This window comes from Oxyura jamaicensis, chromosome 10 (assembly GCF_011077185.1).
Source record: "Oxyura jamaicensis isolate SHBP4307 breed ruddy duck chromosome 10, BPBGC_Ojam_1.0, whole genome shotgun sequence".
Classification (NCBI taxonomy): domain Eukaryota; kingdom Metazoa; phylum Chordata; class Aves; order Anseriformes; family Anatidae; genus Oxyura; species Oxyura jamaicensis.
The window spans coordinates 17,354,674-17,498,852 of NC_048902.1; the positions used below are offsets into that span (position 1 = coordinate 17,354,674).

General features: G+C 44.2%; 1 protein-coding gene and 3 long non-coding RNA genes across 9 annotated transcripts in view; 2 read left to right on the forward strand and 2 right to left on the reverse strand.

Moving 5' to 3' along the window:
• The first annotated feature begins 42,332 nt into the window (after positions 1-42,332).
• Positions 42,333-100,089, forward strand: LOC118171902. 3 transcript variants are annotated; one of them, XR_004753456.1, is made up of 6 exons: positions 42,333-42,894; positions 64,211-65,267; positions 65,466-68,935; positions 84,404-84,499; positions 97,253-97,296; positions 98,393-100,089. It is a non-coding gene; the product is annotated as an uncharacterized LOC118171902 (long non-coding RNA). The 3 variants fall into 3 exon arrangements; XR_004753455.1 differs by lacking the exons at positions 97,253-97,296; positions 98,393-100,089 and having other exon boundaries at positions 65,466-65,651; positions 66,950-68,935; positions 84,404-87,787; XR_004753454.1 differs by lacking the exons at positions 97,253-97,296; positions 98,393-100,089 and having other exon boundaries at positions 84,404-87,787.
• Positions 54,932-106,053, reverse strand: LOC118171898. 4 transcript variants are annotated; one of them, XR_004753446.1, is made up of 5 exons: positions 105,749-106,053; positions 100,084-100,209; positions 64,903-65,032; positions 60,799-60,955; positions 54,932-60,132 (listed from the first exon to the last, which is right to left on the reverse strand). It is a non-coding gene; the product is annotated as an uncharacterized LOC118171898 (long non-coding RNA). The 4 variants fall into 4 exon arrangements; XR_004753447.1 differs by lacking the exon at positions 100,084-100,209; XR_004753448.1 differs by lacking the exons at positions 100,084-100,209; positions 105,749-106,053 and adding an exon at positions 88,260-88,436.
• A 278-nt stretch (positions 106,054-106,331) lies between these two features.
• Positions 106,332-116,417, forward strand: ARRDC4 (arrestin domain containing 4). The gene is made up of 9 exons (XM_035335950.1): positions 106,332-106,355; positions 106,625-107,444; positions 109,235-109,301; positions 109,569-109,716; positions 111,117-111,219; positions 111,925-112,181; positions 112,750-112,912; positions 113,445-113,599; positions 113,751-116,417. The coding sequence occupies exons 1-9, from the start codon at positions 106,332-106,334 to the stop codon at positions 113,805-113,807; spliced, it is 1,794 nt and encodes a 597-aa protein (XP_035191841.1). The 3' UTR covers positions 113,808-116,417.
• A 15,568-nt stretch (positions 116,418-131,985) lies between these two features.
• The window catches only part of LOC118171899, a 68,221-nt gene continuing 56,027 nt past the window's right edge, over positions 131,986-144,179 (reverse strand). Inside the window, exons 4-5 of the long non-coding RNA XR_004753451.1 lie at positions 135,397-135,489; positions 131,986-134,496 (exon numbers count right to left, since the gene is read on the reverse strand). This is a non-coding gene — a long non-coding RNA (uncharacterized LOC118171899). The remainder of the gene's footprint in view (positions 134,497-135,396; positions 135,490-144,179) is intronic.

Consider the following 144,179-nt stretch of genomic DNA (forward strand, 5'->3'; position numbering starts at 1 on the left):
AGGTTTCCTCAATTTAAGGTAAAATAAAGCAAGGGTAATTGCCATGCGAGAGAAATGGCTTCTTTCCATTTGGGGGCACCTTGGAGAAATTTTTATCCACAAAGACTTTATGTGAAAAGTTTGAATGAGGGGATGCTTTTATCCTATAGGATGGAATTTGATGACTAGGCTCCGTACCTCTTTCACGTGTGGCTGATTAGGGCTCTTTCACTCTTGGGATCAATACAGTATATGGTTTGTGAAGGAACAGATAGTTCTTGTCTCTGTTGTGAAGACTGTGTGGTTGTAGGAGCCCTCTTGGGACTCTTATAATGATCAGTACAGAAAACTCAAGTCTATCCTGGAGCAGGAAAGTGCATCGTTTAATGAAAACGTTGTCTGTTATTAATAGAGTGATGGTAGAACTGAGGAAGAAGCAGGCCTGGGGGGCCTTTGGGTCTTCAGCTAAGTGTTTCTACTCTGCTTCTCTTTTTTTTCTTCCCAACCCCTGGAAAAGAGCAGTTACAGTAACCTCAAGGAAGAGATACAATCAAGAGACAGCCTAGAGCAAGAAAAGGTCTCTGTTGTTTTTCAGCGAGGTCATTTGTAGTTCACAAAGCAAGGTCAGAGGGATGAGACTGCTGCAGGCTCTACACGCAGTCACTATCACTAAAAGTTAAATTTTCATTTTTTTCATACATGTCTCGCTGTATTTTGTTGGGGGCTGCATGGGTCTGTTATTACAGAGCATGTTAACTATATTCTCCGTAACAGGCAAATGTGCTTGCCTGACTTCCAGACACTTGTTTTGTTAATCATACACTGTGAAATCAATTAGTAAGCACACAAGAAAGGGTATGCTTGGGACATTAACCTGCAAACTAACAGAAAGATAGAATGAGATTACAGCTGTTCATTCAGTGAGCTTGCTGGCAATGGCTTACTTAACTGTTACCTTCTTTCTGTCTTTTTTAGTCCACATTTATTTTTTCCTGTCAACATGCAGCAGGAAAGTGAGAGATTTTCATGAATCCATGGGCAGGAGAGCAGTTGTAGCCGATTGTATTATAAGAAATATCCATATTATTCAGAAGGTATATCTGTCCCTGCACATGGGGCATGGTAGAGTGTATCTACTTCTCTGAGATGAAGATAGGGTTAGGAGCAAGCAAGGCCTTGATTTGTTTGCAGAGATGCAGGAAAGAAATATCAGTCTCTATGTGCACATATACATAGCCATATATATATAAACAAGCTATGTATGCATATATTCGTTTTCTTAAGAAAAAGCTTTTTTACCCATTTAGATGAATGCTGTCCCCAAACTGCAGGGTTCGTTACTCCTATGCCAACCTTCTACTTGTGATAGGCTTAAAAACAACAAGTACACTGAACTTGCAGATGATGAATGTTTTCCAATTGTTTCTTCTGGGCAGGGTCGCTACTGCAAGGTGCTGGTGACCAAGGCAGCATCAAAAAAAAACACCAAACACTTATGCAGAAACTTAACTCAATTAGATACCAACATCTCTATAAAAATCAGCACCCTGCAAGGTTAAGCCCAGAGAAATTCTCCCCCCCACCAAAGTGTTTTCTTTCAGGAGATGTGGCATACATATATGTTCTTAAAATTAGGCATGCGTTTAAACATTTCTGTGGACTAATCATCAGTGTTCAGCAGACTTAGGCTTTGTAGGGCCGGATTCTGACAAGTTTCAGTGTGTGATTCCTTCTCATTGCAGAGGGACTCCTCAAGGAGTTAGGTACCACTCCGTATGAGTGAGGATGTTAGAAATTGGCCCATGATGTTGATAAATCATTTTGAACAGATGTTTACTATTAGACTGTATCTAACACTGCAAATACTGGAAATACATTGGACCACAAAATATGTGAGTGATATTCATGTAATGCCAGATTGCGTGCACATGTTAGTGAGCACATACCCACTGGGAAGTCTCACTGAACTTGCTCAGATGAGTAGGGGCTTGCAAGACAGAGGGGTTGCACAATTAAGCCCTCAATAACTTGATTTATAAGCAAACCACCCGGAGAATGCTCCAAGGGGGTCTCCACCAATATCATATATTTTCTTCCTCAAATTATAATTAAAAACACTCTCTTAGAACTATTAAAAAAAAAATAAAGAAAGAAAGAAAGAAAGACCCCTGGAAGCCCAACACAAAAAGCAATGAATCTTAAGGGTCAGGGGAAAGCAGAATGTGAAATGAAGGAAACACAATTTGGGGCAAAAACACTTGACAGAAAAGATGAATTGTCACTTACAATTTCTCTGTCTCTCTTGGGTGGGGTTACGGCTTTGTGGATGAAGTGATTTGAGTTGCTGGGATTGTAGGTATTCTAGAGCACCATAATGTCCTCAGGGTCAGCATCATACATGGTCTGCTCAAGACTAAAGAGTGGCCGTGCAAGTTTTGAAGAGCTGGAGCAGCACCCCGCTGAGCAGCAGTCACTCTTGTGAATGCTCTCGTGTTCTTAGAAGCCGTAGGGCTTTCTTCAAAAGGCAAGTGTGCGGTTGTCAGCTCTCTGGTGCTGGCTTCATCCTTTTGCTTATTGTTTTGAATAGTACTTGCAATGTGATGCTGTTTCAGTGTGAAATGCAGATAAACATTATTTAGCCAGGAACATACTTGAACGTTACGCACTTATAACTATTTTGATAGATTATTGAAGGATAATTCTATTTAAAATAGCTAAAAAACATCAGAGCATCTTGAATCTTTTAGTCATTGCAAATAATTCCATAGAGTTGACAAATTAATTTAATCCTATGCATTTGTAGCAAAGCTAGTAATCCAGATGTTGCAGATGACTTAAAATATCTGAGCAGAGAAGTCTTCTCTTTCTATGGGCAGACTCTTAACACATACACCTTCATGAATGCACACACAAGATGTGGATTCATAATTAATTCATAATCTGCTTTATTCAAGCTTGAAGCTTCAGGCACAGGTAGAATGTGCCCTCAGGATAGGTCTCGTATGCAGAACTCCAGATGTTTCAAACTGAATTGTTTTTTATAAATATCTGAAAGCAAGTCTGTATGAGAACTGGGCGTTTGGGGGCACTGTCCACTACAGCCCAACAAAAAAATACCAGATTTTGTGTTATAACTTCTTATATGTAAAGAAATAAAGCACAAAGGCTTTCAAAATCACTGTTGGGGCAAGGGGGTGGTGCATTTATGTGAGAATATATGCATGGCTAGGGTTAGACGTTGAATAATGTAACACATGGCCTCCAATTGACTGCAGAGTTGTAATCCAGGTGTTGTGCTAACTGTTTTAATTGTGTGGTGTGGTACATATGCCCGGGGCTCAAATTGGAAAGGGAATTGGAAGGAAAACAGTGATCCTCTTGTTGAAAAGTGTAATTAGTGTCATAAACGTAGTAGTGGACAATGAGGGGAAAAGAGATCCCTTTGTTAAATGTTTACCAATGCATCATTGCAGGTGCTCACATATGCTGAGTTATTTAATGTCAGTGCTAAAAGACATCCATTCAAATCCACATATCCCAAAATGCCCTCCTTTAAAAGGAGAACACTTTTTTCCTCATGTTCTTGCCTGGAAAAAAATGCTGTTTCACTTTTTTTTCCTGGAGGAATACAAAGATAAGTAACGTGTGGGTTGAGAAGTGGAGTGTCCAGCTCCCATAGAAAAAGCAAAAGACATTCCTTTTTCTGAACCAGCCTTTTTCAGGGACAAATTAGAGGCAAAATAAAATAAACGTGCCACATTTTCCTCTGCAATTTCAGTGTTGCTCCATACTTAAAACCCTGTTTTCCCCCAAGATCTGGGGTATTTAAATGAGATCTAAGTTCAGTTTTATAAAACATTTCTTTCAGAGACAGCCCTACAGGCTAAAAGATCCTGCTATCAGGTTCTCCTGGTGCTTAAAGTATTAATTCCCTGAATTCTGTCACGCTTCCTTCCAAAGCACTCCTTGTACCTTACCCATCCCTTAGCCAAGTCAGACACAGTGAATTTCTTTGGGTAGTTTTCCCAGCATCACCGTATCTCCTGCTGGTCTGACTTCCACTTCACCTGTTTGCATTTTCCACAGGCCTCAGGCTTACAGCATTCAAATTCTGGTTAGTTCTGTTCCTGCATCCACCCCTGATCACTTCCTCCAAATCCTTTTGTCAAATTGATTAAAGCTTTTCTCAGTGAAGCTACCTCATCAAAGACTGCAGAATCAGGTTGACACTAACATGTAACTTATTTGTGTCGTCAGCTTGTTTGAACTGCAAAAAGTCCTACCAAAAAAAAAGATAAATACCTAAATACTAGTTCCAACATTTGAAATTATTTCAGCTGTTAACTTCAATAAGCTTTGTTAGCTTACCTCTGAGGGGTTTTCTGTTTTGTCTTTTGAGGGGGGACTGATTCACAAAATTACAGAAATCTCATTTACTTCAAATGCTTAGCCAAGACCCCTAAACACGTGTCGATGTATGGGTCCCAGGAGAAGTGCTCTATCAGGGTTTTTGACAGGGAGCTGGTGAAGTAGTCACTGTTCCAGGTATTCAGTAGTGGATCAACTGTTGTGTATTGATGCTCACCTATCAGGTTATGAATTATCAATATGTGAAAGAAAAATGTATGGAAAAGCTTGTGAAATGCTGCTGAAAAATTAAAGAAAATGCTGCCTCCAGTTCTTGGAGAATACCTGCACTTTTATATTGCTGAAACAAACTTACTGCAGAATATTTGCACAGCCCAACCTCTGAGATAAAACTCCACAGAATAAAAGAAATACTTGGACAGCAAATAGCCAGCAGCATTTGAAAGAATTTGCAGACTGTGACTCTTCTTACTTCTTCTTGACTATAAAAAGGGTGACTTAGCCTGTCAGCCAGGCAATTCAAAGAAAAAGTGAATTTGTAACCAAAGAAAAGACCACGTTGCAGATGCCTTGATGGAAGACACAGCTTACATCTGCCTTCAGGATCCAGAAGCCATGGAATGTCTGAGAGGGTGGGATATGTTTGGCAGTGTTACCTGATCCATGTGTCAAGGGAAGCATTAACACCATACTTCCATCCGTCACAGACGTGGATTGATGGAAGCAGCATTCTTGTAAACAAATCACAAGGGGCTACCTCGCTCTCCCCTCGCCGCTTCTCACCAGGCACATCCCACAAAGCCGTACGTCTTCAGCTGAGGTAGAAGCCAGGCAAGACAGAACCAGTGCACTGACACTACAAGCAGACAAAGCTGTCATGTTGGAAGTGCTATTTTTTTTCCAGTGTGCCGGGGTATGTGGGTCTCCTTTGTTACCACAGACACGTGCTGTCAGACGAGCTCTCCAGACAGATTTTTATGTAACATAGTTCCAAAAAAAGAAACACAAAAAACTACCAGGATAGGGTATCAAGGGAACCAGAGTGTTACAAGAGAATAACATTTAAGGAAAAGCTTAGGGTGCTCACTTCACAAAAAGATTTAAAGGAACAAGGAGGGGGCAAGATGCAAGCAGAGAAGAAATAACTGCCAGTAGATAACTTTGCAAATATTACCTAATTTTGCATGTCTGGGCAGAATTTCTTTCCACTGGAAGATATGGTTAGTTTTAGACTCTTCAATCCCATCTGGACAATCTGAGGTGTGCACCATAAAGAAAGATCACGGTGATGCACCAGTGGGGTAAGAGAGCTTGATTTGGGTTAACAAGGTGTGCATGTGTAATGCACTGCACTGATTCTAATCTCTCCCACTTTGGGACATCCCCTCTGCAAAATAACACAGTTCATGTTCCTGAGGAGCTGGGGGAAGGGGTTGGGAGTGGGAACATAGTTGCTTTAAAGCACAAACAGTAGTGCTTTTTGTCTCAAGAGTGGAAGAGATTTATCTCATTAAGTGTTCGAAACAGGCTGCTGCTTGGACACCGGGATCAAGTGCGAGTGATCTCACTGCTATGAAGCTGTGCAGAGAGCAGCTGAAACAGGAGAGCGTCAGTGCCAACAGCTTGTGGCATGTAACTGGTGTTAGTGTCACAGCTTCTTTCAGGATAAATATGGATAGCAAAGTGATACGCGGGAACAATTTGGTGTGCTCACACTGCTGCACCAGTAGAGCTTTATACTGTTGGTGACAGCATGTGTCTTAGCAAATAGTCTGCTAGAAGTGGGTCTGTTGAGTAAAATAGTGAGTACTTTGCATCCACATCGTTCAGGTTTGGAGGGGCTGCTTCTGGCCTGGCTCTTTCTAGTCCCATTAGCAGCTGGAGCGAGGTAGGTGCATCTTGTGGCACACACCTTCTGCTTGTATTCATCCAAAAGGGATCCAGCTTGCACGGCATAAGTCCCCACAGTTCAAACCAAAGCACAGTCAGCAGGATTAATCAGAAGTGCACTAATGAAACCAACTAAAATGCTGAAGTATATGCACTTGGCATCACTCAGAGGTCTGTCAGTGCCATTGTTAAAGCAGCGTGGCGTATGCGGTTAGTGCATGGTGTGTTCCCTCAGTAGTTCTCCAATCTCCTGGTTAATTTCAACTACTTTTGGTATCGGAGCTGAGATCTCAGACGCTTTGTTTCTGTAAGTTTGAAAAACACCAGTGGATGGATGGGTAGGAAGGCAAGCTCCTATCAGTGACCTGTCAGAAGGGGAAGTTCAGCTATTGAGTTAAGTTGAGCCCCTGGAGACCACAGGGGCTCCATAGGGACAGCATAAATACCCCAGCAACAGGAGGAACTCTGATTAAGGCTCACACCTTATTAGCCAGAAAGCACTCCAAACATGAGATGCAATACCACAGGCTTCATGCAATCCCTTCCTCTAAGAACAAATTGCTTTCTTACATTGCAGTCTGTTTCAGTGGTTATGAGGTGTAAGTTTTCACTGTCCTCCTGCCTGCATGCTGTGTTTTACAATGCCAAGAAGAGATTCGTTGTTTTGCACAACTTCGCTGCAGGTGACAAAGTTCAGAGCCAAAAACTACAGGCACGGCAGGAACAGCCCACGTGGACCTGTTTGCTCCCCACTTCAGCCGGGGGGCTGCACCTCAAGTCCCCACAGAGGCAGGTCCAGTTTTCGTCTACAGCCTAAGCTTCAATGCTGCATTCACCACAATGTAAAAATACCCCGGGTTCTTAGCTTACACTCTGCTATTTATAATCTTTGTGTGATGCCAGACATGTGCATATATCAGTATGACACTTTCAGAAAGCAATGCTGCTATTTTAGCAGCCCTCTAATGAACAGCGTGGGTGAAGCCACCTAGACAAGCTGATTGAGAAAAGTGTTGGTGAGGGAGGGCTGTGGTGTTCTGCTGAAGGAAGAAAAAAAAAAAAAAAAAAAAGACAAAAAAAGACTTACACTGTTGCCATTAAGAATAATCTTAAATGGCCCCTTTCTTCCCTGGCAGTCCTCCTTGCCGTTCCCACATGGCACCCCTCCCCCAGATGTCTTGATTAGTGGCTGTGTGTATGCTGGTCAGATTCTGGGATTAATGATGGCTAATTTGTCTGAGGTTGGTACAGCCTAGCCAGCAGGCTCTCTACCACCAGCTTTTGCTGCCATATGGGTAGAAGCAGCTGTTTCAATTACTTTCTGTGCCCAGATGTGTCAGACGAGACACCAGTGCTCTGCGGGGTACATTCAGCCGCTCGGCAGCTAATTACTTCAATCGCGTGTCGAAGCATGGTGCTGTATACTGTAAAAGGGGGTTTTGAAAACAGCCGAGTGCCAGCTGTCATTACGCCTCACATTGATGTGAGCCTGATAGTCTGTGACTAGATTTTAACTTCAACTTTCTGGGAATCTTAATACATACGGTGGATGTGGCTAATGGTGGGACTCTTGTCTGCTATGTATGTGCCTGTATGTGCACATATATACTCTATTGTAGGAAATGTGCATTGTATGATGAAAACTATAGAATATATGCTGTGTAATGTCCATATGTATATACATAAAATACTCTCAGCTGGTGTAAACCAGATGAGCTCTGTTAACTTCAGCAGTTTCAGACCCTTACACCAACTGAGCATTTCCTTAGGCTGTTTTTTTTTTTTCCTTCTCCCTGACACCAGTATAAATTTGGAGTCATTATAGTTTACTTAATGCAGTTCCACTGACATAAGGTAAATGTGACAAGGGCATCAGGTCCATCAAACGTCTGTCAATCAGTGCTGCAATCTCATTCTAGATCTTAGTTGCCAGACTCAACTGCTTGGCCTCAGTCCTCTGCTTTTTCTTCAGCATTGTTTCAGCATCAATCCCTGATTCATCTGACATTCATTGTCCCAGGTGGCAGAACCACCAGTGGCTGTGGGCTCAATGCTTTCATAGTGGGGACATCTTTGTACCTGGCAGTGTTATGGGACGATCCAGCATGCGTCTAAGGAAGATTAACTGTTATCCCAGCTCTAGGACACTGATAAACCAGTAGGTCAGTGTTACTAGAATTACCTTCTGGTTCTTGCAATTTCCAAGAACATTTTTCTTATACTGAAGTTTAAGTCATTTTCAAGGGATATCTTTAGAGGGCTGCAAGGGGGCAGTTTCAAAATACTCCTCCTTCTGCAGGAAGGATGGCTTACAAAGGTCCTGCTTTCTTCTGTTCCTGGCTGCTGGTCCCATGCTTGCTTCTAGGTGCATCAGCAAAGCCATGGAGCTAGATCTTAGTTGGATCAGATACTTTGCTTGCCTTCAAAGAACTTATTTTTTTCAGTGTTTAGGGAACTGGTCTTGATATTACTTAAAAAAAAAAAAAAAAAAAAGAGAGAGAGGAAAAAAAAGCAACAAAAGCAAGCATGCAGGGTTATGGGCAGGAATTTGCTAAACGGTAAAGACCAGTATCTTAGCCAAAGATGTGATTCAGTTTTACAGCTTAGCTCTTGGTTCCTAGTGCTTGTTTGACTAAAACTGTGCTGAACTGAGGAGGGGAACTAGCCCAGCCAAAACAGTGACTAGGATTTTATTTATTTATTTATTTATTTTGCACCATTTTAACTTCCCAGACCAGCTTCCAGGCTCGGACCAGCATGAGCAGTGGCTCAGGGGAAGTGAGATGAATTCAGCAGTGAAATCAGATGGCATCCTAGAAGCATCTGAAGGATGACTAAGGCCCAAAAGTGAGATTAGACACATAAGGACTCAATAAAAGCAGACAGAAATCCTTCCTGTTGCACCCCTAACATTGCTGCTTCATTTACCTAAGTACCTTTTTTTCCTCAACATCCTTAAATCCAAACCTGCATATACTCTATTGCTTTAAATTCATATTTTAATTTATTAAAACATAATTTCCTGAATACACAAGCCCTGAATATAACTTAAAATCAAGCCTGTGTACTCTCCTAGGTGAAAGAGCATTATAGAAAGGTTAATGGTGCAATGACTGAAGTCAGGAAGGCGTCACGGTCAGCTGTGAAGTAATCAATGAACCCAACTGATATCCAAATTAATAGAGCTGGTTGAGGGGAGGGAGAGAGAGTGAGGAAAGAATCTGTTATAAATACACTCCTTACACAAATTACTATGAGCAAGTCTGAAAACAAGTGCAGAGCAAAGCATTTAATGCAATGCCATTGGCATTTTGGGCAAATACTCTGTAATTTGGGGTAGTTACTAACATTATCATCATCATCATAATACATGTATTTAGGAAAAATAAACATTTGTTTTGTGCTAATTCTATGGTAATCAGGGTGATTGTACTGTACTTAGCTACTGTTTGTTACCATGGTTATTTCTAGTGGTTCTTGGTTATTAATGTCCTGGAAGATTCAACAGTCTTCAGTACTATTTCAGCTCGCTCTCCTCCAATAGACACGAGTAACTGGGGATTTGGGGTTTCTTATTCTAATGATCTATCACAGGGTTTTATAAACACAAATAGATTTGCTTCTTGTCAGACGAACACTAGACACTGGCTTCTTGCCTACACAAAGGTTGCTTTGCATCAGTCTAGCAGTGTAAAGAGCCTGGAGTTGAGTGTCATCTATCCTCACTAGGAAGCTTTATTTATATTGCCAGATGGGTGTAGAGAAGCCTTCATGTAAAGAGTCAGTCAGCCCCATGTGTTTTCTCTGGTCTATAATATCATAAAGATGGATGGTGTTGCAACATTCCTGTAAGTGAAATAACAGGTGTCACAAAGAACAACATAGAAACACATTTTTAATATATTCTAGAAGCTATTTTTAGCCTTTCGAATGAATTTCAAAAAATTGGAAAAGTGTACTGGCATATACCTACTTCCACTTAGCATGATGGACATATCTGGGGATTAAAACTCAGATTTTACACACCAGAGCAAGTTCCTGCTGCTGATCTATGATAACTGTGTATGTGTGTGATCTTATTCCGTGAGAGTGACCTGGGCTAACTCAGCACATCACCATGACTGCCTGTCACTTAACATGATGTAACCTTTTCCTGAGTTTAGGCTTTACCTTCTAATCCTATTTTCCTGCTCACTTTGTATAACTTCCTACTTTGTTCGTAGTTTCTGTACTGATAAAGTATATACAGCAATTAACCACCACTTCGGCGGGTAATGTAAGCAGTAGCTTCTGTACAAATAGCGTGTTTGAACTGCTTATTGTAACTCTTTATGCAAGTTCTGATGAGAAAGGAAGAGTCACATGTTATAGAGTATTGATCCAAATTTTTACCTCTTTTTATTTGTCTGTAACACAGAAAAGTTTATAGTTAAGAGTCTCTGGGGACTGTTTTTACAGTGTGACACACTGCCGTATCCTGGGAATGCTCTATGAAAAACTGATAGTGCCCCAGATACCTCCAGGTGGGAAGGAAAACTTCTGCAGCAGAACAGCTTTGTACAGATTTATTCCTGATGCTATGCATGTGATATTCTTGGAACAGTGCGTTTATTCTTCAGATAAATGCATCCCTTCTTCACTGACTTCACTCTGTAAGATTGTCTAATGTAAAAATCAGACTAAAGCATATTCAGTAGGATGGCTACAGGTGTCTGTGCATACACAATAGGCAGGCTGAGACCTGAACCACACCAAGTTTGGGTTTGAACTGAGGGATGTTTCCAGTGGCAGAGCAGAAAAGTGACGGTAATAGGGGAAAGGAGGATGGTGGTGAGACCTTTCTACATCTTTTCTCTCTGTATGTAACTACACAATAAAAAAGTAACTTCACCTTTTTTCAACTGTAGACATGTGACTCCAGTGTCCATTCATGCCCACCTGATGTTTTAATGTACTTTTCCAAGTATGAAACTGTGGCCAAAACTGTAGAGATTGAGACTTCTGTGAATGCCTAGATCTAGAGACGGTTCTCCTGTCATTATGTGACTGTCAGTCTGTTGAAATTGGTGGGCTACAATACTGGAAATAAAATCAACTGTAAGTCAGAAGGGAATTGAGCCTGTTAATGGAAAGGCAGAGTCTCCAGATATGGAAAGGACTGCCGAACTCTCTTCACAGATGGACTCTGGGTATGTATAGGAGAGCTGTACAAATCCAGCAGACATTGGCTTAACTGAGTCAGAACTCAGCAAATGGATTGTCGTTTGCTGAAATGAAAGTCAGAAGTACAAATGAATTGCATAAATGTGACAACCTTGAAGCCTAATAAACAGACAAAAGAGTGGAAAACTTCCCAGAAGTATTCCCCGGGGAGAAGTCAAGAATTATCTAATGTGGATAAATAGGTTAAAAGGATATCCACATCTTGAGTTTTGATAAATTTAGGATTGACAGGTTGAATGAGGAAGAGGTAGCCCTAAGCAGAAGCTTGTATTTAGGGTGAGATGTCAACTGAGGGAAGAACAGGCTCAAAGCTGAGCCGTATGATTTAATCAAGGAACCTGACAGGCTCACCGAAAACTTCTTAGATAAGACACTGGAAATAAGAGACGACATCAGTAAATAGATTTGATTCTCTTACTTGGTCCAAGAAGCACGATTTTCCACAAAATGGATGTGGAGACCACATTCAAAGATAACTTCATCTCTTCCTTATGGAGTAGGGCAGGGGATTAAATACTGAGATGCATGAGGGAAAATTTATGGCCAGGAAGAGCTTCACCGAGTTATTGTAAAGCGTAAATAAGGAGATGCATCTTCTCTCTGTGGACTCTAGCATGGATGAGATTGCATGAGTTTGGATATGGATTGCTAATGTGAGTTAAACTATAAAATGAAGCAGGTGATGTCAAACCATGACAGAAACCAGATAGGCCCAGTTGGATTTGGGCATAATTTGCTTTGTGTTCATTGCAGTCTCATAGCTAGATTTATGGAGGCTAAATGGCATGGGAAAGCTTGCACAAAGAGTCACTAGTTAATTCAAGATCAGAATGTTTCACGGCTTTATTCGCATATCCCTACGGTACATAACATACTTGTATTCTACTGAAAGAAATGGCGTCTGATACAGGCCTTGGTGAATATGTACATCATATTCAGGGTTTAAAGAGTTAATTTCAAGGCTGCTTTTTGTTTATAGTTATGCATAAAGTATGGGGAATAAAAAATTACTATCCCGTACAACATTAAATCATGAATTAATGACCTGAGGGGTCCAGTTTGTAATATGCTCTTGGAAAAACAGGTCAGATCGTTTGTGCAGAGAATTGCCAGGTCCTCAGAAACTGACTGTATAACACATAACAGTTGAGTTAAAACACAGGTAAAAATCCAACCTGTGGAATCCTCTTAAGGAGAGGAAAGAATAGGCTAGATGAGTGGTTTACTGCAGCCTTTCTGAACAGAGAGAAAGGGGAATGTGAGCACTCTTAAGTTACACATAAAAATAACATTAGTTTTTCTTCTACATTTTTACGATTGAGGAGGGAGGCTCACTGGTATCTAAAAACTTCCAGAGCTGGCAGATAACTCACAGAGCTCTTTGAATACACTGCTACTCCAAGAACAAGACAGGAACCTTCAAGATAATTGTATGATACAAATCTTTTGTTAGAGTAATAGATTTTGTACTGTCACGATTCCTGAATTATAGCCACATGTACTAGTGAATGATGAAACGTGTAAATGGTAATTCATCATTAACTGCATATAAGAAACCAAATTATTCTTTTCAATACTGTTCTTGTATCTGCGACATGATACATTACGTTATGCTGTAATTTATAGACAGTGTGAATCAGCCAAAAAGTTCTTCTCTTCCAATGCATGTAGTTTAATATTTAAGCTTCTCTTCCCTCATTCATTCAATTTTTCTTTAATTGTGGTTTATTTCCTCAGGGAAAATTACACATAGTGGCTTTGTTCCAGAAAAACGGGGTGCAGCTTAATACGGCAATTTTGGATTTGTCTAAAAGTTTTGATGCCAATAGCCTGTGTAATTTTGAGGAAACCAATCAATCTCCCCATGTGTTCTGTAAGGGGGGGGGACAATGATATGCAACCATGCCCCAGGGGTGCCACTTAATATTTTAGAGGCGTATCTAAGGCTATGCATGGTGCTTTTTACCTTCTCCAGTCAATAATCAGCTTTATCAAAGTTACCAAGATCTGAAAAACAGAAGAGTATTTGTGAATGAAATCCGCCTTTCTGGGTATAAAAATGACATTTTCTATTTTAAAAAGAGCACCAAATTTTCTAACTTTGAAAACCTCAATTTGGCTCTCACTGCTCCACGACATTAATTTATTGGCTGTTAAATGCAGCACAGCCTTTCAGTCTGCTTAATTGTGGTGCTGGTGGGACGCTTCTACAGACACAGCTCAGATAAAGATTAGGGATAGTTGCTGTTTTGGGTGTCCCAAATTCTCTGTTCAGTAGAAGAAGAAAGGCCAGGGGAAGATATTCAGAGCAATGAAATGCTGCCACAAAAGTGTGATTTAACTGTTTGTTGACATATTCCATGTTGGCATGTTCCATGCGAGCTGTAACACATGGCATGGTGATCAAATAGATAGCAAAAGTGTTGCTTGTTTCAATCGAAGTGATAAAAGCAGATTAAATTAAAATCAGAAGACGACTCTATTATGGTTTAATGGCTGAAGGAGGGGCAGATTTTGTACTAATGCTCTGGAAACAAGCCTTTTTAATTGCCTTTTCTGGAAAAAGCTGTGTGGTTTCAGAAAAGCTTCCCCCAGCTTGATGTCCATTTCCAATGTTTTTTATTCCTCTCACTACATCTGTAAAACATAGAAGTGCTGTATTGTTTTATCTCCCAGGGAAGATATCCTTTCTTCTGGATGTAACCCTACCTCTACATGACTTCAGAGTTCAGATTCCTGTAGGTGTAGTGGATATATGGCAATCCAGGCCGTAATTTACAGTAAACCATTTTCTGACACCACTTCCATGACTTAACACTGAAAGTATGTTGTTGGAGAGACTGCTCTATGCTGCCATGGTAAGGGAGACTTACTGTGTCATGGTAAATATTTCATTATTTGTCCTGTTGTGGTAACTTTGCATGCTGCTGCAGACGTTTTCTCAATTTGTGTTTCTGCCTGGACATGTTTTCTGATATCCCTCCTGGAACAGGCAGATGTTCCTAATGGACAAAAAAATGCAGTGTTTGTAGCCTACATTGGCTAGTTTTAATATCCTTAGATACTGAATAATCTTTCCAGCTCTCAAGAGCTGGGTTCAAATCTTGAGCACAAAATATAAATGAAATTGAACAGAACTGGGGGGGGGGAACACAAACACATTAGTGGTGATCTTCATATGATTGGTCAAAATTGTTTTGTCTCTGACTACTTGCTGTACTTTGGGATGGTGCTACTGCTTATTTTCACACCCACCAAAAAAAAAAAAAAAAAAAAGTAATTTTGAGAATGTTTGAGAATGTCGTTGTTTCAGCATGAAATTTGTCAGTAAACTATATCAGAGTAACCTGCAAAATCAGTAACTATTCTCAGAGCAAGAGGAGTAGAGCTGTGCAAAGTGACAGTATGTGGAATGCATGACCTCACATCTTCTCCTTGAAGAGCATGGTTGAGACGTTTATGATCTTGAGTCTTTGAATTGTGAGATCAATGTTAAGGAAGGACCCTGTAAAGATGGAACATTACAATTTTCTCGGCTTATTCCACTAATATGCATCTACTATATAGCGGTTATTTTTGTGGGGGAGAATATACTTTTAAAAATGTATTTTACACATGGCATTTGAATACAATTGCTTATAAAATGTGTAACATGAACAGACTTCTCTCAGGAGATGTCTTTTGGCAAAGTGAAAAAGCCCCACTCTAGCATTACAAAATCCCTGTAGATAAATCTGAAAGATATGTCCCTTTCAGTGTTTTGACAGACAACAACTGAATTACCATGAATGAAAGAAATGCTGGGGGTGGAAACTGGAAGGGAGGGGACTGCTTTTACTTCAGGGACATCTTCTGCACAAGCCTGTGGCTGATGATACTCAGCTTCATTTCAGTGTTCATCATCACTAATCCTTAGTACAAATGAATATCTGCACTTTTAAACAATCAAAGGTTAAAGACAACTCAGCCATTCATGTGATCCCATTATACGATGCTGATTGCAGTACATGAGAGATATTTATAACCTTAGTTCATAAAGTTGGTTCTCAGTAAATGAGTTCCCTTTTCAAAGGTTAAATATTTATGTCCTTATTTTCTGTCTGAAACAGTCTATAGTTTTGAACATGCACTAACTAATGAAACCATCACAGCCATCTTCAAGAAGATAAATAACGTTCCGAGTTGCTGTACTGACTCCCAAAGTTTCTCCTTGCACAAACTGCTTCTCACTGCTCCTATGTAGATTTCCAAAACAGATCAGTGTCATGTCAAAAGACTTTAAACCATTAGATTTATATTGTCTGGCTTAGCCTCACTTGCATGTGCAAAACAGTAGTAGTAGTAATATCTTTTATCTGCTTTTCTTCTGCTGAGCTCAAAGAGGCAATACAGTTAACCCCCACGGACATTAATCCTTTCAGCCCTGTTTAGTTCATGTTCTAGGGACAGGTGTGTGCAGTCCCAGAAAGGGTAGGTGGGATACCCTGTGTCGTCATTCTCTTATCCCTCAATTAACACCAATTTTGATCCGGCAGTCTTTAAGTTATTGATTTCTGGACTTGTAGTTCTCCCACTTACCGAACACTGAGGTTACCAAGAGTGCTTTCTGTTTAAAATAAATCAGTATATAATGAGCTAAGTTGCACTTTCATTATCTTGAACAATATAAAATACTAGAGGTCTTTGTACTGCAGAAGTGCCCTGTTACATATTGTCCTGCTGGAAGGTACAGGGGAAAAGAAATGAACATTAAAATATCTAATAAAGTAGGAAGCTTCGTATTCAAAAGGCCTTCAAGGTATCGAGGCATTCTGCAGTTATGTGTCACATACAAATCTATGCTAGAATTTACTTATTTTTTGGTCTCAGCGAATTTTCTTTGAGCAATAAGTAGTGGATAATAGCTTGGTTAAGATTTGTTATATTTGTGCTTTAAAGTCAAATTCTAGTACTCATTATGTGTCAGATGTAGAGGTTTTGTCTCTGAGAACAGAATTTAAATTCCTTGACAAACACAGCGCTCCCCAAGCCACTCCAGACATTTTCCAAGATCTCTGACACCGTCTTCAGGATTGTCTTCAAGAGGAGGATTTTTGTGTTTGTTTCTATCACTTCTGAACTTTTCCAGCCATTCTCTGATCTCTGCATCCTAAATTCAAGGGTGAAAAAAATAGTCTGCAGAAACGTAAAATGTGTAACTTCTTTTGTACCTTTTTTTTTTTTTTAACCTGAGGCTCCTTATTATAAGAATAAGGCAGGTAGCAAATGGCAAGTACAGTAACTCCAGTATGCCACTGGAAAAGCACAGGAGAGATCGCAGATGTTACCAGGACTGAGGTTTCTTGTGGGAGCAGGAAATTTGTTAAATTATATACACAGGTAATCCTAGAAGGATGGTATTCACGATCATCAGATTGTGAAGTTCACAATATCAAGGCCATAACATCTTCAGAGGAAGGCATCCAATCTGTATGTCACTTGCATGGAACGAAGTAATTCCTGGGTTTTTGTGTGGGCTAGGAATGAGACTAGCATCAGCCATACAGTTGGTGTGAGTATGACCCCCAGTCTTTCCATCTAGTAGTCCATGTTGACACATCTTTTTGAGGGACTGTTTTATGACTTTTTTCTTGAAAATTATGGATTAATAACAATCTCCCCCTTGCCCTTCACAATCATGGCACAGCCAGAGAAGTTAATAAGCCACCTATGTAGCCCTCCTCCCTTCTCTGTACAGACATTTTTTAGCACATGGGTGAACACAAAGAAATAATCAGATAGGAGATTTTTCTTCTAAATTAGGCCTCTTGTTTGTAAACTGAAAGAGTGCTAATGCAGTTCAAACTCAGCTGTGTACCACATACGCACACTTGGCCCAGGAGTATTATAAAGAGTGGGAGAATAGGAGGTTTTGTTCTATTCTTCGGTCTCTTTCTATATGAGAGGGCCATTCATTCAATCCCTATGCTTCTCTCTCTCTCTCTCTCTCTCTCTATTTCTCTCCATAATGCCAGCATTAGCTGCAAGCTGCTAGCTGTAAAAGTGCTTTGATGTTGACCTCTCACTGCCATTGACAGACCCTCATTGGTGGGTGAGTAGCAGAGCAATAAGGGCATGTGTGGGAGAAAAGAGGATGAAAGCCTGGACAGCTAGGAAGGGATAATATGAACAGATTCCTGCCTGTTCACTTAGTTTCTTTTTTTTTTTTTTTTTTTTTTAACTGGGTCTTCTGATTACAGAGGTTACGAACCAGTAAAACTTCAGAAATGACCACTGAAAGCCTGCTGTACATGAAGAATCAGATAATTGTTCAAGCTCTTGCCTTGTAAAATTAAATCAAGCCATGAACTAGGCAAGAGCGCACAGGAGAGTTGAAAACATTTTCCTGTTTAAGGCAATGAAATAGTGGGGTTTTGTCTGAGATGTACAGTAATATTACAAGGGCAAGTGGCGTGTAATGGCATGGGAGTAGGGGACACTGGAGACATGTCTATTAGTGATGTTGGTTATTTTGTTTCTCATCTTGTGCCAAAACCTAAAGCATGAACCCTAGACTTTGAAAGGATCAGAACATAAAGGTGGGCTAGGACGTCTAAAGAACATTGAGGGATTTTTGCCCCAGGGAACACGTGTGCTTGTATATGGCTGTATGTACATAAAAACCTGCCTATTGCTCCTCACAGTATTCTTGCATACGTTACAGGAGTTCCTATATCCAGATCATACTGGGGTTTCTGGCCCAACAGCAGCTTTGCGCCCTCCAAAGAGAGCTGAGAGACTGAGGGTACGATCAGGACCATGGCTGCCCCTGTGTCCCCAGCCAGCTGTTTGGGGAAGGTGTGGCCAGCAAAGCTGGGAACGCAGGAAAGTGTTATTCCTGCCTGGGCCCTACCAAGGCAGGATGGCTCCAGCCACTGCACTTCTGCATTCCCTCTTCACCTCTGTCAAAGCTCCACTTGTCATACCAATAATTAAACCCTAAGGCTCTAACCTGAAATGGCCAAAAAACTCTGCAGGGCCAACGGAAGGGACAGGAGGGAAGAAAAGTCCACACAAATTTGTATTTAGAAACCTTGGATCTGGATGAGATCTGGAGGTCCAACTATGGCAATATAGCGGTGTGTCCAGGTTTCCACTGCCTGTGCTCTGCAGAGTAGCATCTGATTGTCGTTTTGTCTGGGACATGGAGAAACCTGTCCCGCCTTCGCTTCAAACCCTGCAACCAGCTCCCTGTTGGCAGCATTCGGCCATCACAGTCACCTCCCTGTGTTAGGTGAGCTGCAGCCCAGACCCGGCCCATGCTGCTTGCAGTGCACATGCTGTCGTGTGGTGGGTAACCACAGGCTCAACAAAAAGGATCAGCTGTTTGAAAGGGGGAATGGGCGAAACAGGTGCCCCCCCTGCAAACTGCCCTACGTTGATTAGCAGGCAGGCAGTCTCAGCATTCAAATCGTTCTCTGGTACAAGCACATGAATAGGAAAGAAGCCGTCGCTTTTACGATCTGTATTGGATTGCATCTTTAAAAAGAATAAGGAATTCAGCACACACTTTTGGTGCAGAGACTCTTCACACGCTAATCTAGAAAGGAAGAACTCTTTCACTGAATGATTAAAAATATTCACATTTTGGAGGGAACAAACTTCTACAGCACTTTTTGCCTTACTGTACGCATTCGCTATCAGGGAACTAATTCTCCAGTCAATTTCACAGATGGTTTCCTGTCATTACTATACAATTCTATTTATTTGATAATAATTTTATAGGACTTTTCCAGAGGGATTTGGAATTACATATTCAGCTTGTAGCAGTTTTTAAAAGGTAGATGAATACTGCACTCAGTCAGAACTTCCTTGCCTGTACTTTTAAAATAGAAAATGCAATTTCAATTCAAGCAAAAAATCTTGCCAGAAGTCTCTTGGCTAAAGTTTTTCAGTGCATTTATCTCAGTGTAAAGGGAAGTGTGTATAAGCCCCTCTGTTCTGTCCCTTTACCTTTTGCTCTTTCAACCGATGAGAAATAAAGACTATTTTTCCTTCCAACAAGAAATGAAATAGGACTTCACTAGTTTTTTGAAAAGGTGCCATTTTTTAACTTGAAAGCGGAATGGAGAGTATATTTTAATTTTCGTATTTCCTTTTGCTTTTTTAAGATAGACATGATGAACTTAAAGACTGGGTCAAATACTGCAGAAAACTTTTTTGTGCGAGTTGGAATTCCACCCAACAGAAGGTTCATCTATCTTGTTTCCATTCCTTTTCCTGGAAGGATATCTTCTGACATCAACCTTTCTGACGTTAGCTCTTTCTTGATGAATATTTTCCTTGAAACTATTTTTTGTACCAGTCCAGTCTTGGACATGGGTCTTGTTGTTAAGCTTCCTGAGTTTGTGAGCCCTTCCTGAACATGACGTTGTTGGAGCTAGCAGGGTTTTTTTGTACATAAATTAAGGAAGGCAAGTCTTAATGGGGAACAAGCTCCATTCCACAGCTCCGAAGAGGGGCTGAATCTGGATTAAGCTACTTGGAGCTATGTTACAGAAGCCTGTGAACTAGGCCTGATTGGTTTAAAAAAAAAAAAAAGGCCCCTTCTCTAGCATTTTCAATTAGCCAAGCCTTAGGGGATCTGGATTGCAGTTGGAGTCTCCATTCTAAAGGACTAAAAATATATCTTTGCCAGAGGTCCAACAGCTGTTTTGGTAGGTACTTTGTATTCTGCCTGTCTGTGGGCTGCTGGAATCCTTACTGTTCCCTGATGTATCATTTCACTCCAGCAAAAATCACAAGCGATAACTCAGGAGGCAGTAAAATTACAGGGGTCAGAGAGTACCCCCAGTATGCCTGAAATCAGGTCACCAACCTCGCTCAGCTGGCCCTGGAGTAAGGGAAAATGTGTCTGCTGCCCTTGGGTCTGATGTGGCACAGACCTGGTGATACCATGCACTCCCATCGAGCTCTGCCATCTTGCAGCACCGCGCTCAGTGGAGCTCTGCCTGCAAGCAAGGCCGGTTTCAGAAGGAAGCACGACTAATAGACTTGACTGTCAGCAGGAGTGGCTGTGCTACTGACTCTCCAACGGTTTGACGAAGCACATCGACACTGGTACTTTGCAACTTCATAGAATAAGCGGAGTGTGAAAAATGGGGAAGTGATGGGGAGAAGAGAAAAAGGGTAGGGGCGCAAAAGGCAGAAGGCACTCAAGTCCCAGTCTTCTCATGGAGTTCACGGAGGAGCCATGAGTGCTGGAGTGAGCTGGATCAGTCTTTTAAATTCAGGCTCAGCCTGAATCCTTCAGCAAAGTAAGGATTCAGTGTCAGTTATAGGTACTCCAAATATTCCAAGGGTTTCTTTGATAGTAACACTTGCTCCTTGAATTTTCTTCTACCTTCTGTAGGAAAGTAAGGACTCCAAGCTGAAGGGTATTGAGTGAATAATCAACATTTCCACTGCTGATTTCTAGTAATGTTACTACAGTGTTACCTCACTGATTTCTTGTTTACTAAGTACTCTCATTACACAGTCTTTCTGGTAAGCAATCTTTTGTTCAGGCTTACCCAGCTGTAATTTTTGCTGATTTTTTTAATAACCAATTCATTGGAAAAATGCTGAGCTGGACTTCTACCCGTACTTCATTTTATGAAAACTACAGAGGTACTAAGTGGCTGCTGTACCATGTTATGTGTTCCTTGCTCTCAGGAGTCATACTCTGTTCCTCAGTGAAACAAGCGTGGTAGTCTTGGAAAGTCTGAATCCACTGGAGTTTTCTTGTTTGCTTGTGTGGTTTGATTATGTCAAATCAACAAAAACCCCAGTGATGACTTGTTTCACTGAAAGACTCCAAAATCATTTGGAGTTTGAGCCTTTCTGTTCCTTCTCACTCCAAACATCCTTCTTCCTGCTAGTCCTTTGCAGAAGGAGCTCAGAGATCACTGCCTTCACTTGTAAAACAGAAGCAGTGCTCCTTCCTTGCAGCGGAGGGAAGAGCTGTTAGAAATCAGTAAGGCAATGAAGGCATTTTAGTTGCTTGCTCAGTGGGATGGGGGCAAGGAACTGAGGAAACCACCTACAGATGAGGCAGTTGTGTGAGTCACAAGAAGAGAGAAATGTTCAGCACTTCTCAGGAGGTTTTTCCCAGTTGTAGAAAGGCAGCTGAGCACTTATGAGCACTTTTAGAAGCTCGTAAGTGAAACTCCCAGAAAATACAAAGCTCAGATAGAGCACGGACAGCCATGAGGAGGCCAGGACCCAGAGTTTCCTTCTGAGGGGTACTCATCTTACCACGGGAGCAGGAGAGGAGAGCTTTCTTGCAGTGGATGTTATTGTCCAGAGCTCCTCAGGGCAGGTTTGTTCCCTTGACTTTTAATATTCCCGTTTTTCTCTGTTTGTGCTGGTAAATATGACTTGAGTTTCATTTTATAAAAATAATAAAGCCAGGAAAGGTTAAACTCAGGCTTGGCTTCCTTGCTTTCTAAAAGACAGCAACAGACGTTTTCAAAGGACCAATTCCAGGCTTTATTGTGCTACTACAAGGCCCGCAGTAGGGAAAAGTGTTATCCCCAACTTGTAGTGCAGACAGAGAAAGATGGATTTTTAAATTATCTACCTTTGCTTTGCAACGTGAACATTTCAGGGCAATTATCCTGAGATAATGCCTACAAATTGCTGAAGACTTTGGGTTTATAATTGCTCGTGTTCATTTAAGGTTCCCAGCAGACTAGACCAGGAAAATCGCTGCCAGTCAAGCCAAGGTTGATAGTATACGGTAACTGAGTTTTTCTTAGAAGACAGACAAGCAAATCAGTTTTCTTTAAGAGCAATAATTCTAACTAATTGTTTGGTTTCATTGTGTTTCCATAGCAGGAGCTATAGTGCTTGGCAGGGCAGAACAGTGACACTTCCCATCCAAGACACATCCATGTAAATGGGCAAATTGAATTCCACCGCGTGAGGCTATTCTTGTGCAGCAGCCAGGAGGGAGCAGCGCTCTCCAGCATACCTCCACATGGCCTTATTTACACACCACTGGCCATTCCAGTTGCCTTAGAGAGTGAATCAGGAATTTACAGTGAGATGATTTTATCACATCAATGCAGAAAGAAATAGCTGTCGCTGCATGCCATGTTTGTAATTAAAGCGTGCTTCTCAATGTAATATTTAGTGGAGGTTACAAATCAGAAAGAATATTCATAATAAAGGACACCATTTCAAAGCAGTGCTGTGTTCACATATTCAGATCATTTGACTGCTTTTATATATCTTTTATCCATTTAAATATCTATATAACAATTCGTATATACCATATATTCAATATAGCCTTATTCCCTGATTGCTTTATAGTGAAAGCCTGATAGCATTCCTATCATAGACGTCCTTGTTCGGCCCCAGGCATCCATTAGACAACAGAAGATTCATCTTAGCATTATGATTTGCTTAGCATAGGCAGCATTGGCCAGTTTGGGTGTCTAAACTCCAGCAGTGTAAAATCTCCCCTTCTGTCCCTCCAACTGTTGCCATTAGAGCAGCTGAATAACTCTTTTTTTTCTCATTCAGTAACTAAGATTAAAGAAAAAAATTACAAAATAAGATTTAGTTGACATTTCTGACATTAAAAAAAAAAAGACATTTCACACAAGAGTCAGTCCTCCCCCCATAAAGAGCATTAGGTTATCAAAAATATTTTGCTTGACCTATGTCACAAATGCTTGGGTTGTTTCCATGTTTGTTTTTTTTTTAATGCACTTTAATAACATTTGGACTGAAAATGTTGTCGAGAGAGAAACAGCGAAGTATTTGGTTAAAAAATGTTGAAAGTCAGTGCCTAAGATTATTCGGAATATTTTTGCATTTTTTGGCCTGATCTATTAGAATTTATAGATAACAGCGGTCAATTTGAAGGTAGATTTTTTCAATGAAGAAACTAATTTCCTGAAAAATTCCCTGCAGGAGCAGGAACCAAGTAACATGCTCTACCCCAGCCCGTAAAATGTCATTAGTTCTGTGCTTATGTACTACAGTAGCAGTTGCTAAATCATTCCATTTTTAGTGGTTGCAGTGCTCAGTGCGGAAAGTTTTTGGTGCTTGTACCCTTATAAAGTGGAAAAGATCATGTGCCATAGTTAGGTACAATATGGAAAGCCCTCATTTTGATACTCATCCTGCCAGCCAGCAAAAAAAGATGTGCTGTCTTTGTAGTCGCTCCTTCCCGGCTCTTCCTTTCCGACAAACTGTTGCAAAAATGTTTGTCTGGGTGAACATTCGGATGGATGTCTCCTGGTTTGTTTCCTCCTGCAGCTTCTCCTGGTGTTTTGTTTTCCTGGTTGGTTTTGTTGTTTTGCAGTGCTGTTTTTTTTGTTAGTTTTGGAAGTGTCCTGTCGTACATAATAAGGGCAGAGCTGGAAAAAAAAACTCGGGTCAGGGAGATGAGAGGGTTTTATGTCACCAGATCCTTGTTTTGGAATACAGAGCCCGGAGATTTGACCCCTAGATACTGCCCGATTGTATTACAATTTTATTCATATTTCCTTTCTCATGAAAATAAATCTGCATAGACCACAGAATCGCTACCTCAGCAACTACTTCAGCAGGCTGTATTGTTACCAATAGCTGATATATGCCATGGACTGCCAAATCTAAAACTTCTAATAAATTCTGGATGTCAAGACATATTTCCAGAGGAAACCAAAGAGCATATGTTCCTGCCAGCAAGTGGGCTCTCAGAACGAGGAAAAATTAAATGTTTATCCACAGTTCTAATCTACTTTAAAAAAAAAAAAAAAAAAAAAAAATGGGTTCAGGTTATGATATATCCATGGGCTAAATTTGTCATTCACTTTTTGAAGTGCTAACTTGACTAACTCTTATCTCCAAAAGATCTTTGTCATGTTGTAGTCTCTTGTTTTTTGGTGTCGTCCTTTTGGGTGACAAAGCATTCTCTTCTCCCACCTTCCTGGGTCTTAAAGGAATAGAACAAGAGACCACTTGTAAATCTAAGAACATGTATCTGGAATATCCAATCCATTTTGCTGCTCCATTGCAGCTGTAATCTAGTCAGATTAAATTTTAAAAATTTAGCATGCATTGTATTTTGAGTTTTTTTTTACTCACTACACTCGCTGGAAGGGTATTTCAGGAACTTTTACTTCAGCAGTTAGAAATGTCTGGTAATTCCCTAGCTATGTGAACTCAAAGCTGTTTTATATCCATTTCTTCTTGGGTCATCACTACACATATATATCCTTAAATAGCTGGTATGGACACCCCCCATTCCTGAATTGTAACTGTGTCTCTTTAAGGCATCATTTAGGTAGACTGAACAAGCTGAGCTCGTTTAGTTTCCTCTTAGAAATTCTCCAGTCCCTTGATCATTGTAATAGTCCTCTTTGCACCCTCCGCTCCAATTTGCATGCATCCTTCTTGAGCATGGGTAACTAGAATTTACGCCGCATTTCAGATAATGTCTCACCAGTGCTTTGTGTAGTAGCATTAATATTTTCCTCTCGTTATTAGCACTATTACAGGTGATGAATCCTAGGATTGCATCTGCCTTTTCAGTTGCATTATATTATGGCACATATTTATCCTGTAATCAACTAGCAAACCCAGGTCTTTCTCCTCCTTTGTCATTCCCAACAGCTTCTAGCAGAAATTCTCATTATTAGTCCTTTAGTGCATGACCTTGCATTTTGTACTGTTCAATTTCATCCCGTTTCTATTACTTCTGTCCTCAAGGTCATCCAATTCTTCCTGTATGATATTGCGATTTTCGTTTGTGTTGATGGTGCCTCCCAACTTTGTACAATCTTCAAATTTCATTTGAACACTCTTACTTTTTGTGCCAAGTTTATTAATGAACCATTATATGAGAGCAGTCCAAAAGCTGCTCTTTGAGGAACTCCCCTAATATCTTCCCTCCGGCCCCGTATTTCTCCCGGCAGTGTATTGCCTCTTCACTTCCCTATCACCCACCCAGACTAATTCTCTATTAGATCTGACTAATACTCTATTTTCCCCTATGGGAACTAAGACTGAACCAGTCTTCATTAAAGAATTTTAATTTTAAAATATTAAAGAATTTTAAATTTATATATGTATCAAAAAACCTCTCAGGGTAACCTGGCACAATCTAGCTTCAGGAAACCTGTATGATAAATGTTTGCCCTTTACTCCTTTTGATTGTCTCCAAATTAGTTCTTAAAATCTGGTAAGTTATTAAGGACTGAGTGACAGGTCTTCCCTAAATCCCCTTTATCAACTCTGAGAAGTACAAGCAGTAGCTACCAAACTGACAATTCTTGCTGCATCTGCAATTTCATGTGGTCGTTCTCAGCTAGAGATTGTCCAGTCTCCTGGCCAAAATGCATTGATATTTTGTTTCCTTCTCTGTTCAGCTATAGGTCCTATATCGAAATGACAATGCCCTTGTCTTCCCCTATCCAATGTTCCCAGTATTTTGCCTTTTCTGCCCATGCCTGATGTTGCCATTCATAGAGAAAATGAAAGCAAGGTGTTCGTTTAAGCTTGGGAATTTGTCTGTACTCTCAACCCATCCGTTTACCCCACAGCAATTTTTGTTTTTTCTTCCCTTGTTCTCAGTCCATTCACTTAAATTATGTTGTGATTAGGTTAGACTCTTTAAAGTCAATCAGTTTTCTGAAGGTCACATTCCTCTCATCTCTTCAGAAGCATCCTTTAGAGCTATGAACCCCTGCTTGAATTCCACTTTCATGGCACAACCAAAATCTAACTTCTGTGCCTATCAGTGGAAGAAAACCTGACAGCTGCGTGCGTGCACACACTGCATTAGGCTTCACGGCAAGAAACACAACAGATCAGAGCTCCATAAGGCTCACAGTGACATTTAATGAACCTTGATATGTTCTTAAGGGTCTCTGATTCTTCTTTTTCTTCACTTTGTGACTCACAGCTGCTTGGGGAACTTTTAAGAGCTCTCTTGTCATGTCGAAGTAGATTTACCTCTTTCAGGAGGCAGGTTACTCCATGGAAGCCAAAAAACATTCTTCCAAAAGCAGTGCCTGCAAGAGGTGCCCCCTAAATAAATAGGGAAATGGCAGTTGTTCGTTTCCAAAAGTGGAGGCAGCACACCAAAAAAGCAGAGATCTGGCATTAACAGAGGACATGGAAGGACTTCTGATCCAAGAAAACAACTGTTCTTCCTTCCACGTGGATTTCAAGCTGTGTCAGATCTCCCTCTGTATTTTACCTGGAGCATTTCTGGTTTGTGCAGAAGCTGTGTGTGGAGTTCAGCCAGCCATGGGTAAGACAAAGCAGCACAGCGAGCAGCGTTCATAGAGCTAGAATTTGATAAGCAGAAAATGAGCTGGTCTGGCTTGGGAGTTTAACAGAATAGGTTGTCTTAAGGATTATTTACTTCTTGAAGGGTTAATTTGGATGGCAGCAAGCTATGGTCTTCTGTGGTGGTGTGCACCGCACTTCAGAGGTGCATCTTGGAAACAAGTTTCTCATCATTCTCCTCTCAAACCCTCGAGGCATAGCAGGGTCCAGAATTTCTCTGTAAGCAGAGAAGAGAGCCCACTGTTTGCTTTTTATGAGCTGGACTCTTCTGCTCTGTATAGAATATGCTGTTTGTTAATTATTCTCTTTCTCTTCTGCCTTCTCTTTCCTGCTCTTGTTTATCCTCCCCTGTGCTTTACTCTTCTGAGGGTTTGATCTTTTGTGCTACAGCTCCTCAGCCCCAGCATGCCTTTTGCATGTTGGTTTTGATTTTCTTTTGCTTATGGGATCATACATTTCTAACAGACCTTTCCAGAGCCTGAAAAGAAGGAATATGCATTGATAGTCAGAATGAGGAAAACTTTCTCTCCCAGTAAAGGTTCTCTCAAGTTGCCTCCTGGAGACAGAGGGGGGTGTTCAAAGCCTTGCTCTCAGACTTGCTCCATTTTCTGGACCAAGTTGCTTGTTTCATAATCAGAATTTCCCGGCTTGTCTCCTTTGCTTATGACACTGCTACCGGTGTGTTGTGGGCATGGTGTATAGATAGCAGTGTGATGCCACAAGGTGCAGTGATGTAGCGGCCCAGGAACATGGTCCCATGGTTATCTTCTAATTCCCTGTCAGGGTACATCATGAAAGGAGGACTTGGCCAGCGAAGCTCCCATGCGGGGGTAGTCCTGCTGGAATCTCTGGTGCCATTACAGGGATGGGGTTTGAAGAGCCCTACTCCCAGAAAGGCTCCAGGTCCCATCTCAAGGCAAAAAACAAATCGGTTTGGTTTGATAGAGTCGTGTTATGCTGTGATGAATTCTGCGCTTCTCGTGTTTGAATTACCAGGACGCTGGAAGGGACGTACAGGGGCAAATTAATGAAAAGAAGATGACAGGAAAATGCCGAAGCTGGCAGTCAGTGGAGAAAAAAAGGGCTCTGCCATCAAAACCTTCCCCAGTGAAAAGACGCAGCAGGACATAGCGCCTGAATGTATTCACCACAGCACTGATAGCTAAGGGACAGTTATGTTCATTCACCAGAAGTGGAAAAAGAAATGTGAAAAAGCCTTTCTCCTTTACGTTCCCTTAGTTCTTGTCAACAAAGTGAAGTTCTGAATGGCAAGGGGGGAAAAGCATTTCCCCACATTCCGGCCAGTGCAGCCTGCTTGGTGCATTGCTGCATAAAGCAGGAAAATGATCACTCCCCCAAAGAGCAATTACAACCCGAGCAATAAAATGGTGACACTGCCAGTGGAAGGCTGTGTTTTGATACTGCGTTTCCTGTAGTTCATTTCCTGTGTGAAGCTCAGGGAGAACTTTTTATTTTTGTGCATGTTGGGCTTTCGAAGGCTGAAATAATCATCAAGGAACTTGCGGGAAGGAGGAGAACAAACTCCATCAGGGAGCTGTGCTTCCTTTCTGTGCGCAGGATCCAGGTGACATCTGGCCCCGAGTCCTGTCCCTCACCGTGATAGGCAGCAAGGGTCACCCTACGAATTACTAAAATATTAGGACAGGAGTTTCTTCTGTGCTTCAGGTTTTATAAACTCTGGCATGATCTTATAGTCATACCTGAATGGTTATTTGGAGTGATGTAGCAAAAGGTCTCACGGAAAGAATTGTTTAGAGTGCTGGAGTGGTCCAGCACTGTCTCATCCTCCATATGCCAACAGCAGACCCATACAAATGTTCCAGAGGCTCTCAGACCACAAGCGTCTGAGTCCTGGTCTCAGAAGATCTCTGTTTCTGAAGATCTCTATTTCTTGCACTACCGTGGAATATATGAAGTTTCTCACAAGTTAGAGAATTTTGCAGTAATCCCTAGGGTGCTTTACCACTGCCAAAGCCATCAGATTGTTAGGGTGATTTGTGTTTAACCACTCTGCTCCCCGAAATACCTTTTTGTATGCTTTGCATTGTAATACTGCATGTGACATGCTGCATTGCACTTATCTCTGTCTTCATACTAGAGAGCTTCTTCTCATCTTCTTTCATGGATGGGAGCAGAGTGGTTTAAATCAAAGCATTTGACTTTGAACCTCTCTTGAGCTGGCCTTCAGGCAAGTTCTTTCTGATCAAAGACAGAAGCATACCAGGGTCCAGGTATTAAGGCTGAATAATTGGTTCAGACTAAAATAAGAACTGTCCCAAGCCTCTGCAGAAAAACTTTTTGTAAAGTTTTTTTTTTTTTTTTAAAAAAAGTGCAGGTAACTTTTTCCCCTTGATATACTTCTGCATTTTCTGAGGGCGTTCCACTGCAGAGACGGCTACTGCTGTATCTGACCGCTCTCATATCGATGAGTTGCTAGAAATACTGATCCAATTTGCCAAAGCTTTTCAGGTTACTTTAGAAACACTTCAGGGGTCCTGAAGCAGAGTGGCTTTTTGTGTCTGGCAGAAGGTGGGATGCCATCAGTGCAACTCGATATAATTGAGGCGATGTTGGAAGATCCTGATTTCTCCTGCAGCACAGGATCCCCCAGTTCTCTGAAGAGATGCACATAGCCTGTGTTTCCACAGCACATCGAGCCATGGCTATTCTGGAGATATCACAGACACTTCAAATTGGAGGGAGAAAAACAAACCAACAACCAGGCAATCACAAACGATTTACCAGACGGACCAGGATGCCTGTAGCATCCCAAGCAGCCTGAGCCTGCCTGCCTGTGTTGAGGATAAATACTGAAATTCCACCTCTCTGAACTCTTCTGCCTTGGCCCATCAGTAATGTGTATATAAAAAGCCTGTGCATGGGGATCAACTAACGGGATTATTCACAGACGCAGAATGAAGCTGGCCCGATCCTGGCATCCTTTGCAGCCCTCTCTGCAGCCCGCTGAGAGGTGCAAAAGCAGGATCAGGCTCCAGGTCCTCATAATTATGGCAGCCTTTGAGGAATGTGAAGGGAATCTGGAAGGGGGGCAGCGGTAGGGACAGGCTCACATTTTTTTGTTGTTGTTTTTTGTTTTTAATAGGACAACTTTCAGTCCTAAAGGAAACCCTGGCGAAGTGGTGAGGCTTTTGTCTCTTGCTATAATGCCACTGGGCTTTGGGTTGACCTGTGTGATACAGTGACACTGTGTGGTTTGAATTTTTACATACAGCTGCATAAAGCAATTCTCATGTAAATTTTGGAGGTAAATAAGCCTGCTGTTGGTCTGCTGCATGGACACATATGCTCAAACCATTAGGCTCGACAGGAGGTTAGAATTAACCCACCCGTCTCTCACTGGCTCGCTCTCTCCCTCCCCACCACACAGCCCTGAAGAGACCAAACCACCTCGCTATTTTAACGAATGGCAGCAGAATTAAGGCTGAGAGAAGAAAATTGTTGTGTGCCCTTCCTCCCAGCCTTCGCCACGCCTGCAGAGCCTTGGCTGGAAGCAGTGTGAATTTAGATGAGGCCCCGAGCTGAGCACGATGGTGTAGGCGGGCAGGTTGGAGTTGCTGCTCATCCCTCACTCCCCCAACCCTTTAAATGGCACAGAACTGAGCCGAAGCCCTTTGGTTCCCACGGTGGCAGCAGGAGGGCTCAGAGCCCATCGTATCAGTCCTCATGAGCTTCCTTTTTGCCCTGGATAGCTCCGCTACCTCCCAGTGGCTGAGGAAAGCTGGGAAGTCCTTTCCAGGCACCTGGCGCTAGGACTGACCCCAAAGCTTCTGCAGGGCTTCAGCGGGCAGGCTCCCGCCAAGCAGCCAGCAGCAGGCAGCGGCCGCTGGCTACCACTGGCCCTGAGCTTTGACACCTCCATGGCTTCGCTTTCCAACTGCGTGAGGTTTTTAGTGCACGTTCTCTAAAGGCAAGAGACAGGCAAAGCCTGCGCAAAAATGCAGAGGGGGTAAGCGGGCCAAGGGGACCCTGGCCTGGGGTTGTTTGTTTATGCGAACTTTAAATAATTCATTTTTGTCCCTATTGAGCTCATCACAGCGTGACAAAAATAAACGTGTCTTCTTGGCCTATTGTTTGGAGCTGAGGATTGTCAAGCGAGAGGAAAATATTACAGTGACTGAGGGAGATACACGCAAGAGGGTGACCTTTAACTGCAGTACCTATAACCAGTCTCATCAAATTAAAGCACTGTATATTTTCCTTAATAATCTCTGATTAGGCTCGGGGTATGAGCGGACACGAACGCCCGCCATTGCTATGCAGCGGGAGGCCTGCTAAGCACCAGCCGAGCGCTTGGGAATAAGTGAGCAAAATGCTTTAATTTGATAGGGTTAGAATCCTGCAGGCTCCGGGGTGAGAAGTCACCAGCAGCTCCGCTCGCACTGAATATGCAGAAATAAAAAAGTAAATTGCTTACATCTGCTGCAGGCAGGAGGGAAAATGATCTGATTGGCCAGGCCGAGGGCTCTCCATCTCTTTTGGGTTAGAAAGAGGGGTTTGGAGCATCAAAAGCTCGTAATTGGAGTAATTCTGAATTAATGGACATAGACACACACACACGAGCGCCCGCACCATTTTGAAGCAGCTGGTCACACGATGCACATGGGTCACAGGATGCACATGCGTAGGAATGTTCGGGGATTGCAAAAACGCCGCTGCAAACGCTGTCCCTTATTCCTGGTGTTATTGACATTTGGATTTCATGACCTGTAAGAAGTGCAGCAAGTGCAAAAAGCCCTGCCCATCTGCCAGATAAAATTGTCTGCCTCAGCCCACATCTGGGTATTCACAATAGAAGCACGCCGTGGCCCTCTCCCTATCTGTCTGTCTCCTATCTCTGTTGTGTATTTGCTCTTTCATGTCTGAGGGTCTTCGCTGTATGCAGAATCCCAGGCTTTAGCCTTGCTATCTGATACTGTATTTAATCTATGTATTTGATCAATAGGAATCAAAGACAAGGCTCAAGGTCTTTTTGGCACAAGGCATTCAGCTTTGTGCCGGGTGTCAGAGGTTGTCTGCAGTGTCACCTTGGTGGTGTCACACTAATTTGTAACCTACTTTGCTTGCCTCTGTGATCACGGTCTGCACTGTGTTTTTCTCGGTCTCTCTTTTTAATGGCTGTTTTTATTAGTTTGGAAGGAAAGAGGTGGGGGAGCGCAGAGGTGGGAGGCAGAAGACGTTAGCTTAGAGGTTCAAGGAGCACCCTCCTGACCTTCCCCCGTCGCTGCCTTCTCTCTGCGAGTTGCTGATGCCAGAGGATAAGGGTGCTACCTCCGCCTGCCAAACACCATGTCCCAAGGGGGGGAAGGAGTCACAAAATCCAAAACGAACAAGGGAAGAAATCCTGCGAGGCGAACGTTCAAGAGTCATTTCTCAGCTTGCTGCTGAAAGGGAAAGGCAAGCTCATCAGACCCTGGACTGAAAGGCCAGAGTCTAGCTTTCAGTTCACTTCTGGGTAAATCCACAGAGTAGGTACATCTCTAAATTTCACTGGTATTTTTCTTGGAGCCAGAGTTCTTTGGATCTCACACTGATGTACAAACTTGAACAATTTGTTCTTTTATGGCTGCCTAAGGCTGTACTGCATCATTTCAATGGCCTTTTGTCTTGTGACAAGTATTGCAATGCCTATAATGTACTAAACATTCTAAAAATCCATGTAATTAATTCCCCAACATATCTAATATAGAACTATTATCTTGAGGACAGATAAATGCAGTTTATTATCTTTTTTCCTTTGCCTACACCTCTTCGTTTTCTTTTCTACACTGTTATTTAACACAGAAAATAATAGCACAGTAAATGTATTATTTAACTCTTGTTTAGAATTGTGTGTGTGTGGAGGCACTGCACAAAAAACGAAGCTGTGTTTAGTCCCAGCTCCGTAGATGTAGAGTGCAAACTCCACCACAGCTTTCCTGAGGTGCCCTGGAAGGTCAGCCAAATTTTTCAGAAATAGGTGACTTGCATTAAGCATCCATTTCTGCATTTTGTTCTCAGAGGCACCACGGTGGCTGCACGAATCAATGGAAACTCGAAAGCTTCCGAACTGCACATCCCCAGCCAGTGCATTCGTTTTATCTACTCATAAAATTAATATTGCACTATTATTTAATGAGCTGGTGGAAACATTAGGACTTAGAACAGCTGAAGGTCCACCTACCCTGGGATCCTGTCCCCAGTAACAGCTGGAGTTGGTGCTGAGAGAGCAGTAACAGGAAAAAAATGCAGTCATGTTTTTAAAAACCTCAGGCTCTGGGAAAAATAGGGGCCTAAGTGCATAGGTTTACTGTTATGATTAACCTTCATTTTGAAGTTGCACAGAACAAGAGACACCCTGAATGGCGCCCACACACTCTACGGACAATGCTGCTTTTCATGGCCGAGCTGGCTGATGTCCGCTGGAGGGAGGAAGAAAACCCAGTCGGTTTTACAGGTTTTACCCCTGAAGTTTCTTTGGGGACGCCGGCTGTTTCCTGGTTCAGGTGCCGTGTCCCTTGAATCGCTCCGCTCCGGTCTCTGTCATAGAGAAGCCGCTTTTGTCTGCCTGGCCATGCCTGCCACAGCCTATTGGAAGGTATTTGTCAACAATTATATGTCTATTAAGGACAAGTCAATCAGGCCATGTGCAAATAGCCAGACCTCCGGGGTCTGCCTATTGATAGGGACCTGTCGATAGCCAATCCAGTCTTTTTTCAACCAAACAAGAAATTAAGCACTCACCAAAATCATTGCTAGTCTAAGTCCCTGCAGCCCATTTTTATTCTCATAGTATTGGCCTCTCTTTTTTTTTTTTCTGGGCTAATGTTTATTTTGAATAAACAAGAGAGACTACAAGGCGCTTGTCGAAGCACTGCTTTAACTGTAAGAAGAATGTCTTCTCCATGTAATTAAGAATATTACCAAATGATTGTGCTTGTAGGTGGCTGCAGTTAATCCTGATGGCAGAGAAACTATAAAGCAATTAATAACAGAAACTTTAAATTAGCCCAACTGTAATTAATACCTACGGTACATAAATATCCACTCTTCCACCAACACAAATTTCAGGCATGTTTACCTCTATTAGGCTGAGGAAGGTAGTAACATTATCCAATGTCTTCATGCATATTCAGTTTGTAAACTCAACAGTTGATTCTGTAATTTATATTGCAAATGACTTCGCTACATCACACGCACAGGCAGGAGAGGGAGTGGAAAAGGCAGGACTGTGTGCTGGAAGCAGGCTTTAAACAAAAGCCTCTAGCAAAAGCCATGACATGAAAAAGATGCTCCATAGGGCCATCGCCTTTGAACGGGCAGAACTCCGGTATCACAGACTGCACTGGTGTTACACAACAAAAGGCAGCATTAAATAACTCTGCACAAAGACCTGAAATGACCACAATATTGAAAGCAGATGTAGTATTTAAAGCAGAAATGATACCTGATCTGTCCTTTTTAGGTACATCACAGCTGGCTTTGTTAGCAATTACCCAAACAAACATTCTGTCCGTCAGGGTTTTATTTCTCTTCATTTCTACCCTTCAATCAGCACAAATACAGAGAGCGAAGCATTTGTTCCCTAATACTCAAGCACCAAATAACCGGTAAAACAATTAATGTTGTAATTCATCATTTACCCAGTAACATCCTTAAAATCCCTCTTCTTTGAACTAAGGTGATGCATTTCTGCTCTGAAAAAATAGCAGAATGCAAACATCTCTCCTTAGCAAAATGCTCTGTGCTCACTGGAGGATTGCAGGTATAGTGACAGTTTTAATTTGATTACAAACTTTCTGATATTTTGAATTAAGCCTCAGACAAGGGAGAGCTTTTAACTCAATTTTTATTGCTGGCTTTTATCTTGGTCTTATTTTAGTTACTTGTTTTAATTAAAAAAAAAAAATACCTTTTCAGTTTCCCATTTTAAAACCACAAAATACTTTTAAAAAGTCTTCCTGATTGCGGTTCCTTTTTGAATTCCTCACCCTCCCCCCAGACATGGACCCTTTCGAAAACAGCTTTGGTTTTTCTTTAATCTGATTTTAGCAGGTGCAGCACGTGGACGAAAGCTTTTCAGCAGATGCTTTGGGAAAATGAACATTAAAGGCAGGCGATTTATTTCACTGTAAATAGTAGCTATTTTTGCTAAGGAGCCCTAAAAAAAAATTCAGACATGTCAGTACACAAGTTTAGTGTGTGTGCTCCTGGCTTCTGGGAGCATTCTGGGCTGTGTCAGTTTTCACATGTAAAATCAGCTCTCAGGAGGTCATTTATGTAATCATGTAACTTCACAGAAGGTGAATCTTTACTACTATAAAGACCCATTTAAAACAGCCTTGCATATATACACACACATACACACAAGAACTATGACACCTCCCAAATAACTACCAAATAAAAGATACTTTCTAAAAGCTTTTAATTTATCTTCACTTTTGCCTCCCAGAACCAAGAGGCACAATGACCACGTGGATAACTGGAGTGGTTCCTAAAATCAGAAATTTTAAAGCCTCAAGAGCCTGTATCGTCTGACCTCCTGCATAAGAGGTCACAAATCCTACCACCAGTTTCTGCCTGGCTCCTACAGAAAGAAAAGCATGCATGTTTAGAAATTACATTAAAAAAAATACACACATCCTATCGGTATTGGTGTTCATCTGATCGATGAGCTTCTTGAAAACACCCAGGGAAGGTGTGGGGAGCTTTTCCTTTTTGGTTTTAATTCAAGAGAGAAAGGGCAAATTTTATAGTCAAAGGGCTTAAAATGCTGCTAAAGGTCTGTCTTTAAATTCCCTGAAGTTTAGGGCATTTAGCGAGACGGATGACGGCTCTTCTATTCCGCATTTGTATTTACACAGTAGAACAGCCTGCAAAGAGCATGACTCTCTAAACAGTGTGAAATAGGCTGTAATACCCGACTGGAAAGGGGTGAGCTAAGGACAGAACATTTGCCTTTGAATTTCGGGGCATTTCCTTTTTGTTGCATCTTGGTCAGCTTTAACCGCATCACTTGCTGTAAGTCTCTTCCCTTCTAAAATTCTTTTTTTTTTTTTTTTTCTTCATTGGCAAATTATTTTCTTAATCAATATGCAAGAAGAAAAATGATGTAGGAGGAAGGCTGTGTAGCTCAGTAGGCTAAGACCTAGCATGGGACTGCACCAACGGAGCTCGTTCCCGAGACAGAGGTAGCAGCGACTCGTCTCTCCTGTGCTGCTCCGATACAACTGAGCACTTGCAAAATTTGAGATTACCTGAGAAAAGAGTTCAAACCTGTGATGAGGAATAGCACAAGGTAACAAAGACTCAACCACTGTGCCTGTATTTTTCACCTCTTTCTACATGAAAAAGATTAATAGGCAGGAAGAGGTTATTTGGGGATGATTTTTGTGAGAGGAAATGGCACAGAAAAATAAATCGTGTTGTATGCAAGATGTGCACAGCACAGGCACTTCACATCTTGCTGGATAGTTTTACGGTGTTTTGCTGTGCAGATGATGCTTGTATTAGAGGGTTTCTGTTTGAAATACCTGCTTAAAACTGAACGGGAGGCAAAGCACCAAACAAAGAACCCTGCTCTAACACACAGAATTTCATCCCTTCCTCAGGGATGGCCAGGCAGTTAAAAGGAAAGGGCTGCGCGTGTACCTCGGGCGATTCCCTCTTCACCAAATGGAGAAACAGACTCCGTCCAGAGAGGTTGCAAAAGGGTAACAAGTTCTTGCTGTGATTTTAAACTCTGCACGGGCAACGTCTATCTCTTTTGATGAGTTAGAGAGATACTTCTTCATGAAAAGAATTGCTACCCTCTGCCCTAAAGTTGCGGCGTGCTCGGTTCCATGCCTCGCATGACACAGCTCTCTGCTCAGCGAGGACACGCGCTGCATAGATTACCGGCCATGGAGCTTTCTCCTGCTCTGCGTCTGAGCTCAGTGAGCACAGGTTTGCTACAGATGCGAAATCTTAACGTGTGTGGGAAAGTGGACATAAAGTCACCATTAAAAAAAATAAAATAAAAATCCAGCGTTTTGCAACAGATGACATCCTGTTACCGTAGTTATAGCTCTCTATACAAGAAAGGGATAGCGCTCTTAGGTGCCCTTGCTCAAATGAGTGTACAGACAGGGAGAATGCAAAATATTTGCATATTGTGCAGTGCCAGTGCAGAGATACAGCTCCATGTGCTGGCATACAGCTCGAGACTGCTAAGGAATTTTTCTCATTTTACAAATTGTTAGGGCTCAGGGGTTTACTAAAAATATTCTTTTGAAGCTCGTCTAGTCCTCCGTGAGTGTTGCAATTTATCCTTCTTTTAATGGTGTGAAACTGGGTTTTGTTAGGGCTGGGTACGTGATCTCTTCTGCCCAGTGCTCAAAGGAATGAAGAAAAAAGCCTCTGATGCAGATACGTAAGAAGGGAAGAAAGAAGCAGCCTCTGATCGGGTTATTTCATGAGCAAAATTCCTTGAAATGAACTTTGATGCAGTGGGTATTCTGAAAGAAACACAGCTAACGTAAACAAACCCACTGGAGGGAACAAAAAAAAATCCCAAAGCCTTTATTCCCTCCGTGGTTTCCTCGGGCATCTTGTCAGCAGCTACGGCCTGACGGAGGGAAAAAAAAAAACTTGCCCAGCCTTTGGACCCGGCTGCTTGGCTGTACCTGCCTGGCAGGAGGGGCTGACTTCTTACACACGTGGCTTGTACAGCACGGAGCACCTGGTGCTTAACAAGCGCTAAGTAATAATAATAACTGTCCACTAAGCGCGTAACTGTTTTAAGTATCTCGCATAAGTGGATAACTTGATTTGTAAATAAACTACATTTCAGGAATATTTCATAAACATCCTGTGCTAAGTTGGTGCCTGGGGTAATATAGATTTTCATCCATATTCATCTCTGCGCGGGGAATTCCCCGGAGTTTCTTGGAGGGGGGCTTTGCAGCAAGCCGGCTCTTTCATGCTTTAAATAAATAAATAAATAACGGGTGAATAAATAAAATCAAAGCTGTAATTAAAAAAAAAAAAAAAAAAAGGGTGGAGGGGTGTTAAGAAAAAATAAGGGATTAATTGCAAGAAAGTGCCCGCTCCCCGTGGAAGCCTTTACCCCCCCTCCAACCCTAACCGCGGCCGCTGCAGCCCCAGGGCCCTGCGCGGAGCAGCGCGGAGCGGCGGCCGGCAGCGCGGAGCCACAGCGCGGAGCCACAGCGCCATCTCGCGGCCTGCGGCATCACAGCGGGGCCGCCCGGCAGCCTCGGGCCCCTTCTTCTCTTTCCCCTTCCCCTCTCTTCTCCCTCACCCTTTCCCTCTTCTCCTTCTCCCTCTCCATCTTCTCCTTCTCCCTCTCCTTCCCAGGGCATGCAGAGGGGCCGGGGTCACAGCACCCCGAGAACCTCCAGGGGCTGCCCGCGTCCTGCCCCTGCCATCCCAGAAGCAATGGGTCTCGTGTGCAGGTCGTGGGTTTTTTTTGTGGCACTCAGTTGTTTGCTCCTTGAAGGAGAGCCCTTTGGGCAGCTCCCGCTTCCTTGGTGCTTATTTGTATAGTCGACCTCCATTCTACAAGCCAGGGGTCAGCTGGTTTAAAAATTTCTGCATGTTTGTCTGGAGAGGAGCAAGAGCCACTCTCAGGAAGTGCAAGGCTCCATGGCTGGGCAGCATTGGTGTCCAGCAGGCACGGAGGAATCGCACCTGCCTGCAGGCAGGCAGCTGGGTGGGCACAAGAGGGAACGTAGATCCGAGTGTAGATCTGCCCACTGACTCTACAATGGTGACTTAAAAGCATTTTTTATGTCCCCTGCTTCGCACCAACGCATCAGTGGTTTGGGTTTTGTCCTCTGGAGCACTGGGGTGACGGAGCAGCTACTAGCACAAGCCATTTTACACGTTGTGTTCGTTTTGGCAAGCTATTTATTGGGTGCTGGTTTAATTTAGAGCTGTTTAGGACATCTGTTTGGCCAGCATGATGGGCCTGACAGCCAGCAGCCACTGGGGCATCAGGCTGCCCTGCTGCCCCTGCCACGCTCTCTGGCCACAGCTGGAAGTCCCCAGGGAGTCTCTAAAACGGCCAGGTCCTCACCTCGGTTCCTTACCAAATGGCACCACCACAACCTCTGGGAGCCCCCTGGGAGCACTGACACGTGTCTGTCTGCACAGCATCGGCACAGCAGCTACCAGGGCCTTGCTGCTGAGTAAGGGGACACCACGGCTTGGAAACAATATTATTCCTGGGTTTTACTCCGGTAGTGTAACCACGATTGACTGTGACTGTGTTTAAAATACTGCTCCTGAAAGCGTGGTGTGTTTTACTCCAGGCCGTACCCTTGCAAGGAATGACATTGAGGTGTTTTCTCTTGAGCAGCATCGATCCGTATCTCTGTTTTCAGGTGCAACAAGCGCTGCACTGTCTTGCTGTAGCTTTGAATGTTGTGATTTGCTCTTCAGGCGCTCACATTTAGGCAAAGTGGTTCAGTCGTGTGGTTGGCACTAGGTTACCATGCCTGACCGTACTTTCGCTAATGAGAAATATACACACGCATTGCTGCCTGTGTGCTTCTTCGCTCGTGTTTCTGCTGTCCTTAATATAAATAAGAGCTGTTTCAAATATTTTCAGCTTTTAAAGGGAACGTTTGATAGTAAATATTTGTAAATAAGAGCAAAGTATTTTCTGGAAATAGAAAATATGATACAGTGAACATATTTTGCTTTTTTAGCAGAAAGGTTCTTTTTAATATATTAATTATATTTTGGGACGGATAGGACAATAGACTTGGGGCAAAAGAATTTCAGTCTTCTGGGCATTAAAATGAAGAGGTAAGGAACTGGGGCTTGTGGATTTCCACTATAGCCCTGCAATTCCCTGACTAAATAGGAAGCTCTAGGGCTACCTCCCTGCCTGGTTTCTTATGGGAATAAAGCAGTTCTGGGGCCGGCACCCAGGTGCTGTGTGGGCATTGCAGCCTGGAGGGGAATGCTGTGAAGAAAACGCAGCTCTGTGTAAGCCTGCTGGTGCTCCTGGCAAGTCACCTGCCTGGCTCTTCCTCTGGGTGCTGGAACTTCATTTTTATCCTAAAAAAAATATTTTCATATATTTGTTTTCATTTTTATCCTAAAGGAGCAATAAATATGACCTCCTCTTGTCGCGATCCTTCTAGTCCTGGCTGAGGGACTGAATTTTGCCCACCACCTTGCAGTAGTCAGTCCTCAAGTGAGATGCGGAGAGCCCTACTGACTTGAGTTTGCACGAGGAAGCAGGTAGCCGAGTGAGGATTGGAGCCCTTCCAGTTTCATCTGAGCTTTGCCTGGCTAAGGATGTAGGCATTTGGCTACAAATGAATTCAGCTTAGTTTTCACCCAGAGAATGCTGCAAACTCCCCAGAAAAAATATTTTTTTTCCCACTAACACAATCACAAAATAATACAAACTTCTCCCCACAAAGTGTTGATTGTTCTGTAATGAAATCGTAAGTAATTTTGTAGTTGCTTTGGGGAAAAAGCAAAAACTGTTCTTAGCACCTGCTGTATATCACAAAGCTACTGCTCATAATGATTCTAATATGTGAAGGCAGTTGCATAATATCATCATATTACAGTTTCTATAAGAAAAAAAAAGTCATGGGCAAGAGGCTGCCAGTAGAAACCGTTCACAAATGCTATTTTTTTCTTCCTTGCTGCTCCTCTGTCTCAAAATATCTTTGCATTTTCCTTGTTAGAGTCTGTAGGTTTCAATGGTGGAAATAACAGCCAGCAAATAATGAAGAGGGGAGAGAAAAAATTGCTATGTGTAAAAAAAAATGCATTTTTCTATAGAAGCTAATGTTCTATAAAGAGATGCAAAAGGAAGAGAAAAAGATACTAGATAGCACAGCTGCATTGAATTGCAAGACAGCTGGAATTTTTCAATGTAACCAGATTTTAGATGAGTTTTCTTTTCATTTCTCTATAATAAGATCTTTGTAAACCACAGTCCTAAACAAAATCTTGTTGGTGATGATGAAAATAGGAAAGAGCAGTCCTGCCTGTGCTGTGTGACAGTCAAAATATGAGGCCAGATCCTTAGCAGCTATAAACCCGTGTCAGCAGAGCTGTGGAATTTCCACTGGCTGCAAAGCTGCCTCGTTGCAGGCGCTGAGCTGTAAGGATCGCAGCGGTAGGAAGGCACATTGTCTGGTGGTCAGGATGCCCTGAGTGCCCTCAGCTGAATGGCTAAGAACGGAAAAAAATTCAGGCAGAGCTTCTAATAAGACTTACAGCTGAATCAGAATTTGCCCTGGAAAATCCTGGGCAGCACATTCCGCAGCAGCTACTCCAGCCTTGGAAGAAATCCAAGCTGCTTCTGCCTCACGTCCAGACTCTCAGTCTGACCTTTCAGAGTGATAAATAGTGAGTTCACATTTCACCCTGATCCTTCCTGAACCTGCCCCCTTGCAGAGGGCTCAGTGCAGGAGAGGTCAGGGCCCTCACGGGCATGCAAAGGTGTGATAAAAGGAGAGAAGTTCTCGTGCACTCTCTCCCTCGCTCCCTCCCTCATTACATTCACACGGGTCAGCCTCGTCTGACTCCTCAGCAGACAGAAGAGCAAGAGGCATTTCCAAGCTATAGTTCCTGTTCTGCCACCTGCCTGCCATGTGGTCTTTAGCAAGTTACCTAATCTCTGTCGGTTTACTGAGCTATTAAACGCAGTATAAATGAAGCCTTAGAGAAGAGCATGTGCTTCTTCCTGTTAAATATCTCATTAAGAAGCTGGTGTGTTCAGCTGCTTTGGACACCTTAATATGCAGAACTTGACAAAAATAAAACCCCAGGAATATCCATTTGAAGACGCTTTTTAATATTAACCATGGCCAGGACCTTGGTGGGATAGAAAGAGCTACTGGCTGTCTGCAGTTGGAAAAGTAATGTCCTGACATTTTGTACCATACCCTGACAATATATTCCTTTGTGCTGGAAATCTGTGCTTTATTCATTTCTCTAATATGGTTACGTTTTGTTTTTAAACCGAATCAGAACCAATGCCTGTTCTTATGGCAGCAGGGGAATGCCGGGACCGGCCGCCAGATCACAGGTTCCAACTCAGTCCTATCAGTAGTCATCCATCACCAAACTTGGGGGAGTATGGCAGAAATATAAGCACGCTGACAATTTGCCAGAATGATTTAAGACCTGGCATTTTAGAGTTTCTGTTGTAGTTGTTCTTTTGATGTGTCTCCTAATTTGCTCCCATCTTGGAGATACTCAGTACTTTAAGACTTAAACAATCTTCACCTGGGAATGGAGCTCAGCAGCAGGAACGGAGGGGCTTATCCAAGAGTAAGGTTGCACAAGGGCAGACAGGTCTACTTACTTTTGGGTCATCGGCAAATATAAATGTGCCTGTAGTAGTGCTGTGGGCACTGCTCTGTTGGCTTTGCCTCTCACGTGGGAAGAGAAGCCAAAAAGCAATAAGCGTTATTGATCAGAATGTGCAGGTGAATGAAGATGGACAAGGGTAGGTCACAACTTCGTTAACTTCTTGCAGCCAACGCCTGCACAGGTTCAGAGCTGGGTTATCCTGTCTGAATACCCTGGATCACAAAGAATAGTGGTCCACAGATCCACCCACTGCTCTGAATCCTTTACCAGGGGTTGTGGACATGGTACTAGAGAGAAACTGTGCATACAAAGACATCCAAACATGTAATAGGCACAGATTCCAGCAGCAGCATCCAAGGCTGCTTGTGTTCTGGGAGCTGGTCTCTCTCTCCCAGGCCATTAAGCAAGAGTCATGACTGAGCTGCTGGACTGGGACGAGAGATGAGCCGTTGTCCCTCACGAGCACAGAGATAGATTAGCTGCCAGCTCTCACTTGCCCTTCCCACACGCACAGAAAAGCAGAATAACCTGCTGGTAACTCGCATTGTCCCAGCACCATTTTTGGCTGCTGTCTCAACTTATGTCCTAAACATCCTTTCTGTACTCCTGTGACAATCATTCACCATAGTAACGAGAAAGTCAAGAAGCACAAAAGCTGCTGATAGAACTGCACACAACCATGATGGAGCAAGCACCATTTAGGCAAGTTCACTGTACTACTGCGGAGCCACAGATCTTCTCTTGACAGTGCTAGATTGGGTGAGTAACTGATCCTGTGAAACATCTCGCTGTTATTTAATTACCTCTGAATAGAGAGCAGCTTTCTGAGATTCATTTGCTCTTCACAATGAATCACTGAAATATTTTCATGGTCAAATACGTTCATACCTAAACTGCATAGAGAAGTCTTTGATATTCAGAAATCCAGGCACTGTTATTTTTTTCATTCTGACTAGATCCACTGATCATGGGTTACAAGAGGTTTTCTCTTCTGTTGCAAGGTATTTCCCATTCACCGCAGAATTTATGTTAGTTTATGCTGTTCTTCAGGCTTTTATATTAAGACCGGTATCATTAGCAACATCCTTGAGTAGTTGCAAAGGGAATCCAAACATGGACATGTTTAGAGTACAATAGTACTTCGAATAGCTAAGCTTACATTGTAAAGCAAAACTTCAACATGCTTACGTGTAATGGGCAAGTATAGATCCGTGTGCCTGATCTGCAGCTTTTAGAGCTGAAGTACATGAAGTCTGGCTTTTCTGTTTTCTCTTGTTACATATTTTTGCTTTCTTGATGAGATGAGGGTGACAATGGGACTTAAGTTTTTGAGTGACAGTACGTTTGAGTTGGCAGCTCCTTTAGCATGAATACCCTCCTGAGTTTGTTCAGAATTGCACTGAGCTGTTTTTACAAGTGTTTCCACTGTTAACTGTGTTCAATAGAGTAGATGTAGAAAGCAAATCAAATAGTAATGGGAATGCTTTTGTGGAAACTGTTACGCTGTATCTGCTTGGCTTTTCCCAGCAGTCAGGATTTGAAAATGTTTGCTAAATTTTGAGTAAAGATTTCTGGTGGCATCATTGCTGACAAACAAACTTGGAGCACAGCTATCAATTGAACTACTAAATTGGGAGCCTGTGTTTGCTCTTTCCAAATAAAACAACTTTTACAGCTACATAGAAAAAATGCACAGTCTATTCAGATGTACAGTAAGGGAGGATGTAGAAAGTCCAGAGCACAGCCAGTGCCTACACCACTCCAGTCTTCTGTCTCCGAAGCATGTTGATAGTGACGTAGTGAAAAACAGAGTCCTGCACAGTGGTGAAGCATTCTTTTCCTAAGCCAGCCAGCAGTAACCTTGGCCTATAAAAAGTAAGGACATGCTACTTTTGTAAAGGTCCACTTTTTCTTTTTGATGCATTTCTGAGTGGGGGAAATGCTACTCAAATGCCCTTGAAAATGACAGTAACACCTGACCATGTTTCTTTAATTTAAACTATTTTTTTCCTAGGGAAGAATTACAAACAAGAAGGCTATGTAAAATAAATAAATAAATAAATAAATAAAAGTATACCAATCTTATTTAGAGAGTAATGTAACTATTAGGGAATTTGTTTGTATTTATTTTTAAAGCAACCCCCTGAACACCATTTTGTCAGAGCTAAGTGAAACATCGGAAGTGTCAAGTTTGTGTCTGTACCCAGTCCTGATGTCTGAGTAGGCTTCAAGGTCTCAGTCTGCCAAAGACTGACACATGCACTTAACTTTACGCACTTGAATATTTCATTGACTTTAATGCAGAAGTCTTTGTGGGATCAAGGCTGGTATTCATGCAGATCCATTAGCTGTCTCTTCTGCATCTCTGCTATGCACAGCCAATTCTACTTCTGTTGTAATGATTCTTTAATTGGCTACAGGGAAAGCAGGGGAAGACTCTACTCATAAAGCATATGGTATAAAATGGGAGGAGATGAGAGAAGAGCAAAGTAAGAGAAAGGACACATTATATCATGAAGTACAGCCTAAATCCTTTTACCTTGTAGTCAGTGACAGGAAGGTTCCACAGAAACCCCCTTCTCTGAACAGTTGACTGACTTCTGACCACATGCCAGTGAATTCCTAGTAAAACATCACTGCTCGCCCCTTACCCATCTCCTGGCTTCTGATCTCCTGACAGGGACATGTTACGTCCCATAAAACCACACGCACACGTGCACGCACACAAGCAAGCTATTTCCATGCAGGAGATTTCTCCCAGGACGTATCAGTGACAGCCCAAGAGTAGAAGTTAACGGCCAGTTTGAGGTGCTATTGGCATGCCGGGACTAAAAAGGGACCAAATGAGTCATGGTGTGAGGGAGGAGATGTCAGCCGAGGCACAGCACACAATATGACTGGGATAAGGAAACAATGCGAAAACCAGCAGCGGCTAACAGATGAGGTATTAGGCCTAGCAGGGAGAAGACAAGAGCTTAAATCAAAAAGACATCCTGATGAGACTGGATGTAAGCTGAGCACACAAGCCCCTGACGAGGGATATGAGAGGTGGTTACACGAAACGCTGCAGGAATTCATCCGTAGTGAGCAGTGCAGGAGTTGGAGCAACAGAACGGGAGAGGTGGATGCAAAGGGACTTTTCAGCACTGTCAGGGAAATTGCCCAAACACTCCCTCCCGGAGGCAGTGTCATCAGGGCAGCATATGGCAAATGTAAAAATAAATAAATAAATGGAAGGAAACTAATGGAAAAAAGAAACAAGGATATTTTAAGAATCTAGAAGATAGTCTCAGAGCACTGCAATCCCAGCATACACATGCTCAACAGTTCTGGGGCTTAGGAGACGTCCTGCAGCCTCAGGTCGGTCTGGGAGCAGAGTCCAGGGAGATACCTGCTCTTCCATCCTCTCCATAACACAGAGCGGGCAAAACAGTGCCCTGAGATGCTCCCATGCTGCTCCCATAAACACAGGGAGCTCGGATCACTGTAAAAAGTACAGGGGACAAAGAAGTGGCGTAGGTGGAATATGATCCTTTGTGTTACTTCCCTCCTGGAGTTCACTGGGAGTTGTAAACTGAAATGGGAGTGGAGGCCAAGAAGTTACCTGCACGGCATCATCTATTGATAATTATTTGAAATACGGAAAAGCACTTAGAGTTTTCGTATGTGGCCACAGACTGGGTGGGTTAATGGGAGATACGCTCCCATTGTTGGGTAGCCAGCATCTACAACAAGGCAAAAGTGAGGATCTTAAACTCAGTATAAACATACAGAGACCTGGGCAGCAGATTTAGACACACAAAGCAAGCGTGGCCAAGGGAAGGTCTTTCAAGAGCAAGTAAATTGCGCAGCAACCTATGTGACTTTCAAAATGCAGGTCATAGGAACTATCTTCTGAACTCATTGGGATGCTTTTGGAAGCTTTTGCTAAGTTTCTGGAGTCTGTGGACAATCTGGAATTTCAAGCCTAGTCTTTAGAGCTGGTGTAGGCCCTAAGCTCATCTCCCACATACATATTTTTGTAATTTCATCTGATGGTGTAATGCAAAAATATTTTTATATTTAAAATATTTAAAATATTTATCCTATTAACCTGATGTAAAATTGTCAATATTTTCCATAATTTACATCTAACGTTCATTTACAGGCAGACAAATATAAATTTATCAGTATGTGTGCATATGGCTGTAACATATGATTAATATACTGTCAGCATAATCTAACAGCTCAGAACCATCAGTTGTGCAAATAGTTAGTCCTTTCTAGCCATGTTTCCTACTGCTATTCAGCCTTCTTCCTTCCCTTCCTCCCCCTCTTTCACAGCCTGTCTAACCCCCACTCGCTTCAGTAGCCAGCCTTAAAATAGCAGGCGAAGTTTGTGCAGTGGCGACTCGGATTTTGCACATACTTCACAATGCCTCAAAAATCAGCGCTCTGTTCTCTCAGGCTTTTGGATACGAGAGGGACAGGAGTTAACAAAAATGTGCCTTTCTCCCAGAAATCTCCAAACACAGCTACCAAGAAGGAATTGTCCCCATAGTGCTCTCGATTTACCATCCAGCCTTAGGTAGAAGGTTCCTAAAGGCACGGTTTCCCAGCACGCCCAGAGTCCGAGGGCTCGGTCACGTCTTCCTGATATCTATACAGTCAGAGCCCTTGGCCTCCTCACGCAGCATCTGAAGTGCCTCCCACCATTACATGCTGCTCAAGCGGGGCTCTCCATGGGAGGAACTCCCCGTTCCTCCCCAGAGGAACACCAGCTCCCCCAAATAACTTTGCAGGTCTCTTAGGTGGAAAGGAATCTGAGCTGTCAGAACCCAGCCCCAGCTACCCACCGCAGGAGTTCTGTTTTCAATAACCTTCCCCAAGAATAGATCAGGTTTGTTCGTGTCGCAGAGATGTCTAGCATACACATGAGTAATGTCTGTATCATTGCGGTGTTGACTCACGTTTCATGATACAATATATTTTGCATGCTTTATGGCCTAACCCTGAAATTTTTATTTGATGGAAGCGAGTCTTGGTCCTCAAAATAGTCCTATTGACTTCATGGGACTCTCAGGACTTCCCATGAAAGTGAAGTTTATAGTGGGACTCACATTTCTCCTTTATGGCCCAGAGCACCAAGCTGACCTTCAAGGAGGTTCTGTAGGGTGGTGACCGAAGCAGTTGCTTTTTCTCTTTTTCTTTTTTTTCCTCTCATGGTACCTGCTTCTCCCCAAGCTCTCTGAAGTGGACTGCAAACACTTGTGGCATGCACTAAACACTTCCAGACCGCTTTGCTCAGGGACAGACACCTGTCTGATTTCACACGTTCTGCTTCCTGAAAACCCCTGCTTGGATTTACACCCCGGGAAATTGCTGTATTTATGGAGGTTTAATTTCCCCCCGTTTTTGGAGCCCCAGTCGTGTGCTTTGTCCTGAGAACAAGTTCTAAGAAATGACTGCAGGGTGTTGCTGCCCGCCACTGTTTGGATGGAGACCACGTAACAAGCCCACCACCAGCGAATGCCCAGATCATGCTTCACTGATAGGGATTAAAATTCTGAACTGAGAATTTGTAATGAGCTTTCTAAAGGATTCCAGCTTTCCCTCTTCTCATTTCCCTTCCTTACCTCCCTCTCTTTTTACTCTAAGTTGTCATCTTTTCACTCCATAGATAGTTTTGTTCCAGCAACATGCTAAATGATTACACATTTCCTCAAAATAATTCTGACTTGTCGTTAAAAAAGCAACGAAAATGAAATGTTTCAAGATTTGAACAGAAAAGTGATTGATAAAAATACATTTTTTTCAGTGAAGCTCGCTTTTCACAAAACTCTCCTTTATTTGAAAAATCAGTTTTCCATCAAAAATGTTCGCATCAGAGATTTTTTCTCCCAGCCTTTTATTCAGCATCCAGTCCTGCTAACAGTTACTGAGGTGCAACATCTGTTGACTTCAGTCAAAGTTGCACCCCAGTAATTGAAAGCAGAATTCGGTCTGTTATTTGTAAGGTGTGTTGAATGGACAGACCCTTACAGCGACTGAAGTGTAAGTCTTAGCAGCGAAGCGATCCTCTAATTTAACCCCCCCCCCCCCCCCCCCACTCTGCGCACATGTCTCAGATACAAAATGTTTAATAAACTACAGCTACATGGTAAGGGTGACTTAACCCCCAGCACATTTCTCAGCCAAAATTATTAAGTAAACTACTCTAAATTCTAGGCTTGTGTTACCATTTACGTTACCAGGTAAAACCAAATTGGGTAAGCTATGTAACTACAGCTATTTTCTCAGCTTCCTCCATTTTAATGTTGGCTATTTCTTGGTTTTACATATTAATGATAAATTATGATGTGTGTTTTTTTCTTTTTTTCTTTTTTTTTCTTTCTTTCATATGCTTCATATACATATACATCCAGTGTTTAGGCTCCTGTGATATGAAAAAGAATCTTCCCAAACCTCTGATTCTGTGAGGGGTCTGGTACAGCTCCATTCAGGTCCCAGACATACTTGACATTTAATCACACTTCGACTCAAACCTGCTTTTTAAATGTCTCGTACCACACATAACAAGTTCTACTTTTACATTTTATGTCATTTCTTCAACACCTGAATAGGGTAAATATATATAAGATGAGTTTTTGAACCATGAGTAATCTTAATGTTAATGCATTACTGTTATGCATTAATCTTAATGCATACACTGTTTATAATTATTATACATTTAAATTTAAATTACTTGTTTATTTGTGTGCTAGTTACTTTATCCTTTCTGTGGTTCTTTTAGTCTTAGTTTGGTGCTTGTTTCAGTAATTTACTGATTAGTAGTTTCAGCTCCCACTCAGCTCAAATTTTTTTGCTACTTTAAAACTTTGTATTTATGACGTTCATCTATGCTTAAAAAGTTGGGGTTTTTTTGAACGTATTTCCTCTGAGAAAAGTGTATCTCAGACACAAAACTGATAATTGCGTGCACGGTATTTACAACCAACACCTGCTATGTTGAATGTCTGCAAGTCAGAAAAAACACTGAAATACTGTTTCCAGAATAATCCGATAGAGTATGGATAGAGTGGAAAAATAAGTTTCTATACTCATTGTTATGAAACTAAATACTTTTGATCCCCATTTTTCAAAAATTTGGTATGAATAGAAACATCCACAAAGAGTTGCAAATCTACTGAATGTTTAAATAACTTCTGTTTAACCAAAACTATTTTATTTTGAAGTGACGAAGATCTTATGCCTGCTAGAAACATTTTAATAAAAGCAAAGTTGTGGTCTAACTACATGCTAAAAATATTTATGTACAATCTTTAAACATACAAGTCGACCCAAATTAGTAGTGTTATTCAGGGGAATTAAGTTTTATAAGCATCTGAAACATGAAGCCTTTGTGTTTTGTACTTAGATTTTTGCCAACAGCAGTTTTGTAATAGTCCAGTGAGAGACCTCACCATTAATGACGCTTTAGAAGGAGCAAACAAAATATTTATTATCTAATTCATTATAAGTTTTAATCACCAGCTGTAATAGCACATTTTTGCAGGAATGTTTTAAAGTCTTGACCTGTTTTAAATCAGTGATGAAAAATACTCTTATCATTTCAGTGATCTTTGTTTTAAATTCCTCCTTTTAGATAACAAGTTATTTCTCTGAGCAGTTCATTTCCAAAATCTCTATGATACAACTCTGCAAGACCCTAGGGCGTTAGCCTGGCAATTATTTGGTCTTCTGGATTTTTGCATGAATAGGCAAACAAGTATATATTAATGCAGACTTCATGTGGTGGTATTAAGTACTGGTAGAAAAAATGTAGGTGGCACAATAGTGTGGAACAATTCATTGAACCATTTAAAGCTGATTAAATTGTGTTGATCAATCATTCGAAATAAGTGGTAAGGAAAAAAAATGAATATTGTGAGAAATGAGGATGGAACATGATTTTTCAGCAAGAAAAGCCTTCCTGGCTTAACACAAAAATATAATGTGTTAACAGAGTCTTAAAATCAATATACAATGAATTAGTAGTCAGTGGAGAACAGCCAGATGACAAGAGGAATATGATTCATTTCTTAGAATGACTAAGATCTCAGGCAGCTTGTTGTGTAGAGTATTTGGAGACTGTGAATACAGTTAAAAGAAATTCCTTTAATTTGATCTGGAAGCATGTTTATGACAGACGTAAAGCACTTGAATTCTACTGAGGATTTCCTCTTGTGCTGCAGCCTTCCTGACTCCTCTCTTTACAGCTGTTCTTTAAGGACTAACTACTAAGCTAGGCAGGGTAGTCCTCTTACACCGTATTACATGAAAATGAAGTTTCCAGCTCTAGCTGAGTAATTAGATAACCCAGCACTGACGACAAAATGATAATGAAGTGAAGAGAAAAGGATCCCTAAATAATCAGATCCTTTTTTCAGGGATTTAAAATAAAATGCATTTTGATGTTTTTCAAAAGACACTCTGGCGTCTTCCTCTACCTCTTCCCTTTCTTTCATTTCAGCTTAAAAATTACAGCTAGTTCATCAGAAGCACAACATCCTTAGGTGTTCTGGGTACAAACAAATGTGGATTGCTTTGATATGGGAAGCAACAGCCCCTGACGTTTGTCTGAATATTAATGCTGAATTGGATAGAGAAATCATTATGGCTGATGGTTTGGGTTATTGAGTTTAAAATGTCAGAAGCCCAAGTTTAAGTTTTCATGACACAAGTGATTTTTTTTGTAATTTTTAATGCTTAAGTTTTGAACTTCCAGAATGTCCAAGAACTTTTATTGGGGGGGGGGGGGGGGGGGGGGTGCTGGTGAAAAAAAGCCTAGTGTGAATCTTACTGTTTTTAAAAACAATAAATTTTTGTTTAAAAACAAAATCTTATTGTTTTTAATTGCAGCCAGCACTGTCTGTTGCTATTTCTCATTTGGTCATTTAGGATATTCACAGAGGAGCTCTTGGCCAGTTTCTTTGAGTACTCCTAGCCCGGACCAGATTTTCCAAACTGAACCCTGCAGTTCCTACCGACGTGCTTGCAGGCAGATGTTCAACAAAGCCCTCAAGCTGTTGAGTTCTTTTGAAAACCTGGCCACTTATTTCTGTGTCAGCTTTGGAGCTAAAAACTGGACGCTAGTGCTGTGTGACTGAGCTGCTTTGTTATTTCTGACCTTAGAGGGTTTGTCTGCAAGTTCAGGCCTGTATTTTCCTTGTGTAGTGCTAAGTGCCACCTGTTAGCAACCTCCTGCTTCAGCAAGGGCAGCGGTGGCCCGTGCTGCAGTATACCTTACTGAGCCCTGCAATGAAAAAGACAGTCTGAAGGTCAGATTTAAGGAGAGGGATGAACCTGAACTCAGAGGGAAGCACTCCTGGTGGAGCAGAGGAGAGTGAATGGCCCTTCTGCAGAGACTTGAGAGACAACCATGCATGGCGGCAGAAAGGAGTACGAGGTGAAGCAATGTGCTGAGAGCAGCGAGGGAAATTCTAGATGTCTTTTAGATTAGTGACTCAGTAACCTCGGTAGGAAGCCTGATAGGCAGAATCACCGTGGCAGAACTCTCTCACACGCTGTGCTTTCACGCATTGGTCTCTCATTCCTCAGCCTTTCCACATAGGCCCTGTGAGCTGGGCCTGTCACTGGCCTTGGCTTGAGGTCCAGTTCAGAGTGCTGCCAGTTACTGCTGTGGAGCCACAGACCCCCTGCACCAACACATCAGCACTTCTTCAGCCCCACTGGTTCTGCCGCAAGGGGTTTCAGGTCTCCAAACTGCAAATCCTCCAAGGCAGGGCCCGTGAGAGGCTGTACACATGCAGAATGTCAGCTGTGCTCTCAGGCCAACATATTCAGAAGCACCTGAGTGACTTAGAAGCCCAAGTCCCCAGCAGTTGCAACTTCTGTGCAGGCTCTAAATTGCTTTGACTTTCAGAAGGACTAAGGCTATTCAAATGTTTATTCACTTCTAAAGCCATTCCCTCTGGTGCTTAACAAGTATCCGTGTATTCCCTCTTCAGGGGACTGGAGTGGGTAACGGCCCACTTCTCCTGAGTAAAGCAGAGGAGAACTGAAGGCCTGTCCCCTACCAATACCATTTGTTTTGGTAGAAAACGTGCAGGTTTTTTTTCAGGACTTCTGAAGCTCTTTGTTTTCTTCAGGTGCCTGTTCTCCATTTTAATTCTGTTTTCCTCCTCCCCTTTCTAACACTTTGGACTTTAAATTTGGTAGTGGTGGGGGAAGGGGAATGGCTTTTTCTTTCCCCTTTATTGTGGCAGAGAATGGGGGATGGAGGCCAGCGTTCTTGGACTTTTATATTCAAAATACCTATAAATAATTAGTTACAGGGACCTAGCTTCCCCCTCCTTTTAAGGCCTAATTTAGGTTCTTTATCAAAATGATTTAAAATGCCTTTCTCAGTAGGAAACCATATTTCAGAGCTTTTATTTATTAGACTTCTCAAAAAGTGTGTTTTTAATGCACATCCTGACTTTCTGCCAAAACTGTCCACTGAAACATTGGGACTGGAGCAACCCTTTGTATAGGGAGTTATATTTATTGGATTTTTACATATTGATAAAAAACGATTCATCTAAATAAATCATACACAGAATTGGCACATAAATCTCCCACTCTTCACAGCTCACTCTACTACATTACTGTTCTGACAGCCTTCCCTCAAGTACAGAAAAACTTTCCTCTTGGTTTACATTGCTGTATCCCTCTCAAAGTCTCACTAATTTTCCTGAGCTATGTGGCTGGTTTGTTGTTCTGAGCTGTAGGAATCTGAGGTGTGGGTTTTGCTTTATTATACAGAGACAGGAACACCTTCCTGTATTTTCAAGTAGAGCAAACAGGCCTGAACTCTGCAAAATGTGTGAGGGTCTTTAAGTACTAAAGTCAGATTTCATAGAGATGGTTGAATATCTGAATGTTACAGCATTATGAGCCCATTAAGGCACTGAGGGGAGATTACTTCCTTCTGTTTCAAGAAGTACAACGGTTCTTGTCCCTGACAGCTAGTTGGAGGAGCACAGTTTGCTTAAGCAGTTTCAGGACTTTCAGAATAAGTGTGTCTGTCTGTCTGTCTGTCTGTGTACATAGGTTGGACCCGTCCATTCTGAGGCACCCTCTGTCCCCATCCCAAGCTGTTTCCTGCTCTCTGAGCAAAAGTCACATATAAAGCCATTTGAGCCTAATTATTTTAAGCAAATACAAATCCATAAACCAGATCGTGCATGGCTATGTCTCTGGCAATTTACGCCAGAGAAAGCTTTGCCTGGCTGTATTTTGAATACCTCTCATTACAGATCCTGGGGATGTAACAGCCTTCTCTGAAAACTAAGCTTCAGTCTTTCTCAGTGATGGTTTAAGAGTTGTGGCTTTCCAAAGGGATTTTGTAGTAGTGGGACCATCACTCCAGAAGGCTCTGGTGTTTCTGACGAAAGGGCTCTGACATCCAGGCAGTACTTGTGAAAGTTCAGAGTTTGGAAACTGGGAACTCTGTAAGAAATCATTACAATAAAAGGTAGAACAGATTCTAGCAAGTGTTCAATCACTCAGCATGGTGCCACTTAGAGGCAGAAGACCTTAAAACAACCAGCAAGATGTCTGCAGAAGAAACCTCTGCTGCCAGCTCTCAGCACTCTGTATCCTGTCATTTGACGTCTTTCATCTCGGGTTAGTTCGGCAGATGGGTTGCAGCAAAGGCTGGGTCAGCGATCAGAGCCCTGGCACTGCTGCTGAGGCTCAGTTCAGATGTCGTGTGGGAAAGGGCTTGTGCAGTGCAGTGCACGAGTAAAGTCAGGCCTCGGGAAACATGGGAAACACCAGGGGCTAATAGCTTGCACTGAACCGCGCTGTGTGACCAACTGCTCCTCGTGTGGTTTTTCGCTGTAAGGTGGGTCAGGGTGGCTAGTGTGGACGGACCCATTCAGCTCATCCAGTCCCCGCCAGGGGCTCAGGGTTTGGAAACCAGGAGCTGCAGATGTCGTTTCTCCCCACAGAGCTCATGGTGTCTCTGGTCACAGCCATGAGGGTGCCGCAGTCCCACCACCTGCACAAGGGTGATGTGCAAGTGGACCAGTGTGGACTACACAGTCCTGAGAGCAGGGATGGAGTGGCTAGCAGGACATCTCTTCAGAGTGTCCCTGCTGTCTGTGAAGCTCAAAATACCTCCAAGCTAAGCACCTTTTTCCTCTCTAGTTGAACTATTTGAATTCGCAATGCCAACAGCCTCACAGAGAGAGGATCATAGGTGTTACAGGGCGCTATCTCCCACCAACAGTCGGACATGAAATGGGGTCAATCCCATCTTTTAAGTATGTGAAGGCCACAGCTATCCTTTTATTCAATAGAAGAAAATAGATATAAAATTAAATACTAAAATAATTTCCCATATTGAAAAAATGATATCTGATATGAAGATGCTGAATTTAGCGATAGGGAAACTGAGGCAGTAAGGCACAGTGACCTGTGTGAGCACAGCCCTGACACTGCTGTCAGCATTAGACTCTGACAGGTGTCCAGCTCTCACCATCTCCTAGATCTGTCATTTGGAGCATGTTTGTGGATGAAAACAAACAAGGAGACCATCCTCCTGCAAAAATTAAACTTCCCAAATGCCCTCCTGTTCCTGTGGGAGAAGGGGGAAACTCCAGCCCTGCGCACTGGCGGCATGTCTCAGGTCATGTCAGCAGCTCGTGGGTTTATGGAAAAATCTGTCAGGTCTTCCTCTGGCCAATTCTGTTTGTAAAAGGGTGGTGGGATTAATTTGAAAGTTCAGCTATAAGTGCACTCCAACAAGGAGAATTTAAATCTCTATTTATTACGTTTTACGTTAAGTAGTTTTATTCATAAACAGAATAAAAATACACAGCTAAAGAGCAATACATACCATTAGTAGTTTTAATGAATGATGACTTTAACATTTTTCCTATTTAACATTCAAAAATACTAGTTACATTCTGCCTTAAAATATATTTCATACAATGGCAGAATTATTTTAAAATACATATAAACTTGCCTTGGGAGAACAAATTTGTTTGAATGGTAAACAAAAATTCTGGTTTGGGTTTGTTGTTTGTTTTTTTTTCTTACCTTGAAATATATGTGAATGTCATAAAATATTTCCATGTACTTTCAAGAGTAATTGAAGCATATGTACCCAAAGTGTAATACTTTTCATAATGGTTTCAGACTAAATTATCCATTATATGGGACTAGCACATAAAAGCCTTTCTGTACATCAAGTGATAGATCAAAGGGAGGAACGATGGCTTGTCCACATGCATAAACCACACCTCTCAAATTCTGAGAACAAGGATATGCAGTCTGCATTTTAACTACATCTCCATGACATGAAACGGTATTCCTGTGTCTCCTACTGTGGGAGAGTCAGGTAGTCCTGGCTACAAAGATTCCCTTTTACATTTCTCCCCTCTTTTTTTTTTTGTTCCATCTCATGGATGACATTTCAGTGACTAGTCCCAGGTGAGTCTAATTTGAAAACTAAACTTCACTCAGTTCCTCCCAGGGCAGTGGAGGAACCTGTTGAGGAGAAGCAGGGCTCTGTCATTTCCTGGTGGATCCATGAACCCAGTCCCCAGCCCTGCAGCTTCGCTTTCCTGTCTGCAAAGTTAATCTGGTAGTATTTTCACCCAAATAGGGATTGTGTAATTTCTAACTAAAATGCATTCCTTGAGAAATGAGGGAGACAAATACTAGCATTATTGCTGGTAAGCAGTAAGCGATCACTCCATGATACAGTTCAAACAGTTTCAGCTTTTGGGGTATTTTTGTGAGTTTTTCTCATCACCTCTGTATTAGTAATAAGAAACGCAAACTCAGTGGCATGATTACAGGTGTTTGTGTTTGAAATGTGACGGCAGTAGAAGGTTGAAGATGAATAGTTTCATCCAAGTACGTGCCTAGATCTAGTCTTCCAGCCAGTAGTTTGGATGTTAGCTGAATTATTCCCATTAGCATCTGGTTTATGAGCATTGCTGTACTACTATGATTAGAGAATAAAGTTCCTTAAAATAATCTACACTCACTGAAATGTAAATGTACCTTTTATTATTGTCATGGTTGCTGAGCAATGTGAAGCGCACCAGGGAGGTGCTGAGTTGAGGCACCAGAAGAAGAGGCTGTGATCATGGAAAGGTTGAAACTTCTCCTCTGATCATTTCTGACAGCTCCGAGTGGTTCTTCCACAATTGGAACCACTTGTGCTGCTTATTAATATAATGAAACTTATCCTCCAGCAAAAACAGAACCAAAGGTTGACACAAGAGTGGAGGGAGAGGTTGAAACCTGATCTGGTTAGAGATCTCTTAAAGATGATGGAAGACTAATAAAATCCAGTCTGCTTCCTACCTCCATTACAACTCTCACTCCCATTCTGTCTTCACAAGCTGAAGTGGAATAATGCTTCCTTCCAGAGCCGAGCCAAACCCACCGTCGTGCTTCAGTACTGGTATATCCTAACAGCAGCTAACGGTCTTTGGCAGGGTGGCCTGTTTTGGTACCTTCCCTCATCTGTGAAATTCTTGCTTTTGATTCCAGTGGGAGCTGGATGAGGCTCCTAAAATGTCTCTTGTTTCTTAAGGAGTGGAATTTTTATTTTATTCTTGATACCTTTTTGCTGTTGTTTTCAAATTACTTCAGAAAAGCTCCGTAATTGATATATCTTCATAATGGAGATAAAAATCAGTTAAGAACAGAAGAACATGCACTTTGCTGTTGGGAACTGATTACAGAAAAAGTCTAAACTCTGTATTTTGCTGGATTCCTCAGTGCCAGGAAGGCGATCGTGAGATGTGAAGTAAAAACGTACCCTAATGATTAAAAAAAAAAAAAGAAAAAAGAAGCTAAGGTCTTCGAGAGGTAGCTAAACAGAACTGTAAGAGTAAGCAGGGCAAAATGTCAGAGTTGATATAACTCATTACATTTAAGTGGAAAATAAGGGATGAAAGTTTAGTTTAAGAAAAATTAAGGAAATACCCAAGAATGAGTTTACAAAGTGCAATATTTTCTCTCAAAGCCATAGGGTTAGCAGGTTGGTATCCAACATCTGTGACTGATTAGGGGCATTTGAGATGGCAGGTGGCTGTAGGAAATGGAAACCTTACAGGGCTTTACAAATACTTTCTGTAGTTAGGCAAAGTTATTTGATTTATTCTCACTGGTTCTCATTCTATAGCCTGGTTTAATATCTATCAACTTGTCTTAATCCATGTTAATATTTTCTTACAGACACAGTGTTGTGAAAATTCTCCAATCAGATTCTTAGAAGTTGCCCTGGAGAATAATAGAGTTACTGGGTTTACACTACCAAGGGCCGTGTTAAGGTGAAGAACATAAATCATGGCATTTAAAAATGCCAGCCAAATCTTTCAGACAGTAATGAGATCAAGAACCAGATCTGATCATATTTGCTCCTGACAATTTTAAAGAGACCTATATTTCTGCGTGCTTACACTATGTGTGGTCATGTTGCAATCACACGTCTCTATTAAGCAGCCATAGCCAAAAAAAAACCCAGACCTCCAAAACTCCTAGGCAGGCATAAAGCCTGCCGTCTGGTTGATCCACACCACTTGGCATAGCAGTGTCACACGCTGGGAGAATGAGGCTGCACAAGATGGAGGGCCACAGGAGAGCTTATGGTCCTCCTCTTCTGGTTTGGACAGGAACCAAAGCTTATCTTTGGGAAGAAATATTTGGAGGAGACAATCAAGACAGGAAAGTAAACCCCCTGGGAAAGGGGCTGGAACTGCTTCACAAATCAAACCAACATACAACAACTGGCTCCTTCAGAAACAAGAAGTAAAACAGAATATGCAGCTGAGAGCAGTGCGGCTAATAGATGAGTCAGGGCAGGTGGAGTTTAAAATCTGTTAGCTTTCCCAGATAGCATTCCTGGGGAATAACTCAAGGAATACCACAGAAGCCTCGGCATAGGTTTGTTATTACTAGAGAAGAAAAAACAGCATTCAGCCAAACCTTTCATTATCTGATATTGTAAAACCAGTCCCACAGTGCAGTCTGAGATGTTCTAACCTCGGCACTTGTCCAGATCCATTTCCAGCTACGGGCTCTGTGTGTGTGTGTGCATGTTCTTCTGCAGATTTATTTTAAATCTCCCTTCCTGAAGCTGTTCGGCATTCTGTTTTATGGGATTTTACTAAGCTTCACATAGCCTTTTCTTTTCTTTACTAAGTATGTTTTACTACTTTGTATTTTTTTCCCAAAGACATAGATTTTATTGGACAGGGGTTCACACATAGCTGCATAATGTTTGTCTTATGGATTTTGTATTAAACCACTTTAACACTTTTGTAGACCCGAGGAACTCTGCAAATACTGTGAGTGAAATGCCTTGAGCTTCATCTTGCATGCTTTGAACTGAGCACGGTGAACTTTGCCTAGTTACTGAGCTGACACGTGAACAATCCATTTGCAATTCAGAGGGAGAGAAAGAGAGGGAGAGGGCCTGATCCTGCACTTACCAGAGCCAAAGGAAGCCCTGGTGCTGACTGCAGCAAGACCAGCAGCAAAATCATAATGAGTATTTAAGATGATATTTCACAAGTACAGTAATGTGACAATCATGATGAAGTGGTGTTTTTTCCAGAGGCAGTGTCTGAATTAATAGGGTCTTTCCAACTAGCTCTCCTTGAAATGCTTTGCGAGAGCTAAAACAAATAAATAAAAAGTCTCTAGGATACTTTCCCATCGTTAGGATTTTTATTCATTTCATAAATATCTGTTATATTTTGAAGTCCTTTTTTTTTTTTCATCATTGTCATCTTCCCTTCTTTATTGTAGCATGAGTAATCTAATTTTTCTGCATAGCATGTTGCAGTTTGATAGACAGGTCTCTGAGGGATGCCTTATGTGTCAGCATCAGTGAAAATGACTTCTGAGGTTGGCTCACACCCCCGCGCGAGCGCGGAATCCAAATCACCCCAGAGTTACGCATCCGCTTGCCCCACGCCTCACTGCTGGATAATGTATTCATTTGCCTCTGGCAAGAAAAAAAAAAGTGCGATCCTCCATCGCATACTGATGTCATATGGAAGAAGCCATAATTGGGACTGGTCACATGTTAAAGGAACTGTAAGCTGCCTTTTGCTGTCTGTGTAGCTAAAGTTCATCTCCCTTGATCTGCACCTATAGACATCACATACTCTGAGTACACGCCGGGTTTGGAGACCTAGCGATTCAGACACATATTTCACACACACACACAAAAAAAGGGAAATGCTAATGGGCTGGAGGCTCCTGGGTCTTTCTTTTTGCCAGAATCTGATCATAGGGCAGGATATTTTTATTTGACTCCACTACTTCGGTTTATCAGTAATAATTAATGGCATGTGCAATTGCATTCTCCTCTTTAATCAATGACAGAGATTTCAAATCCACAGTTCTAGCAAGGAAGCATTCACAAACCAGCTGCCCTTTCTTTTTCCATTTCTCAGGCAGATGCAGACAGGGAAAGGATTTTTGATTCCCAAGCTTCGTGCCTCATTCCTTCCTTGTAGCTATACATCCTAGAGAAGTTGGGCCCCGACTATTTGCAGTCGTCATGTACAGCCTGCTGAAGGGACAGAAAGGTTTCCAGTGACTCACCTGTTTCCAATTAGGCCCCTACGAGCACTCCTGCCCTTTCTTCCCGCTTGTAATAGCTGCAGAAGTTACTAGGTCTGCTGGGTCTAACCGGGGGCTCTGGATGGCCTGCCACTGGTTTGTGGCACTAGGATCATCGCACGTTGGCTCCGTTTCCCTGTCCGTAAACAGGTCTTCTGGTTAGGGCATGGAGGAGATGTGGAGCACCTGTGGTGAACGCTGCTACCTGCTAATCCTGGAACAGCTCGCAGTGACAGTAGAGCTACATCTGCAGATACAAAGACAGTTAGCCTGTAATTTCTGATTTCACTGTTGTCCCGCTTCCAGATAGGGTAACTGAGCTGGTTTTGATACAAATCCACCACTTGCAGTCTTCTTAACCTTCAGCCTGGATAGCTGCAAAGATGAACAGAGGAATGTTATGCCGAACGTTTTAACTTGGCTTGATGTGCTTCATTCACAGCAGCACATAAATACACTAGCTCTGTTCCTGACAGATAACCCACTTCTCATTTAGCAAATTTAATTGTGGAGGTCGTGTGCATTTTTTACATGACGATGAAGAAGCGAGGAGATGTCTTTAGCAGAGAAAGCCACCAACAGCAGTGACTCTTAAGGAAAACCATCCTTGCTCCTCTATTAGAGTGGGAGCCCAAGACAGTTCTGTTCTGAGGTTAGTCATATATGACATTAGGCATAGCTTTACTAGCAAACTTTATAACTCTTAATCGCCAATGTATTTCCTGGCAAATCTCAAGTAATAATGTTGGTGGATATCAAATCTTAAGTACATAAGACTCAATTATGATGCTGCAGAATACAGAGGCTGCTCAAATCCAGTCCAGACTGTGAACTCATAAGCTGCTGTTTACTTAAAGTATATAGAAAACACTTGACCTCTTCTCAGGGGCATCCATGTGGAAACACTTGACGATAAAGGCCTTCCTTGGTTTTTGTAGGAATCACGTTTCAACATTTTTATCTCCTGTAATTAAGGTCAGCGATCGTATACTCCCACCTCTCTCCTCGCCCCGCTCTGCCACCAAAATTGCAGGCACTTACCCAGCTCCAGTTACCCTGCACGAAACACACGGGGCCCTGGTTGTGAATATGTAATTCTAGGGGGTGAACAAAGTCAGGGAGATTTGGGGCTTTGCTGACCCAAATGCTCTTTCTGGGCTTTTGTCTTCACATGTTCCTATACCATGAGGACCAGAGTCTAACAGCAGAAAAGAGGAGGTGGGGGGTAAGATGGCTGCAAATGTAATTCCACTACTAGGATATTTCCTAACCCACAGCGCATGTTCCCACCCAGTGGGGAAGGTGTGAGAGATTTCTGAAGGAGGATGGTGGAGAGCGAATCTCATCTCCCTTTGCAACACTGTAAGTGCTAATTGCAGGCGGGAAGGAAGGGTGTAACTGGTAGACGTCTAGGAGAGCGCCTGGGGAATACGGCAAAAGGACTCATTTTGTCGTTGTCAGAGAAACCCAGGAGCATTTCACATGCCAGCTTCCCTGGAAAGATTCACTTCGACTTTGCTGTGCTTTGACTCAAGCCCTGGCTGCATCTTCACCAAAACCCACATCGCACTCAGTGGGGCACCGCCGGGAATGCCGATGGCCCAGCCCAGGCTGTTGTGTTAGGATGGCACAGGGCACTTCTCAGCCACCACCAGGGCTGAAAGAGCACATCCTGCAGAGTAAAGGGCATGTGGGGACTAGACTTACTCTTAAAAAGACCTGGTAGCTTTTACAAGCAGTATACATCCTGATCAGCAATTATCTCTTTTCTACTAAAAATGTATTTTTTATTATGAATAATGAATATTTTTTATTATTATTCATTATTGTTCAGTCTGTAGCAGCTGTGGTTAACAATGAAAGGGAGAGGTTTGTGAAATAAAATTCTGTGTTGGCAGAAGTCACCTTACACATGTAAAAAAAAAAAAAAAAACAAAATTGGGTGAGGCTTCTTCAGAGCTTGGTATTTATTTAGGCTTGTAGTGGATGCATTGCACTCTTTACCTTTATGCTGGCACGTTCTCATCTCTCATACGTAGCAGAATATCATTTCAGAAAAGAGCCAATGCTGTCCTTTTTCTAATATATATATATATATATAAAAGACAAGAACAAAACTAACAGTTGTGCCCTGTGTGAGATTGTCTTGACCCTTTTCCAAGGCAGGCCTACAAGCCGGGTCCTCAGCACCTCCTCAGCACGTTTCCAGCCTAACTCCTCTCCTTCCACTGAGCTCAGTCGCGACTGCGGGTGCAGGATCAGGCCACCTGTTTTCTTTCAAGATTTACAGCCCCAAAACATGTTTTTTTTTCCACCTTGTGCTGGGTTTAGAAGTAGCTGGAGATGTGTTTGCTTCTGCAGGTGAAGTGGGGCAGCCTGTGCTTTAGTGCAGCCGGCACAAGGCTGTGGGGTCCTCACCCCAGCAGCTGGGAATGGCACCAGGAGTTTCCTGGCACTGGAGCGATCCAAGAATCCAGAGAGATGGATTTGCCGTGTAAAAGTAGAAAGTTGTTAGTTCTGTCGGCAGCAGGGGGACTAATGCCTCCACAGGGAAGGCAGCAGAGCCAGCGTGGGGTCCTATTCTGGCAGGCACTGGGACTGTCCCTGTCCCCCACGAGGAGCCCAGCTGATGTCAGCACCTCGGTGAAAAGGGGCTACAGGACTGGGCCCAGTGCTCTTGCTTCCTCTGCTGTTCTTCCTAAGCCACTGCTACAAGAGACAGCATCCCAGGGTGTGCAGAGCCACTTGGTGCTCTGTGTAAGTAGCTTTGCTTTCCTTCCTCCTTGCTGCCACTTTGGTTTCACACCCACAGGTGCCTTGTAACCCAAAGACTGGGGTCTTCAGTCATGCAAAGCAGATGTCTCTATCCTGAATTAGGCCACACGGAGTAAAACTATAGGAAATCTCCAGACCGCCTGTACTCGTCTCTTTTCTTTGTCAGTCATTCCCCATAATCCCGCCATGACCACAGGTGGCCCCTGCTGCTCTGAAGACCCATCTTGCTTTTCTGGCTGCTGTTGGATAGGCCCACCAAGATTTGCTGTGAAAATGTGTCTAGCTCTTTACTTTAGCAAAGAAAGACCCTGGAGAGTTCATGATGGACACCGAGAGAATTTTGAGGCACTATATTAATTAAATATAAACGTATTAAATAATTAATAAATTAAATAAATGGTGTATGTGCTGCCTTATCAATTGCATTTAATTTTGCATCAGTCTGCAGTGTCCTCCTGGGCTGAATGTGGCCTGATTTTCCTGTGACACATTTTGCCTTCTGCTGTTCCCATGACACATTCCACAGGCTGTGGCAAGAGCTACTTTGTGGAGTCATCTTTTTGAAGAAAAGTGGGGCTGCTCTTCCCACGTTCAGGTGCCTCCTGTTAGGATTTTCTGTGCCGTCACAAATTTGTGCTGATGTCAGTTTAGACATGGTGTTTTTCAGCAAGTTGCGAAAGTTCGAGGTTTGTGCCCTGTCACCCCGTTTGCTGTGGGTTGCTTCATGCTTTCTTTAAGCCTGTTTCTACATTCGCAAGGCAAAATCCTAAATACCATCCAAAGACTGGTTTTCTGCTGAGAGCACTGGGACCCCTTTTCGCAGAATATCTTTGGGCAAATCCCTGATCTCTCCATGCCTCAGTTCCCCATGTATGGCTGGATAAAGTAACAGTAATGCTAGCCTGCCTTCCCTCAGATGTTGCGAGGATCAGTGCACGAAGAGACGTGGTATCACAGTAATAGGGGTCACAGAAGACAGATAGAACAATAAAGCAGAAACTAGTTAAGACCTTCTCAGCTGCTAAGGATTACTGCTCATTTTTAAATCTCTGGCTCTTTACAAATTGGGAAAGTTACTAACAAGCAGTAGAAAACAAAATAACAACAACAAAAAGCAGCCTTCCAGCTGAAACGAGGGTGTTAGCAAGTCTAACAGCACAGCACAGTGCACCTTATCTCTATCCCGGTGAAAAATCAAAGGCACGTTTCCAGCTGTGCCCGTGAGCACTATTTGGTCATTGAACAAAGCAACTGGCACCTCATATCCAACCTACCGAATGATCACAGCCTGATTCAGGTGCACAAACAAGTGCAGAAATGAGCTCCATGCACAGAACTCATTGTTATTCAATCAAGCCTTTAATTGTAAATGTTTTAAGCAAGGAATTGCCCTGTTTTATGAAAGTGTGCTCAGCATTACTCCGCCATGGACATCTGTCATTCAGCAGGCGACACCCAATAAAAGTACTTAAAATGTTCTGTTCCTCAATTAAAATATAAAACAGAGCTGTTTAGGGGCTTTTACGAGGTGATTTCTATTTACCTGACAGATTTCCACACTGGAAGAGCACAAAGTGGGATTTCAGTTTCTGATCAGAAGCAATGGTTCCACTAAACAGTACAGCTTCAACTGTTCTGATTTATTTTTTTCGTTCTTTTTTTATTCTTTTTACCTCAGGAACACTAAAAATCCGTGAAGAAGAAAGAAATCCTTGCTCCAAAAAGAGAAGCTCAGAACTAGGTCGTGTGCCCTCCCCAAAGAGCCAGATGACATCGGGCTGGGTTTGCTCTCTGCCGCTCCAGAACACAGAACCAGAACCAAACTGGGGAGCCTGCATCAACCCTGCTAGCTTCTTCCACGCTGAAACTCTGGTAAAAGCAAGGAAATATGCCTGGTTTGCTCTGGTCTGAAGCCTTTTATGAAAAGGAATGGGACTATGGCTAGGCAAAGTCTCTTGTTTTCCCCTGGTGAAACATTTCATGAATGTTCTCATGGTTATTCCGATGCTTGTGGATATTTCGTTTCTTTTTTCCTCCTGCTACTGAGATATTGGATTGAACCTTACACCAAATACAAGCACTTTCACCAAAAAGAAACAAACAGACAGATTTTAAGAACCTGCTATTTCTTCCTGTTCGAGAGCCTCAGAAACTCACCTACACTGAGATGACAGATGCCACTTGTCATCGGTAGTCTGGCCACTCCAAGCAGGTCTAATCAGGGTCATAGAAACACGAGTGCCCTCATTAGAGGTGACACTTTTGCAGTACCAACGCTGCTGCACCAGCAGTAATGATGAAAGATTCACTGTGCCATCAGGTAGAAGAAGCACCCACGTGGAGCCTCACCATGATTTCCCTGTTACTCACCTGCAGCTTTACTCAGCTGCATCCCACCCCTCTCTGGTACCTCTCCTTGCTGAATCGCATTTGGGAAACCTCTGCCAGCTCGTGCAGGAGGCTGGTGAGCAGGGAAATGCTGGCCTGATCCATCTTCAGCCTGGGAAGTGCAGAAAAAGCTTTGCTTTGTATTATGTATGGCACTTGGAAACACAATGGGCTGCTTTGCTCCATGGTCTCCTGTGCTCCATCCTCTGGAGGGCCCGCACACCTCATCCTGTGCAGTCATCCCTGGGATGGAGGAGGGTGGCAGTGTCAGCATGAGAGGGCTGCGCCTTTCCAAAACAAAGCCTTCAATACTGAACCTTATACCCAAGCCATTCAGCTCTTGGCAGGTAATGATTTCTGAACCAATTCTCCACTTACATTACTGTTACTCGTTGCATTACTCTTCATCCCCCTGGGGTTACAGCTGGGCTCCAGCACTGCAGGCAAGCAAAGGACAGAGCTCATGGGGCTGTGCTGAGGGGGCGAATGTGGGTGTATTTCCCGTCTTCTGCTCCATAGCCTGATGCCACTCTGCTTCTCTGCAGGTGCTTTCAGATGCTTGTGGCTCCATGGAGCTGCCACATCACGTAGAGACCCTCCGGGTGAGCCGAACTGGGATCTCACATCGCACCAACCCGCCTCTGGGACATGCAGCCTTTTCCCAGGAGCTTCAGGCATCCCATGTTCATCCCGCATCACCTCACTGAAGAAATGAAACTACCTGCGCCAAGGTAAAAATAATTGCTGATACTAAGCCTCAAGTTGGTGATTCTCTGCTCAGCTGGCATTATAATCTTCCATGACAAATGTTAATTTCCCTTTAAAATTAAGGAGAGGAAAGGCAAACAGCAACTAAACCTGAGAACAGGTAAACAACTGGCTACTCAATTTAGCACAGCAGATACTGGGAGGATAATTTCTCCCTTGAACAACACTGCTCAGAAAATGCTAGGAAATCTTATGTTAGCCCTTCACTCAGTCTGTTGTGTTGTGTGTTTTTTTTTTTTTTTTTCCCTCTCCAGCAGCAGCATGAGTTAAGGGTGAAGCATTAGCCCTCACTGCAATACCCCCACTGTCAGCTTAAGTCAGATTCTTCCTGTTATTTATATGTACCCTTTTGTAAGCGTATCGATTACACAAGTGAGTTCTCAAGTACTCAGGCACTCAATACAGCCACACAATGGAGAAAAGCATCCAGGTTAACACAGAATTACACATGTGCTAAACATACCAAGGGACGAGAATAAATACTTACATGTACAATTCCAAGCCACAAGTTAAGAATTATCTATTTTGTTGCAAGGCAGAACTTCGTGCTATTAAAAATAAAATGTGTGTTTTAATTTCTGACGTGTAACATCCAAAGTTTCTCATGGTTATTCTTAGCCATGGCAGAATTGCCATCTTTCGGCCACTTTTGACACACCAGATTATTCCACAACAACCCAAAATCCAATGCAGACCCCTCCCTCCCCTCTGTTCCTTTTACCCTTTGCAATACAAATGCTGTGGGGAAGGACTGCCTGTTTCACAAGGGGCTTGGTATCACAGAAAGCTGGTTGTTGATCTCTGGATGCCTGCAGGCCAGCAATCTGTGCTACAAGTTACCCCTCTTAAAAAAAAAAAAAAAATAAGACAAGTGGATAAAACTGATACAAGCATCTGTAACAAGCTAATTGGACCCTTGTGGGCAACATAGCAGATACAAAATTAAAACAAACAAACATCTCATTGTACAACTGTACTTTCAGGACCATTATCACAAAGGGATCCTTCTGGATTTTTTAGTTTTGTTTTGTTTAAAAGGACCTAATTATGGCCAGAGCTGGAGTATCACAAGTCTGTTTTCATCTATAAAGAAAGGATATTTTGCCTCTGAACCTGAGAAATTGTTAGAAGTTGGTAATTAGTATGACTTGTTAATAGAGTTTGGCTGTGATTAAGCTGTGATTGAGTGTGAGTTTGGTTCTTGTCAATGTGAATGCCTGTAAGGTTGAGAGATGTTTAATGAGACACCTGTTGTCAGCAGCACCCGGTGGGCTTTGTCGCGCCTGATTGGAATTTGTACTGCAGAGCAGGAGTGGCACAGCGCTGAAGTGCGGCAGCACATGGGCACCTGGCGGAGCACGAAGCGGCCCAAGTGTAAAGGAGGGTCAGACCCATGCGGTACAGCTGCCCAGCTGCAAAGGCTGCCCCTCAGTGAGAGCAGGCCTGCCTGCCTCCTGTAGCACACCTTTCCAGCCTTCAGAAAGCTGTTGTTGAGCACCCTGGGGACAGGCTGTGCCCAGCAGGTCAGGTGATGCTCTGCAAGCCGTCAGCTGGTCTAGTCCCAGCCATGGTGTTTGATAAGAGAAATCCTCCTTGTCTATGCAATTACATCTGGCCTGGGGAGTGCAACAGGCAAAAACTGTTGACATCTTAATTTATCCCCTATGGGGCTTTGACCTGTGCCACAATGTGATGATGGTGAGTCCTTGGGAGATACAGCCAGGCAGACTTAAGGCCTCCCAGGTTCTTGGGTAGCCAGCAGCACCACGGCTCTTCAGAATGTGACCCCGATGGAGACGGGCTCTGCTGAGCTCAGCCCTGATCCGTCCCTTCATCTGGGCATCATCCTCAAGCAAAAATGTCCCACTGAACAACCTCCTTGGCTAGCAAGAAAGTTTCATTCAGAGACTGTGTTTTTGTCTCAGCAGCCAGCACAATTTGCCACGACTGCACGCAGCCACTCTTCGCTCCAAAATCCAGGCCTGATGCTAACTGTGTATTTGGGCTGCATATATGAAATATTACTTCCCCCAAAACATCTATTAAACATTTTCAAGTGGCTGCAATTTAAAACATACCTCAGTTTTACATGCCAAAGGACAAGCTGGAATCAATCAAGCTGGCCACTTTCAGAGTCTTTTAATACCCGAGGAATACGTTAGCTAGGAACAAGAGCAGCTACATTTCAGCTCATGCAGCGTCCCTGAGGAATGAGCCGTTGGCTTTGTGATGAATCTGAGCAACCACTGGATGGCATTGCTCTACACGAATGTACCTGCGAGAACACGCAGCTGAGTGCGAGCACGCTGCTTCGCCAAGATTAATTCAGACCCGAGAGGCTCAGGCCACTGTGACCTTACCAAGCCTTTAAATAACAGTCAGACTTCTCTTGGCTATCCAGCTGTGGGCTCCAGGCACAGACTTTGGTCAGAGCAGACTTCCCAAAGCACACTTACTACTAGGCTGGGTGTATTTTTCTTTCATTTTATGTTAGATCAAATATTCAGCCAGTTTTTGATGGCCTTCATTCTTACGAGATGGGAAAAAGAATCATTTGTAATTTGTGATCGGATCAGCCTAACACAGGGCACACACACCTGGCTAGCAAGTTAGGACTTCACAAAAGCCCTACTCCTGCAGCCGCTCTGGCCAGCCAGCGCCACCTCCCAGGGCACGGGGCTCACCCTGGTGAGGCGCAGCTAAACCCGTTTATCCAAGCAGGTTAGTCGTGTGTCATGTGAAAAGCAGAACTGAAGAGAAAAAAAAAAAAAAGAAAAAAAAAAAAAAAAAAACACAGGGTGTCAGGCATGTTCTGCTTTCATGTGGCTCTCGAGTTTTATCCCAAGTGCAGTGCCTGTCCGTGTCACAGTAGCCTCTCAGCATGCACAGTACAACTCTGCCTTCTGCTACATCACTTATTGATAAGGAGTCAGCTGGTGGCCAACTAACCTGATGTTCCTATTTTCCCCTGGAGGTCTGTGTTTCTTCCATTAACAACACACTGTGTTGGCCTAGTTCTTCTAATGACTACATCTGGCCAAGCCTATCCGAAAATGTCATTGGCCCAGTTCATGCCCAGAAGAAATCCACTGATGGCTCTGGAGAAGCAGCAGGATATTTGGAATTGCGGCCCTGCAGAAGGTGTGTCGGAAGGGGGATAATGCAGTACTTGTGAGAGTCAAGTCTGAAGGCAGTTGACAGCCATACTCAGCACATCTATCTTCAACTTAGGAAGTAACATCATCAAGTGACTACTTGGTTGGACACTGGCTGTTAGGTAAACCTTTTCTGGGCACAAATTGCCTGTTAGCATTGCCCCAGTTTTGACTGATCTAAAAATGTGATAATCACAGTCAATTAGTTAACTCCACTTAGACTGAGAGTAAAATTAGATGGTCAGTTCCAGTCCTGCAAAAGCTCCTGCACTCAGTTCTCTGGTGCACTCACCTGCCTTTTGAAGTACTGGAGAAGTAGGACCAGTAGATTGCTTTATAAAATAAATGTTACGTTTCTTTTATGACCCCATCCGTCCCCTTTTTCTAGACCTACCTTCCATTCCAAACAAAAAGAGAACCGTATCCATCTGGATCTGCTCGGCAGTTCACTGATAAATGCTTCTCACTGCAGAAATGCTTAGACTTGGTGGCACATTAAGGTTGTATCACCAGTGGGCTGTTCAGAGCCAACTTCTGATGGCCACCACTCTGCTGTAGGGGCTGCAAGAGGAGGCCAGGACAACTGCTGTTGATCAGCTGCTTACTGTCTCCTATTAGGAAACCCTCATCGAAATTTCCTGTGTCACCCATGCGGAGACCTCTACAAAAGGGCACAAGCCTTAAGTGGGCTCTGTGGTTTTAGTCTCCTTCCACTGACTTCAGAGGAAAAGGCAATTTGTTCTCAGCTTCAGCACTTCAGAGCTGTGTTTGAACACAGGCAGGATAAATCTGAGTATCTTCATTTATTTAGCAGTTGAGGAGGATAAAAAATAAATGGAAAGGTGCTTCCTATAGCTCTTCATTGCACAACAGGTTGTGTCTGGAAAATACCACTTGGGACCCAGCGTTGGTGAGGGATGATAGAAATCCTGAGCAGGGCACCGACTGCTCTGCTGGCTGTTTTGAGGCAGACTGTACAGGCAATCAGCTCAGCACACAAATTTGCCCTGGATTTTTCTAGAGTCAGAGCAAACTCTCCAGGCCTCCAGAAAGTCAAGGTGACCTTCAAAGCTGAAGGACAGTCCAGAATGCTTGTAGGTAATGGGAATTCAAACAAATGAAATTCTAGACTAATTCCAACCCATTACAAAACTCTCAGGAAAAATGAACTGTATCTGCTGAAGTGGCTCGTTCTGTTCAGTGGCAGAATGTAATGGGGGATCTGTCACTGTCAGCGCTGCTCTTGTCTTGCTGAAAGCCACGGTGCCTTTCACAACCACTAAATAAAAATTCAAGCCAGCTGTCCCACCTGCCGGAGCAGTTTCTATTCTGGGCTCTGGTGTGCCGTAGGTATTGTGCTCATTGATTAGCTGTGGCTTATTGTCCCTTGACATTGTTAGGGAATATTCTCCTGGCTATAATCGCTAGGACTGATACAGGCAGAAATGTTCAAACCTTGCTGCAGCAGCCCAGGCTGCTATTGTGCGCGGGGCTGTGCTGTGGCTACGTCTGCAGGTCAGGCTATGGCGGGAGGCTTTTTGGTAGGAAATGAAAAGGAAGCTAAAAAAGGAATGTTTTGAGAAGTCACCTAAGTCAGAAAAGACTGGGGGCCTCCCTGACTCTGTCTGTCAATAAGGTGTTAGATAGGGGAAGATTAACACCCTTTAGCAATGACACAGCTGTTCCATTGAAGGTGATAACATGCAATCAGGGGAGGGAAGAGTCTAGCGCGGAATAATGAACAGTGCAAGTGACTGTTAGCGAAAGGGAAGTTTTTAGCCCAATAAGCTGAAAGAGCCTCTTCAAGCTGCTTATTTTAGTGGATATCAATAAGTACAAAAACAAGCAGAGCCTCACTTTAGGTCTGCAAAAGGAGCTAAAATATTTACCTCTCTTTTTAAAGTCAGACTGGCTTCTAGGGAGGAGAAAAATAGTGATAATGTAGATAATAAAGTCTCTTATCTGCCTCAGCAGCGAGCGTGCAGATAAACACAAAAATCCTTACCCGAAAGAAGGCACGTAGCACTGCATCTCGTCATCTGAAAGCACAATAAGTTGCGATAAGAGTTGGTTTTGGAAGACGATAGATTTAATAGTGGAAAGAAGCTGGTATTTTGCCCACAATTGTTTTTTGAGGAAGGGAATCAGAACAATAAATTTCTCCCTCCACTGCTAATGGGTAAAGGTAGAAATGAGTATGTAAAGTCATCATCTTTTCTGCTGACTAAAGTGAGCTTGGCCAATGAATCGTGATCCCCCACGACAGTATAACATCAGAGCTTTCTGCTGGGAGCCCCAGCACATTAGGATGCTTAAAGCAGAGTTAGACTTGGGAATTAGATGGTGCCAGCCAAGGGTACAGCTTCACAGTCAGGTTACGCGATCTGAGTGCAGGTTGCCACCAGCATTACCTCCCCATTCAGTCTACGTGTGAACAACATTTATTCAGCCACGTGGTCCATTCCATGATTTTTGGCTGGGCTTGAGCATGAGGGTGTCTAGCTGAGAGATGGAGGAGAAAATGTGATCACCCTTTTAAAGAGCAACGTAGGCTTGAGCTGATCGGGAACTGTTCTGTGAAGTAAACACAGTCATGCAGAAAGAGAGGAGCCAAATCCCACAGTGCTCACTGAGAGAGGGAACATTTTAGTCAATCTGTACCAAAGCCTTCGGAGCCTTGAATTCTTGCAGTAGGAGCTGAGAACTGCCCATTTGGCCCCGACAGGCGTCAGGGACCTGCACATCCTTTGCTGCCTCGCTCCTCACTCCCCACCTCATCTGTTACACACAACCCCTTCAGGAAAGGAGAGGACTCTCAGACACGTCAGCACCCGAAGCGTTAGCTCCTGTCCCTCCCTGCAGGACGGGGGCCAGCTACCCACCTCTGCCAGCCCTGCCCCATAGGAACAACCCTTCCTCCTTCCCTCTGAGCCACCCCACAGCCATCCCACAAGAGCTGTGCCTAGGGATGAAGTAGACAGGCAGGGAGGTGACAACAGCTACATCTGTTCGCTCTTCTCCATGCTCAGTATCTGTGACATTGCTATCGGTACAGCCTGAAACAGAGCGGGCACGAGCTCCGGGGAAGAGGAGAGGGTCTGGATGGAAACAATAACAACCGCAGGGACACCACTGGCACCAGCGGGAGCAAAAATGTTGCTTTACCACTTCTGAGAGCAGCAGAGCATATGGACAGTCTGGGACTGTTGTCAGCAACCCAGAATGGGGTAGCTCTGTTCTGGCAAACTCCATTTTTTGTCTTTATGACCAAAGAATAGTTGCATGTTGGAAGCTCTGTAGTTGCTAGGGGAAGAGCCATTAATATGTTGGCGACTGAGAAGTCAGCCAAAGCAAATGCTGAGATAAAATTACTTTTTCCCACTTCTGTTTCACCCTGAGCGTCTCATCCAATGTTTTCTCTGCTCAGGGTACTTCTTGCAGACTGTGCTGTGCTAACTTCTTTGTCCTTTTTGATCTTATTTTTCACCTTTCGCAATGAAGACTCCAAAGCATAATATAAATCTGACAGCCTAGAAAGACTTCTTACATGATAAATCCCTGCTTACTGGCAGAATAAGACTTCAGGCTGTTTTTCTCCTACAACAAACTTTTCTCTGGTAGCCTGAAAAGTAAGAATAGCAAATAAAATCAGTGATGGTAATGATGAGAGCTGTGTTGCTGAAAGCATGGGAATAGGAATGCACCCTACAGAATAAGGAGTAATTCTGTTATAGGGCTGAGAGGTGTTACCTAGTTCCCAGCCCACAAGAAGTTCATGCACAATTCCTTGGGTAACTCTGTGCATACCCTTACTCCAGAACAGCACTGCTTTTTTCACCCACCGTAGTTTCACCCTGCTGGTGCAGGCAGCGTTTCCTTGGTCCCTATCTCCTTGGCACAGACAAAGGCTGGGAAGAAACACTCTCCCCTTTGACGCTGGTAGCCTGTTTCTCCACACTGGTCAGCACAGTCCGCAAATCTTGCCCACACCTGTGACAAGCCCAGTTCTGGAGAGGTTTAATCCCAAACAGAACAAAGTATTCTTATTCCAAAATAAATGCATCTGTAAATCTCCTGATTTCAGAACAGCGTTCACTAAGCAGTGGGGAGAATACAAGGTGAGAACCTCGTAAGCACCCCTTCCTCCCTCCAGCTCAGTCCCCATCCATAAGTACCAGTGTATTCATACACAGAAGATATTTATTTTTTTCAAAAGCCCTGAGTTTTAAAGCAACTGTTCCCAGTTCCTTCTAGTAATTCCCCAGACACATCCCCTTTACCCTGCTACACAAGCGTATGGCTCCAAACCATTCTTCAGTGAAGTCAGCTCTGCTTTTCCTGTTTGTTTGCTTTAACCCACACCACTTACAGCTATTTTCAAAACAGAGAAACAATACAAAGCTGCTTTTCGTATGATCATGTAGTACCCTGCAAACAAAACCATTCATTAAAAAAATAGTCTAGGCACTACGACTGCCAGCTTCTGACTCCACTGTGACACAGACATATTTTTTTCATCTTGAGACACTGAGCAAAAGTCATGAACAGTTGCTCTGATCAAAAGAAATCTCTGCTAGAGTCTGCAGCTTGTTCACCCCTTCCCTTCATGCCAGCCACTGTTCATTTCATTGAATGTTCGTTCTGCTTTACAGCTGGCTCTTGAGAAAGCCAGAGCAAATTCTGCACTGTACAGTAATACATTTAGAACAAATGTGTAGTTTCTATTAGTGGAAAAGGAATTTAACCATTCCTGGGACATGGGAACCTTGTATGCAGCTGTTAGCAGTAGTAGGATCTGTTAATCCTGTGCCCTTACTGTCAGGACGGATGAACCTGGTCTTGTTCTGGTGCTAATCCGTGTTGCATATGCAAACAGTAGTCATTTTAAAAGTGCCTAACTTTTATTTAACAGATCGATTAGAGTCCCAAAAAAATAGCCAATGTGTCATAATCACTTTCCAAGCTCATTTTCTCTGCAGGTACTGTGAATATCCATTCAAACAGAAAGGGGGGGATTTTGGTTGCAGTGTTGTGTCACCTGTATCTGCCCCCCAACACTCTCAGCATCTCCAAGCACACGTAGTGACTTCAGGCTGCTCCATATGCAGGTACTGCGCAATAATTAACTAGCTACTAGAGAACGGATAACTAATAAGCCTGTCTATTCAGAAAGCGTAGGAGGAGACAGAACTTCCAGTGAGTTTTGTGAGGACAGGAGCACTATTTGCTGAATGTACTTTGGATAACTTTAGGCAGACTATGAACTGGATGGCTTTGGGTTGAGTTCTCTGCAGAAAAATACATCTTTATTTTGCATGAGCCTTGGCTTTTTTTTTTCTTTTTTCTTTTTTCTTTTTTTTTGTCATTTGTTTCCACCCTAATTTGGAAGAAAACCACAAACATTTTGACCTTTTCCATCAAAAGACCATTTCCCTGAAACAGTGGGCACCATGAAATCGGGAGCTGGAACTACTTTGTTATGGCTTCTTAATAAGAAACTGAAGATGAGCTGGGAACATCAAAGGTCAGAAGAGCCAGGAATCTTGGACTGCCATTATCTGAGCTTGCTGAATTCCAACATAAGGCGATATGAAGAACAAGCCCTGCTGTGGAAGCCCCAGCTGTGTGTGAAGGTCGTGTGTTATAAGCTCCCAAATGACCATCTGCAGCTCCTGGACAGAAGCTGAGGGCCTCAGAACACCAAACATCCACTCAAGTCATTCCACTAGAGGGAAAAAAATCAAAGTCAGCTTGGGAGCTGATCATCCCAAGGCTTCCCGACTCCTGGCTTCTCCTTGGTTTGGCCGGTAAACTGCAAAGGAAACAGGAGCCAGGAAAGCTGGTGGCTCCCACTACCTCCCCAGGCAGCTGTGAGAAAGTTGGCTAACTGGTAGGAAAAAAGATTCTCTTGAAACTTGGTCAGCATCTGACCCTTCAATTTTCTTTAATGGGAAACTGTTCCACAAGGGAATTGCATCACTTCCAAGGAAATTGCTATTCCTTGCAAGTAACTAGTGTCATGATAATGGCATCCACAACCACAGGAGTAACAGTGAGCTTTATAGCGTGTTTGTGCCAAGAAACTCTACGTCCTTCCCTAACCAGTGGAATTCAGAAATTCACTGGTCCAGCTGGGTCTGGTAGGCAGCTCTCCTGACTTCTGCTCTTCTAGCACAGGCTTGTTTCAGTGCCATCACTGCACACAGGCAGCTGTAATTGCAAAAGACCATGGACTCCTCTTTCTCACTTCTTGTCTATTCTCTAACAATGCTGAAATATAGCTTCAAGTGCTTTAAATGCTCTAACTTTTTGTTTAAATGAAAGAGTGCTCTTCAAGGTGAAGGAAGAGCGAGACCCTTATGCTCTCTTTGTCTGGAGAAAACCTGTAATTGTTTGAATAAAATAGCCCTCCTCATTGACTCAAATGGAATAATTGAAACGCCATTAATAGCCATTAGTTCGGTGATAAGAAGGCCCTATTTAGTGAGGCTAAAGGATTCGAGAGGAAACTATTTGAATTCCTCAAGACGAGCTCCCTCTCCCGCAGCTCACCCCCTCCAAAACCTCCTCGACTCGATGGCTGCCCGGCTGACTTTAAACTGCCAACACCGACAAAAAGGGGATGTTGCATCTTTTATAAACAGCCTTTTGTTTGCCGTTCTGACACCTGCGAAAAGCAAAATTGTTATTTTCTTGCTGCTTGTTGCTGGTTTGATGCCCGCTCTGGGGCCCTACATCAGAGACATTGTTCAAAACAGGTTGCAGGGGTCCGTTTCCGCGCTGTCTGCCGATGGTGCTGCCTGAAGGAAAACCATGGAAACGGAGTTTGACAGGCTCGCAGGGACCCGCGGCTGCCAGAGCCGCTGCCTTTGAGCGCCTGATGAAGACATCACAGAGCAAACACAACATTAAAACGCTGCTGGCTGCTTTGCATCACTTAGAATGCAAATCTCTTTGTTCTGCTCGGCCCTTGCGTTTTGTAGCCGAGGAATCTGTGCCGTCATCGAACATGGATTTGCCGACCTTTCTTCCTCCCCTGCCCACCTCCCCCAAAAAATCAGTTTCTGAGGGAGGGAGGCTCGCGTGGGGCTGTGCATGTGAAATGGCCCCAGCTTTTTTCAGGATTTCCATGCACAAATTAAATGCCCATATTGCAGAGCAGACCGGGCTGAGTTGCTTTGTTGCTCCCTGTGCGTTATTTGACTTGGACTCATTTACATGGCAACTCACAGGGGTAGATTTGATGTCATCTTTATGCTGCAGATTAAAAGGCAAAAGTAGTCCTTTATTTGAGCAGCACATCCCCTCCAACCCTTTAAACTGTGCAGATGAAGACAGAGGAGAAAAAAGCAGGCCCTCCCACCCCCGTGATTCTTGTTTTTTTAACTTTTTATGCTAAAATTGAGCCGTGTGCTTATCATTCCCCCCTCCATTTGTAAATGGCCTGTATTTTAATCACAGTTTCCAATTGCTTTGGTCACTGCCAGAACTTTGAAATGCCCCACACCTTTGTGCTCAGATGTGGGATTTCGGTAGCTCTTGACAAGCTGCGCTAAGCGTGGGGCAGTCGGGGGCTTTTGTGCTGATTGGAAAAACCACAATGAATGGCTGCAGAAGAAAGGAGCTGGTGGGGGGACAGCAAACAAACTGACCATCCTCTCGGAAGTGGTAATTTATCATTTCATTCACCCTATGCTGCCTAACTCGCACATTACTCACGCTGAGAGAGGGCCAGCTTCGCTAAACTGGAAACAGCACCCAGCCGAGGGCTGCAGCTCGCAGTCAGGAAATTATTTAAGCACAAGTTGAAATCCACCTCCACCACAATTCAGGAAGACTTAAATGGGCGTTTGGGTTAAGACCATTCTCAAAGGCTTTCCTAAAAATACAGCTATAGGTCTTACCTAAGTAGCTTCTGCTCAAGGGCCATGGAAATTTTGTGTGACTGGTCCCTGCCCAGACCGAAGCACCTGGCACCAGGTGAGAGACCTTCATGGACCTATCTTGAAGTTGGACCAAAATGAAGCCACTGCCTCCTGTCCAGACTTTCTGGGGCCATCAGAAATAATCCATAGAAAAGCCACAATTTTGCCACCCTCATTTTCAGTGAGCTCAGTCGTGCAACTGGAAGCAGGACAGAGCCAGGGCTAAAGAGTTTTTCAGGTGGTGGCCAAATCCCACTGCGTTCCTTGTCACTGCCACAGCGGATGTTATTCTGTGCTGTGTACACGTCCATCCAAGTGAGGTGTCTTCATGCACAGCCAGGGGACGGTCTGCCTCAACAAGGCTTTCTAGTGAGCAGTTGTTTTCTGCTTCCAGCACTGGGCCCAAGCTGCTTTGAGTCTCTTTCGCTGCTGCAGCCTGGGAAAAGGCAGACTGTACAGCATGGTGTAGCTGCGTCTGCAGAAACTGTTATTTGTGGGTGAAATCACTGTGCAGTTATTGGAAAACACAGCTATAAATCTCTATGTAAGTGTTGAGGCCCTGTCACACCGTATTTTGGCAGTCTCCGAAAAGATCCAGGTGCTCTTTTTTCTCTCAGCTTCCTAAGTTCCTTTGGGTTATGCAAGTCATTCTCCTTTTATGCTCTTTTCTACCCTTTTTCTTTCTTTATAGGCTGACTGCAGGAAAGACATTCCCTTTTCTCGTGAACTCACTAACTCTGCTTTCCTGACTCAAATCCCTGTGCAAGACCTTGCAGGCAAAAAAAAAACAAAAAAAAAAAAAAAAAACACCATTTTGAGACCACGTTTTTTTTTCTGCCCATTGATGGTCCTCTGAGTTTGAATTGCGGTGTTTAATTTTGACTGTGAGGCAACATTGGCAGTTTCACGACTAACCCAAAGTTGGATCAGAGAAGACGAATGAAAACCAGAAAGGTGCCCTGGAATGTCTAAGCAGAAGACAATCAAATTTCTGTGTCAAAAAGAGGGCAAAACCAAGGATGTGGGACTGGCATGAAAAACCTCGCAGACAGTTATTTTTCCTCTTCCTTTCTTTCACAGTGGGACAAATTCCACTTTTATTTCAGTTCATCTGTAAAACATGAGGAGCCAGCTGAGCGTAGCATTGGTTCAGAGTGAGGGCAGCCGACAAGGGAAAGGTAAAGGGAACTTGTAACTGCTGCAGTTCTCTCCAAGAAATTATTTCAATGTGAAAAACCATCAACCCAACTTCTGAAGGATAGAAGAAGGCACTAGGACATCATCTAACACTCCTTGACACAGCAGACTCCAGGGTTACTTCATTAGTTCACTAATTGTTCATATATAGGGCATCATCTCTTGCTGTCTCAGACTTTCTAAACATCTATGAGCATGTTGTCTTCTATTATCTGCGCATGAAGGATTGCAAACAAGAAGGAAGCTGCTCTAAAGCCTGGGAGCAGAGTTAATGGTCAGGACATGGGTGCAGGTGAAAGAGGCGAACCCAGAAGAGCAGCTTGCCTCTACAAAGGTTGGAACCAACTGCTGTAGTTAGCACCTAACACACAGGGCATATTTTGAGGGTGAATTCTTGCACTCATACCTCTCTGTATATGATAAAGACCGCTGTGCTTTACTTTGATTCAGGGACCATGATACTAGAAGAATAAAACCTGCATTTCATACATAAATGATTAAAGACTTTGGAAATTAATCTTAAAAGAAAGCCAAAAAGGACTAGTTCATCAGCAGCAAGTGACATGGAACACTCCTCTCCTGATACTCCTCCATACGCCTGAAATCCTGGCTCTTTTTCTCTCTCTCCTTGACACAGAGATGTACGATGGCACAAGGCATTTCCCAGGGAACTGTCCCCACTTACAGTGACATTGCTCAAGTGGAGCCTGAATCCCATCAGCAGGAAAGACCCCTCCCATCCAGACAGACAGTGGCACTGATCAGAGAGTTTGGGACTCCCAGTATGCTACCATTTGCAAGTCTACAGCTGTTAGACAGAGAGGGATATTCAGGAACACCCTAATTAGTTGTACTTTCTTTTCTAACCTCAGTCAAAAACCAGTCAGACTGTGCTTTAGATTTTGACATCCTATTAAATGCAGAACACAGGCCAATAGCTTTCATTTTCCCTTGTGATGCTACAGACTCTTGTTTTTATACTTTGACAGAGAGACATAATTAGGCCTCAAAAAGGACAAGTCTAGACTATTAGTTCCCCACAGAGGCTCCCTGGAAATCAGAACCCACAATTGCTCTCCACTTTCTCACTGAGGCAAATTTATGGATACCTGCTCTCCTGCGTCAGATGTCCCATTCACAGCCTTTTACCTGTGACTTTACAGTCCTCTCATTTGAAGGGCACACGGAAAGAGACAGGAAAGGATGATGCCACTGTTGGACTTTGCAAAGGGACAAGAGCGACGATATTGTTCCTGAGTTACCGACAGCTTCACTTCTCAGTTCTCAGTGACCAGTAAGAAGATTCAGCCTCTGGATGCTGCAGCCTCTCTCTCACAGGCAGTTCCTTGGTCTTTGCCAAGTACCAGCTTCCCCTGGCACCTAGTCTCCAAATGCTCGGACAGTTTCTGTACCTTTCCTCATGTACTGCAGCCTTGGACACACCTGATTCAAATGAGCTCTCATCCTCAATATAAGCACAGAGCACTGGTCCTTTGTTTTTGCAATAGCATCATATTTTAGATGCATCTTCAGTTTATAATCCCCAGTAATCCTCAGATCCCGCTGTGCCTAGCCAGCAGTCCTTAATTCTATGTAAACCATTCTACAGCTGTCTTTATTATATCACGTGTTGCTGTTTTCAAGTCATTACCCCAATCTATCAGCATTGCATTGAATTTTAATCCTGTCTTCCAAAGCGTTACTCAACACATTGTCTGGGAATTCGACTCAGAGGGAGCATCAGTTCCTGGTCCCTCCTGCCACCTGCTTCCCATCACTGACCTTGGTGCATGGCCTGGTGCTGTGCCAGGAATGTGCAGCACATATTGCACTGCTGGCACCTCTTCTTTGTTGTGGTGCTGCCCTTTTCTACATAGAGTATCAAACCTATTCAAGGCTATTTTGCTCCATGAAAACCCCTTGACACTTGATACCACAGACACGAGCAGTAATTACAGTTAGAGCTTATCTGCCCAGCTACAATTGCAAGAAAATGTTTTCCATTTCAGATAAACGAGGTTTATCCCTCACTTCAAAGCCCTGGCCATGTGTTCTCACATCGCTACCAGGCTGCCACAGATCCCAAAGTGCTCCATCACCCAGGGGTGAGCAATTGCTAAATGCACCCACTGCTGACACTGGCTCCTTTTCCTGACCAAAAGGGCATCAGTCGAGGAGAGCCGTGCAGACGCCGACTGCAGCACGCCGCACGGTAACTGCTCAATTAGTCTGTCCGCTTGTGCTCAGCCTCTCAAGCACTCAGTGAAAGTAAAATGCTTACATGATTCCTCTGCCTACAAGGCCTTGAAATCTTTAGGGGGCCTGGCTTTGCTGTCTGGTTTTCCATTGACAGGCTGATAGAGACATCACAAATCTCTCCAAAGGCCAGTCACTAGGCTTCTTTCAACATCAAAGGGTGTCAATGTTCGCTCTGCCTAGGAGCCTGGGGCAATATAAATCACACATGAATAGGTGAACTGAGTCTTTGAGGTTAAATTCTCTCTATATATACAAATATATATCTCTCCTTGGGTAACTGATATTACTGTGTTGTTTCCCCACCAATATCAAATATTTTATTTCAGTTGCAGTATTCCAATGGAAAGCAAACCTTTATAGGCAAAACAAAAAATAAAAAGGATGAGTTAGGGTGTTGTGGGAAGAAAATTAACTCATTTTAAGTATTTATTGTCAGTTCCTTGGAGGAAAAACCAGTAAACTGATGCGATTTTGTTTCTGTCAGGCTTTTTCAACATCCATAGTTACCTTCACCATGTCTTGGTCTGAGCCACCTTCCCTCAGTCGCTCAGGTGTGTTTCTTCCCTGCCGTGCTGGAGCCCCGGCAGGCTCAGGGCTTGCCTATGGAGCAGCAGCTCCCAGCACCGCTCCCAGCCCTGCACTGCCCACACACAGCCCCTGTGCTGGTCGGAGGCAGCGGGGCACGGCGCTACAGCGGGGCCGCAGGGAGCCTGTGTGCCCAGGCACTGTCCAATGCAGAGGCTGCAGCCAGCCACGGCCGGAATCAAGGAGACAGATTTGGAGCCTGCACTTCTTCTTGGGCTGGTACCTCCCTGAGATGCAGAAGCGTCAGCTGGGCTGTAAAAGGTTCAGGTGATGGGAAACTTCTTTTCCCTCTTCTTTATCAACCAGCTGACACCAGGCCTCTCTACCTGCTCGGGTCACTGGCTGGAGAAGACAAAAGCACCTCAAGTGGGGGCTGCTTGAAGATGATGATTTACCCTGACTGGCACAGTTGTGGCACCTCCACGTGGGGCATTTACCACCTAAAAACAGGAGACGGGACAGCTGGGCCTGTCAGTAAATTACACTGCACAAAGATAGCTCTGATTCCTGCCCACCCGTCTGCAGGCAGGGCCCTGGCAGCAGCTCCCATGTCAGTGCTACATCAGCACATTTGTGAGACGCCCGCGCCGCTGCCAACTGGCCCTGCCTGCTCCGAGCAGCAGTGGCAAGCACCTGATGCTGCTGCAGAGAGAATTCGGTCCAGCATCTTGCAGAGTATTCAACAGATCATCATGTCGGAGAGCGTGCCAAGTCCCCGGGGGGTTGCAATTCCCTGGAGAGAAATGGCTACTAAGTTAAGACCGCTGGCTACTCAAGAGACTTGCTCAGCTCCAATCCTCACCACATCTCCCCTGCACTCTCAGCAGCTGGTTACATCCCCCTGCTTCTGCGGGGCACTGAGAGGTGCAGCTCGTCAGCCTCTGCATCCTCCCGTACAGCACGCTGCTTGCCCTGCACGCTCTGACTGCTTTCCTTTACACCTGAGAGGGATCTTCCCCGTGGGCAGCTGCCCAGCCAGCCTCCACAGCTTCACACCAAGCAGAAACGTGAGCTGGGAAACTACCTGGTCTTAAATGGTTTGGGCTTAATGAGATTTTTTTTATGACCTCTGCAGTAAATTGCCTGTGCTCAGTACTGTGTTTGAGCGAGTAACACCCAGCAGAAGCTGTAGCAAGGCAGTAATTGCAGAGTATCTGTCTAAGATCTCCGTGCCATCAGGCATGGATTTTCATTTCATACATTAGTCACAATTTGCTGTCATAGCTCCATATAATCAGTACATTCCTTTTAATGTGTAGAAGGAAAAGGGGGAGGAGAAAAGCTGCCCAGAGCTGGGGAAATATGTGGAGCTGCTGTTTGTAAGATGAACTGTGCTTCTTGTGTGGCTCTGTTACCCCTCCAGATGACCAGAGGCTACATTGCTACTCGAGTCACATACCTCTTAACACAAAGTCAGGGATTAAGACAGGGAAAATGTATTTGCATGCCCATTTCTGGAGGATTTTAGTGAACACTGGGTGGATTATACACCAGATTTTACATCATTACCGCTGCCCAAGTTGCAGATTCCCAGCCATCCTAATGCACACTGTATTTTTTCTGGAAAGCTGCTCCTTAGAAATGTGGACTCCTAAGTGGGATGGGGAGAATGTCTCACTACTTTGCTGAGTGATGCCATCTAAATCACATGCACCTACAGCATTAGGTGAATTAGGAAAATGCGGGCTTGTGCTGCCTGATCTTCCTTTGGAGAGGTCATCGGGGTCCTGGAAGGAGAGGGACCTGAAAGGGGCAAACGCTTCTGGCTTTTAAAGCTAAAGCAGCCTGTGCTTTGGCTAGCAGGTGACAGGCTGCTGTCATTAGACAGAAAGCAGCTTGAAAAGTCAGAGCTGATGGTCAGAAAAGAGCCTGCATCATTCCTTCAAACCAGCATCCACAGCTAGAGAACTATTCTCTGCCCCCCATAATCTGAATACTTTTTGGCACAGCAGTTTTAGAGTCAGCATCTCAGGCTGCAACTTCAGCTGGGAGAACTTGCTTCACCAACAGCCCGTTTTTACACCCTTCTACTCTGTGCTCATTAGATATTGCTAGTGAGGCCATTGTTCCTGTACCTGCACATCTCGGTCCGGTCTCTAACTTTTCACGCAGCAGAAAAGTGTGCCTTTCGCTGAGATTGTGAAAAGCCTTACGATGAATGCCATGGGATTTTTCACTCATTTGTGTCCACTATCGTGAAATCCTAATGCGAAAATCTTCACATTTCAAATAGCGTTTGACTCTTTCTGTTTCTTTTGACAGTCTGTAAGGCTGCAGTCGGGGAATTACTGCCTCGCAGTAGTTGGTACCTAGTCCACCGACTCTCTGGGCCCATCTCATGTCTAGCTTGAAATCTGCATAATGAGAAGAAAGCCATTTTCCTTGCAATCCGTTCTCCTGTTCAAAGCTTCTCATGTGCCAGGTTGTTGTTTTTTAATCACACAAAATGGTATATATTAATGAGCTCTGAAGTTACATAAAGATAGATCTAAAGCATAAAAACACTAATATGCCCTGTAGCATTCAGTGCTTTGAACACGGAATGGCATCTGTGTGAGAGTGTGATTGCATGCAGCTATGGAAACCAGTGCCAGAAAATGAGGAAATGCTGAACAAGTGGTGCAAGATTGGAAAAAACTGGGAACAAAGATATTCAATTTGCATAAAAAGGCCTAGTTCGCGAGCAGCCTGAATTGTGCAACTTTCTGCTTTTAAATGATTATTTTCTAGTTCTGCTGGCAAAGTGTGGATTGTTGATTTCCTGAACGAAAACACTCGCTCTTTCCAGCCCCCAGCAGAAATAAAGGGCAAGCAGGTTCCCAGGTCAGATGTGGCCGTTCCAAACGGGACAAGTTCTGCAAATGTGAGTAAGTGCAAGGCCTTTCCTTGTCTTTGCATGCATCCTGAGCAATTTCCTTCTCATTTCCAGATGGTGCCAATTAAAAGTAAGAACCCCTGCCCTAATGGTTGTTAACAAAACAAGCACAATCTGAAACTTTAATGAGTAAAACTAGAGTCACATAATACGTCCAAGAGAAGCCAAAATGAAAAGAAAGTTTGCAGTTGGCAAACACTCAGGTTGCTGGGTCTTAAAATTGTAAAAGGCAATGGCCAGAGATTTGGTTTTTAATACTGAGGGGTGCCTTCTACAGCTGAGTTCAGTGGGATTATTTTGGGGCTTAAAGATAAGCGCTTGGATAAACCATTCCAATCAGTGACTGAGGCAGGACTTAAAACAGTAAAGCTGGGCCACATGTAATTCATATCAGAAGGTATTTATATGATGCATTATTGAATTCCTTTTATTAATCAGTAATTGGCAATTAAGATAGCATCCATGCTTTCAAAAAAATAAAAATCAGGTATTTCTGGTTAGCAGTTTGCCATTGAGATGGAGCAAAAACCTCCGGCTAGAAATGGAAGCTACAAATCAGATGTGGATGTTTTAGTTCAGGGGAAGGCAATTAACTATTTTCTCCGATTACCTCAGAATATAATGCATGATCTGTCACTTCAAAACCTCACCTTGAGGGTGAGCACCTACCTGGAGAGCATCCTCTAGTGCAGTTGTGTATAACTTTTCTTAATCTGCAGATTCCTGAAAATACTCCTGTGGAGGTTCCAGCTCTTGGGTAGCAAATCTTAAGACTGCCTTGTTTGTACTCGTTATCTTTTCCTGACTCTGCGCAAGTAAGTCATGAGCCCTGAGATTTGTAGACCACGGTCTGAAAAAAGAACTACTAATAATAATTTGTGCAAGCCAAAGTTCTGAAGTTGACAGAAGAATTACTGAAAAAATTCCCTGGTTTCTGACCATACGGTCTTTAAATCCATGAAGATATGTTGGGACTGTAGTCTAGAGGAGCTAAACTGAGCATATATTGGATAACCTTTTCCTTTAATAGTTTATTTCTGGGTTGGGAAAAATACTGTGGTATTTTTATACTTGAAAATGCTCGATTTTTTTTGTATGTGTGTGATCATATTCAAAGCCTGAGCACACACCAGCTGGTAGGATTCTACATCACAACCCATACCATGCCCATTACAGCATAAGCCTGTTAAAAAAGGAAGGAAGAAATACAAATATTTCAGGCTATTCTTCTATGCCAATTTCCAATATTTGCTTCCCTCCTTCCATGAAGCACCAGCATGGAGCAGAGCAGGTTTAACACGTTTACATCACACAAGATGCTCGTCTTTGTAGGAAACCTATAGTCTGCTGGCCAAGAGGTGACACTAACAAAACACACTGTGCTGTAACTAATTAAGAGAGGGGTGGGTTTTTCCCCCATCTTCAGAACTAATCTGCACAAATGTTGCTGCACTGAGTACATGACAATAAACAAATCCCAGTTCAAGTTTCCCGGCACGCTCTGTACTGTTTGGGCATATGCTGAATCGCACTTGGACTTTAATAAAGAACTGATGGTTCCACTTGCACAGGGAGCTGTCACACTGACGTGCGAACCTCTGAGGTTGCCTCTCGATAACTCCGAAGTGTTCTTTTATCTGTTTGTCTCTTGCGCTGCTAATTGAGAATTGTGTGAAAATCTGTGTTCAGATGTTTACTCAGGAATGGGCTCATCAGACACTTCTGGCCTGAACAAAGAAGAAACAGTCATTTATAGCACGAGCTGATAAAGTTCCTCATTGTTTTAATTCTGCATCAGCATTTAAAGTGACCCTAATCTGCTCTGAGCAATCTGTGACTCAGCATGTGTTATAACCATATCCTCAGCAGGAGAGGCAACGTGGATGCACACGGAGAGGGGTGCAGAGGCTCTGCAGGCAGGTATCATCACTTCACAAAGTGCTCTCTGCAGGTACAACTTCAGGACCTTTCAGATCACAGCAGGGCAGGGACAGAGACGTGGGCTTGACCCCCATGGCACCATGCCCTGCCAAAGCAGTGGAAACCACACAGCAGGTCTAAGAGGCTGTAATTACTGTAGGACGTAGGAGATAAGAGCAGTGACGCGGGGTCACACCATCCAGCCCAGTGATTTCAGACGTCCAATGACGAGTATGGGGACAGAGCTGGTACGGGAGAGTATTTTGTGGCACACACTCCCAGAGGCTTTCTAAACCAAAGGATGCAAGTAGATCAAGTGTTAACACCCTCCAACTTCCAGCTGGAGTCTCCTTAAGCCTCTTATTCTACCTACCCTGAAACCACCAAAGGTTATCATGCGGCTTGGGAGGAAAGCAGACGTGCTCCTAGTCTGTTCCGCAGAGCATAAGCCTCTGCAATCACAGGAGAAGATCCAGGGTAAAACCTTAAACTCAAAACTCCCTTTAGAGGCATGCAGCTCTTCACGACATTCACATCACCACGGAGTCATCTCAGAAATTCACACAGGTCAGACAGAGAGGTGACTCCCTGCTCAGAGTCAACTCCTGCTTTGCAAGCTCCAAGAAGATCAATTTGGGCATTTCTCCCCATGCCCTGTAGCTTGTACAACCGTCCAGGTTCTTCATTGCTGTTGCATTTACTTTGTCATCTATTACTGAAGTGAGACAAGGAACACAGGAGTGATTCAGCAGACCGCTAGGGAGCAAAAAGAAAGGAGGAACTGTTGACGTTCTTGCTGAGACAGCTTTAAAATTGTTTGTATGTGTTTGTGTGTAACTGGACAGAGGGAACGAGCGTCCTGTAGGTGAGCAGCTGTCAAGAAAAGGCCTCCATTACTGCTGAGATGTCAGGCCAGTGGTTGTGGCACAGATGTGCTGGAGCTACTCTGAGTTTCTGCACAGATGTTGCTTGCCAGCACCAGTTCAGAGCCAGCTGCTGTGGATGCCTGGATACGGGGCTTGGGTTTCCTACAGAAATTCTCAGAGGCTAAATGGCAAAGGTCCTCTGGTTCAGATGGAAACCCTGGTGCTCTGTCCAGACACAAGGAGTCTGTTTTAGAAAGCAGATTAATGCTGTATGCAAGGATTTCTGAGCCAGCAAGTTGGGCTGTGCTTCATACTGCAATCAAAGAAATTAGAGGCAGCAAAAGGTTACATCATCCAGGTTTTAATCCAGAGATACACGTACTAAAAAATGTGGCACATGGTTAAATGCTTTGCTAGGTCAGAGACCTAATTTGCTCCCTGTCAGTAGGGCTGTTCTCTATCATGGACATTGTTTGGGCTAATTAGACTGTGCTCCTGGCCATCGCAAGAACAAAACCCAAGGCATGAATCCTCTGGCACTTCTAAGTGCTGTCAGCGTTTTGCAGATAACAACAAATAATAATAACAACCTTTGTGTTTGAGGTCTGTGCTCGGGGTGGTTTCAGGGGTGATCAGATCTGGCAGGAGGATTTCCAAGCCAATCAGGACAGCCCCAGCCCAGTGTGAAAGATGCCCCAGATACAATCCTGAAGGCAGAGTTATTTTTGTGCCCTTTTTTACCTCCCTTCTGCATCCGATTTCTAACTGTTCTCGTGGCTCATCCCTCCCCAGTTCTAAGACTTTAAATGCTAAACTGCATCTTGGCTAGGTCTGATTTAGGGCTTATGAAGTACATTTGCTATTGCATGGCTAATTTGCATACAAAATTAACTTCCATGCACCTACACACAGAGACTGACAGTTATTAACAAGCTCTCCTGTTCCTGGATTCACCTACTCGTTGCAGCTGGTTTGTAAACTTGGAAGAAAGGGCCCTTCCTGCACCGTGTGTGCGCAGAGCCCAGTCTTCTTCCCTCATCAGCACACTGAGGCACCGCTGCAATGCAAACAACATTCATAATGCCATAATGCTTGCTACACGTGCAAATTTGACACATAATTGGGCACATATTTTGTGCATGAAATGCCACAGTCGGCTTCAAGACGTGCTCCCTCAACATGGTCTCTGCTTTGCTTTCCAAGAGCTAGATTCATTTTTTAACCCAGCTGAAGCCTTCCTATTCCATCATGTAATAAAGACACTGAGGACAATCCTGGGTTAAAGACCTGGTTTTTAAAAATTAAGGTTTGTCTGCCTCCTTTATAGTCCTTTGTCTGCCTCCTTTGCAGGCTTTTTGAACTGTTTCTCGCTGGCCTGGAGGGCAGCAGGCCTGGCTGTGAACACTAGGTGGCACTTTGCAGCAAGGAAGGTTAACGGCTTACGCAACTAAATGAAAACCTCATTTATTGCCCTCATTCACAGGGCAAGACTTTTTGCTCACCGTGTCCTCGCCACCTCATTGGTCCTAATTCAGCGTTTAGTCTGCAGAGAAAAACCCAATCGGTTCCCAGACAAATTCTCACCTTCACCAAAGGATAAATCTCTGGTGGCATGATTAGTTCATGATGAACTCTAGCTTACATTAATATCAGTCAAACAACTTCGTGCTCTGCCTCAAGTTGCAGCATATGCACGGAGCATCAGCACGGTAATTGCTAGGCCTGACACTGTAAAATCTTCCAATGAAAAGACAAAACCGGACCCAGCAATGACCTTGCTGCCACTTACCAAAGTGCAGCATCAGGAGACAAAGGTACCACTTCAGATTTAGATTCTTCCTGCCTCTCCTGTCGGGTTGTGTCTGGTGCTTCATGGATAATTTCAAAAGGCCAGACATTGCCCTCGGTTCATGCCTGGAATTTGCCAGGCAATGGCACAAGGGAGCAGAGCATGGTGCTGTTACTCACAGCCGCGCCCCAACAGAAGAGAGAAAAAATGGTCTAGCCCCGCAGAGCAAACTTTTCCAGGCTCAGCCCTCACTGCCTTCACCCAAAGAGCAAATATACCCTGCCTGTATGTGTATGAGTGTCCTCACGCCTTGGGAAAATGCAGCCACTGCTTCAGACAAGCTGGGCAGAAGACAAGTTCTTCAAAATGGGTTTTTGGGGGAAGTGCAAGCTCTCATTTTACTTCAGCCCACTCTGAATCCCAGGGCTGAGCTCCAGGCTCTGCCACGTTCACTCCCAGGATGACCAGGAGGAGAGCTCAGCAATGGGACCCCTTGTTTTCTAAGACACTGTGATAAAAAGGCAAGTAAAGGGGCAGGTCCAGGCAGCACAGGGGACAAGCATTTTCCTTTTGCCATATTGAGACACGCAGGTATCTCAGGCGCTGCTCCCCAGGTTGGCTGAGGACAAGGAGCTGCCCTTTTCCCTGCTGACACCTGTAGCTGGTTCGAGGGCCTGCATTCATGGGAACGTGGCCTCTTTTATTTACCCCTGAGGCTACTCTGGAATAGTAACCCACAGCCAGCCTCAGCCTGCCTTGCAGAGCAGGTACGTGAACGTGAACGTGGTCTGGAGCATCCTCCTCCTCTCCAGGAAGCTGAGGTTTACCCCACCCCCTGCCCGATCAGGCCTCCGGGCAGCACCAAGCCCAGCGAGTGCCCTGCAAGCAGGGCAAGAAAGCAGGCTGAGGCCATGGTAAACAACTTGCTGCTATCTATTTAGGTGCAAGGGTAAACTGCCACTGAATGCACGGCAAATGCGATGCACAGGAGGCTTAAGATTGCCTTCAGCACTCATGGTATCTGTGGGGAGCAGCAAGCACAGCTGGAGCCCACCCTCCAAGCTTTGGGGTCCTCTGCTGAGCTCTGCCCTGCGGCACCTTCCCGGGGAGCTGTGCAGGCTGTGCTGCCACATCTGGGGCAGGGCATCGCGTTCAGGGCAGAGCTGGTGAGCGCAGCCCTACCTCTGGGCAGGCAGAACGGCTGCGTCCTGCTGGGCGGCATGGGAACAGTCTCACTGTGTGCTCGCCTGAGCCCATGCCCTCCTTCACCCCTTCCTCCAGACACTGCCCAGATGAGATCCAGGGGAGATCTCTCACTGGTGCTGCGTCACCCATTTTGGAAACCCTTTTCATTCCATGTATAGCCATTATTCCTTCATCCTTTTGATAAGGCTTCCACCTCGGCTGACTGTCAGCTGCTGTTGCTCACACGGAGCTGCAGTGTTTGGCCTGGCTTGATCTTTCCCAAGGTCTTTCTTAGCTGCTTTCAAAACAGATACACACCTCCCACCTTTTGTAGCTTTCTCTCTCTTTTCTTGTTTTTAAATAAAAGATAATCTACATTTTTAAGTCATCACCTGGATTATTTCTTTATCCTTTCATCCTTTCCTGTCTCCTCACCAAGGTCAGTGCTTCATTGTTTTGAAGTAGTTATTCACCTTTCCTCCTCCATCAGATCACCGTACCGCTTTTTCCCACAACTACCTGACTGTCTCCTGTTCCTAGCTCCCCTCCAGCGACTTGCTGCAGTCTGTGAACCGGTCAAGCTGCCAAAGTGCAGACTGCACATCTGCACAGCTTCCCCTTATTCCAGGAAGAGCTGAACGATTCTCAAAAACAATTCCAGCTTCTGATGCAGGAATTGATTCCAGCAAATACTGCCCTGCTCTAACTCGGTGGTTTGATTTTACATTACTCACCTTTGTTTTGTTCTGCCTCTGGTTAATGTTGTTTCCCAGCTCCTCCAACAAACTGTGGGCACAGTCAAGAGGATGTCTGCCAAAGGACTGCCTAGCGACCTGAAATTGTATCCCAGTCCCGCAGCCATGGCTGGACAGCACTGGCAGCTACTGCCATGTTGCTGCTGGCCTCCACTGTTAGTGGTGGCTTCATTGGCAACAGCACAGACTGTGAAACAGGCTGGGATACCAGGAAGGCAGTGCCTAGGGCCCAGAGGGGGCCACATACCAGTGGCACCAGTCCAGCACAGGCTCAGCCTGGCTCACCGGCCCAGGAGGATGAGGGAAAAAGCTCCTGCTCGTGGTCTTCCTGAGGAGGGAGACACAGAGGGCTGAAGGTGGCTGGGCACAGGACGCCTTGCTGCTAATGCTGGCACCCAAAGCTCCAGGCCTCATCCAGTATTGTCTGTGCTGAAAAAGCTTCCAACCCAACCAGACAACAGATTGCAGCATATTCTTCCATTCTTCCCTCATCACAGAGTATAGCCCTATTAACCTAATAAAGAAGCTTCAATCTCTTTTCAGTTCAGGAGAATTCTCCCCATTGTTTCCAAAGAATTCTTTCTGGATGTACTGCCAAGAGCGTGCATTTTCTGTCGTGTTCCAAGTTGCTTGAAATAACAAAGAATTATCCTTACAATTAAGATCAGGCTGTACAATTTAGATACGTGCCTTAAAAGAGTTATTATTCTCTGCCAGAGATGTATTGTTCTTCCCCATTTAATTTTATTTACTTTTTTTTAGTGGATGCAACAGTTACGCTGTCATTTATCGGAGAAGAAGGAAGCAGCAGCTGCAGAGCTGTGTATATAAAATAAACACAATGTGGATGAAGCTATCAGAAGCTCAGATTTCAAGGAGGAGAGGGGGAGGATTGCTTTTAATAAGATCTTGTGTCAGTAAAGTTGTGAGATGGAACTGCAGGGTCTTACCTATTAAGAACAGGAGTGGGAACAAATTCTTTTATTTAATGGAACAGCAGTGTTAGCTGCATGCATGCAGACAGAGGGCTTAATTTAAAAAGTAAAAAGCAATTTGGTCATTCATGTTCAGACTTCGGGCACTCCACAGAGCATGCCAAACACACTCACTTCTTTTTAACCCTTTGGCTGCAAGGCCTGTACGGTATGGAAGAGGCAAAGCCACAGTGTATTTGTCGAGCTGAACAGCACTATTTTCTCCCTCGAGGTGCTGGGGAGGCAGCCAGCTGATCCCCGGGAAAGGCAGGTGGGAGGCAGGCGGCCTGCCCCCAGCTCTGACGTGGCTTTGTTGTGTTAGCTAGCGTGAATCGTTTCGCTTGCCATGGGTACAAACACAGATGCTGATGCTATCAGTGGCTGCTGCTTGTTTGTTTATTCATCTGTACTAAAACCAGTGACTAGGAAGCCCCAGCAAGCATGAGAGCACCCAGACCAGAGCGCTGTATGAGAGCCAACTGCAATTGTACTCTGCGAGTTTGCAGCCGAGTGCCACAACATCGCATGCCGTGACATGCCATCCCTCACAGGCTCACGCAGTGGCGGGCTGTGCTAGCTTGGAAGGATGCCTAAATCACTCTGAGGCTGCACTCAACACAATGAAACGTCTGTCCTGAAACCAACTGAGGCAACTGCAGACATGGGCTTGGTGCCTCAACCTGCGCTGCACAGCGTAAGAGGGTTGGTGGCTCTGGGGTGTCCTGTCTGGGAGGTCCGTGCACCTCGTGTAGTGCATCCAAGCAGAGGGGGACAGGAGCTGGGTCAGCCAGGCATGCAATAGGCTTGGATGAACATCCTTAGTGCAGGTGTTTTATAATAAAGCTGAAACCATTTTGTAATACAACGAGATTCAGGTGATAAGAGCAATAACAGACATGCTCCTCCACTGCACCGCGTCTGTTCAGGCAGCAACCTCACTGCAGCTGGAGCCCAGCTAGCTCCGGACAACTCTGAACCAACCAACTGCGGCTGTATTTTCATAAACATGCAAACACACACACGGAGCTCTATTGCGGGCATTATTTCATTAACAGCATAATTGTGCAAAATAGGTAAGTATTTTCTATAATTGTATAATCAGCATATAATTATATAGAGCAGAAAATATAAACATAAATTAAATAGGTGAATGCATTTATTATTCAGATATAAATTTCAGTGGTAACTGAAATCACGCCACTGTGTACGTGTGTGTAATTAATAGCGCACTGCAATGGAAGATGTATTTATATAACTACCTGATAGAGCTACAGCCACCTTTGCTCTAAGACACAGATTGCAGTGGTGCTGCTTACAGAGGCATCAGAAGACTTGAACCATGCAGCTGCATTTGAGGCCTGCCGCCAGCGTGATGGAAGTCTCCTTCTCACTCTGCTGAAAAATTAACAGCAGTAATAAAAGGAAATAGGTATAACTTCTGCTTCGCAGCTGCATGTGCACGGGGAGGCCTCATCATGCTGGGAGACCAGCGACTCCATCTGCCCGCACGGAGAAATGGGAGCGCAGCTGACTACACACACTCCTCTGGGGCACAAAGAACTGCGCTGGGAAGTCAAAGGAGAAGGGGCTTTTCTTCCTAGTTCAGCCACAGGCCTTAGCTACGTATCTACCTCCTTGACTTAAAACGTGGCAATAGTGGGTAAAACAGAGGCAGCCAGAAGTGGTGTTATTTTTTAAGAAGATGCTGCACTTTGAAATGACGTGACCACAACGTCCTTACACTAGAGAATATGAAATCACCACCTAGACCTCTTAGAGCCAACAACCCCACCTGACAAAAAGGAGTATGGAAATTCTGATAGAAGAGGTGCTTAAATCGTTGACCTCCTTTCACTCCTGCTTCTCGTTACGTGAACTGTAGTTGGCCACTGGAGGCAGATTTAGGTCTCTAGGGTTTTATGTCTCATCTAGAAGAGCCATATTCCAGAAAAAAAAAAAAACAAAAAACAAACCCATTAGCCCAAGCATCTTCCAAGAGAAATGTTTTATCATATGGAACGGCTCAGGGATTCAGCCTTCAACGAGGACTGTGCTTCGATCACAGATGGGATCTTGGGAACTGCACTAAATCACAGATGGTATATTTTTTCCTGTAATTCACAAAATGGGCTATTTCCACTGCTTGCCGTTTTTTTTTTTCCCTTCTCTGATTTTTATATTTTGCACATGGCAATTGCAAACATAGATACAATTTTTTAAAAGGGCCCTTGAAAACATTTTCTTTTAATGATGCATGTAATCTTTTCCTGTTCAGTACATCTAACACCAACATGTCATCCTTTTCAGAAATTAAAACATGGTTAATTTTAATAGGATTGGGTTTATGGTTTATATGTTTTGCTTATTTATATTCTGTGTCATTTCTATTTTCTTGGATAAGCTCGAAATTCCCTTGTTATCTCGTGAAATATTGTGTCAGCCACGAGCTACGTTCTAGACTGAGCAGTCTCTGCTGTTGCCCACTCGTGGGCCGCAGGAAACTGGTGGATCACACATTTGTACTCCTTACAGTCTGTGTTATCTTAGTTCCAAATCATCACCAGCTCAAGAAAGCAGCACAGCCCAGATTCACCCTGTCAAACTTATGCCCTTTGCTGGGGCAATGTACTCAGGCACCCTACAAAACCCCTGGGCAGTCAGAGGAAGAGGGTGGAAGTAAGGAGGGGAGGAGAGGGAGAGAAAGGAGCGCCCCAGCCATCAGCGAGTCACTCTTTGGAGAAGCTCCTCTCTCTGCTGTCTATACCAGGAGCCTAAGGCAGGCAGGTACTTCACCCAAGTTGGGGAAGGGAGAAGAATTTGGACATCCTCCAAACAACTTAGTCTTAAAACATAAAACAACAGATGGAAACAGAGAGATATGGGGGTCCACAAACAGTCAATGAGATTGTGATAGGAGTTTGCGTAACGCACACCAGTGTCTGCACATCAGTGCAGAGCCTCTTCCGAGCTGCTAAGTGACAGCAAAAAAAAGCCAAAATTACATTTAATACTTGCCTGAAATTGCTTCATTGTTTTCCATGTAAACTGCTGCTATAGCTGGCACAAAGGTTTTATTTGTTTGCTGGTAGGAGAGGAGGACAGCCTATACAATATGAATAAGAGAAAAGGGAGCCATGAGCAAATCTCCGTTCAGCCACGATTCAAGAAGATTTAGAGCTCCACATGTTGATAGCAGTATAGAAACAACCGGGCTCCCACCAGCAGCGTGCTGCGATCCAACCTCTGGGGATCCTTTTCTATATCCATTTAACTTTTCCACCTCATTTGCTATCACAAGCTGCTCAAACGCTGTTGTCATTTTGTTTCTCTTTTGTATTTACTGATGTTATCAAATATTACACTTCACTGGAGGGTAATCTAGACAGCATTGCATGCCCTCTTCAGTACAGAGCTGCTCAAACATTTGTGTGTCAGCCCCAAAGCCAAACAGCGAATCAAACCAAAACCCTGTGCAAGTCAATGGGACTCTCTCCACCAGGCTTTGAATCAGCCTTTTTGAGAGTATTTCTAGTTCACGTTAAATCAGGATTGAATAATCCTTTGGCAATGACAGGAGCTCAGGGTTGTCGCAGCACGGAATCGCATTCAGGCTGAGTTCAGGGGCTGCTTGGCTCACACGGGTAGCCAGGCTTTCTGTGCTTGGTGCCGATTTTTCTCACTCTCTGGAAAAGTGCTCAGCGATCTTCCCAGGTCGCAGCCAAAGATTTTGACCTGCTAAAGGACAGCACCAAATTCTCCTGAAATGTGATCACACTTAGGAGCACTCTAACTGCACAAAACTCATGACCTTGCACGAAGTCCTTGCCAACGCACCTCTCTCACACCCTGCCTTTTTCTGTGGACCAGAACCATGGGACTTTGTGGACTAGTGATTGTTTCTGGACCATGTTTCGGGGCCAGGAAAGAATCTATCCCCCATGCATTTTGCTCTTCGTTTAGCATATTTTTGTTGGCCTCCAAGTTTTCCACAGCCTCCCGTGGCTTTCTCTGCTATTTAAATATGCACTTGTATGCAGTAATACTTCTTTGTGTGTGATTTTTTTGGACTCTACCAGCATCCTGTTAATGTGATTCCTCTCCCAGGTCTCTCTGGTGTCCAAGTGGTGCCGTAATATCAGCCTGGTTGCCTTTTTGGCTGACAGTATAAGAAAAGATGAGAAAAGGGCCAGGCGTTTGTATTTTTCACAGACCCAGGATGCTAAGTAGCCAGAGAAAAGGGTATGTGAGGGGCAGTGTTCTGACTGCATCTTGGAAATGTCCCCATGAGGGAGCTCCACAGCTGGAATGCATCCTGCTCCTGGATTTTAATGCTCACGCAGCCTCTCCCATACGGCCCAACTATTCAGCCTTTATGAGACGAAGCGGATATGAGCCTAAACACTAGAGATGTAGTGAGTTTGTAGTCACACCACACATGATTTAGTGAATAACTGATGCAAGGCAAAAAGATGACAGAGCTCTGTGATCTAACAGCTGTGCAAACAGGCTAGAGAATTTAAAATTCAGGGAGCTGTATCTGCAGGAAAGCATTTAAAAAAAAATCCCTAGTGCCACATCTGGTGGCATCAAATTGTCATTATGACATGGTATTTAAGATGATTTAATGGCTTTATTGCCGAGTAAGAACCTTGGAGTTTGCTTAAACTACTGTGCATTAAAAGGATGTAACTCTTTAAATGATATTCTGACAAAGTACTGCCTCAACAGTTCATTATTTTCCAGGAACACACACGTATGTATATCAGCATGTGTGTATATGGCAATGAACAGATCAATAGACAGGAAGGCAAATACAGCTTCTATCTACATGCACGTGTGTTTAACAACGCACTACAGCGGACTCGCATGTTGCAGGAGCTATTTTTTGGAAAAAAAATGTTCACTCCCCTTTGTCCTCTCTTCTACACCTCATACATCCATATAGCAGGCAAGATTTCTGTCCACCTTAATTACTTCTCACTTAGGGCACTGAATCAATGGGTGGTTTTGAAACAAAAGATTGAGCTACTAAAAACAGCCTGGTAAAGTGTCTGGGAAAGGTTACTGATTATAGATGACTTCTAAGAAAAGGTGTTGAGGAAAAGAAAAGGTGTCTCTATTCTTGCTGAATAATTTTAATGTGACTTAGTGATTCTTTCACCTTTAGTTCCCGGAACAGTTCTCATTTCCTCTGAATGTTCTGACTTCTTATCTCAGGCCCTTTCAGCTTGTTGATTTTAAATTCAATCTGGCTAATTCAAATTCAAGGCACACTGCTCCCGAAGTCTTTCACCATCCCCTGATTCCACAGAAGGGGGCTGTTAATAGTATGGGGTTTTGTCAGTGAGGAACGGCGCAAACTTCCTTTTACACTTATTCCTTTCATACTAGATTGACACAATAGGTTGCAAGCTAGTCAGACAATCTTGCTGTAGGTGTCTAACTTGGGCGATTCTCTCTCTGTGACTGCACACAGACCACAGGCTCCCAACCTCTGATGCACACCTCAGATGCCTTACGTGAACAATAAAGACCATCGCCAGGGAAATGACATGACAGAGCAGCTTTGTCTGTCTGGACATATTCCTGAATAATCCCATCAAGTCACTGGGAGCCTTTCCATCATCTATGGCAATTTTCCACCATCAATGCATTTGCCTTTTAGCATTTGAATAAATTGTCAGAGCATAGTCTGCCTCTGCTAGCCAACCCTGCGCGCATGTAAAATGAAAGCGAAAAAGGCAGCTTTTCACGGATCCAGGCATAATTAACTGTTCAGACACCTAGAGTGACCTGGCATGGAGCTCCCCATGTCCCAGGTGAGCCATGACCGACCTGCATTAGCACACCCAGTTTATGAGGGGATGCCACCACACTACCACGCACGGCTTCAGCTGAGTCCCTGCTGCTGACCCTCCTCTGTGTGGTCCCACCACACAGGCAAAGCCAGCTCACAGACCGCTTTTACTGACAGTCTGCCCTATAGCATTTTGCTGCCTGTTTACATCTCTGACTTGATTTTTTTATGTATCTATAACAAATTATATTTATTTCTTTTTTTTCCCCCTGTAAAATCCAGCTTTTACAAGGCAGGAAGGAAGCTGGAGTTTGTTTCCTCTGAAAGTAAGTCATCTTCATTTCAAAACTGAAAGGGGTCTTCAGCAGCCAAAGGGTTGGTTTTTCTCTTTTCTTTTCTTTTCTTTTCTTTTTTTTTTTTTTTTTTTTAGTAAGAGTTTGATAGTGAATAATAGTAAGAGGGAAAAAAATCACCTCAGGTTGTATATTGCCACTTCCTCTTGCATTGCAGTTAATGCAAACCTTTGATTAGCCTGCTGAAGAGACCACACATTCAATAATTTGAAGCAAAAGGTTAATGGTGTTATTACAACTATTATCCCTTTTAAAATCATTATCCTCTTGTTTTTTATGTCTATATTACCTTCACCTTTCCATGAACCCACTTTACCAGCTGTTTCCCTCTGTCATAAAGTTTGCTGAACATCATCCTAGGAATAGGATAAATGCCATGTTTTATCAATCAAGCCTAAGGGAATTCTCAGCTTCTCATAACCCAAACTGTAAAGGGAGACTATTACAAAGTTTCTATTTTGATTTTTAAATTGGCCATGAGTGAAATATACAGTTAATGTCAAGGTGCAAAATGCTGCAATTAAGACACCATTTTTCTTGGGAAGTTTTACAGATTAGCAAAGTAGGAAAACCGGGGACTTAGAAGAGACTAATCAATTGTAATTATTTTTAAATTGGTTATTTGTTAGAAGGATAAATAGTCCCAAGCACAAAATGCACAGAATGACCAAAATGAAGATAAAGAAAATGCACAAAGCAGAGGTGATGAGTCTGATGATTCTAAAGCATCTTCCCAACTTAGGCATTTAAATTGTATCGAGTGTCAGGAAGACTTGTGCTCCCGTCCCTAATGTTAGAAAATGTGGGTTAAATTCCTAAAATTTCAGAGTGAGATTGACCTCTGAATGCATGGCAGTGTCCGAGACATTTGAAAATGCTCCCTTCCCTCCAAAGACACTAAGATGCTTCAGATTGTCTAACTTCAGCCACCTACACTTGGTTGCTCTATCAACATTTGAGCTAAGTCTTTGCTCTTTATAAGAGAGAACTTCTTGGTGCACTTTCTTTTTTTCTTTTTTCTTTTTTTTACAGTTGGCATCTTCTATAATCCATTTCCACTTTCTTTCAGATCCTGCGGACACCATTGGTCAGCATCTTTATTGGTTATATACTGAGTCCAGGGTCCAGCAGTGGGCCTAGAAGAACTTGTCTATAAGGAAGTAATTTCCAGTTTGCTTAATTAAGTAAAAAAAAATAAAATAAAGCGTGAAAGGAATGAAAAGCCTTAAAACAAACATTTTTTTTAAGTGTTCAGTCTTCTTAAAGCCAAATAAAAATATGACACTCTTCCTAGAATTTGAAAAGAATCTGTTAATGACAATACCTCTACGTGAAAATACCTTCCTTGCAGAATGGCAACAGCACAGCATTTACTGAGCTCTTAGTAAAATAAATGAAGTGCTCTGTGATTGCTTCCTTTGAACACGGAAAAATACAGGTAGCGCATACTAATGTTTTTCAACAATAGTGTCTATCAGGGAAAAGCTTTGATCTGTACAGATATTTAAGCAGAACAAAATGTAGGCTTCGCCTATGCCACTTTGATAATCATGGATGCACAGGAGAAGTTAATGCCTGTATAACTTATAGCATTGCTGGCAGCAGAAATGAGACATTTTCTTTTTCTTATTATTAAATTCCAAACATTTGGCTACCAACTTCTGAATGGTAATTCAAGAACAAAAAAGGGAAATTTTTGCCATGTGAAAGATGCAATAAGAGGCAAATTCCCACTACGAAAGACCCGTGATTGACGTGGTCTTGTCATTATCATTGAAAATAATCTTCCAGTGTGTTATAATGACAAGAGGATGTGTAATGTTATTCTGATACAAGAAAAGACTGTGTACATCCATTGATCCAGAGAATTCTAATTCACCCCACAGAGGAAGATAAGAATCACTACAGCAGGCAGTTAAAAGTCCGTCTAGACCGGTATCCTGGCTCTGACAATGCCTAATACTTCATATTTCAGAAGAAAATGTCAAAATAGGAGCCCCATTGTGAGCATTTCTAAAAATGAACAGTATTAATAGTAAGCGTGTTCTTATCTCCCATGCTTTTCACTGCTAGCCAACCATTATTGGCTCCCACAACAATAGTTACTGTAGCAAGTGAGTGTTATGTGTGCTCTTCTTTTATATTTATGCATATATGCATAGCTGCATATATATGCATGTCTATAACACACAGATAATGCATACACATGCAATAACTGAAATGATAATAAGTCCTAACATTTAAGAATTCATGTGCTTTTTTAAAAAGAAAATGCAAGCTTACCCAGGTATTGTCAGCCAAGCTCTTTCATTTCTGTTTTAATCACAGCTTGAACTAGTTAACAAGAAATTTCTCCAATAAATGTTTAAATATTTTTAAAATGTGGTTAGCTCACTAATGGCTTTAAAAAAGACACCTGGTAAAGTTTAAACAAAGAATTCCAGGTTTAGGGAAATGGGCCTCATGATTAGCAGCATAAAAGATTCAACTTTTTCAACTTTTCAAATGAAAGGTTCGTGAGGGTAGCTAGAAAAAAATAGCAAGAAAAATAGCTAGAAAAATTACATCTCAGGAAAAGTCCACATTCAGCAGTGTGAGTGATTTGATCTGATCTCATACAAAGCAGCAAAACAACCATTTGCTATTTAGAATATAGCATTAATAATTTGTACTTTGAATCAAGACATAATTTCCTTGCAGCTAGCTGAATAAAAATCAGAGGTGACTAGAAAGAATAATGGTGTTGCCATCTCCTGGTACCTTTAAGAGGAGATTCAGCGTCTTTCTAGGCTATGTGCTCTGATCCAGTGTTTGTGACAGTCTTTGCTTGCATGCACATGAAGGGGGAGCGCGATGTGACTCCAATCATCCTGGTCTCCCCAGGGCCTAAGAGAAGAGAGATTCAGATTCCCTTCCATAATGGGACACGCTCATAAAAGGTGCGGCTCTGCCCTAAGACAATAATTAGATTTCGTGCCCTGCAGCATCAGCTGGTTACCAGTAAATATAAGAGGATTTTTTCCCCCAGGTTTGTCAGTCAGCTTCCATCAGTGGGGGTGTTCTACCTGCCTTTTTGAAGGGGAGGCAGGAGCTCCATGTCCTCTCTGTGGCAACAAGAATATGCTTACAGGTTCAAGGTTGTTTTGGTCACCAGGTTTTAGGGAAAGAAGGTGGGGTGTTTCAGAGTACACTTGGTTTTCTGCCTTCTGCCATCCAGGGTGGATTTCTCGGTAGGACTACAGGGGGTACACCCACCTCCCCAGACCTTACCAGTGACAATGCCGTGCTTTTCTCCATTCCCTTCCCGTGCTAGGCACTCAAAGTAATTGATAAGTGAAATGCTGGCTTGGCCTTCAAGATTGATCTAAAATATTCAAGGAAAATTTAGTAGCTTGTGATACTGGGTAGGCTTGACTAGATGGACTGAACTCTGGGCAGTTCCTGTAGAACTCCAAACCTTCCTTCGGTGTTACAAGGAAAAAGGTTCCACGTCATGGAGCAACTTCAGCTGCTCCAGGCCTATGAGGTAGAGTATCTGAACGTGTTTCTACAACTCCCCTGACATCATCCTTTCTCTTGTAACATCCAACAGTCTGACATCAAGCATAAGCACGTGTGTGGGTCTACATGGCAAATCATGCTGAAAGAGCAGGAAAAGCCAAGTAATGCTCTAATAAGTTAAAGCATGTGTTCCCATTAGCAGAGCTCAACTGTGATCCCAAGCTGCTTCCTGTCCCACCAGCCACTCGTGTTATCTCAGGCTGCTGACACCACTTCCCATCCATGGTAGCTCTTACCCTACATTCCCTCTTGGCATAAAGCATTCCATTATCTCCGTTTTCTGCTGAAGTCATCCTTTTCCTAAGCCTGGGCAACAACAGCAGCAATCAGAAAGGGTGTTGTGAAAAAATCTGCTTCACACCAACACATCTGCAGTCATTAATGGCTGCACTGCGGGACCGTGCTGGGAGCTACGGATAGCCTCAAGGGAGGCTTCTTCAGCCAGCCACTGTCCAGCAAACAGCACGCTGGGAACCGTCTTCTAGGCGTTGGATATGGCTTCTGTGTTTTTGCAGCGAAATGAACCCACTTGGTGCAAATTGCTAGGGCTGCAGAGTCACCACAACACACACATTTCTGTTTACAAAACTGCTCTAACAAAAGATGAGTTCAGATGCAGACTTGCATTTCCCTTCAGCGTGAGGTACTCTGGTATGAGATTTGGGTTCATCTCAAGTTCAATTTTTTTCAGTCTAAGTATAAAAAAGATGCACTTTACAAAGCCATCAAAACCCTCAAGTTACAGCCAACAGTAGGAAACAGCTAAAGCAGCACATAAATAAGAACACAAATTAGTTTGTTAATTCCCCTTTCACTTTCTGGTTATTCATTCCATCGAGCCTAAACACCAAACCGTGAACCACACATGAATAATGCAGTTGCTGTTTCAGAGCTGGTTCAACAGGAGAAATCTGTATCCTCCCTCTTTGTCAGATATTTATAGGAGTATTTCTGAACACCTTGCTTTGAAGTCAGAGTCACTGAAATGCAGAGGGGTACACTTTACAATTGTAGGAAGCTCTTCCTCCAGAGAAGCACTTCCAGAAGGCCACTCTAATTGTGCTGGCGCCAATAAGCCCTATAAATCCTTCTGTCCTCAGGGGACAGCAGGATGAAGGGATGTTCTAACCACATCCATTTTTCTCTGCTCATGCTCCTTGCAGAGCCTCTAGTAGCTGTAAGCATTCAAAGCCACCCTCAAGCAGCCCTGTGCTGCCCGAAGAGTGCTGGACTCAGATCCCTTTTATGGAAGGGAACCGGCCATAACAGATCCTGCAATCTGACCCATTACACAAATACCTAAGCAAACAACAGGTCACTCCAGTGTTTTCTTTACCAGTGCATGAAACAGCACGATGGTCTGTGACATGCCGGACTGCAGCCCCCGTGTGTTGGGCTAGGAACTAGGATGGAGATCCTTGTCCTGGGAGTCCCCCAAACTGTTCACCTGCAGGCAAGGGGGGAACCTGTTGGTGCTGTGCTGCCACTCAAGGAGGAGACAGTTCTTTGAAGTTTGCACAACAATTCTCTAAGCCCAGCCCCTCAAACGAGGGATGAGATGCACTCCTCCCACGTCCTGAAGGTAATTGTAGGAAGGGGCTGTATGAGGCAAGCACTCAGTGCATGAGCCTGGACACGCTGGGTCTCAGCCACCACGAACGCAACCTGCTGTGCCCCTTGGCCAGATTTCCAACCTTGGCCGTCCTCCTGTCACTTATGATTTTCCATTTCCAGACATAATCTTGTATTAAGTAAGACCAGTCTTTTGGCCTTCAAGGGGATTCTGCTTTGTCTGAAGGACCGTGTGAAGAAACACCTGCCAAGATAAAATGCACGCATTTATAGAGTCCTTGGCCAGTGTAGCAGTACGGGCTTTTCTAAATGTGCCATGTCCAGCTTGACTTAAAAATATGCTCTGGTGTTAATGCTTTGGCAGTGGTGACATATCAGACTGTGTTTGCAGCAGCATTTGGAAAAGCATCTCTGGCTCCTTGCAATCTCCTACGTGTAAATGTCACTTAATTGTCTAAGAAAAATTTGGCTGACCTTTCAATTACTGGTAATAGAATAAAAGCAATAGAGGACTGTACGTGACAGCAAGTGTCACCAACACCCAGTTGTCACCTTCCTGTGCTGATTGGGAGCGCCACAGAGAATTCACACTCCATTCCAGGGCTGCGTTTTTGGCACAGCACTGATAAAGGAACTCACTGGTAAAAGGCCAGGAACTAGGAAATGAAAGGAACAGTCCCTCATCCTTCCCTGTCCTGACTCTTTAAACAAGCCCAGAAAGAGGATTTCTGAATATCTGCAAAAAGGTTCTGAGGGCTTCTGTGGAACCTGAAAGAGCCCATAATAGCTGCTTTCTGGTGTCAACATTGCCCTCTTCCATAACTGCTTCCTAATGCCTGTCAGACCCACAGAGGTAGCTGTTTACAGAGAAATGTCCAGGTACATGGGCAAACCCTCCCGACCATGCAGAACAAAGGTCAGTAGGGGGTTTACACACCGTTTTTGAGACCTGGGCCGATATATATGGTTTACACAACGGTTTATGCAACTGTTGTTGAGGGCGTTTGTGAGGCTCTCATTATGGTAATGCCTTTCCCATGGCTCTTCTACTGAACTATACTGTGTGTAGTCACTGGTGGTGTCTGTCATGTTTGGTTCTGGATAAGAAAGACACCTGAATGGATGTTATAGTACAGCAATCTCAAATCCACAGTTTGTAACGTAGCTGTTAGCAGACACTTCTCAAAGCCCTCTTCTAGGCGCAGAAATAACTGTTCGCTTTCTGAACTGCCAGGCTGTTGATTAAGATCAGAATGGTTTAACTGGCAACCTCCCAGTGCTAGTGCATGACTCATGATTAAGAGTGTTGGCTCAGCGTAAGAAGTTGTCTTTAGTAGGAAGAGGACAGCAAACACTGACGACGTTTTCCATTTCCTTCCCACTCACGGCTTGGATCCCTGTAAAATAAGAGACGTTCCTGGCAGAGGGCACTCTGGCTGAGACCACTTCTCCTCTTGTATCTTCCAAAAAATATGATTACTTATTAATCAGGTGTCCTTCTCTGCGTGCAGACTTGGGATCCACACAATACCTTCAAAAATTCCTCGGACAGGCTCAAGCCCTGATAGCCTATTTCCAGTGCGCGTACTGAGATGATTTGCAACTAATGATTAGGTCTAGAAACTTAAGCTGCCAGATCCCTCTAAATTCAGTGATCTGACCACAAGAGTCAATTAACCATCAGAGCTAGGATATTACCAGCTGCTGCAGAAAGATGTTCCAGTTCCTTCACCTTCAGGATAAAAGCTGATCACAGCCTCATTGCTAGAGCTGATCACAACTTTGAGGGCACACTCAAGTGAGACCTTTCTTTCTGTATTCTTTACTCTCACAGGAGAACTTGTGCATTAATTAGCTTGCTAAGGCAGTTAGTTGTTACATAGTCCTGAATAAAGTGGCAAAATAAAAGAATAGAAAGGATAATCAAGCATTTTAATCTCTCTTGTTCTTTCTCACATACACCCACACACATGCATCCAGTCACACACGTACACCCATACTGTCTGAGTGTTCATCTGCTGTTCCTTCCTTCCTTCCAGCTTATCAGATACTAAAATAGTGATGTGGTAGTTTCCATCATTCATGCGATGACTTCACTGTGTTGGTCAGTTGAAATGTCTCATGCACAAGAAAGTGTTCTCAAGAAGGGTGGATGTGAAAATAGTCAATCACTGCATGATAATTTCAACAAGGAAGTTTTGGTCTTTGAGTTGTGCTGAAAAAAACCTATCAAAGGGGAAACAAACATCTGGAACAAGTAGCATCTGACTGTGACGGAGCGTTCCTACTCTCTGTATCCTCTGTGATTGATCAAGTCATAACGGCTTCTAAACTCTCACTGATTCTGTGTGTTATTTTTTTTATACACAATTGTCCACGGTCACTCCTTTCCCTATCTAGCTCATTTGCACGTGCAAGGAAATAACAGGAGGCAAAATTTGAATGGTCATGTAATACCTGTAAGAGATTACATGTAATACCTGTAATTATTTTTATACAGGATCTAACTCATATGGGAAAAAACGGAAATGTGGAATTTTGATTTTTTTTCCTCTTATATTCATAATACTTTCAAAATCAAAGAAATACTTACATATACTTATGTAATACTTTCAAAACCAAGAAATTGCATACATTGTATGTAAGCAAATTTAGCAAATAGTCTGTGTGCGTATCTGTCCGAGCACATTCTGTTGGCTTGCTATAAAACTAACCTGACACTTGCTAATACATGGAAAAAGGTTTATATGGAACAGGACAATCAAGCAGTGTTAGTTTAAATAACTAAAAATAACAAAGCGATACGTTAATATATCTCTGTTCCCAAATATGATAAAAACGTTTGTTAGTTTCTGTGAAAACTAATTCAGAAAGCAAAAAGGAACTTGAATATCCAAAAATTGTTTAAATACTCAACGAATCATCACAGCATTTTTTTCTTTACTGAGATAATTCTTCACCATGAGCAGGGGAACCTGTGGCCGACAGTCCAGATAAAGTCTGAATTCACCCCATCTGGAATCACATTACTCGTCCCCACGTTATTACTGATTAACGCTGAGGTGTGCATTAACACGTAGCCAATGAAAGGTGTTCCGAAGGCCTATGTGGCTCTCAGCAAGGCTAAGTTCTTCATCTCAGAAGTAATTCTAAACATGAGCGTACGTTTCAGGGGACAGGATATCACAAAGGCATGCCATGAATCCCAAGGAACCCTGAGGTTATCACGTCAGTTAGTTAGAAGCCAAGGCTCTGAGTGTGGAAGCCATTTTTTACTAATTCCGGTAATTACCTGAGTCAGCGAGGAAGCACCAGGCTGCTCCTTTCCAGTGCTCGTGAGCGATGGAACAATGCAGGAAGCAACTGCTGCTGGAAGCGTCGGGCACGTGGGTGACTCGGGCAGGGCAATGCCTCCTGTCAGCGAGGGGATCGCAGCAGGTCGTTCCCTGCACACACCTTCAGGGAGAGGCCCTGCTGCAGACTCAGGCGATGACAAAGTGTGACACTTCCTACACAAAACTAGCTTTAGTAACCCACCAGTGCAAGCACGCTGTTCGGTTTTGTAACGTGCATCAGGCTGGCCATGGCTCGGAGCCGCACGGCTGCCAGGCTGCTGGGTCTGGCCCTGTTCCCCTACGGACACTGATAGCTGCGCTGCTCTGCATACAGGTGCCGGGGGCTTTCCTAAACTTGTGCTTCTACAAACTGGGAATAACCTGCCTTGCTTTTATGCTTGTGGGTGGATTTGTCAAGTACGACCCTCAGAGTTTGCACGGAAAGGCTTCTGCCGCGCTGCTGAGGCCTAGCGGCACGCGGCCCTACACATCCACTTCAGCTCTGAAGGAACGAGCTCCCCAGCCGGGCACCAGCTGGTGATGGAGGGAATTCAGCATGTGTGCGTACAGCGAGGGCAGGGCACAGCCTCCCTGAGGCAAACTGAGGGGGTAGCACCGCACCGCCAATCTTTGCGTTATACTCTGTTCTGAATCCCACCGCCCACGGGGCGAGGCTGACCCCCATGGCAACGCAGCGCCTGCACCGAGCTCCCGACCCCGCCCTGCTGACAGGAACGGAGACCCGCTGATGGCCCTGGGCCTCCCTCTGGCCTCTGGCCCCCAGCCCCCGGCCTCTATTCTCTAGTCCTCAACCCCCAATCACTTGTCCCCAGCCCTCAGTCTCCAGCCCCCAGTCCCCAATCCCCAGGCCCCAACCCTCACCTCTCACCCAGCCCCCCCCAACCACCGCCCAGGAGGCCCCACCCCGGGCCCGCCCTCGCCCCTCCCCGCAGCCAGGCCCGGTCCCTCCCCGCCTGTTTACCCACGGGCCGTGCACGTGGCGGCCTCGCCCCGCCATTGGCCGCCCCTCCGTTGCCCTGCAGCCACCCCGCCAATCGGCGCGCTGTCCACGCGCCTCCTCCCCCCACCCCATTGGCTGGAGGGCGGCGATCACGCCGCGTGACGCGCACCCCTCCGCCGAAACCAACCGGGGGCCGAGCGAACGGCGAGGCGGGGAGCCGCGGGGCGACCAATCGCAGCCCGCCGGGGGGGCGGGGCTCGGCGCTGAGGGCTCCGGCGGAGCCGGGCGGGTTTTAAAGGCACCGACGGCGGCGGCCGCGGCCTGCCCGGGGGGGAGCTGGGGCGCCAAAATGGCGGCGGCCGGGTGCGGGCCCGGCGGCGGCGGGGCGGTGCGGGCGCTGGCCCTGGTGCTGCAGGACGAGGCGCGGCCGGGCGGCGGCGGCTACTGCAGCGGGGACACGGTGCGCGGCCGGGTGCTGCTGGAGCTGGCGGGGCCGCTGCCGCTTCGCGGGCTGCGCCTCGAGGCCGCCGGCCGGGCCCGGGTGGCGTGGGGCGAGGCGGCAGCGGGAGGAGGAGGAGCGGCGGCCCCCGGGGGAGCCCGCGGGGCGGCGGCGGGGCCGGTGGGGCCGCGAAGGGAGGCGGAGGTGCGGTACCTGGACGTCCGGCAGAGCCTGCTGCGGGAGCCGCGCGGAGGTGAGGGGATGGGGGGACGGGAGAGGGGGGTGAGGGGGGAGCCGTGCCCCCTGGAGGGGCCGGGAGGCGGCTGGGGGGGAACGCAGAGGTGCGGGGAGCAGCCCCCGGGGCGGCCGCAGCCCGCAGTGGGCTGGCGGTGAGTGCTCGGCCCGATCCTCGGCAGGACGAGGGAGGGGTTTTAAGCTAAAAGAGGAGAGATTTAGGCTAGACATTAGGAGGAAATCCTTCGCTCCGTGGGTGGCAAGGCACTGCGACAGGCTGCCCAGAAAGGCTGTGGGTGCCCCATCCCTGGAGGTGGTCAGGAGCAGATGATGTGAGGCCCAGAGCTAGTGGGTGGTGTCCCTGCTATGGCAGGAGGTTGGAACCAGATGGGCTTTGAGGCCCCTTCCAACCCGAGCTGTTCTACGATGGCTGCTGCGCCATGAGCCACAGGTCCAGAAACACAGCCTGCAGTTTTCACTTGGTTCGTTACGTTGGTATCCTACACAATGTGTCCCGCAGGGGTTAGCTTTTCCCAAATTACCTTAGGCACCTGAGTGTTCCTCATGCACTGTAAGCAGCGCCTGAAGTGAAAGACTCTGCAAGCAACTAGCTTGCTTTTGGAGTGACTTCAGAGAAACACCTTTAACCGTCATGCAAACACTGCGGCATTAGGGAAATACTGAAGAATTGAAGGAAAATGGCATTTAATCATGTAATGGTGAAATATTTCTCAAGTTTATCTGTATGAGAAGTAACCATTAGGCCTTAAATCTCCACTTCAGTAGGCCCTCTAAGAATGTATTAAGATTATGTATACTAGTAATAATAATAGTAATGCTGGTCTTAAATTGGAGCTTTTTAGTACAGAAAGTAGCTTAATTGTTAATTGAATAAGCAGATGAGCTGCTGTCATAGAACTATAGGATCATTTAGGTTGGAAAAGACATTAAAGATCATCAAGTACAGCCATCATCAACCAGGCACAACCAAGTCCTCAGCTAAACCATGTCCCTAGGTGCCCAGTCCGTGCTTCTCTTAAATACTGATAGGGATGGCAACTCCATCACTTCCCTGGGCAGCTGATTCCAATGCCTGACCAACCTTTCTCTGAAGAAATTCTTCATGTTATCCAAAATCTAAACCTGTCCTGGCACAAAACCTATCCTGGCACAACTTGAGGCTATTTCCTCATGTCCTATCACTCCTTGCCTGAGAAAGGAGACCAACACCCACCTTGCTGTAACCTCCCGTTCAGGTGGTTGCAGAGAGCGATGAAGTCTCCCGTCAGCGTCCTCTTCAGACTCAGCAGCCCCAGTTCCAACAGCCGTTCCTCATATGTTCTCTAGTCCCTTCTCTAGTTTCACTGCTCTTCTCCAATGCATCCCAGCCAACCAGTATCTTCCTTGTAGTGGGGTGCCCACAACGAGTACTGAACATAGTACTCAAGGTGCGGTCTCACCAGTGCTGAGTACAGAGGGACAATCACTTCCCTAGATCACTTCCTTTATCACACACAGTCCTGTTGAAAAGGAAAAGAAAACTCAGTGCTTTCCAGAAGCCATTTTGGATTAGAAATTGGCCAGCATCCTGAACTGAAACAAGGTCTCAGTGCTTCCTTGATTTTTTCATTGAAATCACATTGCAGAATAAATAAAATGTGGGCTCCCATCCAGAACCCACTGGGATCAGTAAAAGCTTCTGCTAGTCCCTTGCATCTGGGTGCTTTCAGTCATAAATAATTTATAAAAGCCTCTGCTTTGTTCTATTTATGGAATAACTAAAATATACTATTGGTTTTTATTCTACAGGTGAGGAAAGCTTAGTTCTTTTAGATGGAAGACATGAATTTCCCTTCAGCTTTCAACTCCCACAAGAGTAAGTTAAATAATGCAACCTGAAAGGCACTGCTTGTTGTGGAAAATTAACTCTGTAATTCGACTGAAGCTTTTTAATATCAAACTGATAGTTGAGCTTTATATGTTTGTCTTAATCAGCCACCACGTAGATTGGCCTTGTTTGTTACAGTTTCCCTAAGGCCTTAAAAGTACAAGAAGTAAATTGGTAAACACATATACAGGAACTGTTCATCTTTGCAACTGAGTTACAAACTGATAGTAATGGTTTTATGACTGTTTGTTTCAGGCCTCTGGTGACCTCTTTTACGGGGAAGTATGGCAGTATTCAGTACTATGTGAAAGCAATTCTGGAAAGACCTGCAGCACCTGATCAAAGTGTGCAGACAGAGCTTCAGGTCATTAGCCATATCGACGTCAACTCACCAGCTTTATTGGTAAGAGGGTCCTCCACTCCCCATTCCTACCTTAAGGCCACCTGCAAAAATTAAAATTGATATAAAAATGAACAGTTACCACCCAGCCATCCAGCCATGTTCATGTTATTCTGCAGTGTCATTTTCTGACTTCTGAAAGCATATAAGCTCCCTAAGCTTTTCTCTATAAATAGATGATCTTAGGTTGTGTGAATAGCAAATAGAGTGGCTTTTTTTTAATACCATTGATTACAACCCTGCTGGCTTAGGTGCTCTTGCCAAAAAGTTATGCAGGCTTCAAATGCATAAATACGGCTTAATAATAATAATGCACGAGCATGAAGTAGTTACTCTTACCAGAGCAACTACATTCATAGGGCTGCAGTGTCCTAAACTCTTCAATAATAGTAGGTTGAGGAACAGTAATTATAGAAGAGTATTAATCATGCCCAGCCTGTCATTTATGCTCTGGCCATTATGTTACGTATCCTTCCATTTTGCATGTCGTTTTCTAACATTAAGTGTGTGCATGCAGCTGCTTCAGAGATCTTTTCAGTTATTTCCTTATGACAGATTTGGCCACATTCAACCATTGAGTTTCTAATAATCACTGGAAATACTGTAGAGTAATAAGGAAGATCGGGCATTAAGTAATGAGAAAATAGGCTAGATAGAAGCTAATGAGCTGGATTCTTTTATCTCAAGCCATATTATGAAAATAATATAAAATTATACCTTGCACTTTCATGATAGCAACTGGATCTAAATGGTTATTCATTTAAATATGAATAAGTAAGTTCTATTTTATTTAAAATGCTAGGATAATTTTAACATATCATCATGATGTGAGCATAGTTAGATGTTTTGAGCACTCTTTTTTCCTCTTTATTGGCTCACATTTTAATCTCTCTAGATCTAGAACTTAGCGAAGTGTTTTGGCAGTGACATCTGTAAGCAGAATGTAGACCTTATATTCAGCAACACGTTACGAGTGTGAAGGCAGTGTATGTAGTTACTGCAGGGACAGTGTTGAGTTGACCACGGGTTATTGCATAGCAGAGGGTAATGGGTCATCTAGTGGGCAGTGTCTGTTTTTGTGGATTACCAGACTACCACCAAAAAAGTGCAAAACTACACAAATTTGAGACATCATGATTACAGCGCCTGGGTGGCAGTGCCCAGTAAATCATTTTAAGTATCCTGAATCCTGGCCACCATTTAAAACAGTCGTGTGTTCAGATAGCTAAAACTTTCCATTTTAAAATGGTGGCAAAATGCCAGTTCTATTGCATAGTACAAAGATTCAAATCCAAGTGGATTTCAGAATTAATTTCAATAATTGATATGCATTAATATTAAACTGCAAGTGATTGATAACTTCATGCTGTAAAATGAAAAAAAACAACTCCTCTATTTTATAGACACCTGTTCTAAGAAGTCAGGAGAAGATGGTTGGTTGTTGGTTTTTCACCTCTGGGCCAGTGTCTCTGAGTGCCAAAATTGAGAGGAAGGGATACTGTAATGGTAAGAGGAGTTGTCTTCACCCTTCAAGATGTGAATATTAAACATCTAATAGGATTTTTCATCTCTGTAAAGGCAACACTTTATAGTTGAAATAATAGCTCTATTAAGGAGGTAGTAAAGATCTAGATGAATTCGACTAAGAAAAATCATCTCACCCCACCCCTCACTCCCACCTCATGAATATAAAGAGAAAGGAAGTCTTGTTAGACAGTAATCTCATGGAAAAGCCACGTACATCTGAATGTGAAGAACAAGATGCTTTTAGTGGGGATAAAATCATAATTGGGGATATAGTTTATTTTTCATGTCCCATTTGTGTAGGTTTACACTTCTGCAAGAATGAGGTTTAGCAGCTTCTTTGGCATCTTGATACCATTAGATAGATTGAGGAAATGAAATATTCTGGAATTGAGTTAGCACTACATAAAAGGAAGACTGGTGCGTAATTTGCAAATAAAGCTTTTATAGCTTGTTCATCTTATGCTTAATGTTTCAAAATGAATGAATCATTGTTTATACATAAAATGTAGTAGGTGGCTATAATTCTGCCTGAATACCACTCTGCAAAGAAACTAGCTTGAGGAAACTAACAAGTATTGTTCTCATAACATTGCAGATGATGTACGTGCTCTATAACATGCTTTGATATTCCCAAAGGAAAGCTGGTAAATACCAATTATTTATTGAACTTTTTCTGTTTTTAAGGGGAAGCCATACCAATCTATGCGGAAATTGAGAATTGCTCTTCCCGCTTGATTGTTCCTAAAGCTGCCATTTTCCAAACACAAACTTACCTGGCCAGTGGGAAGACAAAAAGTTTCCGTCAGATGGTTGCCAATGTGCGAGGAAACCATATTGCCTCGGGGAGTACAGATACCTGGAATGGGAAAACTCTGAAAATCCCGCCTGTGTCCCCCTCTATCCTTGACTGCTGTATTATTCGAGTAGAATATTCATTAGCTGTAAGTACGGATTTTCATTACAGATATGTAACTCCTGTGTAACTCTTGAATACCACATTAATTTGGGAATAGAAGAATTTTCTTAATGAGCAGCTTTTTGTATTTTGAACAACAATAAATACCAATAAATATCATATACAGGAGAGAGACTGAGGATACTGAGGAGACTCTGAAATTGAAGGATAGGAATGATGGGGAAAATAAGCTGCTGCTTCCACAGAAACATTTTCTAGTTCTATACCTGCACAGGATATTAGGGGTGAAGTATTTCAAACGGAGTGGGATATTCTGGTCATTCTCGTCAGCAATGGGAAGGTAGGACTGAAAGTCAAATGCATAATTACTTCTGCGAACCTGTTTAGTATTTTTCCTAATGTCACCTAGATAAGGTGTAGAAAGAAGGCAATGGCCAAAAAATAACTAAAGCTGTCAGAGTATTTGCTAAACATACTTGTGATGAGGAAACCCCTAATTTTTAAACAACCTACAGCATTGGCAGTATTGTAGCCTCTAGGAGCATCAATGTGGTCTAATGCTGTCTCTTTCTCATTTTTTTGTTGTCACACAGGTGTATATTCATATTCCTGGTGCTAAGAAATTGATGATTGAAATGCCTCTAGTGATTGGCACTATTCCATGTATTAGCTTTTCAAGCAGAAACTCCAGCATTACCAGCCAGTTTAGCGTGGATATGAGTTGGCTGGCATTAACACTACCCGAACACCCTGAAGGTAACATACTGAACTTCACATAAGGCAACATAGTACTGTTTACAACAGAAAGATAGTAGTGGCAGTTCAAGGACTAGATCAATAAAGGATGTAGACCGTTAAAAGTATGAATCAGAAGTGAGGCAAACAAATCTAACTCCAAATCCACAAGTTCTGGTAAGGATACCCTGCTCCTGCTTTCCTTAAGTCTATCTGACTTGCAACTGAATCTTGAAATAACTAACCTCTGATGGTGGGAATTCTACTTTGGCAGTAGGCACCTTGAAGTTGCTTACTGAGTGTATCTTGATACAATACAGGTTTGTTGCTAGAGTAGCCCTAAACGCATCTGTAGTATGTCTGCATAATCATTTATGCTTAGTATAGAGAAAATTCTAGATAGAATATTTATGAATATAGTGTACTTCATACAATTTGACAGTGTACAATGTTTAATAAACAGGACCTTGTGGTCTTGGAAACTGTAATGCATATGCTGTCTTGCTGTGAGTGAGTACTTTGAAATTTGTCAGCAGTACCTCTTGTGTTTCAGCACCACCAAATTATGCTGATGTAGTGTCTGAGGAAGAGTTTTCCAGACATGTTCCTGCTTATCCACCACCAATCGACTGTGAGGAACAATTGTGTTGTCCTGTGTTTGCTTACATACAAGAGTTCCGGTTTCAGCCTCCACCTCTTTATTCAGAGGTAAAAAAATAAACTACAAAAAGTTTTTTTAAAAAAAAGCTTTTTGAAAAGCCCCTGCTGAATCTGAAGTGTGTTTACTGTCAGATGGCCAAAAAAAGATGTTCCAAAATGCAAGAATTATAGGCAATAATTGTTGACATTCTCTCTGTAGGTCGATCCACATCCAACTGATGTAGAAGAAGTTCAGCCTGTTTCATTCATGCTTTGAAGAGGATTTATGATGAATGTCTTATCTTTCTGCTGCTTCAGCTGACAGTGCAACTAAAAAGGAGACAGTTTTCTTCCTCAAAATTGAAGCTTGTGTACAAAGAAGGCAAAAGAAAATGGAGATGGAGGTATGAGCACGTTTGGTGATGGAGGAGAATCTTCTGGATTAGTCTGCACAAAGGATGTAGGAGCAATTATGCTTGGGGTACATGAGAAGTACTGGAAAATACTGAATGTGTTCTAAAAAGTGAACGTACTGCGTAAAGTGCACAGTGGAAATGTACGGATATTCTGAAGAGAAAAAGAATTTATACTTTGTCACTCTGGAAGAATTCAAGTAATTATGATGTTCAGAACTTTGTAGTAGAACAGAACGTAGGGTAAGAAAATATTTCCAAAAGATCGCCCAGTGTTCAAGGGGCTTCAGCTTCATGCTATCTGCATCCAAGAATGGAACGCTACTAAAATGTGGAGCAAAATCTTCACTTTAGCTAAACTTTGTTTTACGAGAGCCTGCCCTTTTAACTCTTAAGTGTTATTTTCATCATTTATACTGATTTAAAGTATCATGGATGACAGAATAACTGTTACGCAATATTAAGAAGGCAACCATTTACTGAATGAAAGATACAAATCTGTAAAAAGAAAACTGAACTTTGATACAAGCTTATGCACTATGCTCTCTTACAAGGGGTTTCTTAAGGGAATTATTCTGGCCTCTTCTACTGTGTAGTTCTTTTTCTGCATCTTACGTCTACGGATAGCATGATAGAAGCATGGCAAGGGAAGATCCTTTTGCCAACACGTGTACTAAGCAAAATGGACAACACTTAATTTATTCAGAAGCCTTTATAAACCTACCTCTGTTTTGGAAATTCACTTATTGTCAGAGCTGAGACAAAAAAACAAGTCTTGTTAAAGCTCCAACATACTTCAAGATTCTAAAAGGGACCCTAAATGGTTTCTGTGGTTAGTGAATGAGATTGGGAGCATAGGGAGAAGCATAAATATACCCAGAATAGATACAGTTTGTAACTGAAGTGGAAACAGACATCAGGGGAATAAAACCCTCTGATAATGGCACAACGCTTCTCATTACTCCTGCATTTTTGTCCATAGATTTATTGTCAGGGGCTGCACTGGTCATTTGCTATCCATATTGTTTTTTGTGTTTTCCTTGTTTGTTTATGCTGTTTAATTTTGTTTTGGTGCAATATTCTAATGTTTTCTTCCTCAGGTCACTTAGAACAGTGAGTTTGTTGCTGCTAAGAACGAAGGCACATTATTTTACTTGGCCCTTTGCTGCCTTCATTTAAAGTAGAATGTTTGCTTCCTGCCAAGCATCAGTTAGAATAAGTAATCCACCATGAACAGATGACTTAAAAGAGCAGAAACACAGCATTCTTAATATGCATGTTTACAGTCAAGTCTTTATACAACAGGGGATCTTGAACTGTTAGAATTACTCCATGTGTCTTACAGAAAGGTTTGGGGTTAAAACCCAGTGCTTCATGTGGTTAAAACATTGTACTTTGAGATAACTATGAGAATAGCAATCAAGCTTCCTTCATTTCATCCGTAACTGCAGTTTAAAAAAGTTTGAATGCTTTTTTTTTTTTTTTTTTTATGAAATCTGTCTTCATTCAAGAAGCAGGGATTTTTTCTACAGGCATATATGGATATATATTTTTAGTCTTCTTTTGGTATGACTTCCTTACATTGTCTAACTTCTGGCACTTCACCTCAAGTCACTTTTACATCAGCATAAAAGACGTGCTGATGGAGATTCACATTTCTAAACTGCAGTTACTTTTTTTCATTTGCAAATTTAAGTATTGTCATCTGTAGCAGATGCAGCTTTAACCAAAAGTTGATTGCATGTTTTAGAAAGGGCATTCTAAAAATGAGTATTTCTCAACTTAAGTCTCAAGATGTAGCTCCTTAGGCCCTTTTTATTTAAGTGATAGCAAGTCCATATAATCAATGCAGGATTTACGTTACCTGGAAAAGGGAACAAGCATAATGTCCTTAAACAGATACCATTATGGCTACTTGAAAAACACTATGGCTGTGTATTAATTTGCATGTTAACAATTCAAAATGCTAGCTTAAAGAAAATTAGGTGCTTTTTTTTTTTTAACTTTAATACCTGGTAGGTGATGTGTGCTGCCTGGCTAGTTGTTTGGTATAAACATGGTCAAGCAAACAAAAGCATGAAGGGTAAAGATGTGCTTTTTCTTCTTTGAATTGTTTTTCATTATTTGCAGGTAAACTGTGGCCTTAGATTGTTTGCTGCAAAAAAAAATAAAAATAAACTATAATGTGCTTCTTAGGAAGCACACATGGTCCTTCAAAGGGGGGTTGAAAACAAGATCGAATTCTGCTCTCTGACACTGGGCTTAGTGCAGAAATTGGTCCTTTAAATACTGTTTGCACAATAATAAGTTCAATATGCAGGGGGTTTGTTTTGATAACTTAACTGTGAAACAGTTGAAAAGAGACAAAAGAAAAAAAAATGCTGTTAAACTTTAATATACGGGAACATGATTGTATTTTGTACTAATGTATGAGCCCTATGGGCTCTTCTTTGTTAATAAAAGCATAAAACCTGCATAGTGCTGTTCGTTGTGGTTTCAGTGTCTGTAAGACAAATAGCTGCACTGTCTAGAACTACCTTTATTCTGCTAACTTTCAACACATGTACGTCTCCTCGTTCTCTGAGCCAGAAGCTTTGCCTTCATTTGTCACTACTTTACCAGATAGGAACTGGAACAAATTTTTCAAACATGGCCTGCTCTCATAGCTATTATGCTATAATACAAGACTAATAATGTATATCTTACCTCATGCATCCTGAAAATGAAGGGTAAGTGTTTGGGGTGTTTTTGAAAGGAAAAACTCACTCATGTATTATTACTAGATACTTCGTGTCTCCTTTGGAGAAAATTCTCTTTACTCAGGGAGTTTAGGGATCTTCAAAACAAAAAACTTGAGTGTGGTAGTGTGTAACCAACATACTGACTAACCCAGTAGCTCCTATCATGGGGAAACAAGATGACAAATTGTGTTGAATGATACTGATCTGCTGTATAGTACACCTAAGCCATAAATTAGATGATGAAATCACTGACAGGTTCCTGCTTCCCAAGGGTTTGAACAACAAAACAATTCTCTTCCTATTTCCACTTTTGAGGGAAGACAATGAACCACTCCTTCAAAAATTCTAGGGGAAGATGATATTCAGGGTCACCAGACCAGAACTAACATAGCACTAAGTTCACGGTAGCAATTCCACTTCATCCACTGCTTAAGCAGGTAGTTAATGATGTGCTCTTCCATACAAGGGTAGAAGAGATGCTGCAGGCTTGTGCTTGCAGCTCGGGCACTTCTGATGTTTGAATGGAAACGCATACTTCACATACAGAGTAAGAGAGCTCACTTAACTCCCGAACTGGGGCATATTCCAAACTCCTAAAATAGCATGTTCCATTACTTCACCATCCAATTTGAACATCAGAAGAGAACATCTAGCTCCTCCTGTTAAGTCTGTATTACAGATCTCAATTAAGAAGTCTGGGGAGAGCACAGCTGCCAGCCAAGGTGGATTTGAAGATAATCAATTGCTCTGCTACCTTCCCACCCAAATATGCAGACATGCCTACTTTCCAGTAAAATTCGGCTGCTTTTCAGTGCTCTCTTTGGAGGCAGTGAATGAGCACAGGGACATAAAAAGAGCCTTTCAGCCTGCTGCATTTTCCTAAAGCTGATTATATAATATCTTAACATCAATAGGGATAGTACACGCTACTGTGTAAAGTAGATTCTCTAAAGAACTAATTAGGTCTGTGATGAGCCTGGTCATTTGCTTCTAATACTCAAATTTTACACATATGTAGCAGAGGTGGGATGACAAGTCTTGCTCTAAATTATGTAGTGTTCATGATTTTTAAACATGATTAATATAAAATGATCTTACACAAAAGTTGCACTGTAGCATCATTCATTACTGGCATTTTAAGACAACTGACCAAAAGTAAGCCAAAAAATGAGAAGCAGTTTGACATGGAACGCAAAATGGTACTTCAAGTGGGACTTCACTAGAGAAGCTGCTTATGCCAGCAATGTGCTGTGGGTTGTCTTAGTTACACAGGACAGACTCTATCTGATTAAGTACAACTGTATTACTGATAAATCTCTGAGCACCCACCCCTTCAAAAGAAAAGAGGAAATCCTTCTTAGTTTTGGCTTACACTCAACCATCTGGCTGCCTGTAGGGTGAGGAGAACGTGAAATGCAAGATGAAAGTAGGAGCAGGCGCTGGTGCTTGACAGACACCTGCAACTAGATTTCCTCAAATAATCTGAGGCACGCAGACAAGTCCAAAGTGATTTTATACAAATGCACGTGATACTTGTTCTGTCAATTGATGGCAGTTGTTTTCTTATTACTTGTGGTTTCAACTGTGGTCAGATTAAGGGTTGGATACCTAAGTAAGTGTCACGTAAGGCAGATTTTTAGGTATTTACCACTCAGCAAATGTTACAGCCTAATACAAAGCATCACCCGAACACCAAACCAGCCTTTCTGCTTTGCTTTTAGCTGTATTCAGCACCCCAAACCTCTAATGGACACCTTTCCTCTACTCCCCTCTCCAGCAAAACTGCTCATTGGCACTTTGCTTGTAACGCAGGGTTCAGCTGCAAGCCTCCGTACGCTCGCAGAGATGGGGAGAGCAGCAGAAGGGCATTTCTAGTCGTATAAATAGAAGGGGAACAGAGTTTAAACTGGTAAGCAGCCGTCCATTGTGAGGCTGTGGGATGAAAACTGGGTGAGTGGGGAGGCATGGGAAGGAGAAGCTGTCAAGGCCAGGCAGAGGACACTGGTGGAGCAGTGAGCAGTCCTCTGGGAGGGGATTTAACCTGAACACCAAAAACAGCCAATCTCCCCTGAGGCCTGGAGTTTTGCTGGCAAGACTTGGTATCAGACGTGGTGACACACAATGTGCGCAGACAGGATGCAGACACGTAGACTAAACCCAGCCAAATAGTTTTGGCTATAAAAAGCTCTCTGTTATTTTACAGTGTCTTGGAACAGCACCAGTTTCCCAGTAAACCAGATATTGGGCACAGAGAGAGAGGCTTGACACTGACTTCCAGAGAGAACAGTGGGCGTACCTGCCTTTCTGTACCCCTATGTGCGATACTTAACTACACACAAAGGCTTTCTGAAAAAATGAGGAACACATCTTGCATATATATGAACAGAGACTTCTCACAAACCAACTTAGCAGATATAATCGTATTCACAACCTGACCTTCTGTCGTAGGCATCTTCCAGTCGGAACTTGCGGTGACTGTACGTCATGAACAGCGGGACCTCAGCTTCTGGGAAACACGAACACGTCTTCTGCCCTGGTTCAGGAAAATGAAAGAACAGATGTAAGAGCTGTCAGTGGGAACTGAAGAGTAGTCAAGACAATATATTTTGACTGCAAGGTCTTAAATAGGATCTTTGCACACCTGGAAAGAGCCCAGGGTTATGTATAGGCCAGTCCTATTTGATATCACGTCTCGAATCAGGTTGTGTCAGTCACAACAGGTCAGACCACAGCATGAGAAGAAAGTGATTCTTACGGCTGAACTAATTAGATTAATCAATGCACAAAAGGGATCACAAGTGACAAAAAGTTAATTTTTCATTTAAATAATTTAAACCCTGAAGTACTTTTATCATATATCTTAATATGATGTGACCAATGCATTAGCCTAAACAGATTAGAAAGATACTAAAATGGAAAACAGTCTGTGGTCCTGGGTGGTAAATGAGAGCAGAAAGGGAAAAGCATCTGCTGATCCAACAGACTCACACTGCAGCACCCTGGGGGAGGAAACAAGTGGCAGAGAGGCTTTAGTATCCATGCAGACATATGAAGTCTCGCACGCTGTGTCCAAGGGGTACCACTTGCCCCAACAGTGGCATTTGGTACCATGATATCTGCCCCTCACTGAGATCCTAGAGCAGGTTGACCTGATCCATTACCTGCAACTCGGTGATCAGACCTGCTCAGCACACAGGATGAGGTCAGGATGAGAAGCCGTACCTCAAAAGGGCCCTGCCAAGCTGCAGCCAGCCCTGCAGTCCCTCTCCCATCGCTGTGCTGTTGGCTGCAGGGAGGTGAGCACAGCAGGGGCAAAGATTCAGGAGGTCTGTTGGCACAGGGTGTTAAACAGAGAGGCCCCCGGGAAGGGCAACTTTGCAGGCTTTTTCTCATGCGATCCCACCTGCCATCGTGGGGACAGGACTTTACGCTCCTCCAAACAAATTAACAATTCATTTCCTGACATGAAGATTAACCCTGCCAATTAATTCCTTAATCTCTTACTGCCGACAAGACTCACAGTTGCCATGCGGACGTTTGTCCACTGGGGCCTGAAGCAGGGATGCTCTGTTAATTACCGCTGCGTCCAGGGTACGGAGTAGCAGATACTCAAACACACTCCGACTAGACGAAGCAGGGCCGTATCTCACACCTCGCCAATGTGCCAGCCAACACCTGATGGATTCCCTGAAAAGTGCAGGGATCTCAGTGACTGGGGCAGCTCTCGCTGCGTATAGGAACCACGTTGAGCCATACGGGTCACTGAGCCATGACGGAGCTGGATGGCTAAGGAAAATGCTTCTTGGTCGTTTCTAACACAACAGCATTACAAGTTGAATGGGACAGAAAGTTTTTGTTTCAGATGACTTGAAGAAATAGTCAAACTTTCTCCTTCTGTCTAAAATGAGCAAGATCTTGCTTTTTGGCTTGCTGCTGGAGGGAGAAGGAGCAGCTTCCTGCAAGCAGCTAGGAACTGGAGGGGTGATCTGCACTCACAGGAGCTGGGACGTGCGTGAAACACAACAGAGAGGGAAAGTGATACTCAGTCACCTCAAGGGCTTTCTGGAAGCCAACTAGGACAAATTGGGTCAATTTTCCTTTGTTTCTCCAGGTTTTGCCATATATAATTAAGAAGACACTATCCATTAAGGTGCTTTATGAAGTTAGCTAATGCTCAATAAAATCTATGAATAGTATTGAATTAAAGGCTACAAAACATCTCTGGACATATAGAGCAGGAAATTGCAGGTGTATAAAGTAAGCAAGTAACAACAACAACAAAAAAACATTCAGTGCCTGTTCCAACTAGTTGGGCGGGTGGAACAGGGGAAGGTATTGCAAGGAGCGCATGGGTTGTATAAACACGCAGCGTAAGTGGTGTTTACAGAGCTGTGCGGGGAGGCAGGCAGTGCGGTGTACCTGACGGGACTCTGCTCCGTGCAGAACTTACGAAACATCTGGTTTGGGGTTTGGGGTTGGTTTGTTGTTGTTGTTGTTTTTTCACACGTTTGGGTTCAATGCTCCATTACGTACTGACCTCTCTTAGCCCAGGAGAGGCCAAGGTCACCCTGGTGCAATAGCAAGCCAGGCAGAGTGCAAAATAAAGCCTGAGCTTCCCTGCAGAACTCTGTCCACCTGCTCCTGGCAAACCTGGAGAAACATCTGTCTGATTTGTGAAAGGGGAAACCATATTTGATGCAAAAATTGTATCTACCTGATGGGAGCAGCCAGTCCAACAGCTCCACCGGTGCCTATTTCAGGTGTCATTCTAGGGAGGTATTTTACTCTTCAGCAGAGCCTTTATTTAAGGCATGTGGCAAAACCAAGTGAGATCTGAGGACTGGAAAAGTCAGAAGGACAGATCCCTACTTACTTAGTGGAGGCGTCTTCAATGACGCTGCCAGCGTCAATGCCGATGTCACGGGAGAACGTAGTCTTTGTTTCCTCAGGCTTTATTTCTAGAGGATTTGTCAGGAGGACAAAAAGCTTGCATCACCTTCTGCGAGGCTGCTGCCTGTAACGTGGTGGTTTCATGCAGGACTCCTAAGCCGTCCTCGCTGGTTCTTGGCGGGGTTTCTTTCACAAAGCCATGTGGTACCTATTCTCACTAGGACGTGGGGCCGGTGGTGTTGGAGGGGTTAATTTGCTGCTCTCCACAGGATCACTTGGCAATTCCTCCTTTTCTGAAGTCTTCACACTTTCTTCTAGGAACTCATACTATAAATAGCTCTTGGATGGGTGCCAGCTATGTATTTTTTTTCCCGACACTGCACTATCAAACGTGTCATACAACAGAGGGTACCAGCACAAGGAGAAGGATGTAATCCTTCGGCTACGTGCTGCGGGAGCTGGTAGGAAAGCCCCAGCAGTGGTAAGAGCACCGTCCTTTACCCCTGCACACAATTTATGCTTCCAGTTATTTACCAAATGCACCTTTTCCAAAGCCACACCACATACTGCCAGAGTTCAGAGTCCTGCTGAAGCCATGCGTTACATTTCCCCCCCCTCCCCCTGGCTCAGAAGAGCCGATACATCATCCCCAAACGCCTTGGTGCACATCGCAGCTGGATCCCCCTGCCCCACTCCAACCCCTGCCTCTAGCACAGAGCAGCTCCACGTGAATCCAGCTCCCACTGCTGTGCTGATCCTCCTTGACCAGCAACCACGGCAGTCATTTACATCTCCCATCATTAAGCCTTCTGTTTGATCACAGCCAGGCAGCCCTTCTGTGGAGCTGGCAAACACAATCCAGGCATGTTGGGAAAACGACTTCAAGGCTATTTAGGGAGGATTCCTGTGCCTGTAACAGTTCACAGTTCAAGGGGATCCCTGTCTCTGCCTGCAGCCCACACTGCTGGATACACAAGAAAACCTTGCTTTGGGAGGGGAAAGGCAGGAGAGAGAACAGCTTGGCCAGAAGTTCAGCAACATCAGCCTTGGCCTGGGATGTTGTCATTTAATGCAGGATGGCATTTGGGGATGGACCAGGCTTGGTTTTCCACTGTCCCATGCCCCTCTCTCCATTCATTTATGGTGGTGCCACTTTGCCTGAGCACAAACCACGGCCCACAGCCCCAGCAGCAGCCAGCCCTCCCTCTCATTCCTTCAATCCCATCTTCACGGCTCCCTTCTCCCCAGACAGCTGCACACCAGCCACTGCTCTTGGCTACGTCACAGCTACAAACCCCGAGTGAAAAAGCAGCTATTCTCTTGCCAGCCCTCAGCTGTTCAGTCCTTCCCTTCCTCCCTGCACCGAAATGTATCGCTCTTAAATCCCTGCACAGAGCAGGGGGCGGCAAACGAGCAGGATGCAGGCAGGGAACAAGGCTTCCTGTGCTCGCAGCACAAGCACTCGCTGTCACAGCTCTCTGTGCCAGCTCTACGCGTTTGAGCCAACGGCTGAATGAAATTAATAAGGCTGGGTCCCAGCCCCTGCTACGCTAAGTGAGAAGCAATCTTGCCATGGCTGGCACGCGTTCCTGGCTCGACGGCAGCCAGGGCTGGCAGGAGGCATCGCGGGACGCCAAGAGATGCCCCTGCTCGGGTGAGCCCCGGCAGAAGCCGGGCAGCCCTTCTGCTTGGGCTCTGGCACCGGGACACGCGGCTCACAAGCCGCGGTGACTGCTGCTGTGCCAACACTTGTTTGAGTAATGATATCCAAGCTGACGCCCGCAGAGATGTTTGCATTTTGCTCCCATGCACCTCAGGAGTGTTGTAATTGATCTCACAGCCTGGGATTTTCCCCAAGTCCTTAATGGTTTCGTAGCTTCACTTCCAGTAGGAGTTTTGCTCCCTTTTAGCAGACTTCAGAGCAGCAACGTGTCACTCTTGCTCTCCAGAAGATCTCGGGCTTTCTGGGCTTTATAAACCCAGATGCCGGTTTTCCTCCTCTCATCCAGTCTCTTGGCAATGTAACACAACTAATTTACAAGAAAACCTGCTGCAAACATTGTCGGCTTTCTGCATGGAAACTCCCAGTTCCTTTTGCTGTTCCTGGCCTAGGAACACTTGTGGTTTCTGGCACTGCCCTCCCAGGTACGAAACCCATAAGACTGCTGAGTCATGAGCCGTGCGGGGACTGACGCAAGGCGCCGCGCGGCCAACTTTCCGAGGTGGCCTTTGGCTGGAAAATTTAAAAGGAGGCGGGAGGGGGGAGCACCAAAACCCTCCGCGGGGCTGTGGGGGCGGAGGGGTGGGCTGCGGGCCAGCGGCAGCCGCGAAGAGGTGGCCCCAGAGGGAGGGAGAGGGCTGCGTGGTTCGTGCGGCTCGGCCCGTCCAGGCTGGGCAGGGCTCATCTGTAAGGCTGCTCTTGTCACATGTGATGGCTTTGGCCGGGGGAATCAGCAACAGGAATCAGCTGGGGGAAACAGCAGAGAAGATGCCACTCTGAGTTCCCCACCTACGCACACGTGGTGTCCCGTTTTGTCACCCCACTCGCCCACCAGGGCACTCCTAGGGAACTATTAGGGAATATAAATAGAAACGTTGTCTAAGAATGGAACAGCGAGCAATGGTTGGTCCTGAGCAAGGACATGCTGGAAGGAATTTGTTTTTCTGCCCTGGCTCTCTACCAGCCAAAAGGGCCCAAGCTGTGGCAAGCACCTGAAATCAACAGCTGGAAGTTGGAGCCGCTTCCCCCTTTAGATCTTTTAAAGCAGAAAGAAAAAGAAAATGCTGCAGACGACCTCTGCCATTGCTAGGAGGTAAGAAAACGTGCTGAGCAGCTCCCGTTAGGAGGAACACGCCGAGATGCTCTCCAGCAGGAGCAGGGCTGCTGCCTTTTGGGAGGAGAGGTGTGACACAAACGGAGCAGCACCAGAAGAACTTCCTGGCCGCAGAGCTGGAAGTGGATGGCAGCTAGGTAGTGGGGTTGGCATCGGTGTAAACAGGCAGCCCAGCCAACTCACGCAGTGTTAGTCACAACAATAGCAGTCAGGGCCTATTGTACCAAGCCCTGCGTTCATTAGGTGCTGCCCTGTCATCCATGTGAGTAATAATAATAACAACAATTAACACTTCAAACGTGAACAAGTCTGTCCTGCTCTTATAAAAGGAAAAATATTGCTGCCCTTATTGGAAGGATGGGAACCCGAGATAAGCAAAGAGGATGACCTAATCATTGTTATTCTCTGGAGCAGACGATCACTTGGGGTGTTTTGGTGCTTGGTTAATTTAGGTAATTATTTTTGTGATCCGCCCATAAGTAGAACAACAGAGACAAAGATTTGGAAATGGAGAACAGGCGTAAGACTGTGCTGCTGTGTAGGCTACCGAATACTCTTCTCATTACCATTACCTGTGACATGAGGGAACAGATACAGGAGTTTTGGGGAAGAAAAGTGGAATATGATGAGTGAACATCCCCTGGCTCAGATCTTGGCTCCAGACCTTGCAAGTACCCCAGCATTCACTCACCCTGCCTTAAAGCTCTTGGTGTCGGGGACAGACACAAAAAGGGGGCAGCGATTTTAACAGCTCCCTGTCCTCATAAGCCTGTCCTGGAAAACCCTCCAAATACAGCTTACTGATTGATCCTTATTACATTGTCCTGCTCTGTACCAAATTCACTGTGTACAGCCTGCTACCACTTTTACCTATCTCATAGTTCTTTCTATCAGGTTGTAAATTCTTCTGGTCCTGGCTTCAGACACCCAGGTTCAATCCCTTTATAAAAGCCAAGGTTTAAGCCTTTATACCCAAATCTCCAAACACTTGAACAGCACTGCAGTAATCCTCCTAATACATATCCAGCAATCCTAGAGTCAGCCCACAATCCCAATATAGCAGTTGTTAGTTCTCGTGGCCCACGAGGAAGTCAGAGAATTCCTAAATCCCTGTCCTGCTCGCTAGCTGCTGACAGGGACAGGTCACAAGCAGCACTAGCTTCTGAGCAGTGAAGGGACCACTTCACCCCGTGTCTACCTCCGTCACGTTTCTGTGACTGATGCCAAGCTAGAGAATAGTGCAGTTAACGAGCTACTCATAAAGTTCCTGACTTACACCAACTTATTGGTGACTTTGCCGGGAAGAAACCTATCCGCCTTCCCCGATGCCAAGTCTGGTCAGAGTGATGAGGCGCAGCTCGCAGGAATTTGTCACACAGGCAGTTTCATCCCCGTGCTAAGCACAGCTGTCCTCAGAGGTCACAGCGGAGACCTTTGATGTATGACAGAGGGAGACAGGCAGTTCATGGGATGATCCACCCTTCCCCAGCCTGCAACTGTTCCCATGCACGCCTCCGCCCTCACTTCAGACCAGGGTTGTGCAGGCAGGCTGGCAGCTGCTGGGGCATCGAAACGGGTGACACAAGCAGCAGGATGGCTTTGGCACACGCCACTCCAAGCTCGGTGCAACCCTACCCAAGGAGCTGTCAAAGCTCTTTGGTTTTGCAAAAGAGTTTGCAAAGCTGCGAGAGGCCTTTGAGATCACAGCCCTTGAAAAATCACTCCAAAACGTCTCTGGCTTTTGTTTGCTGACAAAAGAAGACAAGTAGAATACCACCACTGTCAGCCACACAAGTCGAACGTGGAAGAACCAGGCTGTTTTCTTCATCCTCCTGCCCTGCCAGGCAAATTCACTGAAGTTCAGGAGATCATGTGCTTTCGTGCAGGCTGGGGCCGGTGGACAGAGCGAGGGAGGATGGAGGAATTTCAGGTCTCAGTTTGGACATGCAGTCCAGCAATGCCAAGTAAAGAAATCTCAGTGGGTTTGAGCAACAAACAGATCAGACAGGGAGCCACGAGAAAGGAGAAGCTCAAAGGGAATCGGGACCACATCCAAACTCCATCAGACTCAAGCAGGTCTTCTCCAGGGTCCAACTAGTGAAATTACTGGTCCCAGAGCTATTCTTACCCCGATCCTTGTCTCATTACATTGTCAGCACTGTGATTTGCCCCGCTGTGCCTTTCCTGAGCCAGCTGCTCTGAAGGGAAGGTAGGTGGTAATGACTGTGTCTGTCTGCAACATCCTTCCAGGCTCAGGAGCCCACGAGTCTGGCATATGCCCAGACTAACCCAGTTCCCAGGAATTACCAACCTCACCTAATTCCCAGGAAGGAGCTTCTGATGGAATGGCAGCATCCTTCCTCCGAACTCAGTTCCTTTAATTCAGGACAGACTGCTGTACCTTCCTTCTGTCAGTTTTCTCTCTTTCCAGACTACAATCCACCAGCAAGGACTTGGACAGCAGGGAGAGGAATATCTCTGTAAAGGAGAGAACAATGATCCTCCATCCCCAAAACCACACCGATCCCCACCTTGACACCCTGTTCTCAGCTATAACCTGGTAACTGACTTAACTAACTTCCATCACACATTAGAAGCAGCACATTTCTTTGGATTTCTATTTCCAAGTGCTTTCAGAAATTAGCCATTATTTGCAGAACTGGTGATAAAGGGATCAACAGAATCCTGCCAGCAGCCAGACGACAAAGTATTAATTCAGTGCATCAACAGTTCCCACCGCGCTGCATCCCACACTGCTCACAGCCTGCAGAGGCCCCCTTTCTCCCCAGCAGCTCCTGGCCTACAGCAGCCCTCTTTGCTCAGCTCCTGCACTCGGTTTGGCACGGTGGGAAGCTGTTAATCATCTCCGCTCTGCACACACATGACCTAGTTGGCCTCGCTTTGGAGACCAACCGAATCGAGCTGGTTTTATTTTACCACGTAAGTGATATAAAAGAGCAGCCCTGTGCAGCAAAGGGCTGATGGATCAGATTGAAATAGCAAACTAATGCTGGTCTATCCAGGCCACTAAGAATCAGAAATCAGATTAGGGAGAAGTCACTTACTGCACTGCCCTCCACGCAGGCATTACTCAGGGGATGCAATGGAAGTGGAAGGCCTATTAGAAGTGAAATGACCAAACGACGCTAAAACACAGGGCGAAGTCTCCGGTAAGGCACATCGTGTACAGGGTACACTGTTGGGCAAGGGCTGAGAGCAGCAACCTTTAATTACCTCCAAACACAACGCCTTCATTACTCACTTCAACTACTGCATCAGGCCAGGGCGCAATACCGTGCTGCACAAAGATGGAGCTGAAGAAGACCCAGTACAGGTGGACAGGAAGGAGTGGGTTTTCTTGAAAATGAAGTACCTCTTGAAAACAAAAAGGATTTTTCTTACAGTTTAGAAGAAGACAGGCATTTCCCTCCTCTTCTGCAGAATACGGATCATTTAATTCCTTACTTGAAGATCATCTTGATCTTGTCAATGAAGAGGAGTAAGGACATACCATAAAATGTGTTGTTAAATTTATATCACACTGTCCATGAAACAGGAGCTACCTGTATTTCTTATTTTTGTACAGCACCTTGCACATGGGGTCCTGATCCCTAACACAGAATAATTCTGAGGTCTCAGATACAGTGGCAGACTCTGGCCCTACATGGAAACAGTATTCTTAAGCTGAACCTGTTCTTGGATGTGACCATCCAGATGGAAACAATCCTGTTTTCAGGCAGATTAAGGGCTAAAGTTTACTGCAATGGAAACTGGGCTGGACAGAGTGAGAAGTGTCTGAGGCAGCTAGATGGGTGTAAAAAGAAGTGACCAGAGCCATAAATTGAATGGGAACCTACAGGAGCAGGAGCTGATCTGCGATGCAGCCTGTGAACAAGAAAATAAGGGAGTGCCAACACGCCCCAGCTCAGCCTCCTGCAGCAGGACAGGTGACTTTCTGGGGGTGCAGACTCCAGGTCATTCAAATGGTCCATTAGGAAATAATCTGAAACTAAGTCAAAAAGGTTCAGAAGACTTCTGCAGCTCCAGCCCATAGCTAACACGACTCTGCTCCCGTCCTGCTGGCCAGGAGACTCCTCTCCACGTCTCAGAGGCGTGAGCACCATCCACAGCTCCCTGCTCCAAAACTGGCTCGCTGGGCTCACTGTGGAAGGACCTTTGCAGTGCCCTTTTTTGAAAAGAAAACCAAAATCCCCATGTTCACTGATGGTGTGTTGATCTGCCCCAGCTGACAGTATCAGAAGCACACAGGGAGCTGGGATATTAGAGGGTCTGGAGCAATCTCAGCTTTCAGGCTTTGGTGAGCATCGGGAGAAATACACTGACTCCCAGCCTAAACCAACAGTGCTCACTGTATATAAATAGTTGATTTAAAAAAAAAAAAACTAAGAATTGTCGAAGATCTTCCTTTCCTATCAACCATACATCTTAGGGTACCAAAAAACTAATGACCGGAGGGAATAAAACAGAGTTCTTGATCAAAATCCAATCCTATTATTTTCCAGCTTGTGGAACAGAGACAAAACAGCATTTAAGTGTCTATCATTTACCACTGACCTTTGAACAGAAATTTTCTGACAGCCCTTGTTTGTGTTTCCATTGGCGCTGGGCTGTTTCACAGATTGCCGGCTGTGTGCTGCGAACGCAGCGAAGCATATGTGAGCCCACAGAGGTTTTGGGTTTTGCAGTCATCCGAATCCTAAGGTAGTTTAAATATCGTTTAACTGTCTGCCACGTTAATGCTTTGAGAATCACACAATCCAGCAGAGAAGGCAAATACTGCACAGGCTGGGGTGGTCATTGCTCGGTGCAAAGCAAAGTCCTCTCTGGTCCCACAGAGCTTAAAATATGAACCCGGCAGGATTCATTCCCCCAGTGGAAGATTAAAGAGTCATCGGTGCTTCCTGCAAGCGACAAACACGCTTCTGAAAAACAAGAAATGTACCTCGAGTAATTAAAATCAAATATTATTAATCACAGTCAGCTGAAATCACAAGGACCTGACAGCAGTGTAATGAACAGCAAGTCTTGCAGGAAATCTGACGGGGTTAAAGTGTTAAGCGTTTTCTAACTGGCTGATGCAACTGAGAAAAAAAATAATTGAAAAGATGTGAAATTTAGAAATAATACTGCTGAGAAAAAAGTTGTTTGGAATTTAAACACAATTTTGCCAAGGATTTGTTCAAATATAATCCTAGAGAAGTAGTTATGTGATAAACTCCATGAAATAGTTTTAATCATTGTTAAAACACCCTCCTTTTATGTTAAATAATGCCTTAAAATAAAAATAACCCTCCAATTCTGTGCAATTTTACAAAATTCAGCTGGAAGCCAACAGCAATATTTCAACCTCCTCCCCAGTGCCCCCTGGTCACAGTTTCACATGGCTGCTCCTAACGATCTGCATGGCGAGGCTGCAGCAACTCGAGGCTGTGAAACAAAAGAACTTGTAAAAACAGGGAAAAAATGAGATTTTCAGGGAAAAAAAAAAAAGAAAAAAGAAAAAAAAAAACTGCAAGTGCTCACGGGTCGAGGATGCCCCGCTCATTCAGCCAGCCTGTGCGGGGCCACATCCCAGCCAGGCTCTCAGCCGCACCCAGGCTCACTGCTGCCTGGCCCCAGAGCTTGGGGTTTTGGTCCAGCACTGGCTGAGCCTCCCGCAGTGCTTGGTGCTGCGGGCACTCAGAGTGAAAGAGGAACCAGAGGTGGTTTACGGAGAAAAAGATTTCCTTTTTGCAAGTCACATCTGTGAGGGTTTAAGTCAGCCCACGGGAAGTTTCTCTGGCAGATATCTGAGCAGGCCCATGAGGCAGCCATCTCCGTGCTGTGTGAACACAAGCCTCATTTCTGGGAAATGCAAAGTTCTCATTCCTGGGGACAGCCAGGACAACATGGCACAATGCCCAGCAGCGTGGCGTGAGCCTCACCTTTCCAAGGCCGCTGACCACACTGAGATACAGCCCTCCCAGCCTGGGTGGCATCCCAGAAACACGAACATGAGTAAGCACTGCCTGTTTCTTTCCTCAGATAAAGCCTCAGATAAGAGGCTAAGATGTGTGCCCAGATCATTGCAACTCCAAGGTCACAACACTGCAGCTGTAAAAAACTGTCCAGGACTCTTTTTTTCAACCTGGAAGCCTGTCACAAGCTCTGCAGCTGCTTCACTGGCTCTTTTCTAGATTTAATTTCCTTCCCTCTCCCCGCATCTCTGAGATGCTTCCTTCAGCATCCCAAGGCATCAGCCCAGCGTGTTAAAGGCTGAGTGGTGTTTCTGATGAACTGTGGGTCATTTCTCATCACATCCGTGTGGCAACGCAGGGCAGTTGCTCTGTGGTTCGAGTCCCATTGCAGCCACACTAATCGGTCTGAGCTGTGAAGAAACCCCCAGTCTTTCAAAACATCCACGTGGTTTCCACCAGCAGATTATATTGCAACAGGAGGACATGAGTTTGTGTTTCTTCATACTACAGCACTGCCTGGAAAAAAAAAAAGAAACATTTTACCACCTCGGGGTAAGGAGGAGGAGGGAAATGTGAAAAAAAAAAAAATTGCAGCCTGAATATCAACAGAGCTCCCACAAGACCTGAAGGTCACTGCCCAGAGTGGCCGCTGACCCTGGGGCTGCTTCACAGGTGCTGAATAAAAAAAACCAGCAAGATACCTACAAAGCCAGAAGCAGTTTTCCTTTTCCTACGTGCTGGCACCAAATGAGAGAGGTGCACACAGAAATGTGGCTGTGTTTGCAGGGAGGAGATGCTGCCCAGCTGAAGCAGCAGCTTCCCAGCAGCGCAGCTCTCCAGGGCTCTCCTCCAGGCTGCGCTGCTTTGACCTCATTTTACCTACACTGCTGTGAAGCCTGGAGCCAGCACTGAAAGGTTGCAGCCCACTTTATGGCTCGTGCCGGGTGTGAACAGCAGTGCACGAGTGCAGATCGCTCTGGTTTTCATTCAAGAGAGCTGACTCACCAGCCCCGGTCCCAGAGAGCCCGCTGAGTTCTGGACGTCAGCTCCTGTTCCCAGGAGTCCCACAGCTACGGGGTTATCAGGCAGACACACGATGCTTTTCTGTTTTCTTTACAGCTTCACAGGCAGAGGCTGGTGCCGCAGGAGCAGACAGATGTGAGGGGTAAGAACAGAGGGAAGATCCTGAGATAAGTACATGGCCTGGGCTGGAGCATTTGATTTTCATCCATCCTAGAGCACAGCACGCTGGCAAGGCAGAGTGTCCCTTAGCAATTTTTAGATGACATTTGAGACAATCTCTCCCTGCAGAAGAGAGGGGATTTTATGTTTGTCGTCATCCCTGTGTTTCCCAATGCCACTGTTTCAGAAACTCACATTGAAAAGCCAGATCCTCAGAGAGATTTGGGCACCCAACTCATGCAGACATCCTTGCAGCTGAGCACCAGAAGAGCACTGAGATGCTCCAGCTATCTCCTGATTTTGTACTCTGACAAGGAGCTATGTTCTTTAGTCAGGAAAGAGCAAAGAGAGATGAGGGAGAAAACCCAGCCTTGCCCACATTTAGTCACAACTATAATCCTTACTTGCCCAAGAAAAATATTTCATCTTGCAAACCATGTGAAGTAGGCTTCCAAGGCTTTCCTTTACAGAAAGTTGTTAACATCTAGCAGTGTTTTCCACCGCTCACTGGAGCAGCTAACACTTTCCCAAAGCTTTCAGGACTATCAAGAAAACTTTGGGTTCCAAGGAATGAAAACAATCCACTTTAGTTTTCCTTTCTGCAGATACCCAGTTCTCCAGCCCTAGCAAACAACCAGACTCCTTGGAGAAGCAATTTAATCAGTCGCAGGGAGCCCATGCTGAACAGATCACAATATTTGCTCTCTGATCCTGTCTCGAAGACGTCATCAAGCTTAGAGCATGCCAACTTCTCATGACTAATCTGCACAGAAATATCATCCAGGAAGCTCTTTCCAGAGAACAGGAAAGTGCAAATACCCTGCTCCGATTTCCAGCTAAACGGGCATGTGACGCCGTGTTTTAATTTTATGTTAAATCTCCTAGCCAGAAATCTCATGTGGCAGCTGGGCCTGAGAATTCTGTAATATGATAATTAAATGTCTGCCTATAAACAAAAATGTTTGTATTACAAGTGCTTTCCCATGGCATTTAACTATGCAGCATGAATCAGATGCAGGCACAGAAGCAGTTTTTCTTGGGTCTAAGCAAGTCTCCTACTCTATATCCCAAGAGGAACAGAAAGGCAACGTGGGACCTTTTCCCAGCAGTGCTACTCAGCACAGACCCAGCAATAACAATAATTACATCTCTTGCATTTCTACTGTATATCTCTCATCTTTTCTTCTGAAGAATTCTCAAATTACACATCTATCTCAGGATTTCAGAGTGGTGCTGTACCATGGGTCGATCACAACAGCAAAGTCTCCTGTGGACTTTGTGGAGTCTCTGGCTCCAATTTTTGAAAGGAGTGCAAGGGCTAGTACCAAAACCTCTGCCACGAGGAAAAAATCCCATGCCACTAAATCCAGATACTCCTAAAAGACAGCTGGGGACAGGAATACAAGAGTCCAGGACAGAACATGAGAAAAAGTGCCACAGCCAGCTGGAAGCACCTGTTGAACTCAGGTGCCTGTGATATCACCTCCAGGGAGACATCCACACCGGAGACTTGATCCAGGCTGTGCTCCCTCTTCTCCTACTACACAGTGGGCAAGGCCTGCACAGGAATCTGCCAGCAGTTTTTCATTATCTAGGTATTGAAAGGCTGGGATAAACCTGACAGCAAAAAGCAATAACGCAGGGACCCTGGCTGCTGGCTCTGCCGGTGGCTTTGCTCTTAGACTTCCCCTTTGGGTGCAGCACACAGCCACCGGGGGCTGGACCCTACTAATAAACCCTCCCCAAAACCAAGGGGCAGTGCAGGGGATCCCAAAGGCTCTGAGGTGACCCAGACGAGCGACGTGCTGGTGCTCACGTAACCTCGCACGCAAGCTCTGACAGACAGCAGAGCCCACAGCTCGAAGAACCAGAGGCCTGACTCGGATCCATCGACCAGCCTACCCCAGCGTAGTGCCGCTGCCTTCTGCTGAAACGCTGCCAGGTTGCACAGCTTCGGGAGAGTCCAGCTGTAATTTTGCCTACCGAAGGCAGGACCACATTTTAAGCGAGAACAGATTTAATTAGCACTATTTGAACATGATGAGTTGAAGAATTAGGAAAGGGGAAAAAAGAGAGAAAGACAGAGCTCCAACAACTATAAATTCTAATCTCCCCACTGCGAGCTTAAAAAATGCAGGAGATTTGAGGAAGCGAAGAGAAATTACCAAAGGGAAATAATGTCTCTCCTAACAAGATAATGCAGGGTTTGGGAAATAAAACCAAACAGAAAAAGCCTGGAGTTAAGAACCCCGCTGCTTAAAAGCAGCACTGAATTCCCATCACTGCAGGTTATAATGGAGTGGTTCTGCTTTGCTTTGTATTTAACATTCTGCATTTCACTCCCGTTTCACAGACCTCTGTGGAAAGCCAAGTTTGGCTGTGGGATTACGGTGCGGCGGCTGATGACCACATTAGCCATCTGGTCTCTTGCAGGTCCGAGCACAAGTCCAGGCCTTTCTCAGCCAAGAGTCGTTGGCTAAATGAAGTGACATTTCTGATGTGCGTGTCAAACTGTTTCCGCTGCCGCACGCACGTGAGCGTAGCCACAGTTTGCTGCTTGGCACGGCTGAATTGCGTTCGAGACCTGCAGGAAGAAGACCTCCAGCCGAGATCAGCCGCTAACGGCTCACCTGGCAGGGCTGCTGCCCGTGGCCTAGGCGGCGCTTGCCAAGCCCAGACAGGGCTTGTGATGGATGAAGAACACACGCAACAAGTCCAGCCACGGCTAAACAGACTCCAACACCTGGCCACGAGCCAGCGGAGGCAGTGCCACACGTTTCACAGCACACGGGAGAGGGAAGGTGATCGTGTACCTCCAGCAACGGACCTGGCTCAGCACCTGAGCTCCCTTATTTATGGGAAGCATGGTCTAACATGGCTCATACTCCAAAGAACTAAACAGTCAGTGACGTAAACTCCAAATGATGCCTGAAATTAGGCCGAAATAGAAAAAAAAACATTCTAATAATTGGCAGCAGGCAAGAACTGTTATCTGCTTTAAACCAGAGCAGAAAGGAGTGAACCAGCTCCCAGCTGACCGGCTGTGTCATGGAAATACCTTCGGTGCCCAGGGGAGCACAGTGCAAAAAGGGAAACAGCCCAGCAGAAAGCTGCCCATGTCAGAGGGCCTCCTTCCTCCAGCCTCGGCCAGCTGGAAGAAACATCCACGGAGAAACTCCAGCAGCAGCATTTCCTTTGGAGTCCAAAAGACTTCTTCAGTGTCTGCTATAAAAACAGTTTTGAGAACCCATTTACTGGGGCTGGCGGTAGCCCTAGCGCGCTGCCCAGTGCCTCAGTGCTGCAGAGACAGACGGATGGACAGCCAGTCGCTGGATCAGTGCCCAGCCAGCAGCCAGCCCACGGCTCTGCACCTGCTCTGCTGTTCCATCTCACGGCTCTTCCTAACCTTGAGTCACAACCCTGGATACTTCCCTCATCTTTACATCCCCAGTCCTGCACCGAAAGGCTCAGCTTGCTTACACCGCTCTGGGTCTGAGGGAAGGACGCCCAGGGGATACTGATGAGCTATGTAATGGCTCATCAGTAAAAAATAAATAAATAAATCCATTCTGCACAGGGGAAGCACCTGTGGTTTCTCCACCATCACTTCAGAAAAGCAGACTGACTGATGGCACAGCCTGGACCAAGCAAGATGTTCCTTGCAAAGCATACATGTACCCACACCGTGCCCACGGTGCCGAGAAAGAAGCCAGGCCAGCTTCCAGTCTATTTATAGGTCTTGAAAAAGAGCCAGGACTCCCAGATAATGCACAATTTAACACTGTGCAAAGTCATTAAGCCTCACAATACTGACTGCACAGCCCTGACCTGGTACCAGCACGTGAGCAGTCCACCAGACCTCAGTAGATCAGTTCATGGACTCGCAGACACACTCAAATACCCCTGCAAGCTGACTGCAACCTGGAATACAAAACAAGAGTTGTTGACCATGTTACAGACAAAAACGTACTTTGGAAAATATAATCATAAAATTTAACACAGGCCTTTGCAAAGAAGCCTGAAGGAAGAGGCACGAGCCTGCATTTTGCCTTGCACAAGAGCTCTTCCCTGTCCCCTCACCCCCTTAATTTATCAGAAGGAAATATTTTACATTTTCTCATTTTTATTTTATATTATTTTTGACTCTGTTTTGAAGGAAGCCCAGTTCTTAGCCCTCCAACAGCACCACAAGGCATCACACAAGCTGAAGGCCTTCACAAACAGCCCCGGCTGTTAATGTGGATGAGGTTGGTGGTATAAATGAAAATAGTTCCTTGTACCCTTGGACTTTCTTTAGCCTGTCTGATGGGGGAGATTAAGGCAATGCAAGAGGAAGTAAAAGTTCACAAACGGATGATTTGTGAAGGGATTTCCACAGGTTAGCTTTTATTTAAAGCTTTCTCAATCATCTTATCTTGCTGGGCTTTAAAATTGGAACAGTCACCTTGGCACCTACATCCATTCCCTGAAGTGTAGTTATAAAAATGGCTGGGGAGGCCACTCGAGTTACCAGGGCACCGCCAGCCATCTGCTGTGCTAATGAAGGCAGATAATCAGCGGGCAGTTGAGGCAGGCATCGTAACCTGGCTGAAACAAGGTCTGCGTGCTACAGCCCTTCTTCCAAGAGTCACAGGCACCGGAATCCAGCAGATCCCCAATTTTCAGCTTCTCTGAAGGGCTTTTATAGACCTCTGGATTGTAAGATGACCTTGAAACATGACTGAAGTACAACAGAGACAGCAATATCTACTTGGCTCTGCCGAGAGCCTCAGTTACAAGTTCCCAACCCCAAATGCCTCATGTCCTTCCCAGCAGAGGGGCACTCCATCACACAAGACCCCACGTGCAGCAAGTCAGGGGTGGCTTCTAATACCTGGCCAGGGATGTCAGTGCCTGGAGTTATCTGCACTCCGTTTCCCCACCCCATTCCCACGCAGGTATTTCTACAACATCTGACATTTCTGGGTGAAAAGTATTAGCTCCATTCCAAGGGGTGTTGCTGCTCGGGAGCTTAGTTAGGCCAGTTTTGTTGAGCTCACTGAAGCTCTATCAACAAACAATCTGACCCGAAACCTCCTACCTTGGCTGGTGAGTAAAGCCGCTAATGCGGCTTCGTTCAGCCAGACCCAGGATATCTGACTTCAGGCCCCCTGTTGCACCCTAAAGCCTACGGGGATCTCTGTAAGCAGCCAGTAAAGAGCACCACCCAACCCTGCGTGCCAACACAAGAAGGCTCACAGGGAGCAACTTCTGTGTGGGCCATGTTAGCACTTTAAGAAGTGCTATTTGTCCTTTTTTTTCCCCTTAAAATCTTTACTACAGACTGAGCAAATTGCATTTCATCACTGTCCACTACCGCTTTAACAAAAACAAGTTATTTTAATTAAAAAGTGGATACAAAGCCTGAAACCCCAAGCGATGGATAGACAGGTAGACATATTGACTGAAGGCACCTCGGCTGTTTCGGTGCTGTGCCATTTTCTGACTCTGCAGCAAAAAGCTGTCTCCTGAGTGGCAAGCAGAGAAATACGTTTGATGTCTGTAGTTATCCGCGGCTCCGATTCAAGTCATTCCAAATCATTCCCAGTCCCACATCACAGAGATCTTTCTCTGCCACAAGGGGCTACGCGCATCCCATCTCCATGCGTTTACAGTTTGTAACTGTAGCTGTCTAGTAATGCTCTACATATGGGCTTGAAAGAACATTATTGACAGCATATTGCTTAAGCTGGGTAAGAAACCACTTCTCAACCTGTTTTCAACCTCATAATTCAGCAGTGTCCAAATTAATTTTATGATAATCTCATGCATCAATAAATTCAACTCACAGGTGGCTGACAGAACCCAAGATTTTGAAAATTACGTACATTCCCCTTCAGGGAACAGACACGGGCAGAAGCAAAGGCTTGATTGCAGCCTGTGTATTTTTAGACACGTTAATTAAATCTGCCACATCATTTCAGATAGATGGCTCTGCAACTTTAATCCCAAGGTGCTGCCTTTCAGAGGGATTCCTGCGGGAGTCAATTATATTTTGTTTGCATAGTGTTAACAGGTGGTACCTGCAACTCTAAACTCCGGGCATGGAAATGAAAATCCAAAGAGCAAATTCTGTTCACTTCGCTAAAAGAAATGTAATTGCAAGCAAATATCCAAAAGCCCCACTGGGATAAATTACCTTTCTTGAACTCCTGAGAAAGGCAGCGTGCCAGTCCATCCAAGGCCAACTGCTGCCGAAGCCTGACTCCTTGCTCAAAGAAAACTACGGATCAGTTCTCCTTTTTCTCCCCAAATCTCTCTGCCTCTGGTTTCTTCCTCAGCATTGCTCTGCTGATACCCGAGTCTTCCCTCACAGGCACGGGAGGCTGAGGAGTCTCTTCCAGCAAAACTTAGTGAGGTTAAGGAAAAATTAAAATAGAGGGTGGACAGCCCAGGCAAGGCATTTTACACACACAGTTGAAGCTCTGAATGCCTTAAGCTAGAATATAGGCATTGCAACAAAGACAGCAATTAAAACAAGTATCTGTGCGTTGGCTGGGATTTTTGGAGCACCCAGCTGAGCTAGAAGATCACACTCATTAATCAATCTGGTAAAAATCCCTTAATTTCAAAGGCCCTGTGACAGTGATGAAGTTATATTGCTACCAAGGACAACAGATGAACACTAGAAGCCATGTAGACAATGACCACAATAAAGGTCTGTAGGCTCGATTAGAATTGTCAGGATAATTCTGGGTTGGGTCCAGGCACTTTCAAAACAACTTGGTGTGATTAATCCTGACGGCTGGACAGATTTTAGACAGCCTTAAACTGAAAATGAATATCCCGCAGTCCTCTCCTTTGTTTTTGAGGGGGAGATTTCCTTTCTCACTTAACTTTTCTCAGATTTCTAACATTAAACCTGGTGAAGCCCACAGCCCAGCTAACTGAGGGAGGTCTTCTCCACTGGCACACGGCAGCAGTTACCTTGTACGAGGATGGGCCCGTATTTTGGTGGTTACTAACCCTGATGGGGAAACATTCCTCCCTTGTTTTCCCAGTTTGCAGCTTCTCGACTGTATGAACACATTGTTTGCTACTGACATTTGTTTTTTTGGCTACTGCACACCACGCTTGTGGTTTGTTTTCTGGTCAGCCAGTGAGCGCTCAGTCCAAGCTTTTAAACATTATTATTAGCCTCGATTTATGAGGTACCTATCTTCCACAACCACAGGTCTTCTTCACGGTTTTTAATCTCTGTCAAGAATTGGTCTTCATCCTAAATTCACTGCCAAAGAAGTTTGCCTGGCTGTAGAAGCCTGACTTTAAGCAGATTTCAGGGAGAATTTTTTCCATGTAGATGGTAGAAAGGTTTGATCTAAAACCTGGCAAGAGCTGATAGTACAGACATACCCCTCCTTGTCCTACTGATTTGGAAGACCTGACAGGCAGCACAAGGCTGTTCCCTGATAAGGCAGTTGGCAAAACAGGCCTGGCGTTCTCAGAAATGAGCACAAAAAAGACCAGGAGGTTACAGAATCTGTCCCTTGGAGGAAGAGCAATGTTGCCCTTCGCCACCGTACGTTTTTTCAGCACACAAAAGTTCAGCCTAGCACTATTAAAAGTGACTCAGGCAGTGAGGCATCCACCACATCCCTTGGGAATGAATCTGGTGAAGAGTTCAGCCTAAGTTCAACCTTCTCTTAATTATACCCTTTTATCTTTGTTGTATCCTCTTTAGGTGACCATAAGAAAATTTGCTGAGACAGAACATACAATAAACCCCTTGTATTTTAAATCCTACACTAAATCCCCCAAAGCATTATTTAATTTTGTTGTTTACACGCAAGTATTCATTTTTGCTCCCATGACCAAAGTCAAGGGACAAGGAGTATAACAAGCTTCACAAAACGATGTCTTTGTGATACTTTCAGCATAGCTAAATATGGGACGGACCACTGCCTTTGTAGAGCCTCAACTTTCAGTCCACAAATCCATGAGACTCAACCACACTGTCCGGTGACTGGAGACAAAACTCAGCCTACATTAAATCAATGGGAGCTTCGTTACTGATCACAACGGAAGCAGCGTTTTCCAAATGGGCATTTCATTAAATGGACTTTCTGAGATTCTCTGACAGCTAGAGGTGACTTAATGCTCATCAGAAACACAAGCATGAACACAATCTGCAATTTAAGGAGAAAAAGAATAGCTCCCTGAAAACTGTGGTAGGACAGGAGTTAGCGTGTGCTGGCAGCGAACATCCTGTTCTGCCTTCAGACAAGACGCATCTCCCTCTCACCTCGTACCTAAGCACGACATCTGCTCACTGTTCCTCACGTGGAAGTCAGATGCCTTCATCAGGCTTCTTCCCAGACCACACAGGTCCACCAAAGGCCACAGAGCCTCACATGACTGGGGACCACCCAGGTACCATGCAGTGCTTTTATGGATATGGCATTGCCATCCCCAGCCAGGCATCAAGTAGTTTCTGTGCTACTTGCCCACTGACACGAAGAGCAAGGTGGGCTTGAAGGTCCCTTCTGACCCGAGCCATTCTATGATATGATAAGGGGGTGACTTTTGAAACCACAAATGGAAGAAATTACCATCCCGATGAGAATATGAAAAAACAAAACAGCGAGAACTGTAAATACTATAGGTTTGCTCCCCCCTTCTCCCACTACCTTAATAATGTTGGGATTAATGTCCACAAATCGGTGTATTTCAACTGCCTGAGAACGAGGGGAATTGTAAAGCTGACCCGTTCTTTTGCCAAGTCTTTGAATTCTTCATTATGTTTCCAACAGCTTATGAGAAATGTAAAATAAAGCTCTAGATGGTAAACTCAATTCTATTTTTTCCAGCATTCAACGCAATTCAAAGCATAAAAATAAAGCGCAAGGTGGCATTTCCCCTTTTGTAAAGGTACACATCTTTCCCTCTAAAACAACAGCCAAAGAAAGCCTTTTATTTCTGCTGCCTTGCGCTCCGCCTGGGAAGTAAAGGCGCGGTGCCATTGTCCCATTAAACAGCGTGTCCACCTGCTCAGATAAGGCAGGCTCGCCTCTTGAATTTGCATGTGAAAATTACCCTGCTTCAGCGCTGGAAATTATGCTTGTAGGTGTAAAGAGAGTAGCTTGTCTTTGAAGTTTGCAAGGCAGCCACAATGAAGGCAGGAATTAACTCGGTACTGATTACCAGCTCTTGGTCTCCTCCGCATCAGACTTTTGAACACAGAACAGAAACACGCCGACCAGCCAGGTTACATTTCTTTTTGTGATCCAAAGCCCTCAAAGAGAGGAGACGAAAGCTGTGTTTGTTCGTGGAGCCCACCCTTTCCTCTGAGCTGTCTGTTACTGACTCAGGCTCATGTTGGAAAAACACACGTCTTCAGAAAAGTGCCAACATCAAACACAAGAGATTTTACAGGTACACATATCGAGGCTGCTCTGTGAAGTGCTGTTTCCCAACGAAAGCATGACCAGGGGAACGCACTGGAATATTTTCATAGTAACAGGGGCACTCACATTGGTCTGTGGGCCGCTATCAAATAAGGGCTAACTTTCTTTTTTATTTTTATTATTTTTTCTAACTGCCCGCTGTTTATCATCCCAAAGTTCTGACTTGGATCCTCTACCAGGAAATCCCTTCAGCGTGCACTTAACTCCATCTCCATTCAACCAAGCATATAAACAAACAAACAAGCTCACGCTTCAGATGCAGCATAAGCCATACCAAAAAGGGGATGCGGTGCCAAAACCAAGCCTAAATCCACCATCTCTGGAGCAAAAGGCATCAGTCAACAAATGCAGAGCAGCTCAGGCCAGCAGGGAGGAGAGGGAAACGTCCCAGGGCTGCTGTTTAGATGCCCTCTCATGGGGCAGAGCCATAAGGTGGAGCTGCGGAGGTTTATGCACGCCCTGCTGTCCACCCCCAGCCCAATGCACGCTCTTCTGTAAGAGACTTAATATAAAGAGCCCTGGCCAGGCTGCTCCTTGCTCTCTGCAGTTGCTATCCTAATTTCTTGTGGGTTTCCGCGTGGTGCTATCGTGGATATCAGTCTTCCTGGTCCTCTCTGTAGCTGAGAAATGCCACTCAAACCAACGCCACCTGGGAAAGGCTTGGGTCCACTTCAGCTGCTTTCTCCCCCAGTCCCCAAACACTCGGCGCACCCTTCGGCTGCTATGCACACGCACACAGTCAGGTCGCACAGGCAGAAGAAAAAATAAAACCATGCAGAGGGAAAATTAAATTATTCCTTGATATTTTAATAATGTTCAGGAAAGACAGCTTCTTGGATCAGTACTTCTGCATCCATCTCAGTTTATGAAATTAAAACCTTTGCAAGATTTAATAACTAGTAAAAAAAAAAAAAAGACCCTATCCCTCCAGCTTTTTTTTTGCTTTTTTTTCCTTTTTATAATTTCCTTAAGCTACAGAGGAAGAATATAATAAAGTAGATAATTCTGTAGCTTGAAGCGTATGCTCAGGAGTCCAGCCCCATCAATAAACCACATACTCTCTAACCGTATGTAGCACATAAGTTTTGGAAATGGAGTAATTGGAGCCAGATAAGCCAAACAAATGAGAAATGTGCTGAAAAGTTGCCCAAAATCTGGAACAAGTAGCAATCACATTTAGTTTGCTGAGAGTTTCAAAGAAGTCGCAATCACTTCCCTACTCTGCTTTAAGCTCCCGCCCCATTTCCCTGCATAGGACCAGCTTAGGAACTCACGGCACCTTCTAGGTCACTACGTCCCGTCCCCTGGCGTCACCACCAACTGTGCCCTATCTCTCCTGCCATAAACAGACCCCTCGCTGCCTCCTGCCTTGCTCAGCATTTGTTCTCATCTGTCAACACACTCCCTGTGAAGGCTGGTCCTGGATATCACTCCCTGAAGATCAGACGGCCTCTCGCCGGCAGCCCACCTTTCTTCTAAGTCATTATTTGCCCTATTTGTTCTCGTGTTTACCTTTGACATGCTCTCAACAGCAATCAGAGTCAGCCCAAGTGCTGATGGGCTGGATGAGAGGAGCTCTTTTGATCTCCCCAAGCCTGCCTGGCCTTTCCTGCCAGATAAGGACAGCGAGGCTTGCACCAGGACGGCTGTGCAGTATCTGCCCGTGTGCCTCAGCCAGATGTTTGACGCTGTTACAGCCCCCAGCTACACAGGCAGGATATGTGGGTCATGGGTTTATAGAGGCTTAAGACCCCTTTTTTGTCCTGGGTCTGTTCTCCAAGTTAGTGACCACCCATCACCAGCAATCTCCCGGCAGAGTGCAGAAGGAGGAGGTCAAATTGAACCACGGGCTGATAACTGAGCACAGGACTGTGATAAGTCACGGAGAAAAGAACCTTAATATGCAGGCTGAGCATCCAGCTTAAAATCCACACTGACACCTACTGAAATCCTGACAGCAGGCAGCCTTTTCCCTTTGCTTGCAGAATGGCATGTGTTCAGATAGCTCTCAAGGCCAAAATTCACTTCTTCAGATTGGCTAATTTGAGTTGGCCCATTAAGTATTCCTGAAACAGTCTTAGATAGTCAATTGTAATCTAGAAATGTTCTGTAGATAGGGCTCCAGCAGGAATCCTTGAAATAAACCACAGTAAAAAGAGAAAATGATAGTCCATAATAGAATCACTCCATTCAACATAATAGAAAATAAAGCATAATCAGGGATTTGAAGAGCGACACACTGTAACTAGGCGCTACGCATCACTCATTCTCTTCAAATGATCAAAATTGCCAGGATTTTCTCATGTCTAGAGACCAAACAACCCCATAAAGAAACTGCTGAATATCAAGAGGAAGATTTTTCTTTACCAAGAAAAACCCTTTGGTGGCATTAAAGTCTCACAGTCTGCATCTTAAAGGCTGCAGACAATATTCAAAGGAACAATTTCAGATTCGATGATAGCCACGAGTGAGTCCCATTACTCCTCTAAGCCAGCTTCCCAGCCTCCGGACCTCGCCAAACGATCATTTCTAGAACATAAGAGAATGAGGAACATTAAGCTCAAAGTGAGAGTAAATCTACCTGATGCATTGTTAAACTTGTCAAGCCTGTGTGATAAATGACCAGTACCTAACCTAGAGCACGAGTCGCCATTGTCGGAGAAGAGCATTTGTTGCTCAGTACGGCCTCCCTGCCTCTAGCACAGCACACACATAAATCTTGTTAGCGAACTAAACATAACTAATGCTTTGTGTAAGCACTTGTGTGTATGATTTGAGTACCCAGGAATCCAGCCTTCCGAAACAAACTGCCTTTCCCGGGTACTGCTGGTAGCTACTTAGTCAAGCCAGTAGTCGCTGTGCAGCCTTGGGATGCCAGTTCTGAAGCCAAATTCCCCTGACGTCATGATGTGACCCCGTGTAAGGAAATACAAGAAGAGGTCTCATTATTCCTAAATGCTTCGTGCTCCAAGCTCCAGAGGTTTACGGTTATTGTGCAGAGCAGTCAAACCTTGATGTGTTCACCTGGGAGGAAGCTTACAAAGGCCTGGTGTTCCCAAGAACATATTTAAAGCTGGGTGCGCAAGAAGCAGCAATGTCATCTTCCCTCCTGACGAATCCCCCCTCCTCCTGAGAGCAAATCAAACACAGATCTAGTGAGAGAGCATC

Coding starts and splice junctions, on each gene's coding strand:
- ARRDC4 (XM_035335950.1), top strand. CDS start 106,332: ATGGAGGGAATTCAGCATGTGTGC. Junction 112,182..112,749: donor GAGTAGAATATTCATTAGCT/GTAAGTACGGAT, acceptor GTTGTCACACAG/GTGTATATTCATATTCCTGG. Junction 112,913..113,444: donor ACTACCCGAACACCCTGAAG/GTAACATACTGA, acceptor CTTGTGTTTCAG/CACCACCAAATTATGCTGAT.